General features: G+C 40.6%; 3 protein-coding genes across 3 annotated transcripts; 1 reads left to right on the forward strand and 2 right to left on the reverse strand.

The window, feature by feature from the left end:
- Nucleotides 1–38999: 38999 nt before the first annotated feature.
- On the forward strand, nt 39000–80216 carry HSPA12A (heat shock protein family A (Hsp70) member 12A). Its single transcript, XM_048310950.1, has 12 exons — nt 39000–39115; nt 40926–41011; nt 42915–43042; nt 49351–49537; nt 50392–50496; nt 52323–52439; nt 67446–67617; nt 70618–70704; nt 71225–71329; nt 71748–72006; nt 73650–73753; nt 75025–80216. Exons 1-12 carry the CDS (start codon nt 39100–39102, stop codon nt 75657–75659), a joined length of 2001 nt encoding a protein of 666 aa, XP_048166907.1. The 5' UTR covers nt 39000–39099; the 3' UTR covers nt 75660–80216.
- Nucleotides 80217–90456: 10240 nt separating this feature from the next.
- On the reverse strand, nt 90457–102215 carry LOC125329439 (inactive pancreatic lipase-related protein 1-like). The gene is made up of 12 exons (XM_048311400.1): nt 102112–102215; nt 101192–101346; nt 100592–100717; nt 98483–98617; nt 97327–97435; nt 96109–96228; nt 95761–95880; nt 94209–94327; nt 93350–93479; nt 92262–92373; nt 91763–91930; nt 90457–90571 (listed from the first exon to the last, which is right to left on the reverse strand). Exons 1-12 carry the CDS (start codon nt 102158–102160, stop codon nt 90508–90510), a joined length of 1407 nt encoding a protein of 468 aa, XP_048167357.1. The 5' UTR covers nt 102161–102215; the 3' UTR covers nt 90457–90507.
- A 3033-nt stretch (nt 102216–105248) lies between these two features.
- Nucleotides 105249–121579, reverse strand: LOC125329633 (pancreatic lipase-related protein 2-like). The gene is made up of 14 exons (XM_048311834.1): nt 121430–121579; nt 117588–117685; nt 115063–115111; nt 114099–114253; nt 112977–113102; nt 111344–111478; nt 109546–109654; nt 108836–108952; nt 108633–108755; nt 107644–107762; nt 106809–106938; nt 106601–106712; nt 105897–106064; nt 105249–105422 (listed from the first exon to the last, which is right to left on the reverse strand). Exons 2-14 carry the CDS (start codon nt 117588–117590, stop codon nt 105359–105361), a joined length of 1410 nt encoding a protein of 469 aa, XP_048167791.1. The 5' UTR covers nt 117591–117685; nt 121430–121579; the 3' UTR covers nt 105249–105358.
- Nucleotides 121580–121896: the final 317 nt, after the last annotated feature.

The following is a 121896-nucleotide window of genomic DNA, read 5'->3' on the forward strand; positions in this document are numbered from 1 at the left end:
CCATCTTATTAATGATGTTAAACACTTCCTTTTTTTTTTCTTTAATTTTTTTTTTTTTTGCCCTTATCTTTGATCCAAGAGACAATTCAAAAAACAGTCCACTCTGGAGACAACAAATACTCTTCCGTTGCATTCAGCAAAATTGAATAAGAAATTCAAGAAGCTGACGAAAAGACATGTACAGACAGGAAGAATTATGCTCTTGTGCAGAAATCTGCTCAGAGCAATTGCTCTTGCTGCCGCAAGGTAGATCTGAGTGTTGTTCAGAAGTGGAACTTTAGACTGGAGCTGTGTGTTCAGAGTAGTCATGACCTTGGGGATACAGTGTGTGTTAGCAGTCCTTCCTGCTCTCTCCCACTCAGAGGAAGGTAGTGCCAGTCACCTTCTTAATAGAGTCTCTTTAATTCTTTTGCAGTTTAGGGCAGGAACAAGCTGTGAGGCCTGACCAATGACCCATGAATCCAGTGAAGATTCACCCACTGACCTGCACTTAGCAGTGAATCAGGGCTTTAATGATTCTATATTTTTCCGCTCTTTTCATGTTTTCAATCTTTTATTTCTATTTTCATATCAGATCAGTAGAATCCATCTGTTAAAGCTAAATACAGTGACATGAGGTCTGAAAAGGTCAGGAGCAGAACAGATTTCTTTCCTCCAGATGGAAGCTTTAAAACAACAACAGGGAATAATTACATATAAATGCAAGAATGGTCAGGTAACTGATCGGATTTTATCTGCCTGATCCTTGCCTGATGCGAATAGAAGATCGACCTGTCCCTGAACTCTCTTGGCAGCTCCACGGAATGACTTAAACAAGATCAGCTAAAACGATTATACTGGATGGGTTTTAATGATTAGTCAAACCAATTTATCAGCTTGTTTCTCATTGGTACTTTCATTCCACCACAATACACTGGCTGACTTTACAGAGTGGCTGCATCTTGTTGACAAAACAATTTAGAATCTTGGAGGTACAGCTTTTGAGTTTAATTGAGAAGTCACTTGATAAAATACCTGTGCATGTGACATGTATGTTGTGGTACAGCAGCAGTAGGCAGTCACTGAGTTAAGCTGATGGAATTCTTGACTTCTTAAGAATGATTTTTTGGCAATGTTAGGTTAAAAAGTTGGAACACTAACACCAAAACAGGCTGAAGCCTTTCAAGCTCACAAAAACATCCACTGTAATAAAGACAGAGTTAAATATGAAAATTAAAAAAAAAAACAACCCAGTCTAAATATTCTCACCCTGATCGTATCTGGAAAGATGAAAATAAAAAACCCATAGTGCTTTATTGTGTTCATCTAAACTTTAGGGGGTCTGTTGAGGAAAGAGGATATTTGAGCTGAACATAATAGAGCAAATTCCAGAATGATTAGAGACTGTGACATCTAATTAATTAGCTTTTGTGGTAGCTAATTAAGTGGTCAAGAGTAGTATATGAGGCAATAAAATCTGCTTCTAGCATTTAGCAGAGCCAATGGTTATTTATAGAGCACAGATAGTGATGTAATTCTATTGTACTGCAAAACTTGCATAGAAACATGTTCATTAATATGGCTCAAGATTTGTAATATTTTTAATCATGTGAATAACAGTTAAGCCCATGGAAAAGTCTCCTAGTGAATACTTGGGCAAAATTACTATCTATGTAATGTTCTAAATTATTCTCACAGATGGTGATCCTTGGGATGTAAAGTTCTACTTCCCATCAGTAAAATGAGCAGGCAGAAAAAAATTGCTTCATAAGAGCAAAGATGGGAATTTTCTGCTATTTTTAGCAGCTTCATGTTTTTTCTGTCTATCTATCTATCTATTTATCTATCTATGGAACCAGGCTTAACTCTAGGATTACTTCTGTGATTTCTGAATCTAAAATTCTGGGGTTTTTGTAGTGCTTCCCTGGTGTTTAACACTGCAAAGGTAATAAGACTTGTGAATATAAAACAGCGTCGTATCTCCAGGACTTTTCTAAGACTGCTTAGGATATCACTGTCAAATCCTTGACATAATTTTTCAATTTCTTGCAAATATCCAGTAAGCTGAAAACAGTGGATATTAGTGAAATATGACTGAAAGCAATTTAGATGTCTCCGTTGACTACTGACTGTTGATTAGTCATCTCAGTTTTTATTTTTGTGTTATAACATGAAAACTGCATAAATTCCTGCAAGTGCCACCTTACCTGACATCAGGGTACAGATGGGTACAGATAAACCCTGGGTACAGATAAACAGTTCTGGCATCCAAATTTAGTCTCCTGGAGAATAAATGGAAAGAAGGAGATTCTGACTTAGTTGTTCATCCTTGAACTTCTTGAGGACAGCCAGGTCAGATACCCAAGGCCCCCTGCTCTCTCAGAAGGATTTCTTCATGCAGAACAGCAGATTTCAGCAGTGTTCATGTTTGAAGACATGTGAAGTGTGATACCAACCCTTACCTTTTACATACAAACACTTTCCCAAATTTGTACGGTTTTTCATTTCTCTGTCCATTCCAGAAACCCCACAACGTTCCCTTTGCACTTATCTTTTTATTGAGACCTTCTGCAACCCGTGGTAACAAATTTCTTTTTTTTCCTTCTTTTTCTATTATTCACACCTAAAGACTCGTACTGTATCTCCAAACCTCTCTGATAGATTCCATAGAGAAGAAAATGGTTCAGGGAAAAAATCTTTGAATGCATTTTTTGAAAAATATTGTTACTAAAGTGTCCTAGGGTGATGTTATGAAGCCTCTTTATTCCTTAACTATCCACTTAATGTCCAAGGACGCTGTGCCTTTAAGATGGACTCCAGAGTGTTTCCTCCTGAAGTTTTGTCTCAAAAACTGAGACATAAAGCTACCTTAAAACTCCCTGCAGGTTTAATGAGAGTGCCTGTTAAATTTTCTGGGTATAGAAGAGTAATTTGCTAAACAAAATCTCTGCAATCATACCTTAGTTGCTTGTCTTTTTTATCTTTTAAACTTCAGAATAAATGAAAAATCGATCTGTATGGTCACCGAAACATTAAATTGTCTTATCTGTCACTTGTTCAACATCAGCTTCTTAAAAGGGAAAACAACAATCACAATCAGTAGTTTCTCAGTGCCTAGAAGAAAATAGAAGCTATAAATGGACAGATGAATTATGTGCTTCCAGTGGTTTTCAAGGGAAGCATTTACTGAGGGAGAAAATTGTTTTAATCTTATAACAACTAAGGAGTGTAGAGTTTGTAAAAACATGGAACACCTACACATAAACTAAATTTTTGTTGCATAGGAACAAATACAAAATAGCTTTCAACAGAAATGGTTGGGGAAACAAGCTCTTTCATTGTTTGGCATGCTATTTTATATCTTTAACAAATCTCTGTGAAGCACTCAGGGAAACCTAAATACAGTGGGTTGGTTGAGTGTTCGGCCTTTACAGTATTTAAGAAAAATAAAGTGTGAATCTTCTTTTAACTGGAAATAAATATAAAGTTGTGGGGTGTGTATCTTTTCTTTCTTTATTTTGAAGGAGTGGAGGAAATTAATAGGAGGAAGTAGTTTCAACCCCAAACACAGAGCAGCCTCTGCATCCTTTTCATTTCCCTGTCCTGTGTTTATTTCTAGATTTTGCTAAGGATCCACTGAAGCAAAATACAGAGCTGCAAACCTGCCAGTAGGAGACATTCATCTCATCTTTCTTTGATTAATTAATCCTGGCCATTAGAACACCCTTTCCATCCTTGTTTTTTCTTGTCCATCTGTTTTATGGTCAATAGCAGAATGAAACAAAAAAAAAATTTGGGAGGGAAAAATCAGAAAGCTTTCAGGAATTAAATTGTTTATTCTCTCTGCGGGAAACTAAGTAAATAATGTACTGGACATCCAGAATAAAATAGATTATCAGTTAATAAAGACAGAAATGTAATATCTGAATGCTGTGTAATTATGAGAAGGTAGCAAAAGTCATCCTTAAAATTAAGCTGTTTTTGACTGAAAATCTAGAAGCCAGGTAAGGCTAAATAGAGATGCCCCTTTTATCACCATTGTAATGGACTGCACGGTGTAATAATGAGATTTTTTTAGAGGCTGCCCTTTGTGCAGGTGTGGAAGGACTGATTAACCCAATAGGAGTACTGGGGGGAGAAGGGAAGAAGGGGAGAGAAGGTTGCTGAGGACTGGGAAGTGAGGCTGTTCCTTTGGGCTTAGCTCCCATGTGTGCAGAGCAGGGAACACAAAGGCAACCAGATATTTAAAACTTTGACTTTTGCACAAGGTGGCTCATCTGCCAAACCCTTCCAATAACATTTTCCCTTCTAAGTGGAGGCATGGGGATGCATTACTCAAAGCTGAGTAATGCCCAGGAAACGTAGATCCCATTCTTTCTTCCACTGATGTCAAAGTAGATGTTTAAGATCAACTATCAGAACTGTGAGCAAAATTAAGAAAGAAGAAGTGAACTGGTGGGAATTTTTTAGAAGGGGTGCTTTGCTGTGGAGAACTTAAGGTTTTCTAAGCTCTTCTTGCATGGAGGTTACAACTTTACACACAGAAAAATGCCAGGCAATTTCCCATCTGCTTCTGCTTTGTTTTAGTGAAGCCACATTGTGGGAGGTGCCTCAGACTCCACCAGTACAATCACTTTGAAGAAAAAGTTTCTTCAGGGTTAGTGAAATAACAATGGCAAACCCCACCTGTAGCTGGTGGTAGCACATGGAAAGGCAGCAAGTGGAATGTAATGAGTGAAATATGGCAAATGAAGTTATGGGAACAGGAAGGCTCCAGTTCTTGGGTGGAACCTGACAACTGAGGATTCAGATCTTGTGTGGAATTCTGAAAGCTAATTTTCTTCCAAATATCTGGATTCATTTGACCATAGGAAGAAGGAGGGTGAACAATATCTTCAGGGGCTAATATTTATTTCACTTTTATCAGAAATAGCAGTCAGCAGCAGTAGCTGAAAATGCTACAACTAGAGAGGAAAATGCTTAGAGAAAGCAGATACCCATTATGTTCTGCAGAATAGTATTGTGGACAGACTGCTATTGAAGGTTAAGCATAATTAATGACTCCTCTGAATACAGATACAGTTTTGTCACACACTGAGGGGGTTATTAATACACCTATCTTTGAAACATACTCTGAATTCTTGAAGTATTTGACACTTAGTTTTTTTATCTTTTCTATGTTGCTTTGCCACTGCTTACTACCTTATATGATGGATAGCAAACTTACACATTCCATTTCAAAGTGTTTTTACCATTAATTGCTATTTAAAGTTTCAAACAGATTGTCTGCTTGGGATTTATCCACTCCCACAAACAAAATAATATTATTATTTTAATAGGATTTGATAATTTGGGATAGGGTGGCCTGTATATTTTTTCTTATGGGGCTTTTTTGTGTTTGCACCTCTAGATGAAATGGAATTCGAAAAACTCACTAAGATTTTCCAGCCTAGCAGATGTTTAGGGCTCAGTACATAAAAAATAAGTGATTACTAATTGAGATTCAGGCAATGTAACAGAAATGATTAATCTTTAAGGTCAGAAGTTCTCCTTACATGTGAGGACTGTGGTTTTCATATATAATGAAAGATTAAATGCCTTAATGAACAGATACCTATGTTCCCACAAATATGATGCCCTAAACAAATTGTGGTTGTAAGTGAAGGTTCTGACAAAGGGAGTTCTTCTGACTAATAAACCATAAGATTCTAATTAATGTAAAAGCACAGCCCATCTAATTTTTTCCTCAGTCATATTTTACTGGATTTTGGGGCTACATTTGTGAGGAAAATTGTTAAATTCTGCTAATTTATTATGCCTCTGTTTAGGCAGTGCTACTCCTGTTTTTATGGAAATACCACAGAGGGTCATGTGCATCAGTGAAAACCTGCTGCATCCATCAGTGTGGAATAAATGGTACACAAGACCAAATGGAAGTTTTCTGCATAAAGGTATTTCCCAGTTCTTGTTCTTCCTTGGCATAGTACTGTGTAGGTTAAGGGGGTTCTGGGGTCCAGTCGGGACGGCCGGACGTAGACGGTGACGGATGGAGACGAGAGATCTCTATAGGCAGGTCTTGGGACACAGCCGGTTTATTGTAAAGGGCGTGGGTATTGGGGCACTGCTCAGAGCTGGTAGACTCAGCTCTGAGCAGGCCCAAGAGAGCAAGAGAGTGAACGGGTGAGAGAGAGAGAGAGAGAGAGAGTAGGAGCAAGAGTAGAAGTGGAAGAGAGGAATGAGAATGAATAGAAGAGAGAGAATGAATAGAAGTGAGAATGAGAATGAGAATGAGAATGTCTGAAGTCCTGGTTACAATACAATAAATCATCTTCTGCACTGAATATTCTAATTGTCACTAACCAATCTAATACAAGATACAAATCCTATAGCATTTACATACAGCCTATAAGAGTTCTTATATTACCATAGAGTGTTACATCTTAACTTCTAAAAACTACTCTTTGGACCCCTTCTGCTGAGCTAGTAGGGTCTGCTCTGACCCTTGGACCTGTTTGCAAGCAGAGGGTATTGTTCCATCAAGAGGGGATTACTTCAGTGGCCATACCATTGTTTTCTAGTTGTTCAGTAACTAAGACCTGGTATTTCAAAAGTGGCTTTCATTTCGATGTTGCCTGTAGTTTTCATATTCCCAAAATCTTTTGTCAGGCAATCATATTTCCAAGGCTTTCCTGTTTCATCTTCCCCAACAGTACTGAAGGTGATGAAAAATCAGGCCAGAAAAAGAAATGTTAGGAATAAATAAAATTATTGTTAAAATGCCAGTCAATGAAATACAGTGGGAAGGTTCATGGTAAGGAGCAGAATTAAACATGTGGAAGAATCTAGAAAACCAAAGTTTGTAAATAACTACAGCCTTGAGGCTTTTAATATGTCAGTCACTGGCCTCCTCTACTGAGGGCAGCTAAAATGTTAACAGTTCTTTTTTTGGGTGGATGACATTTAAAATCTCAGGAATGAAAAACTTGCCTTTTTCATTTTAAGCAACTGTATACAAACATGTATTTACGAAATTTTTGATTGCCACCAAGAGAGACTCAGAAGTAGGCATAAATCAGTTCACAACTGTTACCTTCACAATAAGTACTAGTTTACTGCCCTTTTATTCTGTAAATAAAAAAAAACCAAAACCAAACCAGAATTCATATTGTTGTTTCTATGTCTCCAATAGCTGATCAGTAATAGCACAAGGGTAAAGGTAAGGTCAACAAAAGGTCTGTTGTGGAAATATCACCCAGATCTCTGAGGTCTCATCGTGTCTCCTGCAGAAATTTCATGGGAAAGGTAAACCTATGAAACAAACCTCTTAAGTCTCTGGTCTTCAGACATGAGTTTCCATGTGCTGAGGCACAAAATTCAGTGCCAGGTTAGGTGATAAACATCTGTCCAGTCATTAAAGAGCCGAATCCTGCAGCACACAGCCCTGAGAGGGGAGCATGCCTTCTAGCAGGGCTCCTGTCAGCACTGGGTCCTGCTAAAGAGCACATTCCCCAGCTGCAGTGCCAGGACTGTGACCTTTCTTCTGCTCCTTGACCCTCACATCAGATTGCAGCTGGTCAGATAATCACCGAGCCCACTGACCAGCTGCATCTGATGTGTGGGATCCAAAAGTGGGAGAGAAGCCGCGGTACCGCCGTGTGGAAATGTGCACTGCCGGCGGTGACACAGTGTGATACAAAAGAGTGAGTCAGTGCATGAGACTTGACAGGTCTGCTTTAGAGCACAGCTGGGGATTCACCAGATCCCACAGCATGGGGAGTGGGAAGGGAAGTGCTCTGTGTGCTGCCAATTCCCCCTCTTTGCAGAGCAATCCTTAGAAGTCTGTTTTTGCGTGCATAACTTACCAGCCTACCTAATGAGATTTGCACTACGGACACCACAGCTAAGGCTGTCTTGTAGATAGTGTGGAAAGCACTTTAGCCTAAGAGAACATGATTTTTCACCTCTTCTCCATTTATTTCATAGAGAGCTCTTGTTAAGCATTCAGGTTTTGAGTCAATGTTATCAAAGCTACATGTTTTGACAGGTTCTCTCCTGTGTGTGTGTGTATATGGAAAGGTTCTTCATGCATGTCCTAAGTTGAGAGATATAATTTGAACAGAGAAAATTATGGTTCATAAAGTGCTCTTGTTAGGTGACATGGCTATGCTTAGTCCACTGCAGGACAGCCTCCAGAGAGAAATGCATATTTCCATACAAATTACAGTATACTGCAGCCAAGGGATCAATTAGAATGTCTGCGACCAAGAACTCTCAAGTGTCTCCATTCACTCTGCCATTCAAAGGAGACAGAAATGCGTTCAATTGGTGTAAAGAATTTGAACTCTTTCAGGGAATGTGCAGAGACTGCCGCAAAGTGGCATTCTCCGTGGGGTGGGACTTGCAGATTCTGTGAGATCCAGCAGGGAATTTTAAGGGTTCTGTAACCTAACATTTCGTCTCCTGTTGAGAGAAAAATTGCAGGACCTGCTGAATATTGTGGAGAGAATGAGGATTTTTCATTGGTCAGATATAACTGACTATGCCAGCTCTCTGATGTGTTAGTGGTCAGCCTGACCATCTTAAATTCAGGATGTATTTCATTTGAAAGGAACCCAGAGCATTTTGCAAACTGTGCTGCAGACACAGCACCAGCATGTGCAGTGTTGAAATGCAGGTCCTGTGGAATGAAACATCACAGAAATAAAAAGGTTGTACTGTTTAACTAGGTATCATAAGAGCGCACAGGTCGAGACAGGAAATTCAGGTTTAAAAAACCTTGAAAAGGTAAAAGAGCATATTTTCAGGGCAGCAGAGTATGATATTGTCTACTCTTTTGATAAGTGCCTCAAGATAATAATTTGCCAAGAAGTTATCAAAAACTATGTTTAGCAATTCAAAGTACCCACCTTTCATCAAGATGAACTACGATCCCTCCCTCTGACTGGAACTGTAAAGTTCAATTTTTACTCAAGTCAATGAAAAAGCTCCCATTGACTTCAGTAATACAGCAGCAGAATGCATTAGAAAACATGAAAGCTATTCTAGCTTTCACTTAATAAAAATCCTTACCAAATCAAGTCACTGAAAAGTAATAGAATTTAAAAGTTAAAAATGCCTATAATATTTATTTCTGCATAATATAGTTATATGGAAGTTGATAATGTTAAAAGTACTTCAAACTTTAAATAGTGCAACATTCATCTACATTATAATTTTCCTTAGATATACCATTCCTCTACGTTTTATTTTCATCACTGAATGATTTGAAATATATTTGATGTTTTAAGCAAAAGGCTCCTGACAGCTGTTAGTGAAGCTTTTTAAACAAGTCTAGCTTCTCCCATTTAAAAATATTCTTTAACTGTAGAAAAGATGTTAAACTTCAAAGAGAACTTTTATTCAGAGGCAGGATTTCCTTCCTTCATGATTCTTAAGGGTTTCCCAAGGCATAGGATTGATAAAGTAAGACTCACAAATTATTTGGGAGGACAGAGTTTGCAGGTATTTCCTTTGGAATTCAGACATCCAAATCCTCTGATAAGCTTTTTATGTTGGCTCCTGTCCCAAAATTTCATAATATTTTACAGAAAATATTCTGAGTTGGAAACAACCCACAAGGATCATCAAGTCCAACTCCTAAGTGAATGGTCCCTACAGAGATTGAACTCACAACCCTGGTGTTATCAGCACCATGCTCTGACCACCTGAGCTCATCTTTGGGATGTCTCTCCTGGTGCCTGTTTACAAAAGAGATATTTTTAATGACTGTCTGACCTGCTGAGTGTCCAATTTTGAACAGTCTTTTTCATAAAGGGATATGGGAACTCTTTCCTGGTAGGAACTAGCTCAGGTTCAGTATTAAATACGGGTTTTCAGTGAGTTCAGCCTAAAATTCTGAGAGGCAATTGGTGTTTAGCAGCTCAGACAACTGACCAGGTTTAAAATCTTCACCTTTCCGTCCAGAGCTCTCACGCTGCAAAACTTCTTGAAATCTAAGCGTTGTGTGATCATTTGCTTGAAGAAGTCCAAGGAAGAGCAGGGAAAGGCTGGGAGTGCCGGCAGTCGGAGAGCTCCCCGATGCCGGGGAGCGCAGGGATGCGGGAGGGCAGCCATCCCCCAGAGCCCGGGGGAACAGCGAGCACCCGGAGTGCCAGGAGGAGGGAATGCACTGTCCTGGCTTCCTGCACTCACCTGCCTCCCCTTACACGGATGTGCTGCTCCCGCTGCTGTTTTCGGGCTGTTTACCCTGGATCTTTGCCAGGTCTGGGCTGGCCATCGGGGACACGGTCACTTTCCAAAGCAGCCGGACGCCCTCCTCTGGATCGCTGTGTCCAGCGGCACGTCCTTCACACGCCCAGGGAACAGAGCAGCGCTGGGTGAGGGTCTGGGAAAGACTTCTTTATAAACTCTGTTTTCTGGAACATAACGGAAGATGATGTAATACAGTGTATGGCATAACATATCGAACAGCCTGTGGAATGTTGTAGTGTATCTGTCCTCCCAGTACCACAGCGAAGGGCTGCACTGTAAACAAAAGGAAACGGAATATATGAAAGTAATGAAAATGTTTATGTATACATAATTGTATGAACGTAAATTAATTTTACATGTTTGAATATAGAAGTGCCAGAAGGAAAGCAAATTTGACTTTTTGTTAATTTTAGATCAGAAAAATATTTGTTAATACATTCCAGGATGTCATGTAATTGTGGCAGTGATTGAGTCAGGAAGCCCTTTTTCCATGGATAACAAATACCTGGTGTGAGCTTTGAATGCTGTCTTCTCCAGGCAAGTTGTTTATTTGATAATAACAACCAAGTGTCCAATGGTGGTGCTGCTGCAATCCTTGTGAATAAAAATAAAGACAGCCTTTTAAAGTGAGCTGTTGCTTGTTCACTGTGCAGTAACAGCTATGAGTGACAACTGGTGACAGCCTACCCTCTCGAAGTCAAATTCCTAAAAAATACCACACCAGAATATCATCAGTGCTCCTAAGAGCTCAATTTTAGGGCCATTTCTGTTCAATATATTTATCAACAATCTGGATGTAGGAATGTAATGCACCATGAGCACATTTGCTGATACCAAACTCAGAGGTGCTCTTGACTCTCTTGAGGGACAAGACACCTTTAAGGTGGATCTTGATAAATTGGAGTGTTGGGCAATGATTAATTGGATGAAACTGGACAAGCCCAAATGCTGGGTTCTTCATTTAGGATGGAGTAAAACCAGGCACAAATATAAATTGGGAGAGGAGTGGCAAGTTATTATAAGACACAGGATTGAGGGAATAACTGGAAAGCCATTTGTTCTTTCTCAATTTAGAGAAGCAACTGAACAGATCACTAAAGTTATGAGCATGAAGACACATACATAAAAAATAACATAATTATTCAAAGAACTCAGACATTTAATTGAAGGAAATGGAAGGATGCCAGTGGCCTACATTAGAAATAGCCCAGTATTAAAATAAACAACATATTGTTCATTTTGAATAATGTCATTGAACATTTTTAACTCTTCTAGTCTGAAGAGGGAATCAAATCAATTGATTCATTTAAAAGAAAACCCCACCTTTCAATAAATACCCTGAAAATATAAAGTTGGTACATTGTTAGCATAGTAGAAATCAAAACTAGGCAAGCTCTGTGAAAACATCCCGGTATTCCACCAGTTGCCGGTGACAGCCTGAGCCACACGATGGCAGCGTGCTGTTGGCTAAAGACAAGGACTCTGCTGAATTGGGCTGAACACCAACCTCGTTGAATACCAAGAGTTACAGAAACTTTTGTCTTTTAGGCTCATCGAATCCTAATTTTAGCACCAGGAGGATTTTCCCAAGGACCTGGTTAAATATATCTGCTCTTTGAAAAACAACAGAAGCTTCTTTCCAATAAACCGTGGAGCATGAGAGTAATTTGAAGAAGTGGCAGCTTCTCCTCGGCTCCAGACTCCGTGACCTTGTGAACAGATCATCTTTGGATGCTAAATATAACTCCATGTTCCCACTCCTGCTGGAGCCAATATTAAAACTGTTGTAGCATTTAGTGAGAATTGGATTAGCCTTATAATAAGGGACAGGAAAGAAAGATCACAATTTTAATGTGTTTTGTAAGAAACACCACAGAACGGCCTTTGAAGGGTCCCTTGCAAAACTGGGTCAATGTGTGTGACTCCCTTCAAAAGCTGGGCACTCTGGTTTCATCAGTGGCCAGTGCCTCTCCTGAGATGGAGAAAGAGGCAGCAATTAACTCACTGACAGATAGGGAGAAATGGAGTATCTGAGTGCTTGGAGTCTGATCTTTTCTTGGTGGCAATTAGTGGCAACTGCTAAACTGAGTGTTTCTTGGAAGCTAAGATTTTGTACATGACCTTTTGCCTTGGTGATTAACTGCCAAGTCAAATATTCTCTGCAATGGTCTTAGCTGTTCACAGCAAAAAAAAAGGACAGGAGGGAGAATGATACTGCAAAATTGCTCTGTCCTGTTTATTTATTTGGCCTAAAATATTCTTATCCATAATCCTCAGCATAGTTTTAAAGCAATTGCAAAATACGGTATGCAAAAGTGTGACAGGGGTTTCAATGGGGGAGAGCCCATCCCTCCCTTCTCTCACATTTGTTGAAATTTAACTTTCTTCCAATGTGTAATGAAGGAGTGCCACAGTGTGGTTTGATAGCTGAGTTCTGCTAGATTAGAGGCAAAGCACACTCCAGAATTAAGGCTCCTTCCCTCCCCCTAAACAATTCTGAATGGAGAACTGTTGTAGCTTAAGGCCTGATGAATCTTGGCTGTTACACACATTGGTGAGAGGGGCTGGTTTTGGGGAAACCAAACCAGTCATTTTGGCTGAGATTTTCAAAGGTGGGTAAAATGTTTGAGCTTTAAACTCTGCTGGGTTGTGTAGAACAGCTTTCTTTAGGAGCTGTAGAAAAATCCCAGCTCTGTGGGTTTACAGGCAATCCTGCTACCACAGGCATTAACAAGAACTTGCACAGGTGCAGCCAGTATGTGCAGCATCTTACAGTGAACATGAGGGCTGATTTCCAGCCAGTGGGATACCAGCTGTGCAGCAGAGCAGGTCACAAAGTCCGGGAGCTGCTTGGGCCATGCCTTTCTTGAGAGTGCCTTAGGGACAGGCTGCAGCCTGGGTGGGCAGTTGACAGCAGCCGCCCACTTCTATCTCCAAACTATTTCCTAGGTGACATCATCTGTTCATAATACCATATTTAAAGTTTTAAAATACTTTCTGGTATTTAGTATAAACAATTTTCATAATTTTATCCCATTACAGTTTTTTTAACAGTAACAAATGATCTCCCATTGCTGCGAGTCTGACCCCATATTCCTCGGATTCATGTAGGTTGGGTAACACTGGTTACACCCATGTTAGTGAGCTGCTCACTTCTGAAGGTAATTAAATATGTACTACCCAAGCATCTTAATAATTTCACTCTTCTCTGAATCCCTTCCAATTTCCCATTAGGCTTTGTTACAGTCATAAAGATTAACAACAAAGATTTAATCCTGTTTCTCAGTTTCCAAGTCATCTTAATGTAGCTCAAGACATAACATAGTTATCACAAAGAGAACAGCAGGTTCAGCAAGAGATTGAAAGAGCAGCACGTTTCTGAATAAGCTGTAAACTTTTTTTTTTAAAAAAAGTAAAACTGAAGGACCACTAGGAAAGGATTAAAGGAGCCATCCAGAGAAAATGCCGGTGCTAATGTGTTTCACAGGATCAAAATGACATTAAGAATTTTCAACAAGCTAAGTGTGCAGGATAGTTAATAAGATACGCAAAACAAACGTGATATAAGTAAGGACTTTCCCGTGGTTATATTTCAGCAGAGGTTTTCCAAAAGAAGGTGAAAATTTGGGTCTTCTCTGTCCTTTTGTTTCTGAAAATCTTTTCTACATGAAAAGATGACAAGGAACAATCAACACAGTTCTTAAATGATGTATGTTTATGCACATATTTATGTATTAGATACATGAGATCTTTTGGGTCAGTTTGGGAAAGGAAAGGTCAGATTTTTCCCACTGATGTGCAGCTGGAAGCTGTTCACTACAGTAGTTAGAGAACTCCTTGCTCACCAACTCTGACTGGTCAGAGTTTGCAGGTGGTAGAAGAGTTCAACACCTCTTATTTGGAATTTACAGCATGTACAGGATATTCAAATGGCTCTTCCTGAAGCTTCCTTGCATTTCTTTTCCTTATGCACCATTGGGACATTGGTGCTTATCTAAAATGTAATCTTTCAGCATTACCAGTGTCTGATTCTAGATATGCATCACCTTTCACAGTGCTGTAGGAATAAAGTGCTGTCTTTGTGCTTCTGCAACATTGGGAATACAACAGTGAACTGGCTTCAGGTTTACACTGCTGGAATTGTAAGCAGAACTTGATTGATTTCCTCCACAAAGTTAAGCTTGCATATCAACTTGGCTGAAGGAAAAAGATCACATCAAAGGGCACAGATTAATCAGCAGCAACAGTGTCATTGGCTATTAAGAAAACCCTGTCTCTGTGTTTCTGGAGCTCCTTTCATAACACATTTTTTGGTATGTTGTCTGCCATGCAGAGGGATGCCTAAAAGCAGGTACAGTGACAATAACACTGAAAAGGCATAAGTATTTTTGTCAGTGGTTGAGTGCTTACAGGTTTTGTAGAGAGCACTGAATGAAACCTCCAGGCTCCTTCATTTATGCCTGAGAAGAAAAGGTAACCTAAGGATAAAAATTTATTGTAAAATTCAGGCCTTGGGACAAAGAGGGTTTGGTCTGAGCATTGTGGCTTTTGTGAAATGTAGGGGCATGATCTCAGATTTATGTTCTCTCAGATTGGTTCAGATTTTTGTTCAAATTTTTGTTGACCTTGCATTTGGATTTTGTGTGTGGTTTTGTTTCTTTTTTTAGCATATGTTCAGTTCATCACCAACATGTCAGCAATTGTTTTGGTTCTATGTTACATGTTTGCCTCTGGAAGGGCAAATCAAAGTGATGTTTATCCAAAAATGTTACTGGATTCAGGTTTGCCTGTCAACTCAAAGATTATATACGTTTTGCAAGGAGTTGATTTCCATTTTGTTCTTGCCTGAGTATATTTAACATCCATTAGCTTTAAAGAGGGTCATGCAAGGTTGCTGAGGGGCAAAACAAGCACTGCACAAAAAAAAAAAAATAGATAATGGGAGTGGATTTCTGAAGATGATATTGTGCCATTCTGAAGATGTCCTTGACTGTTCCAGAATGCTTAGATAGCAACGGCTGCCAGGAATGCTTTTATCATCTCTGTTTGCCCAAGAGTCTGCAACCTTTCCTTTCAGAGGTTGGCCTTACAGGGTTTTCTGTGCCTCCACCACCTCCTGAGGAGATTAGTGGAGTACATGGTATCTGGAGTAACACACTGCAATCATTGGAAACTCTGGCTGCCGTGGAAAGTGGTTGCTGCCTTATTTAAAAAGAATGATTCAAGTGTTCAAAGTCCTGAAGAATTTGGATCCAGCATGATTTTGAAGTCATCCATCTGGATGACAGGCTTAGAGCCTCATGTGCATCCTTCCCCTACTTTAAAACCTTGAGGGAGTTGGATACGAGGATTTAGGGAACTTTGAGCCAATGGGCATGTGTTTAACTTGCATGTTGTGCACCTGTTGAGATTTTGATATTGAGCATAATATTTTTCTGTTCTCATGGATTTTCCTGCAGAAATTATTGATTCCAGTAGGAAGGAGCAAGGAACTGTGGAAATTCTGCAAAGAATTTAAATTGGGCCTTTTTAGCCAAGTTTTGCAGGTTTTTAGGTTGGTGGGGGTAGAATGCCTGCTGTTTTTTGGAGATGGCAGGCAGACACACAAGTCTGAAGCTGGAGTCTACCTGCTGGTTACCTGCAAACAAAAATATTGAGCAGAAATTAATCCCTCAATGGATTCATACTTTTGCATCTCTTTTCATATTCAGGGTGGGTGTCTCACATTGGCACTAACAAACTCTTCTGAATTCTCATTAGATTTTGTATTTTAGGGAGAATTTAGGTGAGCTTTCCCTTAAAGACTTAAAATTTAAAATGCTTTCCAGGCTTATTGTTGTGATTTATTTATTGTGACAAGTGACACTACTTACATGAAGGTATTTAAAAAACCTCTTGCTGGGATAAAAAGAAATCCAGCTGGCTTCAACCTAGACCTTTAAAGGTATTTGAATACTTCAGTTTCTCCAGGTCTCCAGTGAGCCTTGTAGATAAACCAAGTCCTCAGTTCCAGAATTCCCTCAAGCAATTTATAAGAAAGGGTTGGGCAACCCAGAGCAGCCCCACAGGTGTCAGCTGTGGGAGAAAAAATCTTGACTGAACAAGGCAGGAACATCAAGAACTTTGATGAGAACTATGATGGTTTTGGAGCAAGCAGACACTTCCACTGGGATTCCTAAACGTGGGGATTTTCTAAAATTAGGGATATGTCTAAATTACAGTGTATGAACATACCATGAGTGTGTGAACAGGAGTGGTAGGGGGTAGGTAGGCCTGCAGAATGCTGTTATTTTCTCAGCACAATTTGGAAATATCCTGAACCTCTATCTCGATAGCAAGAAAAAGTTCAAGTCTCCCTGACAGAACACCAGAACACCTGTTTGACAGGCACCTCTCTCTCCCACCATATATATCTGGAGAGCTTTTGGCTTAGGTGTGCTCAAAGCATCTAAAAGGATCAGAAGTCACTGGCAATGAAAACACAGAAAGTCACACTTTCAAAATCCTGCTGCTGTTCCTGAGGCCCTAGCTGGAGCTGAAGCTGCAGGCAGCTTATTAGCTGTGCAAGAGTATCAGCATCTGCCAGCTGGCAGTAATTCAGGTACCTACAGAACTCAGAAATATGCTTACAGTAGGACTTGGTGAGAGCAGTGGTCCCTGACTGGTGAACAAAGGAACCTAGAAAGAGGCCAGTCCATCACTCTTACCTGGTGCTCCTGCTCAGCTGTACCAGTTAAGAAGGGCCAGCCACATACAAAGAAACATTACAAACAGAAGAGTCTATAAAGCAGAGACTTAGCAGTGGATTGAAAGGAATAATGATTGTAATTACTCATCTAAAATTGTGGTTTTGCCTATAAACTTTACCACTTGATGGGAAATGATGGTATGTGTCCACATAAAGCCTGTTCACACATAACACACATGATTTCAAATATAAGTACAACTGCTTCCTTCTTTGTCTGTGGTAACTGTATGTATCCAGTCATTCAAGGTCCTTAAAATTGCAAATGTCTGTAGGAAGTCACAGATTTAAAAGAATTACCTCAAGGCAAACTTAATTTTCTTTCCAGCAAAAATCCTTGTAATTGCTAACAGACTCTAATATCTTGCAAATGCACAAGTACACAGAAGTATCTATTACAGGGAAGCACACTTGTGCCAGTAAAGTTGTCAAAGGACCTAGAAATGGAGACGACTTTACAGCTGGCTTTGAAAAGCAATTTTACAATTATCTGCTGTGATTTTCACTAAGGATTAGGTGCCTCTGTGGGTTTGAAAATCAAGATAGGCATCTATCTATATCCAAGTACTCTAAATGCTCTTTCTGATGTTCAGCAGCTGCAGCTCAAAGAAAGCAGCAAAGAAAGCTCTTTGAAAACCTTAAATTAAGCATTCAGAATTAGTGAGCACTTCTGAACTATTGTTGTCCCCACCTTAAGTCTTGAGGGATACAGAACCCTCACAGCTCCCATGCAGTGCTATTGAAAATGAGTTATAGATTCCTCTGAAAAACTGACTTTATAACCCTTTGTTTAAGTTACCTCAAGTGCAGAATTGAGATGATGAGAGTTAAGTGTGCTGCTCTTGTATGGATTATACTGGATATCCAGTATGGCAAAGTTTGAAGAAGGAAGGGTGACTATAAATAGTTATTCATGGCCACGTTTGGATTGCTTATATGTCCATTGTCTTCATGATCTGTTTATAACTGGGAACACACTTTTAAATTAACATAATTCCAGGCCCATTTATCTGCAGAAAGTGCCCCTCAGACCTTGCTTCGGTGAACAGGAAAATGTATTTGATACATGCACCCTATTTTTCCCTGTAGCCATATACATTATTTCATGTCTTATTAACATAATCTATCTACAGTGAAGCGTACAGGCCTTGACAGATAGCACCTCAGGTGAGAAAAAGGATGACAGAGAAAATTTACTTTTACAAAGTCAGTCCTTCTGAATCTGTTCTTAGGCAGCTTGACACCAAAGGCTATAAACATAGTCTGGAATCTGAAACCTTTTCTGCAATGACCTTGTTTTCAAAAATACTATTCTTATCTCCTTATGCTTATTCTTCTCCAGGCCATGACTCCTCACTGTAAATTCCTCACCATGTGCTCCTTATGTTTCTTTAGCAGTACCTTCATAGTTATTTTTTTGTTTACTACCCATTTTTCTTTAAGTCATGGAAGCTGAAGACCTACTTTTATGCTAGCACCAGAATTATGTTAGTGAACCATTTGGTTTTATATAAACTTGTCATCTCTGTTTCTTTTCTATTTCTTTGGAAGAAGGCTATTCCAGGAGGAGTACTGCTTCTGCATTGAGCACTGCACTAAATTATAATTTAATGGCAGTAGTTTTGTACATTTCAATTTAAAATTGCCCATTCTTTATATTAGTAAAAGAAGGTCACTACTTTCTAAATAACAGAGCAGTCATATGCAAGCTTAAGGCAAAAGATTGAAAATACAACTCAGCCAAAAATACAGTCCTTTGGAAGAGAGATGTCAAATAGATTTGAACAGTATTTTTACACATATTTCACTATTTATAAACACTGTAAAACATTTATTTTATAAGAAATGTTATGCTGCCATTCCAAACAAACCAAGTGCAGTTTCCTGTGGTGATGGTTCTTTTATTGTGCTTGCATGACATATACTATTTGCAGAACTGATTTAAAGAAGCCCCTACATTTACTTTCATTGCCCTGTGTTTCAAAGCCAGGAGATCTTGGATGGACAAAGATCATCTGAAGTGTGAGTGAATAATCTCAGTGCATTTCCTCTGTTTGGGTTTCCAAACGTCCCCCCTGAGATCTGCTGGTGTTGCAGGATTCTCAAAGCAATCCAGCCTCCTTTTCAGCATGACCTGTCCCTGTTTTTTTAAATCCAAATTCCTAATGTGTAGCAGCCTTCTTAAAACACCTGAATCCAAATTGTGTGACAGTCATTGTAGGGATGCACACACAGTTCCTGTGTAACAGCACAGATGAAGGATGTGCTGGCTATAGAATATCTGCATTAAAAACATCAGCATATGTTACACCCTCTATTATACAGTTCCTAGGCACCAAGGCAGCTAGCACCTAATTTAAAATTATTAAAATAAAATTTAAAAAATCAGTGGGAGATTTTACATTGATTTAAAAAGACTCTGGATGCAGACGAAAGAAGCTGTAACCAGGGTTTGCCCTCATGTCTCAAGTACAAAAAGGCATGTAGGATTCTTGTGGTCAGTACAAATCCTGGCTTTATAAGACACACATTCATACACAGAATAGTAAAATAATAATCCATGTCTTTTTCTAAATGCTAATCTTCACCAAGAAATAAACCCCAGATTTTTTATTGCAACTAAAGTGGTTGATGTTATGGGATTCTTCTTTAGTCAATGAAAAAGCAAATTAATATGATTTTATTATTTTTCTTCAAGGGATTAAAGCATCATTTTTCTGGTAGTTAAGTTTAAGAAAGTGACAACATTTAAACAAGTGTTAGTTTTTCTTCTGAACAAATTCTTGGTTTATTGAATTACCAGACCTGAGCCGTTTAGTAATAATGTAGGCTGAACACTTAGAGGAATGTCAACAACATTATTTTCTGCTGGAAAAGAAGACTAAAATAATAAATCATTACTGAAAATACCTCAAGCAAATCCAGCAGATTTAATAGGAGGAAGGATGTTTCTTGCATTGTATGTGCCAGTTTAAAGATTTTGGTGCAGTTTGTTGTATTTAAATGAGAATGACAAAATAAAGGACTTCCAACACACAGCTTGATGCTTCACCAAAGCAAGATTTGAATCATGGTTTCTGACCACAAGGACATTTTAAGACAGTAGAGCTCTGCCATATTTTTTTTTTTTTTTTAATTACTGAATTCTGAAGTCAGAGACAAATTGTATTCTTGTTTACACTTGTGTGCATACAGGAAATGGCGTATTTTTGCTTCCATTTTTTATATAGCTGTTGTAATTAATCCAGTATTCATTTATAGAAGTTAGATACATTGGATATTTCAGTGATGCTAGTCTTGTAAGATGAACTACTTTTCTTAAAAATAGTCATGTCTTTGTTAGATGACTGCTGGATTGTTACTTATTAAATCATTTGACTTTTTACTTACTTGCTACTACTCATGGTATTCCCTCCTCTTTGCAGGAATAATACAACTTACTGATTCATAGTCTTTATTTTAGCATACTAGACTCCATGCTTAGAAACTGTAAAAATATGGTTTTGATGTCTTTCCCCAGAGAGATTTTAAAACAAGGGGCAGAATGGTATAATCTTATGGAATTTGCATCTCTTTAGTGATTAGGGAGGAAAAAAAATTATCATAGGTCTCATACAACCTGTGGTGAGATAAATTAGACATGGAGTGGAAAACCTCACTCTGTTCATTTGGGATATTCTGTACTTCCATTTATATGTGCATGCCCTCATTAAAGACTCCAAAAATAGAACTATGTGGTATTAAAAGAGAATGTGCAGAGAGCACATCAAGATTTCGAGAAAATGTCGGTGATGCTCTTGACACCATTCATTTCAGACATTGTAACCAAGAGTAAATAAAATACTCACAGTGGTGACTGACTGGTGATTTAGCCTTTTAATTTTTACAGATGTGTTAGTTATCAGAATTTTCTCAAATGTTTTGTAAGAACATACTTCAACCAGTGGATTCATGCTAAAATATCTATTCGTACTATGTCTAGGAGCATTTCTATTTTTCCTTCCTGTGTGTGATTTACTGCGCTATTTCTGCCCATGACTGAATAAATAGTACCATTTGATGTTCTAAATTTAGTTTTCTATCAAATATTTTTTTAAAAGAAGTTATGCTCTGAAAATATCCAAGATCACTTGTATCTGCAGATCTATATTTCATGCACATTCCTAAGACATAATCTTTGTAAAAAATTTGGTACAAGAGCTTAGCCTTTTATTTTTGAATAATATTCTTAGAAGTCAAATTCATGATGATGTTCATGTATATGAAATGTTAAAGGCTGTAAAATCTATCAAAATATATTTATAATGATAAAAACATATCAGTATTTACCAGGCACTTCTTAAGAGGGTCAGAGGGTTTTTGCTTATTTTTCATTTCCCTTCAAAATCTAAAATGTCCCAGTCCTGCTGCATTGTTAAATGTCGGATGGAAGCTGGAGGCCAATGGCATTCATTAGGATTTACTCCAGTAAGTAACCAGTTTGTCCAGCCTTAGGTGGAGCTACAGATTCCTCTGTCTACTGCAAGTAGCTTCTTGTGTTATTTCTCATTTTCTCTATGACTTTGCTCACCTGCATTTCTGCAGTTGGCTTTAAACTTCTTTTATTCCTCTGTACATGTGTGTCTCACTTCTGTGTGATCACTTCTACCCCCTAGACAGAGGGTGAGATGGATGAAATATGATGTGCATCCCAGTTCCCACTTTTCCAGTTTATTCTGTACTAATCTGGAGGATCTGGGTGACATTTTTATAAGGTTTGGATATTCTCCACACAGCTTCTCAAACACCTTAGGGAAAAAAAACCTCCAAACCATTAAGCTGATATACGTAAAACCTCAGTGTCTGTTCCTATGAGTAATCAATCTGCAGAGACTACACATAATTCTGGATCCAGATTTTCCCCTCAGATTCAATTTGTTTTGGGTATCATGTCAATCACGTGTTGCTTGTCTTTCAGCATGCTGCCTTTTCTTTCTAGTATTTAATTGGACCAGAGGAAGCTTCAGAAAGCAGTCAGGAAGGAGCCTGGTAACTCTCATATGTTCTGTGTATTTCTGTGATGACATTTTTATCTATCACAGGTGCACAATGTATGTGCTCCCATGTCACTTGTTGAGTCTGATAATTCTCTGAGTCCTTTCCCCTTTACATTGGCAAATTCTATATTCTTGAGCTGCTGCAGGATATGTTTAAGGGACAGAACCCTCACTTGCACTGCAAATAACCCTGCAATTTTGCAAATGCTGTAAAATAGAGTGAAGCAGTCTGCAAAGCAAGGGTGTGAACAATACTACCTAAACTTGCCTCCTGAGGGGTACAACCTTCTCTGGAACAGAGAAATAAGACATAAGGTAGGCATGATTTTGCAGAATTTTGTCCTACCCAACTGCAGTTCCTTGGTTTTAGAGGTGGCTGAGCCATCTGCCACTTTTATTGACTTCAGTGGGAGCCAGAATGCTCATCATTTACTTAAGCAGTGTACATGTTCACAAAACTAAGTTTATTGTTTGATGCATTTAGAGCTTTGTTTCTTTTAGAGTGATGAGAAGTGAGTGGTGAAACAAGCCAATATGGATGCACAATCTGGTTGATACTTTAAAAATGCTTTGACAGAACAGCACTTTTTACTGTATATGGATGAGTGCATGTTTGGAGAGTAATAGATGGGTGACAACATTGTTATATAATAAATCTATTTCTTCTGGGATTTTGTTTGTTTGTTTGGGGTTTGTGTGTTTTGTTTTGTTTTGCTTTGCTTTGGCTTTAACACAACCAAAGTAGAGGAAGGGCAATGAATTTAAGGTAAAAAAGGTGTTTGGGACACACAGTATGAGTGGAGAGTTTTGGGATGGAACTTATCTTTTAGTTCTGTGCACACAGCAGCTACCACAGACCATTGGGATCCAGGAGAAGACCACAGAACATTTATATTTTGGGAGTGCTGGACACACCCAGACAGTGTGAGGACTGTCATGCTTGATGAGTAAGTAAGCCAGAGATCTGTGAGCACCACACACTTTCAGTGTCTCCAGCCCAGCAGTTTTCCTGAAAAACCATCCTGCTGAGAAATGCTGGAGAATTCTTTGCAGGCAGTGTTTCCCGAGTGATACACTTCCAACAGATGTTGGGATACTGGGGATGAGAAATGTATAAAAGACAGGTGAAAATTATATAACCTGTTCCTTTTGAAGAAACCCTTCATGTTCCTTTGTGCACAATAAGCTTCTTTATTGAAAGGCTGTGACAGTGATGAATCGTTTTTTGTTCTTCTTATCTTTACAGAGATTTCTTGAGTATTAAAATAAAAGGCTGTTTTTAGGAAAGGGGAAGATAAAATTGCATCTAGGGAAACAGATTGCCAGTTGGCTCTGCAATAAAAATAATTTCTAAGTTTTTATCACAGGAATAAGTCGAATTGGAGAGGTTAAAGTGCTGTAAAGGTGACAAATTGGACAGCTGGAATGAAGGAGAAGACTGCAGTAACAGTTATGCAGGTGGCAAACAAAACCCAGGTATTGTATGTTTAATGATGCTCCAGAAACTACCTAAGAAGAAATTTTGAAGTCAGGAACCATTACTCTAGGAATTTTAATTGAGCAGATGAACACAGTGCTTGATGAGGGGGGTCCTGAGCTGCCAAGATGCAAAGCATGCTTACCTGCTTTCTATTCCTTTGTTTTAAATGTGGTGGTGTTTTTAAAGATTCACCTCTCCCTGGTGCCAGTGCTGCACTGAGTGTTGGGCTTCAGTGGCTCACCGGTCTCTGTGTCTGTGATAATGTCTGTACATCCTGCTGCCAGGTGCATTGAAAACAATATTCAAATGCCTGTATTTCTTCCAGATCTCTGTGCCTGGTGTTTCCAGCTCACTGATTTTCAGTGCTACCCCATCAGTGCCTCACTTAGACTCTGGTACTCAGGAGTGAGAAGCACATAGCTCTTTCCACTGACCAGCCCCAGTTTTGTGCAGCTCTTACAACGTGTGGGAATGGCCCCGAGAGGACACTGTGGTGATCTCCAATTCCCTCATGAAATTTTTATTGATGCTAATGGATAACATGCTTGTGGTAGCTCTGCTAAAATCAGAGGTAGGTTAAGCAGCTATTTTTCTTGTACTGTCAGTTTATGCCAGTGTATCTGAACCCTTTGTGTGATGAATGGAATAGTTTGAGGCTGCAGCTTTCTGGGGATCACCTAGGCTGCAGATGAAGAGTACAGTGTATTAAATCACTTCTTGATTGTTCCTCAGATGTGTTCAGTCCCAAGCAGATGCAAGGGGGAACTTAAAGCAGGCACAGTCCCAAGCTTCTGCAGAAATCATGCTTTTCCCATAGTCAGAGTAACAGCATAATAACTGAGTTGGTGCTTGAGTTCAACACTGATGGGTGCCTTGGTTGTTTGACACAAAAACACTTTGATGTTTCAGGGTCAAAGAAATGTTCTTCCTTTCTGCTGCTGCTACTCCCCTGTAGTGTACTAAGCTGGCTGATGTTAGTTCCCTGAGAAGGAAAGAAATTCTTTCCAGACCCACACTGAAACCGAATCTTGTGCAAGGGACAAGCTAAGGTGTTTGTAAGAACAGGTGTTCAGAGGATGTAGATGACTTTACTTGTGCCATCCTTTTCAAAATCTGACCATCCACTTTTATATTTTAATCACTATATTTTGACTCATTTTCTGTTATGCTTGTAACCATTGAAACCACAGACTCCAAACAACCTTTCAAAATGACCATAAGAACAACAAACTTCCTATGGAGTAAGTAACAAAAATGAAGCTTCTTCAGCCCCAGGGCAGGCTCAATTGAGATGGTGACCTTTTCAAAAAGTGTTTTTCTTTCATATGAAATGTACTTTTTTTTTTTCATTTATAAGGGAGAGAGAAATGACAAGAGAGAAAAAAACCACCAATAGTTTATTTTTCTTTGATTTTTGTCTTTATAAAACAGATTTAAATTTACAGGGCCTTAGTTCTTAATTTTATATTTCAGACTGAGAATCTAATTTTACTTCAAAAGGCTGTTGTTTTTTTTTTTTTTTGTAATGTGGTTCCTCTCATTAGGTTTTAAAAGGACATACTAAGCTCTCTGGAAAAGGGTCTAATTTCTGAAACTACCAGTCAGTCACATGCCTTCAAATATTCTGCTTCTGCATTATTCACAACACCTACAGCTGAGTGTGTAACTTAGGCAACCTGGCTTGATATTGAATAATGTAGTCACCACCATGACATTGGGAAAGCTGTCTGTACCCAGTGAATGCTATTTTTGTGTGTGTTGTCTTGTTGCTTGAGGGATCATTAAAAACTAGCCAGAGTACTATGTATTTTCCCAGAAAGAATATGATTTGGATATGTGTTTACGTGTTTCTTGCTTGCTTCTTTTCTTTTCCTCTGCCTTTGTTAATTACCTCAATACATGTTTAAAGCCTACCATTAATTGCTATTGAAATGCATTTAATCTGAAGCAAAAGTTTCTGCTATTTAAGTCTCGTCAGGAAACCAAGTATTAGAGTTGTTTGGTTTCTTATTTCTGAGGCTGTTTAATGACAGCATAAATATTCAGCCTGACTCTGAATAGGTAATTAAAGCTGACTCTTGGCCAGATGTTCCCCTTTGTTGCCTGGTGTGGAGCTGAGGAAAGAGCAGGAAGTGGCAATTCCAGTGCCCGCTGTCACACTGCACGCTGTCCTTGGCTTTGGAAATTGTATGAGGGTTCCCCATGTCACTGCGTGTCCCCAAGAACAGAAGGTTACACTGATGTCAGTATTGGAATGAGCTGCTCTCCCACCATGCCAGCGTGCTCCTTCCCTCTCTCCTCCTCAACAGTTTAGAAAATCCCTTTGTGCAGCTGATTTTGGGAGGCAGGACAAATGAGTTCTGCATTTTCCCTGAATGAGACAGTGGATTTCACGATGAGATAGTCTTTAAGTGTGTACAGGGTGGGTGAAGGCTTTTTAGATGAGTCAGGTGTGCAGATGTGAAGAAATTTACTGCTTTAACTTTTGTGCCACACCTCCTGTACTCAGAGGCAATAAAGCTTACAGGGAACAGAGCAAATGCCGTGAGGGCAAGGAACCAGGGAAAAAATAGAGGGAGGGGCTGAGTAAGCACCTGCAGTGCTGGGGGCTTTGCTTCAAAATTCCCTGTTCCTCAGGGGTTTCACAGGGATCCCACCTTGTGGGAGCAACAGCTTTGGTGAGGGAACTTGGGAGAACTTTGGGTGGATTTTACACTGTCAGTGACCTCCTGAGCCCAGGAGTCAGCAAGGAACCAAGGCTGTGCTTGGTGAATGCCCTTATTTATTTCACGTGAAATGCTGGCACTGCTTTCAAAATGTGAATTGCTGCTGAGGCTGGAAAGTAAGGGAGAATTACGCCATGAAGTATGGGTGGACAACAGGAAAAGCCTTTTCTGGCTCCAGGATTGTTCATGGGAGGATAGCAGCCTTATTTTTATTATCTTGTGGTTGTAGTGGCTTCTTACTTCGTTTGGAAAACTCTAAAACTTCATCCTTAATCAAGTGACAGTAGGGGTGTCTCTCTCCCAGGTCCTGGAGACAAGTAGCTAAAAATAATTGGAAATCAGAAGTTCTGGCCTGATAGCACTGCAGAACCATGTGAGAGAGTTCACTCCGAAGACAATTAAAAAGAATCCCATGCCGTACAAGTCACCCTGTAACACATCGTGTCGGGAGACCCGTTCATGATTTCTGACTGACTGTCCGGGTTAGCTGTACCTACACTCCCCTGACAAGCTGGGGAACAGCCTTCTCACGACTCCGTCTCCCGCAAGACTCCAGCACCCCTTCGGGGCGCACGGGGCTGAGGCGGGGTGTCACAGAGGGGTCTCTTTCCACGGCTGTCACCGCGCAGAGGTTTCCGCTTCAGCGGCCGTGAAATCCGCATCTGGGGCCGGGCCGCCCCTCGCAGGCGGCCCCCCCGCCGCGCCCGCCGGTGCCTTGTGCGGCTGCGGGAGCGGGCGGGGAGGGGCGGCGCAGCCCCGCAGCCGGCGCGGGAAGCCCGTCAGCGCCGGCCCGGGCGCGCAGCCTCTTCCCCTGGGCTCCGCACCGGCCGCAGGAAGGCGCAGCGGGGCGGGGACGAGAGGAAGCAGCGGAGCCTCCCCCGGGGTGGGCAGCGCAGCTCCGCCGCCGGCCCGTGCCCCGGCGAGCGCGGCGGGACCGGGCCATGTCGGAGGCGGAGAGCGGTGCCGCAGGTGAGGGGGGCCCCGCCGCAATGCAGGAGGAGCGCGGCGGGCGCGGCACGGCCCGGCGGGGCGGCCACGGCTTATGGGGGGAAACGGAGGGAGCCCCGTCTGGAGCAGGGGGAGGCGGGAGGCGGCAGACAGTGTCCCGGCTGTGGGCACGCAGGCGGGGCAGGGCACGGCCGCCGGCCCCGCCGTGCGCCGGCTCGGGGGATGCCCCGCGGGCAGGGCCAGCTGCGGCGGCGGGAGGCGGCGGCTCGGTGCGGAGCGCACCCCGCGGATCCGCCGCACCGAGCCGCGGCTCCTCCATCCCGTGCGGTCCCCGGGGAGCCGGTGCCGCACCGCGGGGGGACCCAGGTGACAAAACAATGCGGCGGCACCGCCGGGCGGGGGCGAGGCGGGGCGGGCGCCCTGCCCGGAGCCGGGGCGCTGCGGCGGGCGCGGCATCCCGGCCGGACGGGCCTTTGTGGCTCCGTCCTCCCCGCGGGTCGGGGTCTCTCCCTTTCCCAGCAGCGGCCAGAAGGAGGAGGGGGAGGGCTCGGACTGAAGCTCAGACGCTGCTGCTGACATAGAGGCAGCACCCCTGTATAGCGAGAAGCCTGGTGCACTGGAAAAGAAAGACCTGACAGCCGGGTGGGAGCGCCTGAGCGTCCTGGCACAGCCTCAGGGACCAGGGAGCTCCCAGCGAGGTGTAGGGGTGGGGGAAACCCCCAGCGGTGCCGTTTTACCAAGTTAACGGGGCCGCATGTCTCCGATTTTACAAACTTGACTCGAGCTGAGCTGAATCTTGTTTTGCCTGAAACAAGGATGCTGTGGGTTTGATCCGTTTGGGGTTACACTGTGCCTGATAAGAATAACACAGCCTTTGCAGGTCGGGGTGGTCTCTCCTTGTGTGGGAACGGAGCTGGGGGAGGGAACAGGGTTCCTAGGATACAAATGATATGGGTGAATAACCCTAAGGGGAATGCAGACTCAGCCTGATTTCATTCGATCTCTCCATGCTTTCTTCCTCACTGTATGCTGCAAAGGCTTTGAGGAAACTGTAATGCTGAACCAAAGGTGCTGGCAGAAATGCATGGGCAAACCTAAAAGGTTAAGTTTGATTATAGTAGGATTCAGGGAACATTTTGAGTGAGATAGCTTAATTTCAGTGTAAGTGGAATAAAAGAGTCATAAAATATCCATTTAAAAAACCCAAACCAAACCAGAAAATAATACTTAGAAACTAGTTGAATCTTCAAGATGCTCTACTGGGTTCTTCTCCCTCCCCATCATCTAAATGTTCCCTCAGTGCTTCCTAAATGAAGTCTCTAATGTCTGTTTTGTTTGAAGTAACCTGTAACAATTTTCTAGCATGCAGCTGACAAATGGAAGAATAGATTGACAGATTAATTTGTCTTTCAGATGACAGGGTATCACGTTTTGTTTTCTGCCAAGTTGCAAGGTTGGTGCAATGCAATACTGAAATGAAGTAACTTGTGACTAGGAGAATCTGTGCTGGAGGGATTTGGTTAGAAGACAGAAAACCAGGTAGTAAAGCAGTGATTTGTGATGCCAGAAATCTTTATGTTCTTTCCATGCACTGGAATGCTGAGGCTGTCAGAGAAAAAAAAGGCTTCAGGGATAAACTGTGATTTAGTGTGTGTTGTATTGACAATATTGAAGCTGCAGCCACTTCTTGCAGCGCAGTACAATGCGTAAAAGAAATGTCTGTATGTAAAATAGCTGAGTGCTGTATGCAGTGCCTGCCCATCATCTTTATGGCTTCACTTAGCACAGCACTGCGGTATCTGCAGCTTGGTTAGTGAAATTGTTCATACCCAGGAGCTATTGCATGTAAAGCTTCTAATTATACTGGGTTTTGGCATTTTTAAAACCATTGGCTCATAATTGGGTAATGCTGGTTGAGCTGACAAGTTTTCCTTCATGATACTGTCACCCTGCAAGCTTTCAGTCTGAATGTTCAGTTCATTCCCATGGGGACAGCAGTTGGTGTTCAACAGAGCTCTGTACCTGCAAAGTCTCCCCAAAGCTTCAGTCAGCTGTAGAGAGGCCCCCAGAGGTCTGTCAAGTCCAGAGACATTTTTAGCTGATGCATTTGTGGTGTAAAAGGGGATTTATCCTGGTCCACAGGGTGTGACCAGGGTTTCTCTCCAATGCAGCTGTCACCAGGAGCTGGAAGAGGATGCTGCAGCCTGGATGTCAGCTCAAGTTAAAGCAGCCTCTGGGAGGCCAGTTCTGTGCAGCAAGACCAGAATGCTGCCTCAGCTATAAAAGACCTGATCCCTTCATGAACATGTCAGGGTTTAGGGCATGTTTTGCTTTTTAACTGTGTCACTGGTGGTTGGGGTTATATGGGACTTGACTGGTGTCTCATCTTGTGCTCTTTTCTGATGAATGCTTCTTTGTTGGTTGAGTTGATGTGACCTGCCATGCCAAACTTCTCCCACTTTAGTGGCAATGCTGTTGAAATTTTTTAGGCCCCTTCTGGACATCATACCTGCTGTTGCAATTAAGTCTGGATTTCTTTTCTTTTTTTCCTTTTAAAGTTACAGATCTGGTCAAATATTTAAAAATTTCCAGTTACTTATTCTTCTAAGCTGTTCCAGGGGATGTATTCCTTTTTTCTCTCCTCTACTATGATTTCACTAATTCTCTCTATAAATGCACAAAGCAACTATCCCTTTCTTAAAAAAATCTAAAGAATATACTTTTTACTTTAAAACACCAATATTAAAAGATCCCATTGTGTCAGTTTTCTGTACCTGAATTGGTTCTGCCTTTTGACGATGTGTCAGATGGGATTTCACAAGTATTTGACTTCAAAGAACACACCATTTATGGTTTTAGAAACTTCTCCCTGTGGCTGTTTTAGTCTGTAGATATTGTGAAGAAGGAAATTGGCTTTTTGGATATTTAATAAAGCTGTACTGGCTCCCAATAAAGGATAATGGAAGATATAAAAGGAATAAAAAACAATGCATGCAAACAATGCTACTTTCGATTAGGAGAATGAGAACAGTCATGACCTTAATTTGGTATGAAGCCACATGACTTTTTTGGGGAGTTTGCATCTGTTTGTTGGTTTTTTTTTTTTTTATTTTCCCTAAGTGAACTAGTTGTTGATATTTTCCATATGCAGCTTTAGTGGAATCTTTGTCTATCCATAGATGACTTTGGTTCTTACATAATTACTCAGCTTCTGTATGGCACTTGTCATGTTTCTATTAAACAGCCTGGCTGGGTGGCAGCAGGGATGGGTGAAGCTCCAGGTTGCATCAGGCTTGTGTTTCTGCAGTGGTGAGAGAGGTGCCAGGAGGACTTGGAGTCTGTTTCAGGGATGAGCTCTGAAGTCCATCAGCCGTGGCTGTAAATGGTACACTTGCTTCACAGATGTTCCACTGCAGAGTGTGCAGCTGTTTGGAGCTGTAAGGTCACTGATGTTGGTGTTGTGCTGAGGAATGCTGCAGCCAAGGCTGAGCCTCGGTGCTCAGAAAGGCCTGTGACAGACCTGCAGGCTTCATCTTCCTCACCGTGACACGTGTCCTGGCTCCCGGGTCATTACATCGAATCTGCCTTTTCTCAGTGACCAGGCACATTTTTGATATTGAAAGAACATTCCATTGCTCTCATTATTAAAAATGTGTCAGCTCTGGCCCATGTGCTGTGCTATTGAGAATCAGAGTGATATGCATTTAAAACAAACAAATGCAAGTTTAAAATTTTGCCATAACTGCGATTAAAAGAGTGACTTTGCAGTCTTTTAAAATTAGGATGGCAGTGGTGATCTGTGTCAGTAGTCATTATTAAAACAGGAAATTCCTTCAAAGGCTGTCTCAGAGGGATCTGAGAAACATTTTCATGTAAATGAAGAGGAAAATGCAGTTGATTCTAAGAAGTAAGCAAATAAATAAACAAAACTACTCAGAATATGAAGGCCAGAAAGCCTAGAAAGCCTTTGTTCTTCACTCAGGACCGCACAAGAGTGTGTCAAGGACATGAGAGAAAGCTTTGTGAGCTGTGTTGGTGCTCCCCGGCTCCCTGCTCTCCACTCCCACGTGAGTCACTGGGTGCTCCCTGGCCCAAATCGGGAGCTCTGTTGTTAGAGATTTGCAGGCTCTGGGCACATGGATCAGTTCTAAAGGCACCTAAATTTGCAAGAATGGGAGACCTGGAGAGGATTTTGCTTTTAACTGTTTCTTCTGTCAGTAGTGTCTCAGTCAGCGCTCTCAGACTGTGCTCTGCAGATGCAGTTTCGGAGGAATACTGAGATAGATTTCTAGTAATCATTACCATTTGGAGTCCAGAAAAGCGTGGATCTGGATGTAGTTCAATAATAGCAATTCCATGTCATCTGAGGGAGTTAATGCACATCCTCTCTGTGAAGGATATCAGTTCCTTTTCCAGGAGCCTGCCCAACCTGTACTAGTTTTCTTGGGGAAGGAAGCAGAGAGAAATTATTTTCCCTATGCTACTTCCTTCTCTCAGAGGGAATAATCTGGGAACACTGCTTCAGTTTATCCATTTCTGAATACATCCTTAGTTCTCAGTGCTGTTCAGGACCAGTCTTTAGGATTGAAGCAGTTTCTCTCAAAGGGAATTTTACAGTCCTGAGTACTCCATGTCCACCTGTCCCTACGAGATTCTGTGCATTTGTATCCATGCTTTCTTTTTTTCCTGTTCCCTGGGAGGTTGGAAGAGTGAATATTTAGGTGTCTCTTTCCTCATTACAGGGATTGGGATAATTTTCTCTCTCAAATAACAGCATTAAAATAACCATTCTTCAGTGCATCCTTGCCTCCTCCTTTTGTCATTGTTTGGGAAACGTGATCATTTGGTGGATTTCATCATTATTTGAGGGCTTTTGATGCCTTCTCCATGGTTAAAGATCAAAATACCTGTGGTTAGACTGGGCTGACTGGCAGCTCGTCCCATTCCCTGCTGCCAAACACATCCAACAAATTTAACATCTATTTCTCAAGTTTCCATGGATACCTGAGTAGAGCACTCGCAGTAATCAGAATGGCAGGGCATGCCATTTACAAAAGCTTTCAGTATTGTCACTATGGAAGTGCTGCATTCAAAAATCAACCTTTTGTAGGAGCTCTCTTGCTTACTCAGCTACGCTCCTGTTATGATTTTAGCCACAGGAACTCCTTTGAAGGTTGTGCCAGGGGCTTGTCACCGTGACGGTGTAAATTTGCAGTTGGTTTTCTAGAGGCTGGTCACTGGTCTCTGTGGATGCACAGTCATGGCACTTGAGCATAACCCTAATGGGTGTTAGTATAAAAACCTCTGGAAATGGACTTTGGTTGGTGACTGCATGATTTTGTGATCTACTCTACAAATACTAATCAGGTACTTTATTCTTCTCTCATAAGGTATTTTTTCTTTGAGCTATCCTTTAAGCCTGATAACTTAGTGTTTTCAAGACCATCAAATAAAAAGAAATAAAAAACTGGCTTTTGATATAGCAGTGAAATGTTGCTCAGAAGATAAATCAATAGCCATAGACTATGGATTCATAGATAACTTTGCTAATGACTTGCCAAACATGACCAATTTTTGCAGTTTTGTCAGTTACCATTCTTTTATTCTTCCATTTCTGAACAAAATTGGGTTTAACAGCCTTGAAGAATATGCAGGGATTTATATACAGCATCCCTCATGCTGACTACTGTAAGTAATGGCTATTTGAGTTTGGCTTTTCTTTTTGGCCTGCCCCCTGCTCATCCTTTTTTTTTTTTTTTCCTGTGAATTGATGAGAGTGGTTGCTTTTCTCTTGTCAAGACTCTGTAAATGTGTGAATCATGTTAAGCCTTCCAGAAGATTGTCAAAATGAAGACAAATAAATTCAATTTTTTTTTCCAATTCATGTTTTAAGAAAAAGGTGTCACTACATTCATCCAGCTTGATGCATTGCAAGGTATTGTTTGAATCTAGGAATGCTTGAAAACTAAATTACCTTTTTTTTGCTTTAAAAGTAAACAAATGCTCCCCAAAATATTCTTACTCCTGTGTGCTGGATGCACAGTCTGAAAAGCTGAACAGTGATTTTTGTTCAGTTCTTGACTAATATTCCTTTGAAAGGTAAATCAAGGATTGCATTCTTTTCAGGATACAATGGCATTTTGAGATGGTTCTTAAATAGAAACTCATAGACAACAAGGTGTTTATAATTGTAATATTTTGATCCTGCTTTATAAAGAGAAAAAACAAGAACCAGTCCAGTTTGAGCTGGGAAATGGTGTTTTTCTCAGAGAAAGAGATCATCTCACAGATGTTCTGTTTTATGAGTATGGTCCTGGGAATTAGAGCATGACTCTTACTAGTGCCATTCCTGACAACCTTGCAGTGAGCCAAGCATACTGAGGAGGTAGATGAGGACGGACGTGATGATGAAGGAGAAGCAGCAGGAAGCCTTTTCTAGGAAGGTGTGTTTTCACAGAACCTAAGTTCTGTACATCTTGTGTTTTGTTTTCTGTTCCTTACGTGTTCCTGGAAGCAGCAAGGGAGGAAATGAGAGATACAGGAAGACAGTGCTTGCTCAGAGGCAAATAGTGCCAGGAAGCCTGAAGGAAGCAAGTTCAAAGAAGAGCTTGTTGAAGGAAGAGAAGTTTAGTTAGTGTGCAGTGAAGGTGCCTGTCACAGAACTGTATCTGTGGAAATTTTAGGAAGATCACAGAGCATTGCCTTTTGCTGCTCTGAGCTGCCAAACCTGTTGTTAACCCACCTTTATCACAGCTTGCAAGCCTGCCTTTTGCAACAGGTAAACCAGGGTCAGCGTTGTCTCTCCTGGCAGTGGTGCGTGGCTGTGGAAGAGCTGGAACCTGGGAAGAGAGGGATAACTGCAAAGCAGTGCTGGTGAGTTCCCCTAACCCCAGGCTCTGGGGTGTGAGCTGGTTTTGAGCATGTTGGAATCGCATCAGGACTGGGGGAGATTAGGGAGCTGACCATTCACAGAGACTGGAAAACTCTCAGGTCATTCAAGGTGGAGCTGGATTTGGGACCTTACCATGTAGAAAGGGTTTGAGTTTAAAGCAGTTTAAAGGCAGACTTAGCTGTTGGTGAGGAGCTGCTGGGCCATTACAGACCCAGTGTGCAGGGAGGTGTGATCACTCTGCTTTAGTCCATCACCAAGCATTAGTGAGGTCACATCAAATGTAGATAAAAGTAGTTTAGCCTATCTCCTGTCAAATAGAGGAGAAGTGAACACAACCCATGTGGCATTTTCAGGAGGTTATTGCAAGTTCTTGCGTGTTTCTTTCATCTCAAATTAAGCTCACAGTAAATAGGTGGTGTCTTCTGGTCTCCCGTCGCTGGTAAGGTGCAGGAAAATGAATATTGTCCACAGAGTGAGTGATGGGATGAAACTGGGGGGTTTTTTTGATACTGTTAACAGTAAAATATTGAAATTAACTTAGAAAGCACTGATAGTATAGTGAAAATGTAATTCCTCTAGTCAAAATATCATCATGATAGGAGACTGTAAAAGCATAAATGGAAAAGGTCAAAGTTGTAATGAAAAAGCATGTCTTATTTTTAGAATTCTATCCAAAGTATTGGGAGATTTTTTTTTTTTTTTTCCTTACGAAATCACTGTGCTCTAATTGGTGTCGGTGCAATGAATACCAGATCTTTGGGGGACCAGATGTTATGAAAGGGTATCAGGAAACTTGGATTTGTATCAGAGATCAGCTATGGCTGTATTCATGGAGGAGAACTGTATTGCAGTCTTCAGCAAACCAGCTGGATGCCTACTGGCATTCTAAAACAAAGAACTCTAATTCCATTGATGGTCATAACAGTGGTGCCATTGGTTTCAGTAGAAACAGAAGGCTCTTACTTCTGATATGAAATATGGGATCTTTTTATTATGCATAAGAATATTTTAAGTGGATGATTTTTTTTTGGTATTTGCTTCTCTCCATCTTTTTTTGTTGTTCTGTAATTATTTTGAAAGGCCATCTTTGTATTTACAGTAAAATGCTCTAGGTTGTCGTGTTTCGTTTGGAAGCTCTGACGTTTTGTGCTTAGTGCAAAGGCAAATCTCAGCAACTGGAAAAGCTGAATAAGGTTTTTTTCATCAGTGCAGCAGTTGCCAGCTAATAGCAATATGGTAAACCCTTCTTTTCCTGCTGTGCAAACATCATTACCAAGGTTTGCTTGTGTCAAAGTTATTTTGATGCTCAAAAAGTTATAAAATTTTTTGAATGAAAAATAATGGGTTTAATTCCATTCTTTTTTTGCCTGATGGCTACTCTGTACCCATGTCTGATTCAGAGCATCGTTTTTTTTCTTTTTCTTTTCCTAAATTTTGAATCCAGAGGTAGTGCCTGAATAGGAAATAAAGAATTTGGCTAAGGTTTTGGTATTACCAGCAACCTGACCAAGAGCAGAGCAGCGTATACGCACATAGCAGCAGTCACGTTTACCACATGCTGGATGGCTGGAAAGTCTAGAAAAATGGCCATCAGATATGTGCAAGTGTTTGATTTGTGAAGTGTTCAGTGTGTTCATGGTGAATTCGGTTAACATGGATTTATTGAAGCCACGAAGATCAGCTGCAATAGTGACATTTGTAGTAGGTCTAATGCACCCCAGCTTCCCCTGTGCACCTGGTTCGTCAGCCTACAAAGAGCTGAGAGCTTGGATGATTTGGCATTTGGAACAGTGAATATGCATTATACAAATCAAAAGGAGTTATTGCAGCTTTCCTTTTGAGCTGGAGTGGTGTCCTGCAGCCATTCTCAGGTGAGTTTGGGAGAGCCTGGAAAAGGCTGTGCTGGGACCCATTGGGGTCTTTATTGTGAAAGCACTTATTGAAATACTGGAACTGTGATCTGAAATGGGGAATAGTATTGATCCTGTTGTTGACTCAGAAAATTGTGGGAAGAGTTTGTGTTGGGTTTGTGGCCACTCTGTCAGGATAGAGATAGAAATTAACTTGTGTTGATTGGGATATAATATATGCACTGGTGTTCAGGCATGTTCTTACAGAGAGGTGATATCATGGTGATGCTGCTTTGCTTATTGTTTGGTTTGTGAAAAATTCTAGGAGATCCAGTCACATGGGAGTGAGGTGTGAGAAGGTTCAGAAAGTACAACTTCTCTGGCCAAGCCTTTGTTTTTGTAGGCATCACTCTAAAGCTGTGCAGAATGTGCCTGAAAAGGTTTCTGATGGCAGACTTGGGGCTTGAATCCTTATTTCTTTTTTTTTAAAAGTTGTTTCTTTTCCATACACTGAACTGGTGACATGAGGCACATTCAGAATTGTTCCCCTTTCCGTAGTGTGACAGCATTTCTGGGCTTTATGCTGCAGAGCCCCATACCCTGATTCCCAGGTTCCTGCTTTTACTTGTCCAGTTAAATTCTACCTGGAGACAAAGCCCACTTCAGGTTATCCATTGTTTATGGCACTTGGGTTGCAGGAGACATTCTGTTAGCCAGAATCCACTGCTCTGGCACCTGCTTCGCTGGGGAAATGAACAAGTTCTGTAATATGTGAAGCAGAAAATTTTGCTGATGCCTTGTGTAGCTGAATTATATATAGTTGAAATATTTAATAGAAAAGATTTTGTGGGGCTGCTGAATTTTTTTGTTGAGTACCACCTTAGTGACTTGTGCATGGGAGGTTCAGCAGTCACCCTTCTTTAAGGTGCTGGTTTGAAACGGATTATCTGGGACTGTAGTGGTCCATGTCTGGCTTTTCTAGTAGTTCCCTAAAGTTCATTTATCCAGTCCTGAGTAGGAATATGTGGCAGGGGCTCTCAAATATTCAGAACATACTGATAGCCTTCCAGCTGCCATTAACTGATCTTTCTAATTAAATAATGAGCTTGGTCCTGCTCTCCAGATCTATCAGAAAATCAGATTCAGCTGAACACGCAATCAGTGAAATACTCACTCTGCATCAGCAAAGTTTTTAGTCTGCATTCTGTGACACTTAAAGGTTAACTTCATTGCATTTTGTTCAATTCTACAACGTGGCTGATCATTTACTGAAAAACAGAAAAAGCTAAACGGATTAGGGATTGCCGGAAACCACAGAAAATAAACCCTTGCATCTGTTTAGATGAAAAGAAGGAATAATTTAAATTAAATCTGCTAAACCAGCAATTGGAGCTAATGTGATAATGGACATGATTTCATTATTAATACAATATCTTCTGATCTCATAATTTCACCAATTCTGTAATTGTTTGGGAATCTGCAAATCGGGGCCCTTTGAATTGTTAAAACAACCTTTCAAAGTCTGAAAATGGGAGCCTTCTGTGTTTTCCCTTCAGCTTCTGATCACCTTAAAAATGTACAAGGTGTTCAATTGCTTAGGTTAGGACTAAAGTCAGAAATTGTAACGTGTTCAAATTTAGTCTATACACATTTATTGAAATTACCCAAGCCGTATTCCAGGTTAATATGAATATCATAAGTAAATGTAATAAATTTTATTCAAGAAGTTTGTATCATATTTAGGAAAAGATTACTTTAAATACTGGTTTGTTTGAGGACTTATTTTAATTTGGATTCTAAATCAGATTCCTCCATTTAATTTGATGTATAAATTGGCAAGAGTTAAATGTTTATTTAATGCATACTGTTTAGCTGTGTTTGTGTCATAGCATGCAGTTTTACAGAGATAGAGATCCTTAGTAATCATGGAGATAAAGTTGGAACTTGAGCTCTGTGGAACATTAGTTGATTATGGTTTTTTGTTACAGAAGCCACAATAAGTCATTCTAAGTCATTCTGCTTTTAAAAACTGTTCCAAATGCCCTGATCCTATCCAGGACAGTCCAGGCATCCTTTTTCATTTTCATGATTGCAAATCAGGTTCTTTGCAATCCTTTTCCCATTCTCTGGCTCAGAACAGATGCTTTTATTTCTGTCAGATCAACCAATCATGGTGCTTTAGAGATAAGGGATTTTTAAATATCCTGGAATATCTATGCATTTACTGCTCTTCAGAACACAGCTGTAAAAATTGTGACACATGCACATTTTTTTCACCAAGGAAACACTAACTCAACAAAATATGAAAGCTTCCACATGGGCAAATATATTTTAACACCTTGCAGTTCAAATGGGGTGGGCAGTACAAATATCCTAACTTCATTTGCTTTTGACAATCATTTCACTGCCTGTTGAGAAGTCTTGGCATTAGATCCAGGCAGGATGCACTGTAGAATTATTTTATTTAGCTGGGTATTTGCAGGAATAGCAGTGAATACAAGGCAGCATGGTCATGGGTTTGGAAGGGTCCTTTTTATTAATTAATTTGGATCAATTCTTGGTAGGACACCACCCAAGTTAGTGGTTTCATTGGGTGGATATGAATATTGCACTGGATATTAAATCACTGCTCTCTGAAATATAAAAACGTGTATCCTGTCACACAGGATTTTCTGAGTTGCACATAGAGATATAAATAACTTCTCAAGGCTGATAGCTGAAGATGGGTTGGAAAATGCATCTTAGAAACACAGAATAGTTTGGGGGTTGGAAAGGACCTTAAAGATCATCTCATTCCAACCCCCTGCCATGGGCAGGGACACCTTCCTCTAGACCAGGTTGCTCCAAGCCCCGTCCAGCCTGGCTGTGAGCACTTGCAGGGATGGGGCAGCCACAGTTTCTCTGGACAGCCTGTGCTGGTGCATCTCCACTGTGACAGTAAAGAATTTCTTCCTGATGTCTAATGGAAATCTACCCTTTTTCATTTTAAAGCCCTTACCCTTTGTTCTGTCATTACATGCCCTGGTAAAACGTCCCTCTCTGACTCTTTTGTAGGCCCCTTTTAGGTACTGGAAGGTGCTCTAAGGTCTCTCTGGAGCCTTCTCTCCCAGCCTGTTTCCATAGCAGAGGTGCTCCAGCCCTCTGATCATCTCTGTGGCCTCCTCTGGATCTGCTCCAGCACAACTCTGAAACATGAGTGCCGAAACAGGTAACCAAAGAATTAGTGGCAAAGTGAAACACTGAAAACACACAGACAGTGATTTGATGTCTACATTTTTGTGCTTCAAGTCAGCATCCTAAGTGGTGGTAAAGTGCCAGTTTCCAAAGATGTTGAGTCAGTGTTGCAATGCCCTGGTCTGCTCAGGAAGTACTGGTTTGGGTCCAGCCAGGAATGATAGCAGGATGCAAGGAATATATTTTGTTAGTAATTCTCTGGTTTTCTTTCTGTGTCGAAATACTGTTCTTCAATTCTAAAATAAATAGCATGTTGCTGGTGCAAAAATTAAGAGGCAAAAATTGCGCAAAGGGGGCTGATAACAGCATCTGTTCCAAAGATATCTTAATGAACCGAGCAGATTCTGTGCTTGTCGCATTTGGCCTGTGACTTTTTGTACTTCACTGCAAGAGGAGTGACTTAATATATTCCTGGAGAACTTGTGTAGAAAATGCAAATGCTGTGCTTCTGCAAATGCTTCTGAAAATCAGGCTGAGCATGCGTGTTATAACTTAAAGAAATAAATGATGTTACAAGAGCAATATTAAGATTTGGAGGAAGATTTTTTTTTTTTCTTGTGGGAGCATTATCTCCTACTTGCCTACTGCATGGTTTTTGAATCTTCCCTGGGAAACAACACATATTTGATTACCAAGAACAACAGGATTCTTCACTAAGTAATTCTAAGGTCTTGGAGAGCAGCTCTGGTGTCATCTTGGAGTAATGCTGTGAATTGTCAGTCATGTCTAGGAATTACATGCTATGAATAAATGTGTGATGCATCCAAGTAGGTGATAAAAATACATTGAAATGTGTTATTTAGTATTTATTGTTATTATTAATCTTCAGAGGCCTATTAGATCATTCTGCTTTACATCTACTTATAGCTTCTGTGCTGTAGAAGAGAATTCAGTAAGCTCAGGGCTTAAATTTGGGAGCAGAGGAGTTTGAGCATGGACAGGGTGTGTGGTACCTTTTGTACATTCCATTGTGATAAACTATTGCATTCTTCATAAGAGTACATGTTATATATGAATCCATCTAAGCCATCAGTGCTTAACTGTTTTAATAAGCCATTTCCTTTTCTATCATCAGCAGTGTAAATAACAGAATGAAAAATAAAAGTAGTGCATTACAGTATTTGTCACTCCTTTGGTCTGTTCCTTTAAATGAAGTTTTAGTATTGTATGCTGGGTAGAAATATTTCTTTGATGACTTGTTAATAATGCTTTCCTTTTTCCCAGCTGGATTCTGTCCTGCAGTAGTATTAACAGCTGCAAGATGTTTCAGTGCAGAGTGTAGTGAAGGATAAAAACAGAGACAGTATTGGGAAAGTTTCAGAATAAAGGCTCAGAATGGACAAATTGCAACTTATTCTTCCTACTTTGTCCCATTGCTCTCAACTCCTCTTTTTCTTGAAAATGAGTCTGTCTTTTTGGATCTCACAGCTTGTGTTTAGTTTCTACATTCATACATTTAAATCTTAGGCAGTGTGTGGTGCTCAAGCTGCTTGTACCAACTATGATTTTTTAATATATTTAGGAAGACTTTTAAGATGCACATGACAATGTTATAAAATAATGGTAGTTTGTCATGAAGGTCAGACAAACATTTGAAACTGAAACTGCAGTTGTGTCTTAGGATGTTTTAAGGGCAAAACATGTATTTTAGATGGCAGCTGTGGAATTTGCTTTCTGTTTTAGCAGATTTTTTACAACTGGAAAACAGTTTAGCAGTATGCAAAGTAACTGTTGTATCTACTCATTCTGCTTACTGACACTGATGAGTATTTGTTTCTTTTTAGATGCAGTTTCCACATCTGCTTACTCATCACCAGCCAAAAGTTTGGGAGACCCTGGAATAACTCCACTGTCTCCATCACACATTGTGGTAAGAAGTGCACTCTTAACATATTCTGTATGCTGACATTACATTCTTGTGCCTGTTTAGTGGGACATAATTTATTTGGGAAGTTGTCATTTCCTCCATACTGATTACCTTTATGCTATCCATAGTATGAAGTGAGATTTTGGTCACACTGGGGTTGTTGACAGAGCTCTCATTCCTTTTCATTGGGCTCCTAGTTTTGCTGTTTTTCATTGGCTATTCTCATAGACTTGCTCCTGCATATTTTTATATCAAACACAGGGACTTGATCCTCAGGGTTCCCAAAATCTGTACTTGTCTTTATCACTGATTTGTTTAGGCAGCCCCTGATAAGTCGTCTTCCTTTCGGAGAAAAAGAAGGATATATATGGTACTCAAAAGTAAAACGCAAATTCCTGGAGAAAAAAATCTGCTCTGAGAGAGAGAGGTAGAAGCTCAAAATAGAACTAACTGGTTTTATTTCTTAAGGAAAATAGCCACTTCTGTGAGCTTTAAGAAGCAAGACAATGTCCCATAGGTAGTGTGTTTTAGTCTCTTGTACATCATGCTGATTTTGTTGATAAACTCCTGTTAAAACTTAACTCCCACCCGTTTTTAAGATCACCAGTATGATATACGTACTGTAACACAGTACATGCAGTGTATTTCATGCTATTGCAAAGCATCGTGTTCAGAACACATTTTTATCCTTGTCAGCCTTCTGCCTTAGCTTTCTGATTCAAGTTCAGAGTTGTGCAGAAACCCATGTTCAGGGTTTCCAGTGCTGTCTCTCATGGTTTTTGCCTTTTATTCCCTTCTTTCTCATATTCTCTTGAAATTCCCTTTTTACTTCTGTCATATCGATGAATCATGTCCTATTTCAATTAGATTTGCTGGTTAAACTCTTTGAGGAAGACATTGTCCTAGTTGATAAAGCTTTATTAGGAGAATCCAAACAAATCTTTCATATTTAAGACCAAAACTTACTGCTCTTGTTTTTCCATTTCAAGTAGCAGGTGTATGGAGTGATCTTGGAAAATGTAGGGATACAACAGAAATGTGCAGGAAGTGGGAGATACGGAATTAACAGAGATGTGTGCGGAATATGGTGGAACACTGTTCATAGAGTGAGACATTTGGCAGCTCCTCTGTGGAAGATAACAACAGTTGCTTCAAAGTGTTTCTGAGAGTACAGGCTGAGCAGCCCTGGTGGATTTAGGGCAACAAGGCTGGTGAAGGGTCTGGAGCATATTGCCCTTGACTGTGCTTTTCAGGGATTGCAGGAATACAGGTAAAAGGCAGGGAGAAGGATTCAAATTCATCATAAGCAGCCAAAAAGCTTCCCACATTCTAGCAGAGGCAGGAGGAAAGAATGCATGTAGTGCTGGCTAAATAGGTGTTACATAAATTCTTCTTTATATCATGGGATACAAAGCTTATTGCTGTATTTTGAGTGGATGGGTTTGTCTCCGTTATTTTTGAATGGCAATAGTATTTCATGTTCAAGGTTATGACATAGTTAAGTTGTAAAATCAGCAAGTAAGTCCCAAATATACTACATTAATAGGCATAAACATATTCTTCAGTTGATCAGTTTAGGAAGAAAAAAAAATAAAAAAAACCCCCACCCCTAAACCCGTAAGTTTTAATAATACAGGATAAGAAGTACTCCAAAAATTAGTATGAAGGAAGCTTTGATTAGAAAATTATGTATAAAAAGCTCTAGCATATATGTTGAGTCATGTATTGAATTTCCAATTCCATTGGAATGTGCAGCTTTCTGGTATCAACTTTGGTCACAAAGGCAAGTTTAAGTCGGTCCTGATTTTCACTGCAGAGATGTGCAGGTCTTGCAGAGCAAAACTTCTGACAGGTTACAATGATTCTGATCAGTGACCCTGTCTATTTTGCTTGTGCTGTTTAACAGAAGGACTCTGATGCAGACGATGCTGTAGAACAGTTATTTCTTGTTGTTGTGGCTATTGATTTTGGCACAACATCCAGTGGCTACGCCTACAGCTTCACCAAGGAGCCAGAATGTATTCATGTAATGAGGTAAGGTCTGCAATGCAGCATTTAGTTTGTGACTGTGATAACATGGGTTGCCTGCAGTAGCCATCAATATTTTCTCCAGGAGCCTGAAGTGTCTGGTTTTGTCTGGCAATACCACAGTGTGCAGATTTCTCGTGGTTGTGACTTTTTGTTGCATCTTAACTGTATTCTGATTTGCTTTAGTAGTCAATGGGAGCACATCCCCTCTCATTTTGCTGAGTTTACAAAATGACAGAGTAAAAGGAGGGTTCAGTGAATATCAAGAATTGTTCAGGGAGCAGATTTAATAATTAAGTCAGGATGCCCTTATCTCAGAGACTGATTTTCTAAGGGTCATGGCATCCAGGAGCTGCCCATCCTGTGGAATCACACCCTGTATGGTTGGGTGTACAACACCTGGGTACTTCCACTGGGAGTTCCTTTGGCTGATTCAAGCTTTGTGGCATTAAATTTGAATCAAATCTGTGATATTGATCCATTGATACTGCGAAATAAACAATCAAAAGTCATGAATGTGAAAATGAAATTTTGATGTGAAATCTGTCTGTGTTATATGTATGTAAAGGACAGGATTTAGATGCTGTGATGTAGGGGGTTTATTTTTAAATTTCTAGATTAAATCAGCACAATACAAGTCTATGCAATCACAAATGCAAAAACTGTTATGGCAGCTACCTGAAAGGTTTGCCCTACAAACCATTGTTATAATATGTTATAGTCTTTTTTAAAAAGTTATTTATAACTTAAAACATACACAGTTCTTATTAAAGTATATTTAAAATTACTATGTTGTAACAAGAGCAAGATATAGATAATTTTAGATATAAACTACGTATATATGAAAAGCTCAGCCATAGAGGTTCAAGGCTGCTGTTACAGAAGTAGGTACTGTGCTGTAATGCTGAGAACAAAAGGTCAAAAAGCCTAATTTGCTGCAGTCCAGTGTGACATCATACTGCATTTTTTCTAAGCAAAGGTGGTAGCTGAATGCAGCTCCCTAAATCTCAGCAGACACTATTGATTGTGCAGTCGGTCTGCATAGCTGGTTTGTGCATGGCTGCAAAGTATTTCAAAGATGTACTGCAGCTGAGGGATTTGAAATACTGTCTAAAGGAGAGTGAATTAGGAATGGTGTTATGCCATCCAGTTGCAAAGATATCTATCATTTGCAGGATGGACAAGTAATGCTTTCGAGGTCTTTTCTGCATTTCAGCCATCTCTTGTTCTCTCAGCAGTACAGGAAGGTGCCTGAGGTTGGAAGTCAAAGGGCAGGCTCTGTGTTGCTGTCTCAGACAGCTCTCAGGGTGGGCAAGTTGGAACCCACTTTTATCAATTCCTATTCTCTTCTGGCAGCAAGTAATTAATTAAAGTTCTTAAAGAAGTTGGATGTAATGAGAGAAAACATCTCTGAAGCTGTATCTGAGCAAGCCTAAATTGTATTTAGAACAACTCTGTGTTGTTCTTTAAACTCTGTGGAGATTTTACTGTGTGAAATCACTGCTGTTTCTAGGGAAGTCCTTGAAGTGCCTTGGACTCAAGTTTTACCTTAGGACCTGGTTTTGCTCTTGGATTCACGTTATAGATTAGATTCTCCTTCCCTGGAGAAATCCCTTCTCCTTACCAGGCTTCCTGCTGTCAGTCACTGGGACATTGAAATCCAGGTGCTTGCAGTATATTCCAAATCTTAATTGAAATTTTGCTGCTTGTGGTTGAAAACACAACGTTTTCTTCCTTGTGCAGTAATGGCAGCATGACTGTGATTTCAGACCTGTGTAGCTATTATATGAGATCCTGATGTTGAAAGAAATTAAATAAATTACTTCATGTGTTTCCAACAAGAAGGGGGGAACATTTTTATTTTTTGGGTGAGGGGGAGATACATTCATATTTCCAACAGGTATTTCTAACAATGGAATATATCTTAATACCAAGAATTATTTTAATTTTTTTTAAGAGAGGTATTTCTGTCCAGGAGGGATTTCGGCAAGATATAATTGAAATTGACTTACCAAATAATACATGTAATATCTTTAAATATATTTATATATACATACTCATGAAATAAAGAAATTCAATTAAAAGAAGGGTATATTTATTAAGATAAGTCTTCAGTAGTTCAGAAGGTATTAAGGGGCTCAAACTCTGTGTATAATGAGGCTTACATGTAGGATAACTTACAAATATTTCAGCAGAGTAAATGTAGCTTCCCAGCGGCAATCGAGAATGTTTACTTTAAAATAAAGCATACCAGTGATGCATGGTCCTCTCTACTTCCTAACATTTTTTCCACCTTCCCTCCTTAGTGTTGATCCTTTCCAGATACTTAGATTTCTGCCTGCCTTTAACAAAGCTGCTTTTCTCTAAAAGGGTAAGATGGGTTTGTTTAGAAGGTTCTGCTTTGGAAAAGTGAACACATGGGGCTTTAGCACCAGGTTTGAGTGTAGTGCCAGCAGTGCCGTGGTTCTTGTTGTGTAATTAGTAGGCAAACAAAGTCATGTTTTTGACTGTGTGTGTTTCTTTGCTGTGATGTCCAGTGCTAAAAAAAATGAGTTTATAAGCATTGACTTAACAAAATTCTTTAAGCATCTATTTATCTTCTAATGTATGAGTAGCCTCACTCATCTCAGCATGTTTGGAGTTGGGTGTGGGTTTGTAAATGTTCAATGAATGACTTCACTTCGATTGCAAAACCTTGGTTACTGTTTTATCAGTTTTAGGTAGTACTGACAACGCTTGATAGGTGCCCCCAGCTTCTGTTAAAGGTAGCTGTGGTTCAGACTCTTTCTGCAGAGTTGAACGTGTTACGAGTGCTGTTTGCACCATAACTTGAGACTGGAGTAAAGGCATCTGAACAGCCTGGCCATGAGCTCAGCACTTCAGTGAGCAGGGCAGTGCCAGAGCCATAAGGAATATTTGCTGCTGTAGAACAAGTGAATGTGTCTCATTTGGAAGAAATATATGAGATATTACACAGTTTTGAAAAACTTCTCTTGATTTATATGCACTTACATGAAGTTACAGATGTTTTGGCTACTGGCTAAATAGCATCCAACTGAATGGGAGTATTTCACAAATGGAGAAGAATAAATGAAAAAATGCATGTGGCTATGAAACAAATTGCAGTCTGTCTTTGGAAGGAGGGAGAATGTTGTCTCTTTTCAGTGCAACTTCAACCTTCAGGTTTTTTCCTTTTCCCTCTCTTCCCTGTCTGATTGTAATTATTGGGAGACACACACTTGCCTTTTTTCTGCATACACACTGCTGGTGGCACTCAGCTGCATTTTGATGACCCCAGTGTTTCATTTCCTTGAATGTGGAGCTGCAGCTCTGGATCAAATTCTCATCACTCTGCACAAGTCGCTCTTTGGTCTGTCTTAGCCAGATTGAAGTGCGAGTAAGGGCGTTTCTTTAACCTTTATATAACCTCATGCTCCTTTTCTGACTCTCTTGTCTCTATTTTCACTTCTAGTATACAGTTAGATGCTCTGTGGCTATAAACAGGTCTGTGTTGTTTATATCTCTGTTGAGATACTCCACTTTATATCAACCTAGGAACTCATATGTTTTCATTTGAAAGAAGTCTACTTTGGTTCTGTTTGAATAGTTTTTTAACTGTGGTTCTGCTCTGCAAAAATATCCCCTACATGCATTTAGCGCAATTCTGGCTTGTATAGGTTTATGCTTTTGGTAGGCATTTCCTTTTTATTTTTATTTTTCCTAACAGCATTATTACCATTATTTTGCCTGTATTGGTACCATGAAAGAAATCTGCAAACGAAGGTGATGCAGTCCTAGCCCTACTGACTAAAATCCTCTCCTAACTGGAGCGAGGCCAGGCTCCACCTGGGAAGAGTGTTGCAGCCAGGAGTTACCATTCCCCTGCTTTTGCATCTGCTTCTCTCTAGAAAAACATCACACGGGAATATTTTTATATCTCTGATTGCAAATGGTAAAGTCATGCTTCCCCTTCTCTTTCCGTACTGTCCTTTCTGTGACTGAACAGTAATGCAAGATGAGGGCTTTAGAACATGCTGAGCAATTACCGTGTCCAGTTTCCATCAGAAACTCATCAGGAAGCGAACATCCAATTCTCCAGGTGGCTTTGAAAATTTCATCCTGTAGCACTGAACATAAATTTGTCTTCATTTAAACTGCACCTTAAGCGTGCTTATTCCGGAAAGAGAAAATGTGCCTGGCCGTAATGAGAAACAAAGAAGCATTGTTATTAGCCACAGCCTATTTATGGCATTTCCCACCAGTGACTCAGAATGAATCATTAATGATTCCAAGCAAAAACGATATCAGTCTGTCTCCTCTCTGCTTGCAGCGGGTGTGTGGGATTTAACAATCTGGTGCAATAGCAGTGTTTTCTGTTCATGAGCTGTGAGATCCCAGCTTCTTCACATTGGAACCATATGTTTGCTGTAACACCTACTCAAAGGTTTTGGAGTTGACCAAGTGCATTTCTAGCAGCAGGTTAGAAGAAATGACCTGGAGCAGAGCCCTTGCCAGCTGATTATAGCTCAGGGGCTGAGCAGCGGAACTAGGCAGGTTTAGGGAAGTTTTTTCAAGTGGATGAATGTGGAAATCATTCCACTCCTCATCATGCTGTTTCTGCTTTCAGGGCAATGGAATTCTCTTCTGCACTGAAGGAAGTTCAGACATGTTATTCTCTGCTGCTTGTGCAAAAAAAGAGATTTTGCTCTGTCTGATCCAGTTGAATGCTCTGAGGGGCTCCCAGCCCTTCAGAAGATCCCATTCCTTGTTGTTTTGCCAAGTACAAACGCCTTAGATTGCAGTTTTCCATGTCACTTTTCTGCCTTGGTCTGGAGGTCAATTAATTTTCAGTGGATTCAACTGTTTCTGAGAGTAAAATGAAAATTATTTTTTCTACATGCTCTTCCTATGTCCATAAACAGCTACCACAGAGCAAGGCAGCCTTTTTATGCTTCAGAATGAGGGCTTTGGCAGGAGTATATTCTGAAACTGTGTTTTGCTATCTTTAGAAAAAGCAATCGACATGTAGTTTAATAATGAATGCAGTTGCCTGTGTGATCTTAACTTGGCTCCTGTTTGAGCTATGTTATGATTATGTCTGAGAGCATAAACAGATTTTCCACTGATGCCTTTTTAAGAAAATATTTTCTGGTAAATGTTTGTTTCTCATACAGAAAGTACTTGTATATGGTGGGGGGAGGAACAGTAAAGTCAGTTTCTTCCATTCTGCGTTTTTTTTGTGATGGAGAAATGAGGAGACAGGAATGCTCCCAGCTGTTTCTACAACCTTTTACTGTCTGACCTTTTTGTCCTGCCATGCCCCCCTTCTGTTCCTACTGCTGGGTGTTCCCATATTCCATGTTCTTATTTATTTCCTTATTTATTTCCTTATCCGTTCTGTGAAAGCAGCATTGGGTTACTTTTGCCTTAATACTTTCATGAGTAACCCCCCAAAGATACCTTCACAATCTTGATGAGATAGGATAGTTTTATTCACTAGTAGTGACAAATATTTTGGTGCCTTTAAGATCCTTTGAGGTCAGGGAAGTCTGCTTCATTTTTGACAGATTAAAACTTGTGTAGAGCATTTTGGGCATTTGAAACACAAAATCCATCAACTTAACATGAGTAGAAAGTGCAGTGCAGAGAGCTCAATATCTGCAGGCATGTATGCCTTCAGAGTTTCAGGTTCTAGGAAATGAGGCACATGATCAGATGTGGGTTGAACTGGCTTGTCTTGTTTCAGAGAGTATTCTGGGACAGAAATGGGGATTTAATCAACTTCCCTGTGGTGATGTGCAGATGACTTAAGCAGGTCCCTAATTCAGAAGGGGAAAAATATCTCTTGCCAAGTAACCATTCATGAAGTCTGAATCACAATTGGAAAGGCCGTATTTAGGGTTTTATTAGTAGTTTTCTTGGATAATTACTTGATTTGGTTTTTTTTCTCTACAATATTTATTACGTGTGTTGGCTTAGGTAGAAATTTTAAGTACAAAACTGTTTCCTTAATTGTGTATGGCTTACTTCAGGGAATCTATGTTCTTATCTGAGTGGGATATATCCTTAAGAATTACAAACTAACTGCAAAAATGTACTGAATTACCTGAAATGAAAATTGCAGTCTTTTTTTCTTAGGTGGGAATAAAACCCCTTGATTTTGGTATTATATGGTTTGAAATTACTATCTTTGGAGGGGAAAGCAATCTGTACAATTTGCCAGCACACTTGTTTTTTCTCATGATACACTTGGTTTTTTTCTGCTGCTCTAAAACTGAGCATTACTAACTGGAGCTGTTTCACTCTTTGGCCAGACGATGGGAAGGTGGAGATCCAGGTGTTTCCAATCAGAAGACACCAACCACTATCCTCCTAACACCAGAGAGAAAGTTCCATAGCTTTGGCTATGCAGCAAGAGACTACTACCATGACTTGGATCCCTCTGAATCAAAGCACTGGTTGTATTTTGAAAAGTTCAAGATGAAGCTACATACCAGTGGTGTAAGTAATATCCAAACTGTGTTTGCTGCTCAGGTTGTTTTCCTCTGAACAGTACTAGATTTTTGCCTGAAAATTGTCAACTAGAAGTGAAGCATTTCTAAGTTTAGAGAGTAAATGGAATAAATTGAACTCTTCAGTTAGCATTATGATTCATATTGTTTCTCACTGCATTTGGCAACTGTATCTTGCCAGCCTTCCTTGTAGATCTTAAAAGTTCAGTGTCTGCTTTGCTTAGATCTTCATGTCCTGTCTGGCGAGTCTGCATGAGGTTGGTTTGGTCACCAAATCTGGTAGCAGAAATGGGATGTAAGAGCTATACTGAGCTCTAGAGCAGCAGAGCAAATTCACCCAGAATTTCGTTGCCAGAACTGCAAGTGCCAATCAGGCTGTTAATTTGACATTATTCCTACTGATTGTATTTTTGTCTTTAGTCCATTCTAGAATTTTGGGAATAGGCCAATACTTTCTGTTTTGAGGTGTTTTCTGGTTTCATGTGTTGGTGGGAAAACAAAATTCTATTCTTTTAACTCTTAACTTGGATTAAATATCTTGCATGGGCAGCTTCGTTGCAATTATTTACAGATACATGTACTGCAATTATTTAGTCCGTATTTCTCTCTCTGCCTGCAGTTATCTGTAGGCATGGAAAGTGTTTAAAAACAAAAGTCTAAAATAAGCAGCAAAATGTCATGCTCCAGGAAATTCAAGTGATGAGTTAAATCCTGTTCAGAATAGTTTTGTCAGTTTTTCCTAACCGGGTGAATAATGAAGAGTTCTCTGTCCTCAAGCAGTGGGAATTAATTTGATGTTTGCCTTTTTCTTTCAATAACTTCTAGTTATTTTCTTTCATGTAGAATCTTACCATGGAGACAGACCTGACAGCTGCAAATGGCAAAAAAGTCAAAGCACTTGAGATATTTGCTTATGCTCTGCAGTTCTTTAAGGAACAGGCATTAAAGGTGGGGTAATGCTTCCTTATCAAGATTTGCTGTATTTATAACTAGTATAAATATGAGCTTAATATTTTCAACCTTGCCAAGCTTTGACCTAAGTAGTATTTGATGTAAACAAAGCAAGGCAGGTGTAGAAACTCCAGGCAGGCTGTGGACTCTGGAGAGCTCACAATACCCTGAAGTAATTTCCCCTTGCACAGGTCAAGCTTGATCACTGATAGCATCACTGTGATGCAGAGTTCTGAATAGCTTTTTACTGGTTTAGATATTTTCTGCCGTATTTTTAATGGAAAAAAAGGTTGATTTGACAAGAAAATTAAAAAGCTTATAATTTTCCATTTCTGATTTGAAATGTTGCAGTGCTCATTTCTTTCAGTGTTCTTCTTGGATCACAAGACTGTTTTTCTTATTCTCCAATGGAATACATGTCCCCAGTAAACAGGTTTTGAGATTTTTAAATCCTGTGTAAACAGTCAATTGTGAGTTAAGTAAACATTGGCTTCCAACATGCCACTATAATGTCAGTGTAAGCAGAGCAATTCCTGGGTCAAATCAGAGTATTCATCCAAGCAAGTGTTGTTTAAAATAGCCTTATGGTTAAAAGCTAACCTGCTTTTTTGAATAGGTTTAATTTACTTTCTCTGAGATGCCAGTCTGTTCCTTATGGCTGCAGAGAAACAATCCTGCCACTACAACTCAAATTCCTTGTCTTGTCAAAGACATCTTGAACTATATTTTTTTGGGCTTGATTGTAAAGTCACAGACTTGGACCTGTGCATGGTCTGGGGATAGTCTTAGCAAATATGAATGTTGGATAAAATCCCATATATTTGCTGTGCTGCCTGTTCGGGGCTACATCCTTTTCCTGATGTTAATAACTAAATCCCTGGCATTTGTGGGTGAATCCTGGAACTAATTAGACAAGCCATGTGAGTGGGCTGTTACTTTGGACTGTAATGTGTCTGTGGTGCCCTGTGCAGTATAATGGTACTACTTTTCCAGCATGGATTTTTGAAGTGCAGCATAGCTAAACAAACACAACACCTTGGCTCAGCACATGCAGAAACATTTTTTTATATTCTAAAGGCCTGTTGTCCACCTTTCTGAACCTTTCTCTGTTTGGATGGAGATTTAGATAGGACATATGGTAATGACATTTTACTTGGAACCTTGCCCAAAACATGTCAGTATGTCACCTAATTTGCAAATGCAGTACAGACTTTCCTCTTTTTTAAGGGGGAAAAAAAGGACAATAAAAGTACTAAACTAGTCTTGAATGTTTGCTTAAAGCAAAATTTTGAAGGACCAATCAGTCATTTTTTTAAAGGGGTTAACTATAACTTCCCCTTGTTAACTGCATTATAAAAAATTGATTTAAAGGTAAGTGGTGTATAAAGAAGTCATTGAAAAATCCAGATTGTAAAACATAAATGTTCATCAGTGATACCCCAAATATTTTTCTCTCTATTAATCAAAATGTAAGTGTGAATTCTTCAGGCTACAGCAAATCCCATACCATGGCTAAGAATGTACATAAATGTGCGGTAATATTCTGTAAATTGCTGCTTTTGCAAAAGCCAAATTTTCTGTATGTTGAGCAGTAAACTTTTCTATAGGCCTCCTTGAGAAAGCTTCAACCTTAGTCCCACCTTTTGGCATAGTAAAGCATTCTTGGCAGGTTGGAAGTAATTCTGATTTGTAGCATGGATGTAACAGAAGAAAAATTGAAAAGAGGATTACTGTTACCAGAGCCAACAGAAAATAATGTTCTCCTGTAAAGTAGAGACCCATCATTTTGCATTCACCTCTATTTTCCTTTTTTTTTTTTTTAGGAACTCAGTGACCAAGGAGGCTCGGACTTTGAAAACACTGAAGTAAGATGGGTCATTACAGTGCCTGCTATTTGGAAGCAGCCTGCAAAGCAGTTTATGAGACAAGCTGCCTACAAGGTAATATTACAGGCTGAATGTAGAAATGCCCCTTTAAAGCCCTAGTTTATAGGCTAAATGATAAGCTGTATTTGGGGCAATTTACTCTAGTATAAACTGTATAAATACAGTCTAGAAACATTGAAAGAGGAGTTAAATCTACCAAGCAGTAGGTGTAGGTTATATGTATTCACCTCTTAAGTGCCTTTTTCTTACTATTTACTTTCATATATTGGTGTCCCTCACTGACTGATTGTCATCTTGGACAATGTATTCCTGCTGAACTCAGTGCACATGGAACAGATGCAGTTTTGAGACCCTAGGGAAAGCTGAGTTTAAAATACTGGACACAGATTTGTTTTGTTACTTTCTTTAGGTCATCACAGACTTTTAAAGTTTTTTAAAAAAAAGGAAAAAAGAGGGAAAGAAAAGAGCCTCCTTGGTGGGACTTTTCTTCCAGTTCCCGTTTTCCCACAGTAGGAATGAAAGGACTGTGAACCGGATAGTCTGGATATAAAATTAAATTCAAACGTTATTTTCGCCAGTAAGAGGTTTATCTGCGTTTAACTCTTTCCCTCCAACCGCCCCTCAAATATGTGCACTTCCCATATGCATGTCCTTTATTTCAAATTCAGTTTGTGTCTCTAATACATGAGATGTACACATTCTTTTTTTCATCAGGATATTCAATTTTAGTTTGTTTGTTTGGTTTTTTTTAATTTTCGCTCAGAGACTTGCGTAAGCCATTGGCAGCAGCCATGCAATGCACAGTTTGTAAAGTATCTTCTAGTTCATGAGTAATTTGCAGAGCGCTCCTGGGAAGCACCCAGATTTTTCTAACTCTGTTTCTAACTATCTCTAATGTTGAGCAACGTTTTTCTTAACAGTCTGTATTGTGGGATTGCTAATGCTAGTGCCAGAAGCAAAACACTCTTAAAGTTCTGATGGAAGGACACGGTTGTAGGTAAATCTGAAACACTAGAGACCCATTCATTATCTCTGTATATTGTTGTCTGCCTGCTGTCTGTGTGCATGTGTGCTCGTGAAGTGGGAGCTGTGGAAGGAGCAGGGCAGGGATCAGGTAGATCTCTTGGCATTTCTCATTTGTGGCACAATGGAATGTTGTTAATTAGTGTCTGTGTCTGTGGTTGTGTCTGTGATTGTGTACTTCTATGGGCAAGCTTGATAAACAGCAAGGACTGACAAGGCTTTTAACTCGGGGTGTGTGATCTACTGCAGGAAAACATGAGTTTAGGGAAATAATTCATGTTAACTTGACACATGGCTGATTTTTTTCAAAGCAGTGGGAATGAAGAAACAGGTGCAGAAAACAGAATTCTGAATTTCCATTCAGTCTTTCAGATTCCTATTGCCGGATCCAAATGTTCCTCATGGATGGATCAGAGCTTGCAGCTCTTGTTGCTAGCTATTGGAATATGGAAGCATCTTGAAAATGAGGGGCATCATGTAGAGAAAAGTGTGAAAAGGCAGTGGTAGAAACCTTGCAACAGGAGACACACTGAAGTACAGCCACCAGTCTGAGCTGGGAGTTAACTTGCAGAAAATATTAATGAGCTGTGGAATTCTGCTGAGCAGTCGGTGTCAAGTGAGGTAGCTCCAAGAGAACTAAAGTACTAAAGCAGCTTCAGTCACTGGTTCACAGTGTAAAGCCCAGCCTTTTTGGAATGGTTAAGGAGTTGTCTAGGCAAAGCTAATGGAATTAATAAAGTAGAGTATGAAGTGTTGGAAATCTGCTTCTGTGTTCAACATCCATCAGCTTTTGACTAGCCTGCGATCTCAGTGCAGCTCTGACACCCTTCATCTCTGCTTTGCCTTAAACAAAACATTGCTAACCTGGAACTCTTCATCTGCCCAAGGGCTCCTGCATTGTCCCCTTCCAGCTGCTCTGCTGCTTTCTCATTGAATGAGTAATCTGGGTGTTCCCTTCAGCTCACAGTTCTTCCTCTCTCTTTCCATCCAGCCTATCAAAATCCTGCTAATTCTGTCTGCATGACAGCTTTTCTTGTCTTTGTACACTGCTGAGCTTTCATCCAAGCTGTCAGGGATTCTGCATCTTGGTTACTGCAACATCATTTCCTTGGCTTCAGCAGCTGTAGTCTGGCCTGGTTTGTATCTCTTTGGAATATTGCCCCTAAAGAGTTTCGTAGCCTCACATTTGACAGGAAATCAGCCCACATTTGACTCCATCTGTGTCATCTCAGACATAAGCTGCATGTCCTGGACATGAACATCTGTATTGCTCACTCATTTTCCTCTTCTGAAACCCTTTTTAAAATTCTGGGTTTTTTCATGCCTACAAAAACTTGACTGTGATTAACCTACTTTTATGGGAGATCTACTCCTCATTGCTTCTTGCTGTTACTCTGCCTGCCCTATCTGTATTCATCTATTGTGCTTTTTGTATCCTTAACAATTTTTATAGCTGAGTTATTACCTCTTTGAAGCAGGTATTTGTTTATTCTCATTTATCTTGCTCTCTGGGGCCTTCCAAGGGACTAAGTCTGGCAGGTTGTAGAGAGTTGCATGTCTTTACAGATTATTTTGCTGAATCAAAATTACTTTATTCCTGAATAACAGTTCACAGGTGCTTTTTGCTGTCCCTCATGCTTAATTCCTGTGTGTCCAGAGATGGTTCTACAGCTCTGTGACACTTGTTGAGATGTGGTCAGAGCTGGAGAGAGCTCTGTGGCAAGAGCAGAGTGTCAGCTCTGTAGGACTCACTTAGTTTTAAGTTTTCTTTCCCAAAACATGTCTGCTGGGATTAGTGTGCATTGCATCAGTCTTCACTACATCCTTAGTAATGACTTTTAGGATTTATAGTCATATTTGCCATTCTCCCCACCAGTAAAAGATAAGGCATCATAAATAGCATCAACTTTTCTTGTTTCTGTGTCCCAGTTGTTCTGCTTTGCATTCTTTGGGCACAGTAAGTGCAGAGCAGAATCTGCAGGCTGGAATTCCTTGAACATGCTAATAGGAATAACGTTTTAAGGAAGATTTTGGAGTGTGACAGGAATATCTGAATGCAGAAGCTGTAAGATAAGAAAGTAAAACATGGCATAACAAATGCACTCAGGGCAGAGCAAAGGAAATGGAAGGCTGGTGCATTTTCATAAGCTTGCCTGAAATACTCTGTGGGCTTTCAAACATCAGTCAGTTGGTCTAGTCTGAGATACTGAAGGTTCTTTTCTTTTTAATATGAACTGTTGAGTTTTGAAATTGAGTTCTAGAGCTCTGAAGTAGATTTATTTTTCAATTACCTACAATTTTTCAAATACCTACAATTACATACAAATAAAATCATTTGCATGATAAGCTTGTATAAACAAAAAGGGAGGCAGTCTAGGTTATAGGATTAAGCACGTGAGCCTAAAATTCCAGAGGCTTTATTTAACCAGCTCCTATACTCAACATTTATTATTGTTTTCACATCAGTTTTGTAATGGAATGTGCACAGTGAGGATTATTTAACACATTGCATTCCAGGGTCAATGACATTACATTGATCAATACTGCTTTGCTCTGGAGAAACCTTCGGAGAAAAATAAACAAACTGGGTGAAAGAATAATGAGACAGCACAAGAAACTCCTTGCTAATAAAAACGTGACATGAAGTATGTTTGATTTTTAAAAAGATGGCTTGGGGGGCTTAACCAGATTGAAATTTGTGAAGCTGAGCTACTCTTATTCCCTCATAAGTCTGTTCTTCTGTTCATAAAACACACACAACTGAAATTTATTTGTGTAGGGACAGTGTGACCGGCTTCTGCTCTAAACTGCATAAGAAGGTGCAAGCAGCACTGGGAAGCTGGTTATTTTTCTGAAACAGGACTTTTTAATGAGAGAGATGAGGCAGAAATGTGTTAATGCATCAACCATCCTGATTATTTGTAGCTTGTGGGGGTCTCTTGAGTCTATGGTTTCACTTTTGTGATATTAAGATCTTTTTAATCATGAGGATGAAAATGTTTATTGAGTGATGTGTTGGGGAGGATTCTGCATCTTGTAGCTATGTTTAATTAGGAAAGGATAACTAATTGAGAGGTGAAGATTACAGAGTGGAAAATGTATGCTAATTGATCTCTGCTCACACATGTGAGTTCCTCAGCCAGGTTCACATGAAGGCAGAGGCATCTGCTAATCCAATTCTCTGTATTTCTGTTTGTCCACTTTGTGGCACAAGTTGAAGTATCTGGAGTTTTTTCTTTTGCTAAAACAAGTAAAACAAGAGGTTTCCATAGCATTTTGTGTAAGAGTGAATCTGTGCCTGTCTTACAAAGTTTAGAAACGCATTTCTCATGTTCTTAGAAATTGCCTGAAAGAACAGAAATAGTCAAAAAATAGAATTTTCTTTCTGCCTGGTGGAAACACTGTGCTAGATGGGGTTTACCAGCCAAAAAAAGAAAAGGATGGTCTGAAAGGCTGTGAACTACAGTCATTAGGGAGTGATAGAAATCCAAAAATGTAACTCAGTGTGGACAGGGTCTAAAACAAATGGGTTTGATTGTAATAAGTTCATAGAAAGGACAATAGATTGGTCTAAAAGACATCTTAGATGGCAATATTCAGTTACGGAGAAAAGAAATATGAGCTGAAATTGGAACTGTAGTGAAAAATATTAAGGTAAAATCAGAAAGCCCAAGGTGCAGAATAAACTGGAACTTACAGAAAATAGCAAGCAAGTAGTTTTCTCAGTGCAAGTCCTCCTCAGTCAGGGCCACTTGTGTTGTTTTAGTACAATCATCCTGAGCCATAAGAGCCCACAATGAGGATGTTTCTAAATAGAGGGAAGGAGAGAGCCTGAGACATTAGGAAGAGACTTAAATAGGAGGAGTCGGGTTTTGCTGTTGTGGTAACTGGTGCATGCCCCGGGTACAAAAAGCATTTCTAGAGTATTGCAACATGAAAAATTGAAAAGCTTATGAGAATTTAATGGCTTCATTTTTCTAATGCACACTACTCATAAAACTTGCAAGTAATGTTCTCCTGCACCTTGGGGGATATAATATAATGCAGCAAAAAATTCTTGGTAATGCCACTTGGAGCTAAGCTTTCAGTTACTGCCCAAATGTGATCTGTGACAACAATCCCTTGGGAAGGAGCTGCAGCAACATCACCCTGGAGAATTATGAACCAAATGCCACTGTGGTCCCATTTATCTTCAACTTGTCAAAAAACATAACTTCTACTTTACCATGTTATCATTCAGCAATATGTGACTCAGCTTCAGTAATGCTAATTTGGATTTATTTGTGGTCCCAATACCTGAGAAACTTTTTGAGGAGTGAAAGAGCAGAGGCACAACAAAACAAGCAATATGGAGATTTTTTTGTGCAAAGAAACATGGGTGATTTCAGAGTCTCATGATTTGTTCCCTGCCTAATAAATGATCCAAGATTCTTCTCCTTGGAATATTGTGTCTGTATTACTTCTGAGACCAAAATGTGATAGACTGAATCTAATGTCCTAAGTAAGGTCTGCTGCAATTACTGGTTTTCTTTCATGTCTCACAAATACAAGAAATCCTTTTCTCTCTCACGATGACCCAGAAATCATCTGCCTTGCCTGTGTGTAGCAAGAAATCATCTTGCTTATGAGCAGTTAATAAAAGGTTTTTGTGAAATAAACACAGGTAAACTGCAGAACCTTCTCCATGAATTGTAAACAAAAGTGCTGCTTTGTGATTGGTAGCCGGTGGTCATAATTCAAATATTTCCTGCCTTCTGTTCCATCTCCCTTCCTAAAGGAGAAAAAATGGTTTTATAAATTAAAAAGGGGAAATTGTAATACAAAATCCAAAAGACCCGATAAGTATAAATTTTATTAATAGAATCAAACAGTCTATGCAGTCCTAAAGAATTCCAAGCTCAGGTTGAAAGTAAAAGAACAGATAATAAAAGTAATGTATAAAATAGGAAGTATAGAAATGCTTAGGTAAAGCAATTTGTACTCTTAGCTGCGTAATAGCAACACCAGAAAAATAAATTGAGGCAGTTTGACTGTGCTTAGCAAAGGCATTTATCTCAATCAGCCAGCCTAGCTGTCTATAACAAACTGGTTTATCTAATCAGTGGCCACACAAATGCAGCAGTTCTGGCTGTAGCCAGTGCAGCTCCACACATTCATTATTTTAAGTGTGCTGAAAATAAAAGTCACACTTCATTATGGTTCCAGGTGCCCCATTTATTCTCTTGCTTTTCAGAATGAGATAATACCATTTTTTCTAGACAGCCATTAAGAGGGAGAAATGTTGCATTTTTTACCACAGCAATAGCTTTACTGACGGGTTAGTAAACAGAAGTGAAATATCAAATGGATTCTGCTTTGGCCCAAAGCAACTTGCTAAGTAGCATGATCAGGTATGTGCATGCACAGACAACCAAGGTGATTACTCAGAGTCCAAACACCCCTCATTCCAACAAACTCCAGCAACAGCTCCACTGAAAACCTTAGTATTTATTTGGATACTCAGAAATTGATGTTTTTTCATTAGTGGGTGGTTCCACAAAATTTGTTCTTGGTGTTTTGCAAAATTTATATAGGAAGCTTGTGGCAGAGCTGAATGCAAAAGCTGGGTTTCAAGTCCATGTCTGCTATTTGTATCCTCATATTTTTAAGCATAAAGACCATATTTTCCTCTACAGCCCATGAATTAATTAATTAGGAACCGAATTTCCCTCTCTGACAAGACACTGGTCTGAGACACTTTTTTTTTTTTGAGTGCTGATTGCATTGGTGTTGTAAACTCAACTTGTGCATCCCTGTTGCATTGAACTGATTGCTTTCCATATGTTGCATCACTTTTTAACATGACTCATGGCTGATGTTTAGGATCACAGGACTGCTTGAGGCTGTTGTGCTCTGTATATTTTTCGCTTTTAAAAAAAAAAAGTGTGCTGTGACAAATGTTTCCTTTGATTCCCAGACAAAAGTTCTAATTACAATCTGTACAGAAACCTGTGAGGACCTGAATTAACTGCAGGCTTGCAGCAGTGAGTCTGGTACTGCTGTCACCCTGTCAGACATGATGGGCTCCCTCTCACTGATACATGCAAGGATTTGACACAAGAGTCACAAAGACAAGGAGAGAGAAAGTGTGTGGGTCCTTAGCCTTTAGGAAGGATTCCATCCTGCAGTTCTGGCCTTTCTCAGTGTAGAATACCTGCACCATTTTCGAGTCATGGAAGCATAAAGTGGGAATGTTGGTTGGAGATCATCTAGCTTGACCTTCCAGTTGAAGCAGGGTTATTGCCAACACTGGGTCAGCAGTGGCTTTATTTAATGTCCAAGGACAGAGATGCCTTTCTGAGCAGCTGTTCAGGTGCTGCATCACCTTCTTAGTAAAAAGGGGGTCCCAATTTGGACTCCACAAGCTGCGGTATGTGGCTGTCGTCCCTCATTGCAGCTCCTGGCAAGACTGAGAAAAACTGTGTTCTGCTGTCTTTGGAAGTGCCCTTCAGAGAGCTGCAGGCAGGTGTTCTACTGCTCCTTGGCCTACAAGAGGTTCTTCCACCATAAAACTAATTTTGATTGTAAATGAAATGCTAATCTAAACCTCGTGGTCCTTCAGCATACATGGTCAGCACAACTGTTAAATGGGGAGTAGCGTAACCATCAACTGGAATTAATTTCTATGTTGTCTAGTGATGTTCACCAAACCAGCTGTACAGGTGCAAATGTGAGGTACCTTATTATCATCTATCCTGACTGGCTGCAGCTTCGAGGATTTCACCCAAAAACCCCCTTCACAGGGCCTATGAGTTCCGTGTTTGAAGTGGGAGCAGCAGTAGGTTCGGCCCAGGTGAAAACTCTGGGAAGGTTGTGAATTTTCTGTGGCTTAAGTTACTTTGTACAGAGTTCTGGTATGGGCAAGCCCTGGGAATTCAGAAAGCACTGCCAAGCCTATTTGGTGTTTTAAAAGCAGGGAAATAGTATATAAATACATAGTGATGATATCTACTTCCTCATGGCAGCTGGGAAAATGTCTGAGGCCCCAAAAGAGACCTCTCAGGATAAACCCAAAATCCTAAGGACAGTGTAAAGGCTGGTTTTTACATTGGATTTCATGCCTTTATGCTTTTCATGTTATTTCATCACTTATGTTTGTGCAAAGTGAATAAATGGAAATTATTACAGGGGTCTTTCAGCTTCCAGTTTTGTGCCCCTCCAGTAGTGGCTTTTTTATCTTCCGTAGCTTGTATTCCTCTTGTCTGCAAAATGAAGTTACTACTATTTTAGCATAGCCTGAGGTGTCCTTTATGCTTTCTCAAGTAGTGTTCTCACAGAGAGATGAACATCTTTGTCCTGTCCCTGATCTGTACAGATAGGGAAGCTGACACTGAAAGAATTCTGCAGCTGTGATAATTATCCACAATGTTCTCACTTGGGAAATGCAGCGCATCAGTGACACCTGATCAGACTAGGACCAAGGACAGCCTGTGCCACAAACCTAATTTTAGTTCAACCAGCAGTAATAGTGTGAAAATGTATGCATTCACATACATTTGTTAGGTATGTGCATGTATGGGTAGCAAATGTTAAGAGAAAGCAAAATGCTCATGGTTCTGTAAAGCAAAAAGTGCTTCTATGACACTGTAGATGTCAGATCTTTGCAGGATCAACTACCACCCAAACATTGTGTTGATTGGATTTTTAGTAAAAAGTCAATATTCAGTTTTCATCTAGGCTCTTATATGCAGAGTGAATATTTTTGAAAGGAGGGGAGCACCCAGCAGCTCTTCCTTCTGCCTTTGGCAAACCCATCTTTGAAAATCCTGTTTATTTTGTGGCTGTTGAGTAATTTTAAGAATCTGTCTTTGAAGAGGTAAGTGGGCAGAGCTAACTGGGCTGTCTGACCTCACTATTCTGTTTACCCACAGTATTTCTTGTACTGCAGCACTCTTCATTACTCCAAAGTCTAAGGGCAAAGCATCAGGGTATGTGAGGGTATGTGTAGTGATTTTCAAACACTTTTTATGAAGCCTTCTCCAGGCTGAAGATCCATCAAAACTGCATGCACGCTGCTTTTCCTGCAGCTTTGTGGTACCCACTCTCCCCACTCTCTGCCAACCCTGCTTCCCCTTGTGTGCCTCTTTGGGATAGTGCTGGGAGCCTTTTCCCATGTTGCTCATCTTCTTTCCTGGCACGCTCTGCCTCTGTAATTAGATCTCAGTGGTTTATTTGTGACATCCCAGTCTGATGCCATAGGACTGGAGAAAGTGCTAGCTAGTGAAAAAGGAGGAGGATTAGAGGAGCTCACTTACCAAGGCACTAAGTGGATGGTGTTATCATGAATCCCTTAACAATGGAACTGATTAGTTTAAACAGTGGAAGTTTCACAAGGCACTTAATTTCCAGCCGCTGTTTTGTCTTGCCTTGATTCAGCCTCTCAATACTTTCTTCATGCAGTCTGCACAGTGCTTAACTTGCAATCATGCCTTTCCTATTGTTACTAATTCTAATAAGTATCTTGGAAAATAGAAAAATGTTGATGTTAATCCTCAGCTTCTGTTGTTTTGACTGAATGATGTGGTCCTGAAGAGCTTCATTTCCTAATAAACCACATCATCTTTACAGAGCCGTTTCATAGGATCCAACTTCTAAATTTTATCTCTGTTGCCTACAAATGGGGCTTTGGTGGTAAAACAGGTTTGAAAGGTTTTTCCTACCAACCAGAAGAACAGATCATTGCACTTGTCTGGTCTGCAGCGTTGCTTCAGAAGTGATTAAAGTAGTGCAGTTGGTGAAGGTGACAAACTGGGAGAGAAGAATGGGCACCCAAGGCTGTGGTGGAGCTGTTCCTGCAGCTTCTGCATGTGCTCCATGTCACAGGCAGAAATGGAACCTTGCTGGTTGGGGAAGAGTAGCATTTGGCTGTGACACTGAACTGGAGTTATCCAGGGAATTTCCACCTTGTTTTGGCTTCCTGTGCAACATTAAGGAAAGCCTTTTAGTCTTTGTGCCTTGTTTTTCCAACCATGTAATGAGGGGGGCTCTTCCACACGTGTTTATCTGTTTATTTTATTGATGCTACATTTTTGTATCCAGAAATGCCTTATCAATTGTGAATGCAGTGCCTACAGCCCTGCAGCCGTACTGAATTAGGTCTTTAATGACTACAAAATATATCAAAGCACTAAAGTAGAATTCATCCAGTCAATTCTTTTAATCAGTTTTATAACTCAAAAGAACAAGTGCACTGTATGTAAGGCATGTTCCTTGTGTTACAAATCAGTGATCAGGCTTTTTTTTTCCACCTTTAGAAATATATCTGGTGTATCTCTCTGAAAAACCAGAAAAAGAAACTCTGACTGTTGCTTTCAATAATTTTCAAGGATAGGAATAGGAAACAGGTACCTTGTTAATGATGGTGTACTTCCTAACATTCTACTTCTTTTGAGATCACTGTGGTATGATAAATAAAGCCAGATAGAGCACCAGTGGTCTGCCTGGCTGTGGAGAACTGCAGCTAAATGCTAATGCTTCTAATTACAGCAGTGTTCAGACATTTTCATCTAGGCCTACCTTAAAAAGATTCAGACTGCATGGAATATTCTACTATAGTACTCTCTTTAAGGTCATATACATTGCAATATTAAATAAAAGTGCATTGCTTTTTTTTTTTTTTCCCCCTGAGTGTTGTGGTGTGTGAGGCTGGGTTTTAAAAGCAGCATCTTTTAATTTGTAGAAATGGTGATTTTGCTTGTGGTGTGGGTGAAAACAGTTCTCTGCAAGTGCTCAGACTGCTGTGCTGTACTGAGCTGCAGTCCAGACCTCAGTATTTTCTAGTGGTGAATTAGTCTAACAGTTGGCAGCAGATGCTGTTTGGGGAATCAGGAATGTGGTCTTGTGGTCAGCTGTGGCTCTCTCCTGGTGACACATCTCTGGCTATAAAAACAGAGCTGGTGGCCAGGGTGAGAATTCACCTGCATCTGGATGGTAAAGTTATTTGTGCTCCAGTACATGAGATTTTGAAGTTTGCTGTCGATGATGCATCTTGGAACATGAACAGCAGTGTGCTGGCACCAGCACACAGACCTGTGCTACTGGAGTGAGTGAGGTCTGGGAGTTCTCTTGTCAAAAAATGAAATCCTAGTCTTCAGGCATGTGAGCAAAGTTGAATTTTAGAGCAGTTCTTTTCATAGTGTTCTTTGCTTCTTCCAGGTATGTAAATGCAGCAATATCTTGCAAATTAATTTCTAAGAAATTTTTTGTGCTCAAAAGAATTTTTGTAATCCCGTGATGAGTTTTCCACTTCTGTGTTCTTGGAGAAGCTGCTGTCTGCTTCGTTCATGTTTCATAAGTGATGGCTGGGTTTATGCTGCTCGTAAGCGTTACAGGAGGAAGAAGATTTAGCAGGCTGGAGTCAAGACACTGCTCTGTTCTAAAGTCTGCTGTAAGCTGCCCTGGGCAAAAGCAAATTGGTGTGTCTGTCCCACTGCCAGAATGATCTATAGAAGGTTGAATATTGAGACATTGTTTAGATCTGTCCTGCTCAGGCCTGTTAACTTGTGAATCCCTGGTCTTTATTTCAGTAGTACTTGGGCAGCAGTGGGCAAGAACACGGAGTGAGGCAGACAGAAAGCAGAAAGTGTAAAATACAGCTAATTCCCAAATGCCTGCAATTAATAATTTTAACAAATGCATCACTGTTTCTTCATGTTGACTGCCTGCTGTTTCCACTCCTCTTTCTCTGCATGCTCAATATTTTTCTCCCATCTGTCCCTTGGCCGTAATGATGGGACAGATGTACTGCCTAAGTCTTCATCTTGGAGCTTGTATTAAAACAACCTCATTGCTTCATTCCTCCCCAGCAGTATTTATGTGTTCATGTTTCTTTATCATCTCCCCTTCCCCCATTTTCTCTGTGCTGTGTATAGATGTATAGATATATATGTAATGTGTTCTCTCTCATGGTCTAAGTAGAAATACTATATACACGAGGTATGAAATACTGATTGCTACTTATACATATATATATTTATATATAAATATGTATGTGTGTATATATGTACATGTATATGTATGTCTACATATAAAAATATGTGTTGGATGCCTTGTACCTTGTGCTGTTAAAGATTCTCTGTATGGTCTTTTTATGATGTGAAACAACCCGTTCTTCATTGTAACTGGCCCTTCAAACTCTCTGAGAAAAGCTTTTAAACAAAAAACCTCAGCATTTTCTTCATGAGGTTCTGTTAGGATCAGCTGTGCTTTGAACCGTTGAAAACTGTCATTTCTGTTGGATGTTTTCCTCAGGAGATACTTTGGGTATGTTAAAATCATAGCTAGAGAGAAAAAGGAGCAAGAATAGCATCTGCTGTGCATGGAGGGTCTGAGAACACAGATCTGAGTCCATCCGCTGCAGGTCACTGCCTTCCTCTTCTGACTGCAGTGTGAAAAGTTCATGGTACAGGCTGCTGCTGGAGGAGGGGAGGAAGCAAATGTTATTGTTAATGGTTTACTGTTTGCTTTGAGCAGAACCAGCCTTGGGAGTTTGTACTAAAATTCCCCCTAGAACAGATGATTTGTCAATTAATACAATCTTCCCCCCACCGCCACCTCCAGTTAGGAAATACCAGTGCATTCCATGTGTGTGCAACTCAGTTCTTGTCACCCCTGCAAAGCCTTTGGATTTTAATATCCTTAGCAACAAACTATTTTTTCACTAAAATACAATTTTGTCTTTAGTGCATAGGTTAGACTGAGACTAGAATTGTCTGTGCTGCTGACACATGCCAGTACAAGGAGCAGACTGAGCACTCTTGGGCTCATCCCCATTGCTAGATATTGGAAAAAACCCACTTGCTGCTCAGATTCAGAGCTCTCACACAACACGGTAATGGATTTAATACAAGTGAAAACTGCAGCAGGGTAGTTGGGAGCTATTTGTTCTCCAAGCCCTTAGAATTGCAGCAAGATCCAGATTAAGCTTTTAGCAAAACTCTCCAAAGGCAAAGACAGTTTGTGTGCAGAGACCGTACATTTTTGGAATTCTGAAGCAAATTAGACTAATGTCTGTCACAGAGTATTGATTCATATCTGGGATGTTGCTCTTTCCAGTGCAGCAAACCGAAGCTTCCTGTGTGGAAAAGCTCAGCTGGAGATAAGTGATGTTGAAGTGAGCTGGCATGAAACCAGCCCTGCCTGTGCTTACTACATCCAGATGGGTCACAGGAGGGATTGGGTTTATACTAAGGCACATCTTCATCCCCAGTACAGCTCCAGGGCCTTATCTAAACCTGTATAGATAATCTGCCAACATGCTCACATACAAGTGCTGTGATGGCAGGAGAGTCTGTGCTTAATTGCTCTTCTTAGACATTTTAGGGTTAGTCTGGCTGCTGTAAATCTGTGTGCCCCAAAGTTTGAAAGTTTGGTTGCAAACATTCTCTTCAATATAATATTTTTTTCAGTATGTGTTGCCACACAGCTGGCACGGTTTGATATTCTGTAGTATTTGCACAGTATTTTCCTTCCCACACAATTCTGCTAATTTCAGATCATGCTCTTTAGCCCAGTGGATGTAACTGAAGCTGAAAGTTTTGCCCAAAGGCAATAAAGGATGTTAAGTGACAATAATCCTAGTCATGGTGTGCTTTTAAAATAATGAGCAACCTTGATTAGTTTAACTCTTAACTCTTTCTTATTTTAGAACTTTGTTCTTGTTGTTTTGCCTTTTTTGTTACCAACAGTGAGGAAGATGCTTTCTGTAAGAATCTGTTTATCTTACTTACTAGCATGGAGAGGGTAAAATGAATCAGTAAATATGAAGGACAGTTTTGTCCTTTGTCTTACCCTGATATTACTTTTTAATCCAACTTCACTTTGAGTTTCTGGCGGCAGGTGTCAATTAGCCAGCAATTCCCACAGCCCACAAAGTAGCTTTATTGAAACCAATCTGCAGACTTTCCATGTGAGTCTGCCTTTGTTGGAGATGCTCTGTAGGGACCACAGTGTATGTGTATGGGTTGAAGGCTGGAAGACTGACTGTGGGAGCAGAAAAATGTTCATTTTGTTTTATTTGTTGGTTGGCAAGCTTTAATGCTCAGGCACTTAACTGAAAAGTAACAGCAAGTAACCCAAAAGTTGATAGGAAGAGTTGAAAGTTGCCTATTTTAACAGAATTATCATTCAGTAGGCAGAAGTACCAGGGAAAAGAAATTAAAACACAGTTTTGTGAACTGTTCTTTGAATATTTTTCTTTAAGCCCAGTTCTGAGAGTGATGTAGTTACATAAGAACTTGTGGCTTTTTGAAAATATCTGTGTCTGAAGGCTGAAAATCCAGAAAGAAAATAGAAAGAATGGCAAATGCTGATTTTATAATGTGGTATTATTTTCAGGCTTGTTCTCATTACATTTTAGGGAACCTTCCCTGTTGTATTTTGTCTCCTTGAGTATACTGAGCATTTTGAAGATGTTATAAAAGCAAATGTACTTTAAAGCAATGGATTTTGAAATAGAAAATGTTGGTTGTAAGACAGAAGATGCATTACCGGCAAAGTGTATTGTATATTCCTATACAGTTAAACAGTGCAGGAACCTCATTTTGGCAAGGACTGGGAATATCTGGGACATAAAGAATGACATACCTAAAATATTGTTGTGGCAGAGAGAGGCCAAAGGAGGCTGCAAGGAGGCTGAGGCCCCTCTTAGCTGGCAGATTCACAGGTTAATTAGGAGTTCAGGTTTTAGGCCAATTATTACAGGTTTCAAAGCGATTTTCTTCGTTTCTCCACCTGTCATGTACACAAGTGCTCGGTTAGACACTTAGCATGGTAAGTGCATGCAAACCTCCCTGTTACAGCCTGTGGAGTTGTGCTATGCAGTGTGGGCAGGACAATTCCCAGATGCAGACCTTTAGCCCCTGGCAGCAGCTCCTTTGTGGGTTGAACTCTGAGAGGTGACCCAGTGAAGCCCACGAGCTGGGGAGAGCCTTGTGCTGAGAGGGTCTGCTGGGCTGCGGGATCCCCCACCCCACTTCTCTGATCCATTCTCTCTCGCAGGCAGGAATGGCATCTCCTGAAAATCCCGAGCAGTTGATCATTGCCCTGGAACCCGAGGCTGCCTCTATCTACTGCCGAAAGCTGCGCCTGCACCAGATGATAGACCTGAGTAGTAGGGCACCTGTCAATGGCTACAGCCCGAGTGACACTATTGGAACTGGATTTACACAGGGTACTTCGGTTCATTCACTTTTTAGATTCTCATGCCTAAGTTTGCTTTGTCCCTGAGGGCTGGTTTCTGACCATTTCTTGTTATCCTTGTTCTCTTGAAATGTTTCAGGCTGGCATCAGTTTGCTTTTATAAACCGTTTTGCTGCTTACCATAGTTAGACTTGCTTAGATGTTGACTCAGCAGACATCACAGAATGATTTGGATTGGAAAGAAGCTAAAAAATCATCTTGTTCTAACCATCTGCCATCAGCAGGGACACCTTCCACTAGAGCAATTTGCTCCAAGCCCTGTCCAACCTGACCTTGAACACTTCCAGGGATGGGGCAGCCACAGCTTCTCTGGGCAGCCTGTGCCAGGGCCTCACCACCCTCACAGGGAAGAATTTCTTCCTAATATTTTAGCATGCAGGTAGCTTCCCTGTCTTGCCTTTATTTGGATGTTGTGGGAGTCTTTTAGTACTTTCACAATGGTATTTTTCTGCCTTAAGTTAGTACTTCATGTTGGATCATTTTTTTCATTTAATTTGTTGGAAGCAATTATGTGTTTGATTATCTGCATTATTGAGGCAGCACTAAATAACTGGATCTGCAATGAAACTATCAGTCTGAGGTGTTCCAAAGTATTGGCAGATGCTTTTTGATGTCATCTTTATGAAATAGCATTAATGACTTTCAACACTCAGTGGAACACATGGCATTGGAATGTAGCAGTGAATTTGTCTGCTTGTTGAAGACCAACTGGATAATGCACTTCTGATTTATTGACCTGGGATCTGTTGCTACTGTCAGTGTTTGAAGGGGAGGGACAGAGATTGGACCACTGTAAGTCACTTGCCAAAAGATCCTTCATCATCAGAGTTTTTTGAGCTTAGTAGCCTACTGAAACTGGAGGGAAATAGAGGGGGGGAAAAAAGGAAAGTGGCCTGCAGCAGTAAGATTTGATTGCTGCATAATGTGCATATTTCCCCTGTATGTCTAAATTGTAGCAGTTGCCCTCATACTGATGGTAGTGTGGCAGTCTATCCTAGAAGGAATTTTTCAGAAGAATCTGTATGTTACCACATTTGCTAGGTCACAACAGTAGAGGCAGGTGGGAGGTTGAGCTAGTAGAGCTATTCCTGCACTTAGCAGAGCATTTTTTTTTTTTAGTTAGGCAGAGTCACTACATCATTCACTCAAATCCTTGCCTCTCCTAGCCAGCACTTGTCAGATGTGTTCAGTGTTTGGAAGCCCACACAGAGTACAGGACACAATCTATTTTCAGGATTCAGTCCCTTCAGGGCCCCTTGGCTGCTGTCCCCCTCATTTGTGCCATGAACTATTCCAGTTCCATGTGATCTTACGTGAACTCACTTTCAGACAACACAGGGATTTGCTTCTGGGAAAATAATAATGGAGTTTAGTTTATCTGGTTACGGTTTTGAAGCTGGGCAGAATCTGGCAGATCATGGATTTCTGCTAATGGGCTTTTTCTTGGGTGGGGGTACCACTCTCATTCTTGACTTTGTATGGTAAAAAGCTATTGGGGATGAGAAAGGTTTCATGTCAAAATTAATGAAAACAAAGTTTGGAGTGAATTAATTTGGGGTTGGAATTAAAATTTCATAGAGGCATGGCAGGCACCCAAGACAAGCTGAGAACAGATTAAGGAGAAAAACCCTTTAAATATAAACAGAGAGAAGCACTCCAAGGGCCATATTATTGCTGTGAAGTCAAAACAAAAATTTCAGTGTTCATAGTAGCAAGGATAAGCTTGCTTCAGTTGTAGTTGAAGACTGGCTCTTGTGTTCACTTCCAGCCCACAGGAGGGAATGAAAGGATTGCCATTGATTTCTGTGGGCTTGACAGGCCCTTGCTTGGGCCTAGTTCTTGTTCTGTCATGGAATGCTTCATCTGAGCTCTCCCTGTGCTGCCCAGTCAGTGTACTGAGGCTGGGGCAGCTTCTCTGCATCGTGGGGTCTTTTTGGGGAGGGTGCAGGAGCAAGTGGAGCTGATGCTCTATTTCCTGATGACAGGCACTATAGAAAGAGGAAGCAAAGTGCATTCTGTGATTTGCGTGCTGATATTTCCACAAAGAATTTTCACTCATGGCAGGCTGCCTCTCTTGTAGTGTTTTATGAAGTGCCTTTGAAGGTGAGTGAAGATAACACAAGGAATGCAGGTTTTTTTGATCGTTGAGTTATAGAGGTTGATTTAGAAGCATAAGTAGCAGAGGTTCTCACTACTCTGCTTTCTCTTGACAGATTGTTTTGCATCTTTTAAATGTCTAAGTAGAAGTTAAATCTTGTAAGTTAACTGATTGTTACAATAGTCTTGCAAGACGACTCCTAGTTTTTAATTGGTGTATATTTTAACTATCATGAGGGTCAGCCTTGGTGGTCACTGTGTCCTTAAGAAGTTACTAATCTGAGCAGCAGTGCTTCTGGCTGCTTGTTTTGAGGTAGACTGACATCCTAAGAGGTTGGGGAGGTGTATTTGCCTGAGCACTCAAAATGAGCAGCAATTTTTGTAAGTGTGGGAATGTTCCCATCCCGGGTGGTGTCGGCGTTGTCTGGGAGCAGGCTGGGACTGCCACCTACTGATAGAGGCTGCTGTGAGCACAGCTGGCTGCCAGCCCCCCACCCTGCTGCCAGCACACGCTTTGCAAGCCAGAGTGTATTAAAAAACACAAGTCAGAGTTGTTTATAGCTTTCTTATTAGGTTATTACTGTATATGATTAATTTGCATTATTTGTATTAGGTAATTAGTATATATTAAAATACATAGAAGTATATATAACAATATCAGGGAAGATCAGGGTGGCTATAAACCATTTTTCCTTCTTTCTAGGAATGACATTCTAACATTCCTGGTTCCAATGCAATAATTTTTGTACATTTGTTTTGTTACGAAGTGACACATACAGCTCTGTCAGCCTGCTTGGCACTTGTTTCCTGCAGTTTATGATTTTATTTCTTCTTGCTTTTTTATACTCAGTAACTTCTTTCTGTCACTCACTAGGGAAGGAACATGTGCGCCGGAACCGGCAGAGCCGGACCTTCATGGTGGAAAATGTCATAGGAGAGATTTGGTCTGAGCTGGAGGAAGGTACTGTCCTTTCCTGAACAAACTTTGCTCTCACTGGTTTTGTATTGCAGGCAAATACTGTGTTTCCCACAAAGGTGCTGTGCACTGCATTGTTTTCACAGTGGTTATAAAGGGGAAAAGGAAAAAAACCCACAAGTTTAAATTCTGGACTGCAATTCTGTATGCTCTAGCAAAGTATGATTTATTAAAGAGATGCTGGAAAGCCATTGCAGCCAGAGTATTTTACTCAGAACAGGCATAACATTAATTCGGTAGCCCACTAGGATGTACACCAGCAGCATGAGCAGTCCCACTGATCTGCTTTTCAGCTGTGCTGCCTCAATAGCTTTTGACATCTGACTTTGATATCTGTTATCAATCATTGTGTTATAATTACTAGCAAAGATCAAGTCTCCAGCACAGCCATTCCTGGCTGTCTGTAGGCCATTATCTCCCCTGGTGCCTCAGGAGCTCTCATTGCAGTGAGCTGGTGTGCTCACAGTGGTGTAAATGCCCCTGGCCTCTCCCCTTGGCATTCCAGGTGATCGGTACATCGTGGTTGACAGCGGAGGAGGCACAGTGGATATGACTGTCCATCAGATCAGGCTCCCTGAAGGACATCTGAAGGAGCTCTACAAAGCAACAGGTAACGTCACTTCCACTGCTTGCTTTATGTAATTAGATTGTGTATTATACATTTGTGTAATGTTTTGGCTTGTCAGGGCAGGAAATGTATGCCTTTATTGCATTTTACAGACAGTTCTTCCTGAAATGAGACCAGCACTCAAAATTAGTATAACCCAGCTGCTGGATGGCTGAATCACTCATTTATAAGTGGTAGTGTTACAGTGGCTATGATGATACAGGAGTAACAGTGAGGCAAAGGTGAGAGCATGTTGTCTATCAGACCAGCTGTTACCTATAGAAAAGAACCTCTTTTTGTGGACCTTCTCCCATGACAGCCCTGAGAGTGTTGTTCTGATGTGTACGTGGTCAACTCGAAATGTCGTAAGAATATTAAAGAATATCCAGAATATTAAAGCTGTGTTGTGTCTGTGGTACAGGTGGACCATATGGTTCTCTAGGTGTGGACTACGAGTTTGAAAAGCTCCTGTGTAAAATATTTGGAGAGGATTTCATTGAGCAGTTTAAAATCAAGCGTCCTGCAGCCTGGGTGGATTTGATGATCGCGTTCGAGTCCCGTAAGCGGGCGGCAGCTCCCGACAGGACCAACCCCCTGAACATCACGCTGCCTTTCTCCTTCATTGACTACTACAAGAAGTTCCGAGGTCACAGCGTAGAACATGCCTTGAGGAAAAGCAAGTGAGTAGACAATTGAAACCACATGGATGCAGAATTAACTACTGGTAGCAAAGACAAATAATTAAAATATCCTAATTATATTAGGACTGAAAGGTAACGGTGTAAAAGTGTAATGCAAGGAGGAGAAAATGGGACTGCCTCTAGTGCAGTTTCCAGAATGAAAAGTTCTGATCGATGTCTTGCAAAAGCTTTTCTGTACAAGACTTGCACTTTTCAGGTATTGCTTTCTACGACTTCTGCTAGGCCACCACTGCATCACTTCCTTTGTATATTCGAGTCCCTTGCATGTTAATTAGGAATGTCAGATCAAACACAGGATTTGTTGCCTAGAACCTTAATTTTTAGCGGCCTGGATCCTGGAAAAAATCCAAGATTGTGAGATGTGTAAATATGTTCATGGTTTGAAGGAAGTTATTAACAGTATCAGATCACTGGAGAAAACATATGCTACTACATAAAGCTCTGCAAGGGGAAAGTGTTCAGCTTTTGAAGTGATGGCAGGCTTTTGTTTCTTACAGTATTTTACAAGTTTGATAATTTTCCTGATAGGCAGGGAGACATAATCCCCTCCAGAGATTTTAATTTCATGATTTTCAGTATCGAGAAGTCACTCTAAATGATAAGATCATGGACTGCTGTAGAAAAGGAGGTGAGAAGAAAGTAGAAATGGGCATTTTGCATCTTTTGAAGTTATATACTACAGAAAACTTGGAGTTTAATGGTGTAAAAGAGAATGAACAAGAGAACCTGTGAATCTGGAGCAGGAGGCTTGGGACCTGAGAGGGGAAGATTTGGTATTTAGTACCTGTACCTTAATTTTTTAAACTAGCCAGTGTTGAATGTAGTATGCAGGGTGGAACTCCTGCATCTCTTTCAGAAGTTATTGGCAAATGTACAGTAAGCTTAAATGACTTTGAACCCAGCTAAAAGTTGCTTTCTAAATGAGACTGAGGTTCTGAAATCATTAAAAATTTCTGGAAATAATCCCCCACACAAGGCCATCTCCTTTTTATTAATAACCTTAATGGTGAATCTTGGGATGCTAAATGCTCCCTTCAAATGAAATGAAATGAATTGGCTAACAGGGTAGAAAGAGTGTAAAGGTTGACATATAATGTGCATGAATGAAAGGGAGATTACTGAGCTATACAGATGTGTATCAGTGATAGAATAGCATAATGCCTGTATTCACTTAATAAATGTTATGCCTCATTAAAAATGCTGTTCTCTCTTTTGCCTCCTGAGGCTTCCCAACTTGCTTGTTTTCCTTGTGTGTTTCCAGTGGCTTTGGCCTGCTACTGCTGTAATCTAAATGTTGCCCTTCTGGGGATGAATCAGTGCTGTTTCAGATGAGCGAGCACTGCATTGACTGCCAGCTGTTTCAGAGAGCAGTTGAGCCTTGCTAATGCTGTGGAAGGCAATCAGGCAAAGAAAACAACAATTAGACAAGCAAAAATAATAATTCTCCCTTCAAGTTTTACATAACTGCAGTTGGTATGGGACTAGGGTGAGCTGGGGCACTTTCTACTAAGGAAAAGGCATGCAGATTCTGTAAACTTATTAATTCATTTATTTAATACCTGGTGGTTGTTTTGCAGCTCAGCTGCAATGCTTTAATGTTCTTTCTCACTGTTCTTTTGCAGTGTGGACTTTGTGAAGTGGTCCTCCCAGGGAATGCTGAGGATGAGCCCAGATGCAATGAATGCTCTTTTCAAACCTACGATTGACCAGATCATTCAGCACCTGAGTACGTATCTGTGTGTGATTCCATTTCTGGCTGAGCTGAAACTGGAGCTTTGCTCACCCAGTTCAACCCAGTAACAACCCTCCTGCTATGCACCAGTTGTGGACAAGGAATTCAGTTCTGAAACTTGCAGCTCTCTACAGATCAGCTAGGCAGATAATAAAAGTAAGGGATGTGTCCTGAGCACATACTCCTACTAGCTATGAACTGTTTACTGGGTGTGATCCAGTCCTGTTCCTGCCTAAGCTTCAATTACTCTGTGCTTCCAGGGCTGCAAGCATTCAGAAGGCTGACATGCACTGAGAAACCCAGATCCTGCCTTTATTTTTTTCAGTTTCAGGCAACCACTAAATAATGCCAGAAGTGTAATTCATTTCTCATTATTCCTGGTATTAAGACCTCTGGTTCCTTCCTTCCCACTGGAAGGTCACATTTGTTCATGACCATCCAAATCACTGACATCTCTAAAACACAAATGGTAAATGATGCATCATGGTAAAAGTACTTCCAGGCATGGCTTAAACAGCAATGAGTTTATTTGTCCAGTAATGGAAAGTGACATGTGCTTATTAGGAAAGTTACTATTTAAGGTCTTTTCTGGTGGAAGATGAAATTTGTATCAAGTAGAGTACAATGCATGTGGTGAGAAAAGTGTTGCTTTCTACAGATTACAAAGCACTGTTTGCAATGGAATATCCAGCTTTGCTCATCACATGTGAGGGATTATTAGCTAAATTTCAGAACTTAGTAAGACAACAATTATAGAGCAGCTTATATGTGAGCAGGGAGGGAGGCACCTAGGATTGCAACAGTTGTGGTAAGTAACTCAGTTGTTTGAACTACAAGTGAGCTGACAACTGAACTGCATGATTTTCTGGAAAGTAGGAGATGCAGGCTTAAGTTAAGAATGAACATGCGTAAAAATGTAAAGAGGTGTTATTTTGCAGGTGGTATTTGTTGTGGTTAAGATGTTTGGGTCAGAAATAATAAGTGAATTTGAAATGGGGTGATTTATCTGGAATTCAGTAAAGGGTCTGTTTTAAATGCCACTTCAGAAATGTTGTATGCTTTGAGGTAAGTGAATTCATAGTGAAATGTTGTAGAGACTACAGACATGGGACTGGTGCATGCTGAGGGTGGCAGTGTGGGCACAGATGTGTCAATTTCAGATCATGTGCAGGAAACACTCAGTGCACTCAGACATGGGGATTTTCACTGACTCTGCCTCATCACAGTGGATTTTTCCTTACTGAATGGTCTCTGTTTCTGTTCAGGTGAAGTGTTTGATAAGCCGGAGGTGACCAATGTGAAGTTTCTGTTCCTGGTGGGCGGCTTCGCTGAATCCCCCTTGCTCCAACAAGCCGTCCAGAGCGCTTTTGGCTCAAGGTGCCGGGTCATCATTCCCCAGGATGTGGGTCTGACCATCCTCAAAGGAGCTGTTCTCTTTGGCCTCGACCCTGCTGTCATCAAGGTGCGGCGTTCCCCTCTCACCTACGGTGTCGGGGTGCTCAACCGCTTTGTGGAGGGGAAGCATCCCCCGGAGAAGCTGCTGGTCAAAGACGGCACGCGCTGGTGCACTGATGTCTTTGACAAATTCATCTCAGCCGACCAGTCTGTAGCCCTGGGAGAGACTGTGACACGCAGTTACACACCTGCCAAGCCTTCTCAGTTAGTAATAGTGATCAATATCTACAGCTCAGAGCAAGACAACGTCAGCTTCATCACCGAGCCTGGCGTGAAGAAGTGCGGCACCCTGCGCTTGGATCTCACGGGAACTGACGCTTCTGTGCCCAGCCGGCGGGAGATCAAAACACTGATGCAGTTTGGGGACACTGAAATCAAAGCCATGGCTGTTGATGTTGCAACCTCTAAAAGTGTCAAAGTTGGTATTGATTTCTTAAATTACTAACGGCCCTTTCCCCCACCACAGCCTGTTTGTGAGACTGATCTTCCACTGTTGCATTTTTTGACTTCCGTCTGTCATGTCATCACCTTGAATTTCAGCAGGCTACATGAGAACAGCTAGTAAGGTGGGGTATGTCGTGTTTGTGCCCTTTGGTGACCAAAGGCTGGATTTTTGAAAGACCCTTAAAAGGTTTTGGGAGCAAAAGTTCCAGAGGTAGTAAAAGTTACCAAGTTACTCAAGCATGCTTAAAGATCTACCTTTATTTAGTAAACACTGATTATTGTTGGGTCCTGAAGGTTAGTTAAAAATATACCAAGTTGTAATCTCTTCGCCTTCTTCTTCTTCCTCCTGAGAAAAACTCACTAACCCACGTGGCTGTTGTAGGGCGTATCTGTGTGGGATATCTGTTTAAACAGCACCATCCTCTGGCAATGGGAACAAATTAGTAGTTCATAGTATTCTTTTGATTTTGCCCAGTGCTTTCAGAATTTAAAGTGCTGAAAATCAATGACTCAAAGAAATAGGAACTAAATTATTTAAATTCTGAGTAAAGAAAATCCCCAGAAATCCTTGGAATTATATTTAGGAAATAGATATGTGTTTTGGGAGCCTAATATTGATTGCTCCAGTTTGAAAACAGGGCCTTTGTTGTCAAAGCTCTCAGAACAAGCTGTCAGATTAATTAGCTAGCATTACCTTCATTATACTTCGGAAAATAATATTAAGAACAAACCTATTGCTCTTCCGGGTCTTCTAAACTTATTTTTATTAGTCTCCATCTGAAACCATAGAATCACAGAGTAGCTGAACTTGAAGGGGACATCCATTGACTGTCTGATAAAACCTCTCAGTTCTAAGCAGTATCAATCAGAACAAGTTGCTTTTTCTAATTTTTATTATCTCCAAAATGAAGATCCCTAAACTCCAGGTGACTTACTTGACAACTCTCACTGCAAAAGTTTCTTCTTACCTTTGAAAGGAATTTCTTGAGTTTAAATTCATGTGTGTTGCTTCTTCCTTGCTCCTTCACTAGATACCTCTGAGAAGTCTGGCTGCATCCTCTTTCCTGTCTGCTCTCAGGCACTTGTACACATTCCTAGCATCCCCTGAGCCTCCTTGAGTCCAACAGCCCCAGCTCTCTCAGTCTCACCTCACATGAAAGATCCCCCAATCCCTTCATTGCCTTCATGACCCTTTGTTGGTCTCAGTGCCATTTGTCCGTGTCTCTCTTGTCCTGGGAAGCACAGAACTGGACCTGGCACTCTGGACATGGTCTCACCAGGGCTGAATCAGGGGAATAATCACTTTCCTAGACCTGCTGACAGTGCTGTTCCCAGTACAGCCCAGGAGGCTGCTGGCATTCCTTGTTGCAAGGGCACGTTGCTGGCTCACGCTCAGCCTTGTGTCTGCCACGATGTCAAGGTGCTGTTCTGCTGCCAGGCTGCTTCCCAGACACTTGGTCCACAGCTTCTCCTGGTGCATGGGGTTATTCCTGCCCAGGTTTAGGACTTTGTACTTGCCTTTGCTGAACTTTTTGAGGTTCCTGTCTGCACATTTCTTCAGCCTGCCAATGTCCCTCTGACCCATCTGCTTTGTCATGCACTTCCCCAAGTGATTTTATTTGTTTTCTTGTTCATTCCTATGTTAAGATTTGGAAGCACAGCTAGATCATGGCTGAAACATTTAAACAATTCAGAAGAGACAAAACATTCAGATCAAATGTACCATAACGTGTTTTTTGTAGCAAACATTTTAGTTGAGTAAAATGTATTGCTGGGTTGACTTGAATGGCCAATGAAGTGGAAGGTAGAAGCCAATAGAATGAAAGTATAAATAGCATTAAATAAAGCATTCCTTACTGGCAATGAGCACAGAGCTCTTGACACAGGGGAAATGCACTGATGGCCACTATAGCATCTTGTTTTCCAAATAATAACTTTCTGGAAACGTTTCCTTGAGCGTGCTCACCTGGAAAATTTCTTTTGCACCTAGAATAGTTTTTATTTTGCAAAATGCTACTGGAGGAAAACTTCTGAAACATACATTCTGTATCTGCCATGAACTGGCAACTTCAGATTCAAATCCTAGTCCCACTCCAAATTATCAGACTGGTACCAACCTGCAGAATCACCCTAAAATGCTGACACTTTCCAGAGCATTTATACAGAGCTGCCTGATTACCTGCTGGAATTCATTACATTTTCAAAACTTTGCAATGTTAATTATTAATCTAAACCTTCCTTTTTAAAAAGTTGAGCATGAGTTAAATCCATTACTGACACTTCTGGGAAATTAAAGCTTTATCAGTTATTTCATTAATTTATGTTCCAATCCTGCACTTAAACTTTCTGTGTTTATCCTGGAGTTTTGCCACAGTAGAGAGCTGCAGAACTGATCCACTGCATTTTGTCATTGAGTTTTCTGTGTCTCCTGCAGAATTCCCTGGTTGAGTGGGAAATGTGTTCTGCATTCAGCTTTAAAATAAATAAATAAATAAAGGACTATGGAGAATGCTAGTCACAGTATCCTGCTGGATACTTTCTATAATTACAAAGTGTGCTTGCTAGCAGTCGATTTCCTGCTAAATTAGCTGCCTGCTAAATGCTTTAAAAGCTAAATACTGGGATTTTTTGTGTGTGTTGCTTTCCATGGTTTACAAACAAGAGAAACTTTAAGATGAGTTATGAACAATATAATTTTATGTATATACAATATTTAAATATTGTACAGAATCTTTCTTTCTACAGTGCTATTTTCTTCTATAAAAATGCACTTTGCCTCTGTTGATTTCATTCAGCTCTTAATTTTAAATAACATAGTTTCTCAATCAGCTTCTGTAATTATAGGCTTTTAAAGATGGTAAGATATGAAATGTGAAAGGCCGATCTTATAATAATAGGAAAGAAATGTTGGTGTGTCAGAGAATACAACATTCTTCCTGCAATGCAAGTCATACCAGCTAAGCACATCACACAAATGCAATAGTCTGTTGCTGGGGTTTTCATTTCTTTGTTTCAGATGGTGACCATTCCATCTCCAGCAGTTCTTCATAATAATGGATGAATCCTCCTGTAAAACCAAAAATCAGATTGTAAAATCTGGGTATACAGCTTCTTCACTAGGTTTTGGGTTTTTAAAAAGGATCTTCTCTAGTTTAAAAAACAACAACAACAAATGAAAAACTACCTTCCAAAGCCAGGCAACACTCTTGTATTGTAGCTGCAGGTAAGATCCAGTCTCTGTCTACCGTGTCCACCTACCAAAAAACAAAAGTTCTTACAGAAAAATAAGCTTTGCTGTCTTTGCATGCTTTGTTAAGCTGAATCTGTCCAGTTCTGCACAGGTTTGTTTTCAGTGGCCTTAACACAGGATTTGATCTAATAAATGGCTGCCACCCCCTGTCTCCCCTGTGAAGAGGAGGTGACCTGCAAGGTCAGGTGGCCCATGATTTTTGTGCTGTTTCCAGCCTGTCTGCAGGGAAAGCTACAGGTGGTTTCTGCAGCTCTTCTGAAGCACAGTTCCCTACACAGCAGCGATTCTCTGCCCTCTCTGATTCACCGTTTGTGAGATCCCATCTGGATCCAAGCAGGGCCTTGTTGCTGAGAAGGGCCTTGTTGCTGAGATCCCTGTAACTGTAAAATGTGGTTTACATATTTTTGCACTTCCTCCTTCAGTCTGGTGAGAACACTATCAAGTTTATCTTTGCAGAGCACTGAACTACTGAAGAAACTCCCAGCTGTCCTTGTTGCCCTCTTTCAGAATGGAAAATCAGCTTGTCTCTCTAAGGAATTAGAATTGTTGAGTAGAATATTATGCTGTGGTCTATAGACTATAACCCAATTAAACAACTTTACATTGTAAGAGGCATGTGGATGCCCATTTTGATAAAGGATGCTAGGCTGTAAAAGTAATATGAAATTTACTAGGAAACGAGGCGTTCTTAGAACTGTAGTTGTGATACTTTTGCAGGAGATTCCCTGCAGAGCATTTTTTTAGTAGGGGTTTTGGATGACATTGTGCAACTTAATGTTGAAAAGACAACAAGGCCTGCTATCCATAGGGAAAGCAGAAGGTCTTGGCAGGAGTTTTGCTCTAAGCAGACTTGCAAGTTTGGGTCCAAGTTACTGAACTCTCGGCTGAAGTTTAGCAGCTAATTGTGATGGAATGATTAATTGTGCTAGAATATGATAAATGTGCAGTGGTGGTTAGGACAGCTTGCATTGGTATGAGTATACCAATATTAATATACAGGAGTTTTAATGCATTATTATGAGAAGGCTAATTATATATTGCAGAGATTTAATAGCCAAGATAAGCTGCATATTTATGATACGAAGTGGCTTAAGCGGATGAACAGTATAAAAGTTTTTGGGCATAATGTCACACCTGCTTGAAATAGTCTTAAACTATATTATAAAACCAACCATTGTGGTCTTGTTCACCTCTGTGCAAGATAAATTCAGATTTCACTGATACTTGGAGCTGTTCACAACTTGTCTGGATTGTATCTTGAGTGTTCTTGTGTCTTCAGTCATGTCAAATAAAATACCTTAAAACTAATTTCTCTTTTTTGGTGCTACTATTCTTACGAAAATGGCTATAAAAAGAAACCTAATTTATTATGAAAGTGAGACAGGCCAAGTGGTTATGCATGAATTTGGGTGCTCACCTTCATGTGTGTAACTGAGCAGAAGTGACACCAACCATCTGTACTGCTTTAGTTGTGTCCTCCGAGTGTGCCCAAGGTGGAACTTCACTGCTGCTCATGACTCAACTTCCAGCAAAATTGGTGTAGCTGTCCAAGTAAGGTTTTGTTGGAGTTCAGACAGAAAGACTTTGAGCAATACCCAAAGCAGATCAATTATTTTCTGTAATGATGCTCTCAGAGAGCCATGAAATCAAATACAAATTTTGATAAAGAGAACTGTAATCTCTTAGGTCTTGCATTATTGAAAGCTGTTTTATTGTTAAAAATGCGTTATCAGGCCAATAAGCTGGCCAATAACCAGGTACATTAGCATGAGAATGTGCCTTTTTATAGATCTAGGGGTGTTTAGTAAGGTCCAGCTGCACTGAAAAAACCCTTGCATAACAATTTGTGCAGCATTACATTCTTCTGCTAACAGCTGTAGGCCATGTCCCTCTGAAATTCAGCAGTGTTGGCACAAGCTCTGGAGGTGATTCAGTGGCACAGGTGACCTTGGTCCACGAGGTTGCAAAGATGCAGAGAGTGACCTGAGATGCTTTAGCAGCCACTACAGCCAGCTTCCACCTATTTGCTGCAATGAAGGTGTTTTACAAGTGCTTTATGACTATAATTATAAACACCATCCTAATAGGCTAGGTACTGTATTTAACTTGTAATGAACTTGATTTCACCTAAACATTCAATTAATGTTACTAGTACAATGGGAAATATAATTACAGTCTTCAGAGACACATTAAGAACCAAATTTTACTTTCAGTATTCTACCACATTGCTGAAGATTCCAGTGGGGTTTCATGTGTGTGCATTCAGAATTTGGTCCTTACACTGGGCTTTTCTGAATCTTAAGGGTATCTCATATGAGTGTTTTTTAATTTAAAGTTATAGCCCCAACTTGAGGGATTTTTTATAAGTTGTTGGTTCTACAAAATCACGTTAAGTCCTTAATGAAGTTTGCAGATTTTGTATTCATGTGAATAGCTATGGAATAAAACCACTTGTAAAAGAGCCTCCCTGACAGCAGTGTCCAGCTCTCTGTCTTAGGGACAGTGGATCCAGAGCTCCTTTACTCAGTGCAAGAACTGGTTGATTTTCAAGAGGTGCAGCCTGGATAAATTGGTGAGAATTGCAGATGCTTTGTGTGTCTGGGATTCAGGCCTGTTATTTGCCAGTCTTGTACTTAACTTTTTTTAGGAATAAATTCTGCTTTATTAATTCTCATCCATGCCTTGCTGTGTTCTAACACACCAAAACATTTTTGTGGTGGAACCAATGCAAAGTCACAATAAGGCACTGAGCTTTTTTCCTTCAAGTTAAGAAGGAAACCACCTTGAATGTGGGTATTCAAAAAAGGAAGGAGTTTCCTCCACAGCCTGTGCAGTTCCACAGATGCAAAGAAATTGATCTTTGCAAACCTTTTTCTGCAAACAAGAAATTCTGTACTCTCTCTTTAGTTAACATACAGTTGATTATGTGCTGGCTTTGATTTTAAAGTAGTACATATTTTCTCATTTTTCAGGGATTGCAATAATAGGGAAAAGTTTACTAGATGCCGTATCCCAGGAGCTCTGGCTTTGTGCCCAGAGCAGAAGTTACTGAATGATGACATGGTGTTCATTACCATGTGATGGCAAAAAAAATTAAGAACTTGGTAGATTGCAGCCACTATGATCCTTCTATCAGTGTCCACATGTGAGCTGACACAGACATGGGGAAATGAAAAATTAATCTAAGCTTACTCGGGGAATATTGTGTGCTGCAGCAGAGCCAAGACGTCAAAGGAGGACGATACCAGACTGAGTGTAAGGAAACAAAGGAATTGGCTGGAGAGGTGTGTAACCAGGACCTGATGTGCGTAAACAGAGGCACTGGAGTGCTGCTCCAGCAGTTACAAGATCAGGGATGGTTTCAAAGCAGAGAGTGGTAAGACAGCTGTGATTGCCAGAGTTTGTTAAACCGCAGTAATCTAAGGAGTTAGAAAGGTGACTCTCCCTTTCCTAAGGGCAACAAGGAGTATTTCCTTCCCTTTGAGGAGTAATCTCTGCACCTCTAGTAGGAACTTCCGTCTGCCATCAGCTGATAAGAGCAGACACCAGACTGAACACATCCTCTTCCTTTGTAATCCAAGGAGCAGCCTCGGTGCTGCCCGGGTGCTTCTCACACACAAACAGCCTGCAGGCTGTGCACTTGGTAACACACAAGGCTGCAGGTAATGGATTGCTCTGAAGGTTTATTTTTCATCTAGTGACAATCATGATGGATCTTTTCTCTCAAGCTGTGTCCCCTCACCAAAACTTTGCCTAGATGACTCCTCGAAATGAGTGGAGTTGAAGGAGGTTCACTGTGAGTGGAGCAGAATCCAGCAGAAAAGGTGTTGGTTCTGCATGATGTATGCAGGAGTTGTATCTAAATGTGGGTTTTTTTCCACAAACAACATTCCAGCATCCTTCTTCGCATGATTTGCTCCCTATGTTCTTTGTGTTGGCAGAGGTCTGGGTAGCAATACTATCTGCAGGGTGATTGTGAACACACAGCCTTGCCCATGAAAAATCCCTTACACAGTGGGCAGGAGAATAGATTTGTCTACTCAGGAAACAAGGTCAACATTTTAGCCTGATAACTGTGTAAGGCAGCTGAAGAATCAGGTACTATCACTGAGGATGTTCCAAAGCACATTTAAATTAATGTCATAGTTCTTTTGTTTTGTCTTATGGGTGAAACACATGAGATTGAAGATCAAAAAGTGCCACACATTCATCAAGGATGTTACAGGACTGAGGGGATGTTGACAATTACACTGATCACATCCAACCGAAGCAATTTTAATTTCTCCCCTTCAGAGTGAAGTAGCTTATAATAATCCAGGTTTTTTCTCTTCTCTGTTCAGATCCATCCAGTGTTTTTGCTGACTGCAACTGCAGCTCTGTCAGAGCCTCACAGGAGATTCATATAGCTGGAAAGGACCTCAGGTATCAGTCATATATCACCTTCTGCTGCAAAGCAATATTAGTTCTGCCTAAACTACTCCCAATTTTTGTTTAATCTGTTTTTAAAACTTCTGATGCTGAATTGGGGTCACCTGCTGGGCAGTTTGTTTCCTTTTCCTCATAATGTCAGCTTTGACTCTCTGTGGTTGTCCTACCCCTAGAGAACATGGGAACAATTAATCTCATTCCTGCCCTGACATCTTCTGACATATCTGAGGACCAGTTTCATGCATGCCCTGAATCTGATTATTTAATTAAATCCAAGGTCCTTCAATCATGTTTTATAGACCTGTGATGCTTTTTATGGCTCTGTTGGGAGCTTTGAGGATTAGGCAGTGGATGCTGGTTTCTGGCAGATAAGCATCTTCTTGCTGGGAGGAGATTTGGAAACTGATGCTGATGTTGTTCTGTGTGAACACACGTGAAGGACTCGTGTTGGGAGCATCCCTCTCCAGCACCAACAAACAATGAAATGGGATGTGGGTATTTGAGGCACGTTGTGGTTTTGTCTTTTGCAAACATTGATTAAAGGCCTTCCTCCTTGTGTCTAAGCTGAAAGGTATGTGTTTAAATCTTAGGAGCTTGTGACAGTAGTTAATGTTATATTGGCTGGGTGTGTTTTGGATAAATGGCACTGATGAGGTAACCACAAGTCATGGTTATGAAGCAGACTGTGAATTTTCCACTCACTTTGCTTTTGGAATTTGCACCATTAAAACATCTTCCTTGAACTCCTATACTGTGGAAGTTCTGATAAGCTACTTGTACTTTGCAGGCCTGAAGTGTGTTGAGCTTTTCAGCTGCATGAAAAGTGCTGTAATGAAAAACTTCAGAGAGGGTGAGAAATCTCTGACTTCATGAATGACTTGAGGGGGAGGTTTTGGCAGAGTACACTGAGCTTTTTACTCTGAATTTAAAATGCGGGAAAATACTCCAACCACACAAAATCGGGTTCCACTCTGAGTTAAAGATTAATTTAATCTGGTAGTAGTCACCCGTACTTTGGACTAAGTGTCGGCACCTCTGGGTGTCTTAAGTGTCCCTTAAACACCCCTGTCATTAAAATCTCTGGCTTTTCTCTGTGGCTGCTATGGGACAACCCAACCTTTGGAAAATGAAGATCTAAATGAAGAGTGTCGGAAGACTGTTTTAGACTCAGTTATTTAATAGCTATTTTACTCAAATTGATGGCTGTGGAAGAACCATATGATCTCTTGGGAGATTCCCAATGCTCCATCACCTAAAACTGTGACTGGTGTGATGCCAACAGTGAGTGACAAACCTTGTGCATCACTATTTCCTCTTTGCTTAATCAGTGGAGAAAGCAGAGCTGCTGTAAACAAGAAAACAGCTCACTGTAGGTCAAACTGCATGCAGGATTTGTTTCATCTGCTCTATTCTACTCCTCCAAAGCTGAAATTAAGCATTTTTTACAGTCTCCATACCCAAAATACCTCACATGAACAAAGAAGATTATGGGACTGGTATGAGCATCTTGGTGTACCCAGAAAACCCTAAAAGATCTGCCCTGTAGATGAGCAGTCCTGGTTGGGAGCACCAGAACAACTGGGCCAGTTTTGGATACTAAAGCAAAGCAAAAGCAACTGGAGAAACTCCTCAAATTTATTGAACCTTCTGGGGGCTTTTTGTGTGTGAAGTTATATTCATCTTCCCAGAGTACTATTAGCATATTCACCTACATTTAAATAATTAATTTCCTTGTTATACGCCAACTCTTAATTTTTTGTTCTTTCAGAATTATTGAAATCTGTGACAAGAGGTAGTGATATGAGGAAATGCTTGGTTTCTGGTTTATTAATCAATTCCATAATATCTCCTTCTTCACAATTGCTTTATTTAATAGCACCAATTTCTGCTTTCAGGCCTTGACTTCCCTGTTAAGCTTTTAAGTTTCAGAATTTTTTTTAATCTTTTAACCTTTATCCCTTTGATTTTTTTTTTTCTCAGCCTATAATTTATTATACAGTCTCCTGTCAGAGGAGGAGGTAGACTAGGTGATTTTTACTGTATTGCAAATTATAATTATTATAGTTATTTGCATTAGTAATGGATTCATTCTTATCACTGAAAACAATTCCATTATCTGATCAGACAGTTATCTTCACACTGTCCGTGATCATATACTTTCATTAGGCACCTCTTTCTCTGTGGGTCAAAAGGAGAATTATTCTTTGGTGCAGTCACTCTGCTCTCCACTTTGAACATTTTCCCTGGTTAAAAAGAAGTTTTCATTACCTTACAAGGGTCCTATGCAATAAAATAAGCTTCTTTCTGCTGCTGTGTTGCCATCCCTTCAGAGCCAGCAAGGGAAGGCACATGAGCAATGTCCCCTCTGTCACAGCCACTGGGAGAGGGTTCCTAATTCAGGTTCCGTGGGAGGGAATGAGAGGCTGATTTTCATGACCCAGCAAAGGTATTTTGGCTCCTTTTGGAGTTAAAGCAAAGGCTTGAGGATCTACAGTCTGTCCTTAAGGAAGGGAAGAAGCCTCCTTTGCCAAGCCCTCCCCGCGTTCTGTGGGAGGTGGGTGATGGCAGAGGGAGGGTGCAGAGGGGCAAACACATTCTCTGTGACTCCCCACTGAATTTGCTGTGCCTCTGCAGGGCTGTAAAATGGTCAGATGCACTGATTTCTAAATTGCAAGCAAGGGGGAAATGAGAAAAGTTGCAAAGAGATGTGAGGTCAGGTCACACAATCCCCCGAGGGACTGAGAGCACCTTGGTGAGAGATGAGGGTGGTGGAGAACTCTTGCACACTTCCCTCCAGATGAATTTTTTCCCCCCATCAAATGAGAGATGGCTGGTGTTTGGGTAAAGAATTAAAGACAATGCAGAAAAGGTTGTCAGTCTAAACCAAGAATTTTTTTTTAATTTATTTTTGAGCAGCTTCTGTGGTAGTTTCTGTAGCCTGACCTGGGCTGTAGCCCAAGAGAGAATGCTTCTTGTTGGGAGAAGGAAGGGGTGGCTTCTGCTCTTCCATTACCTCAGGCAGGACATACACAAGCTTATCCCATGTTTTGCATCCCATATAGCTAAGGTGATGACTGTATCTCTTCCTCCTCCATGAAGAACCTCTTCGGAGTGAGAAATGGTACTGCACCCAGGAGAGGCCTCACTTTCCAAAGAGGATAATCAGGACTCCCAGGGAATCCATCCTCTGAAACTGCACACCCCAAGTTGAGGCACCCATGCTACCAGTAATGTTCATTGCTGTTGTTTTTCACAAGGAAGTGAGACTTAGGTTATATAAATTACACGCTAAATTACAATAATGTGAATTATTATCTGAACAAATGCATTACTGTGGAGGTTTAGATCCCTTTTTTCCCCCCCCTTCACCTCCCTAATTGGTTCGATGTGAAGCCATTATCTACTTAATGCAATTAAAGGTAATATTTTTCATAGGATAAACACACAACAATAATTCCATGGGCCAGAGCACAAAGAGGGATTTGAACGCAACTTTTGTCTTTGGGTCTCACAAAATATAGGTCACCGAAGTGATAGCAAGTGCAGTAGCCACCCAATTGTTAGGGTGAAATTGAACACAACATTTAGACTAATTTAAAGAGTGCTTTGCTTCTTGTTTCTGTTTGTCTGCAAGCACAGTTCAGAAGTAAGTGTCACATAGGGCACTATTAGTATTTTTTCATTTAGAGCTGTGGAGCATCACATCAACCCTCTCCTTTCTTCCTCTGCCCTCTGCTGACCTGTTTAGACCAATTAAAAATGGGGATACATTTCACCTTTTTCTTGTCTTCAAATTTTAGGAAAAAAAATGGGTGTCTGAACTTATTATATAATTTCTTTGGAAAAATATGGTATTTTCTTCAAGTGAATATCTCTTTTGTCAAAGAAACTGCTCCCAATTTATATCAGCAACAAGATGTTAGCAAATTTAACCTTGTTTTTCCACACTTTAATACAACCACATGTAGTATATATTTCTGAAGGATGAGAGTGGGGCAAAACAGTTTGGGATTTACACTCCAATCAAGAAAAACCAGCCTTCAAGGCATAACATCATAAAATTCCTATTTGCAACCTCTGAGGACACATCCCAGGAAGGTATGGAAATAAATACACAGCTGTAACAGTGTCAGCTGGGGCTAGGTGATGAAAGCTCCAATATGACAAACTAGATTAAAAAAACCCTCGAGAGATTCGGGAAGGAGAATTCATCAATGCCAAATTAAGATACGCTGAAATATTTCTTGAAAGATAGAACCTCATTATGCTACTGATTTATGGAGCAAAGTAATGACTGTGGACAGCATTGTCTAAAGACAACAATGAGCACTGCTATATCTCAGTAATAATTAGAGTCACATGAAATCTTCGATTTTTATGTTTTTTTCTCTAATTCTAAGACGATTTGTAATAAAGGGGAAAAGTGCATCGCACACAGTAATCTAAAATGTAATGGAAATACGTGGCCCAAGTTGTTCCCATATTTAAAATATTTAAAATTCTTCTTGCAATGCTGCCCACCAACAAAATAATAGTAATTTCTGGCAGGAATTATAAAACCTAAACTACAGCACAAAGCGTTTTTCACCAAATTACTCACTCTATATCCACAATTACTGCCCATTTTTTTTTCTTATGCTGATAACAAAAGATACATTTTAAGATCCTCGCTGTGCTACTCTTCCTTTAATAAATAAAGTGAGCTTTTCAAAACGATGCAGATAAAAATCAAAACATTTCTACATTTAAGGATGCAATCAAAGACCTGCCATGAATGGAGTGATATTAAAGTTGGAAAAAAAAAAAAAATCAATTTGCTGTGTATTTTTGAACATGGTTTGTCACAAATAGCGTTCCCAATAGATAAGAATGATTATATGGTAAAGAGCGTAATTTATATATCTCAAGCATTCTGCTTTTGTCACCACCATCGTTAAGGAATTTGACACGTTTGCAGGAGAACAATATATGTCAACTGAAATATATACCAATTAGCCCTAAATGGGACACTGAAATGAATGATGCATGTGCATGCTATACTTACAAGTAATAACATGTGGTTTAAAGTCGCTTGCGTTTTCAAACAAGAAATCTTTTTATGTTGTCATTTAAAAAATCTAATATTTCAAAAGGTCAGGAATAAATAGCACCATTAGCATTAAGAGCTAGCTAAAGGGAAAGTAATTTGTTGTTCATTTAACGTTGCACTTTATGTAATAGCTTTGTAAAGTGTTTGGGAGGGGGGGAGAGATTTTACTCTGCTAAAATAAGATGACGGCAGCTCCAGTTCATTATTAAAAGGAGATTTTTTATTATGCTATTGTCAACTTTAACGTCTTGATTCTGTTAGGTGTTTGTTAAAATTACATGGGCTGCTGAAGTGGCTATGGCAAAGGATAATGCTGAGAATATGGTAACTGTCAAAACAATTGTGTAGGCAAGAATCTGCTTATTTCAAGGTAATGGAACAAAAGACAAAGGAGAAACTCTTCTGCAGTGTTAGGAAGTTAATAACCCTGTTGAGATTTCCTCAGCAGGAGGCACCGAGATCAGGACATCAAATCCTAGGAGAGACAAACAGGGAAGGCAGAAGGAAGCAGGGGATGCCAAAGGGATGTGGGGTACATGAAAACCCAGCATCTGATGCCAGCTCCCATGTCTATAGCTATGCATAAACCCACAACTATTTATCTCCCTGGAGAGGGTTTGTGTGTTCCTCCAAGGACTGGAGGAAGTGTGAAAGCCTCTATTCATGTGGCTGGATCCTCTTCCTCCTGCCCAACTGAGGCCATGCAGCCATGGAAAGCCAAGGAAGACTTTGCAGGAGCAACCCAGAGCTGGACTTAACCACAGCCTGATGCAGGACAAAGAACTCCAATCCTTGAATTTATTAGGCCATTCTACCACTGTAAGACTGACCACATTTGGGAAAAACTGGAGACAAAATAGGTGTTGGCTTGTGTCCTTCTGGACAGCATAGACTGGGAAGACAACACACAAAGAGAGCTCTGCTGTGAGCTTGCTGCTCTTGCTACTGCCTGAGGAGCTGCACAGGGAGAGAAGGAATGTAACGGGGGAATACTCGAGGAATTCAGCAAATTCAACCAGCCTGGTGTCAAATGTTTCCAGAGATGGGGCACCTACCACCTCTCAGGGCAACCTGTGCCAGTTTTTACCACTCGTATAATAAAGAACCTCTTCCATACATCTAATCTAAATCAAATAGTGCCTTTTAATCTGGGCAAGAAGCACAAGTGCAATTTAGAAGGTTTTTAAACATAAAAGCAAGCCTGCATGTCTCTGACTAAAACTGAAATTGCTGGAGGATATTCCCTTCAGTTGTGTTAAAGCAAGGAACAGTTTGGCTTTTATGTAAAGAACTTATTTCAGCCCAGAGCATACCCAGAGGTTGCTAATCTTCAGTGCTGATGTTTCTTCTTCTATTATTTACATCCCCCATCTCCCTCCCATCACCCTGTGAGAGCTGGCAGAATGCACTCAATTTAAAAAAAAGAACAAAACAGCACTGCTTTTTTTTTTTTACTAGAAAATTAGTGCTCCAACATAAAATAAGTTGCTTTCCATCTCCACCACTGCACGGAGAATCTAAAGCCTTGCTGAGGGGTTGATGTCCTTCAGGACAGGGTGTTCTGGGAGAGGAAAGGTCACCCAGAGAGATATAAAGAGCAGCGTGCTTCAGTCTGGGGAACCTCAGGAGAAACTGAGAAAAGGTCCCCAGGAGCAGTAGGTCTGTGTAGCAGTAGATCCCCAGCACTTCTGTGAGGTTTTATCAGTGAGGATGAGCTTCCTCTGGCAGCAGAGGAGACACAGCACCCTTGTCCAGCAGAATGCTGAGGGGGATGAGGCAGGATTACATGGGGACAGAAGTGAATTTGTTTCTGTTACCTGCCCCCTTTCCTCTTGCTTGAAGTTATTTTGAATCAGGCTGAAAGCAGGGGAATTCTTCAACAAGTTTTGGCACATTCACTCCTCAAGCTACTCTAAAAATTCTGTCTATAGAGAGGTACCCACAGACTTAACCTCTGCCTCCCAAACCAGCAAAAACCCACCCAAAACAACACACACCACCAGTCTTACAGCTGCAGACTGCAGTGTTTTAGGTATGAGTAGCTTTTATTGGTAGCAAGGATTTGGGCATCCAAATATGCTGTTAGCAAGCAGTCAGAGTCTGCAGAACATCCTCTCTCACAGTCTCAGAACCACAGAAACGGTACCTGAGGATAAAACAAATGCAAGCACCTTGAGCTGTCAGCAGTTGTTGAAATTACACAAGTGGATTTATTTTGATGTTAACCTGATTTGTCATTTGACACAACTGAACAGAGCAAACTCTGAGCTTCTAAATTTGAAATATTGCTGCTGGGGAAATCATTGATGGCCTGTATTTGTTCTGCTTCATTGCCTGCCTTACTTTAATTTTACAGTTTTTGGGGTTTTTCCCAGGTTTTGTGCTACCATCTCTATACAGATGGCCACAACTACTTGTGCAAAGGCCACAAGTCAGTAGAAGGGTGAGTTCCTTTTTACAGGAATGTCAGTAATGTGCTTTGGCATTAGAAACTACAACCAGACTTAGGAGCTGTGCTTTAAGTTTCAAGTGGTGCTGGGCTGTGACCATTTCACTTTGCTTGAAACTGTTTCCACCTCCCATTTTTTCTTTTAAGTGATGGAATTTTAACTGTGCCTTTGTAGTTAGGTCTAAAATTTACACTGTAGCTCCTGTTCTAGATACCAAATAATGGTGCGGATAAAATAAAATAACTGATCAAGAAAATGAAGGAATTAATATTTAAAAGTCCAGGCAAATTAGTAAAACTGGATCTTGCTGCTATAATCTGAACATCCAAGCCATATTTTACAAAGTCTAGAGAAATCAATTTTAGCCTTTTTCCCTCAGCTTTATACGTAGCCTTTCAGTGCAGGCTCCAAGTGTTAGTGCTCCTCATTGGAAGGCTGGTTTATTATCAGAATCCTCTTTAGTCAATCATGACAACAGGGGTCATCAATATCGGTGGAATACTTTGCTGGTTCCAGCTGATGGCAAACCAGACCCACAAATAGCCTGTTTTTGTGGACTGTGGGAGCTTGGCAAGAATGATGCTGACAATCCAAGCCAGCATTAATTTTTCTCACCCAAGGGGTTATACAGAAAGTTTGCTCTTCTAAAGCCTGGAAACATTTTCACTTTTTCTTTGAGGTTATTTAAGGCAAAGGGTTGAAGTAGTAGTGAGATGAACTATGGATGAACAGTGTCTTGAAAGGAAGGAAAGAAAAGGTTTTCTTGAGGATCTTTTCCTTTTAATGCCTTAAATAACTTTTCTTGTGAAAAGGCTTCCACTCCACTTTTAATTTTGCCACCTATGTTCTCAAGTAACTTTCAAGATTTTCACAATGAATATACTTACTCTGTTCTATTTTGTCCAACTTCTACTGTGATAGTTGCAGCTCCCAGTTTAGGAAAAGTTGGGTTTATCCAGTTGTTGTTCCAGAGAAATTTAACCTTGGTAACTTTTCCTACATTAACTTCTGCATCAATATAAGCTGTGTAAGTGTTGTCTGGTTTGAGGGTACCCCTGTGAAAAACAGCATTTTATGGATGTGAGGCATGGCAGCATTTACTGTTAAATACCAGTCCTGTCAAAGGCTCTGCTGTGGTGGCAAGAGGGTAGAAATTCAGCAGAGAGACACTGTTTATCTTATTCTACCGTAGCAACACTATTGCCAGATTTCTGATGAAATTCATCCCAAATCGCTATTTTTCAGAGGCAGCAAAGGCAGGTGGGCCTGATCTGCTGCCTTTTTGTTTCTCTCTTCATAAGATCAATTTAAACAGAATTATTAGCTACAAACACAAATTAAGGGTTCTAGAAGAAAAAATTCCTTTCTGTTGACTCTTTGACTTACTTGGTGATCTGGTACTGCCTTGTGTTCCCACCACTGCCGTACAGGGCAACATTTACATATCCTTTTACTTTGCTCTTTCCAGAGAGGGTCACGGTTACTTTGTACCTCCAAACTGCACAGAAGAAATGCAGTGACAGATTGTACCCAGGGAGAAACAGTCTCTAAAATACCAGATGCTAGGGGTTTTTATTTTTCCTGTCTGTACAGGTTAGTTGAGAGCAGAAGATACAAAACATCAGTGAATCAAATCTGTCATTATGTCCTAATGAGATCAACATGAGAAATGGAAGACATTTGTGTTACTTTCTGGGAGAGAAAAAAGAGAAAACTAGTCCATGCCTTGGTAAACACGATATAAATCTCAGCATTTTGACCATTAAGGTTTTCATACACAGTGAAGCTGGAAGTAAGGGGGTGTTAGGGATAAATAAGGATACAGACAGAATCTAAGCAGCATGAAAAAGTCCTGAAGCTCCAGGAAAATAATTTTTGTGGGTGGGAACTTCCTTTTAGTGTGCAATTAGCAAAAGGAGCTCAAGAAGATTCGGATTTGTGTTTACAAAGGCCACTTAAGCACTGTGTTGTGAGAGCTGGTGTCTAGGATAACTGAGGTTGTAAAGGAGGTTGTCTTGTCCATCCAGTTCTGAAACCAGGCTAGCTGTGACCAGCTTGTTCTTGGCCTTTGTCGAATGGAGTTTTTGGCATCTCCAATGATGGAGATTTCCCAGCTTCCCTGGGCCCCTCTTCTTGCATTTAGCCACTGCCTTTGTGGCTGTGATTCTCATACTGCTAAACAAGAATTTCCCTTGCTGCAACTTCTGTGCATTGTCTCTCCTCCCTTCTCCTTGCACCTTGCAATCCACTAAACATCTCAGTAACCTCCACTAGACTCTAGAGTTTGTCACCAACTTTCTTGTACTGTAGGGGCCCAAACTGGCATTAGTGGTGGAGCAAAAGAGAAAAAAGTGTGAAGAACTGAAGAGACACTGCACTGTGATGAGATCTGTTCATCTGCTAAAGTTAATTGTTCAACAGGAAAATAAAATTTTTACGAAGAGTATGTAGCAATGGAAGCATTCAAAACTCACGAGGAAAATCCCTGGCCTCTCCAGTGTTCAGGTAAAGTTTCAGGAAATCTGATTTAATTTTGTCCTTGAATTTGTCTGCGTAGTGACCCATATTTGGGCATCCCTCTTCTGGGCATGGGAAACAGTTTCCCTAGTGAAAGCAAAGGTATCTATTGATAACATTATCCAGTCAGCCAAGGAAAAGAAAAAAAAATTAGTCAATGGATTTATTTTTAATATACCCACATCTGGCCCTGTACCACAGCAAGAAATTCTGAGTAACCCTTGCCATAACTTGAGAAAGGTCATAGAAGTGACCCAGCTCTTAGAGTGTAGCTCTCTGTCTGCTGGTGTGGGACAAAGAAGGGCTTCCTGACCTTGGCCCAAAAAACACTGCTCTGTCCCTGGGGCCATCTTCAGTCACCAAAGTGCTTTGATCACAGACTGACCCCATCAGGTTATCGCGTGTTATTTTATTTCTTGTTGCTTCAAAAATCAGGAACTTAAGCTGTGCTTGAAAGCTCACCTGAAGGCTCCTTGCTCTTTGATAAAGACATCTGGCCCTTACAGGGACAGTCTCTCCTCCTCACCTCTTCCCCACCTGGATGCAGCAGAGGAGTCTGGGGAAGCCACAATAACCACAGTAATGCCTCAGGGCTGCCACACCAGCACAGAGCCAGGGCTCTCCCTGGCTGTTATTGCCTTTTCCTACCTTGACCCATGCCATCTGCACAAGCTGTGGCACTTTAGGCTGTCTGACACTTCTCTTATAGGTGCACTCACTGGGTGCGAGCTAGCATAAATAAATTGACTTTCAGATGCATAGGTAAGGGCCACTGTTTTCAATAGCGTCCATCCCGAAGCTCTGAGAAATACTTACTGATTGAAAAAGATCATATGAAGCACAAGGATAGCCTAAAAACCCGTCAGGGTAGATGATACTGTCCGAGTAATACTTGTAACTCCGCAAGTGATTGCAAGCCACGAAGTCCCGAGTTCCTGTGAAAAGATGCCAGGTTAGTTCTTCTTTTCTGTTACCATTCAAGGAAAGAAACCCATGTCATTGAGATGCATCATTCCTCCTCCAAATCTCGTCACAATTCTTGGAGTATCAAACATGAGGTTGGAACCGTACTTGCTTCTGATGCACTCATGCCCTAAGGAATGTCACTGGCTCAACAGGTATAAAATGCAAACTTGAAATGCTTTGTGGAGACCAACTGTGCAGCTCAGCCCAGCCCCTGCCCCTCAAAAAACACTTATTCAAGCGATCTGACCGAGTTTAACAATAGAAACGAGAGCTGCCTGAAGCAGGTCTTTTGTAGGCAACAGTTTCATTACCATAACAAAAGGAAACCAAATGAAAAGTATTTAACAGTGAACTTCCTAGGGCAGTGCTGATTTGCTCCAGCTGAGGGCTTCAAAACAAAATTATTATTATTTGGGGGGTGCTTAAGAAAGGGAGACTCTTAAAATTAAAATAATGAATATATTATTTTCCTTTGTGTTGCCTGTATTTTCCTGACTTTAGGTTAAAAAGAAGACCATATACAACGCCGTTATTTCTTTGTGTTTTAATTCCCCATTATTGATAACAAGTTTATTCTATCAAAAAAAAAAAAGGGGGGGGGCGGGGAGAATGAAAAAGTAATGTCTCCAGCTGCACTGAATAAAACCTGGAGTAAAAGGCTAGTTATCACAAATCAGTTAATGGATTCCCAGAGTTAAATTGTTTGCAGTAGTGTAAGAAAGAGCTCAGATAATGTACTGAAAAATCTCCACAGCAGAAATCTTCGGGTTTTTTCTTTATCTTTTTTTAATCTTATGTGCAATTTAATTTTAGAAAGACGCATAGGAGTTCTCTGATACTTCGAGATTTTGTTAGAACCATGTAAAACAACAAAGAACAGCGTATCTGAGTAACTGCGTGCCAATGCCAATCTTTTTTTAGCTGCCTAAAAATAGGCACAATGACATCACTTCAATGCAACTCAGATTGTAATCGTAACTTAACAAGGAATTGAATTAATTGCTCTATCTCAGAAGAATTTCAGCTGAAGACACTCTCAGAGGAGTAGCTGTGAACATCTTTGCCCAATTCCACCAGTGCTGCTGCTGGGCGATCAGGCACAAAACACAATGTGTTGTTACAGACCCTTCAAAATCTTTTGGCACAGCTCCAGCAACTTTTGTTTCTGCTATTAGATCCTTTGGAGGAAACACATTTTCCAGCGGCAAACCCTTGTCTTGTTTATTTTTTAATAAGCTCTGGCAAAGTGGTGTGCTTTGAGCATATTAACAGTTTCACTGCAGTCTGCAGCTGCCGTTGCTGGTGGATACACCAAAAGCTGATGTAAAACACCTGAATTAAGAAAAGATAAGTGGCTACACCTTGAATTCCCCTGAATTCGTAATGCAAACAACACACTTACCTTCCCAGATGCCATCGAGATCTACGATCTGAGAAACAGGGTTCTTCTCACACCCAGGCATCTGCTCTCCTCCGTTTGGAAAAAAGTCAATGTGTCCTATGGCTGACCTTATGCCAAAACCTGAAGCATTTGAAACAGGGGTAAGCATGTTTTAAATTAATGTTGTCTCATACCTGTAGTTGCTGGCTTAAAGTCTGCCTGTGCAAGGTGTTTTAGGACAGGAGCTGTTGGTGACTAAAGTGGTGTATTTGTTCTGTGTCTGTGACACAGCACAACAGCCTTGGTGGACAACCAGAACACTTAAGGGCATAAATAATTCATATCAGTACTGTAGAGCTCCATACTCACCTAAGTTAGGGATTGTGGGAGCTGAGTCTGTGTGGATAATGTCAACAAAGTCTGCATCAGATTTATCCAGTCTGACTTCAATTGGGGTGCCTTGGAAATAAGGTTGTGCAGGGTCCAGTCCTGAGAGAAAAAGAGTAGTGTTATGTATTTAATAAAAAATAAAGAGATGTAGCTGTAGAATCATTTTACATGGCACTGATTGATTACATATAATGAATACCACTTAATATAGTTGCTTATGGTTCCTTATATCTAAGTAACACAGGCATTGATAAAATGAGGATGTGTGCTCTCTCTTACCAAGTGGCTTTTCTCCCAGGAAGTCACCTGCAGGAAGCTTATTAAATTTTACTGCTTTACATACTTACAGCAATATTGAATCCTAACACTTGGAATTAACTTTTTTTTTTAATTGAACTTCTCTTTAATAAAATTGCTTGAACTGAGGTTACTGTGTCTGCATCCCAAGTAACTGATCCATCTGCGTGGTTTCTAGAGTCCCTTGCTTGAGAGTCCTCAAAGAGGAATTTCTGCTGATAGCACCCCACCTGCTTGAAGGTGTTGAAACCTGCCCATCTACTTCTGGCTCCAGTCAGATTTTGGGAAAAACATCTGGTTTTGAAGCAACAAACTTTGCTTTTGAACCTAGCAGAAAATGGAATTAATTTGCTTCCCATTGCTCCAGCAATTTCAGGTGCTTGTAAAGTCTTGCAAATGGCACAATTTTTGCTACCTTATACTTGCATCTCTTCTTGTCCCTGGGCAGCACATTTTGGGTTTGCTTTTAAACTAAATTTTGTAGACTATTAATCCAAGGTTCACCAAGCCTGAAATCCCTGAGGAAAAGTAACAACTGAAACGGGTTGTGTTAATAATATCCAGAATTGTCTTTTATGTATGAAAGGCCACTCTGCTTAATGCACAAGGCCCTTGGCATTGCCTGTGTGATAAATAAGGAGACCAAACCCACGGCTTTAACCGGAATTGCTGAACATATTGAAAAATCCCTTTGCTGTGTAACACACGTGCAAACAAAATAATTATCACTCTTTTCCTGCACTTCCCACAGCCCTGCTCCTTGGGGCACTGTGTGAAGGGGCTGAGTTCTACAATATTCCAATTACCCCTGACTACGCTGCAGCCCACAGATGCAATCACAAAGTGAGTAGCAGCATTTTGTTTGGTGGCTTTAGTGCGAGTGTGGCTGCAGTCACTGACCAGTTATTCTTCCAATGCCCGGGCGCCTCCGGCCGGCCTCGCCAGCAGCGTGTGCTCCCAGGCTGTGGCCAATGATGTGAACATCAGCTGGAGAGTATCCATATTCATCCTGCCAAAACAACAATAAATAAACATTGCCATGTCTGTTTGCATCAGCAACAGGGAAGACTTAAAAGGGGGTGAAAATCTATTTTCAGTTTGCCTGCTGACTCAGGAGCTTCTACAGGATTTCAGCGTCTGTCTGCCAGTTACTTCTGTAACTTCAACACATTTCCCAAACCTCCTTATTCAGTTGCTGCCCTTGCTTGGAGGTTGTTATAAGTCCAGAGAGCTTTGTCAAGAGTCCTGAGAGGCTTTGTATCCTTGCAGAGGGCCCCTTAAGGGTCACAGAATGCTTGTCTGGCTTGCAAGAGTCAGCCAGGCAGGAATTCTTATTTACACCTGGCAGGTTAAGCACCATGCACAGCTGGGGAGGGCTGAGAGGAGAGATGCCTTCAGCCTTTTTGGACAGGAATTCAGTAGCTGCAACGCAGATATGGAGAGGGAGAGGTGGGTCAGAGCACTGCTAGAACCACCACACTCTCTGGTTTTAGTTATAGTCCTTTTATGGGAAATGTGTGTTGAAAGTAATTAGATTAAGAGAAGGCTTCAAACAAAGCTTCACTTCCCATGTGAAGCTGGCTGCAAAAGGGGGCATGTGGCACCTCCTGTAGGTTTGGGCATTGTCCACCCTGGCTTTCCCTGGGGCAGCTGGTGGATCCTGCTTGTTCCCAGCCAGTGCTGCCAGCTGGTTTTCTGGTGTTCTTGTGAGCTCTTTGGTAGATTTTAGTAGGTTCTGTCTCCACAAAAAAGCAGTTTGTCATATCCATTATCTCTGCACATTTAAAATTTTACTCTGCTTTTGTTAACATCTACAGAGTAACTCTTTGGCTGTACCAAGAGAATGCCTTGTAGAATTTCCTCTCCCTAAGCTGGCAGGCCCTGCTGTTATCACACAGTCCTCTCGTTTTAAAAGAAGGTTTGTTTTCACCACAACTGATTGTGGAGTAGAGGACAATATTTTCTGCTGGTTACATCCACATTTGTGAACGTTCCAGAGCTGTATTTCTTTCAAATCAGCATTATAGCTATAGCTTTGGAAACAGCAGACTCTTACCATGAGAACATTTACAAAATAAGCGATTTCAGCTCCCACGACACGGACGTTGTTCGATGCCTGCGTGTACTGACACCTTGCACCTCTCTTCCAGTTCACACAGATGCAGTTCACATCTTCCACAGTAAGCATCCTCTGTTTTGTAAAACAAAAGTAAAAACCATGGTAAATACAGTGTGGAATTGGTTCATGTTGCTCATTGTGGCTCAACTACTAAATGTTGTGTGAACCGGTATGAGAATGTTTTGAAAACCAAAGCAGTAGCATGGATGTGTGCTCAGAGGGGTTTCTGTGATCATACAACGCTGAAATAGGGTGATATGTAATGTAGTAATCATTTCAAATACCCAGAGCAGTATTTTTTACAGAAGAGAAAGCAATATCAAGAATGAAACTCTCAATTTTTATTTTCAGTCAAACTTGGTATGTAGCACTAAATAAGACCTCTACTTGTGCACCTATTCATTTCAGTGATTTAAAAGTACTGCTTTAACTCAAATTCAATTAGAATACTTTTGACTGTAAAAGTCAAGAGTGGTTTTCTGATGCAGACTTGTAAGAAAGAGAATGTGTTTTTATAAGAGGGTGCTTGGTGTTCATTTCAGGTTTATGGCTTTATTTGGAAATATGCATATGCAGGCAGAGATTTTGCCACAGAATCAGAGGCTTTTCTGTGCTCCACTGAGCTGGATTGTATTTTGCTTCAGCAGCTAAAGTTTATGGCAACAACTGACAAAGAATGAAAAGGGCAATAAAAGTGTCTGTGACCATGCCAGAAGTGGTAAAAATCAATATGCAGATAGGATTATTGCTTAATAGGAAGGAAAGCAAGTAAGAGATACACACAGGAGGATTGATGTATTCACAATCCCCTTTGCTCCACTCCTTATTGAAAAGATTCACTGAGACCAACTTGTTTCTAAATATAAATAAACCAGAGTATTGTGATAAAACACAGGCTACCGTAATAGATAAAGAATTTAAGGACTTACCTCATGCCTCTACATCCTGGAAAATGGATCAAATGGATTTAAGGGACAAGCTGAAGCAAATTGTGAGCTATCTCATTGATTGTGAAGCTGCAGTAAAAACCCCTCTATTTTAAGAGTGCAAAATGTAAGACAGAAAATTATAAAAACGTCATTCTGCTTCTGACTCTTTAAAGAAATTATTAACTAACAAATCCAGCAATCATCCATCATTTTTCTTTTGATCTAGTATCAAAGAGAAGCAGGCAATGGGGATGCAATAAATGTGAAATACCTTGATTTTAGTTTCACATTGTTACTCATAGTGTTCTCATAAGTAAAATAGGAATACATAATTTTAAAAAGTTGTAGTTGTGTTAATGGTTGAAAAACCTTATCCCCAAAGTGCCACCAACTGGTATTTTGCTCTGTGCTGTATGACTAGGGGCTTTCATTAGCTACAGCTGCAATATAAACATGTTTGGAGGACTTGAGAAAACCTCAAGCTGGAATTGCACTTTGCATAAGGACAAGGTTAAGAAATAATTTGTGGAATTAGCACAAAAATCAATAAAGCAGAGTGCTTTACTACATTCAGTGCTCATAGCAAGTCCTAGATTGAAAGCTGTGCTCAAAATGCTCCCCTTGAGGTCCCCTTTGGATGTACATTTGTACATCTTTATTGCTTTTGGTAATGGCCAGCCCGTGTGCTCAGCCTCAGCACCCACGTGGCAGCCCAAACCTTTCTGATAGACCTTCCACATCTGGAAACCTGTCTCTTGGCTGTAGAAATAGGATGCAGGAGCTACGAGTCTGCACTTATTTCTGGAATCACCCCAATCCTATCCAGTATCTTCCTCCAGGGTTTGTGTTCTTTTTACCAAGAAAAAGGGCACTTACTGAGTCAAATCTTCCTGTCACTCACTTCACTAAAGAGAAAAACTGAATGCATTTTACCTCATGCCTTCTTCAAGGTGCAAAGCTACATATTCAGTTTGGTAACAATCTGAAAATGTGACCTATTTTTTCTCTTTCTTATCACTACAATACCATGAGAAAAATTGGTTAGAAATAGAGAAAACAGGCAATTTATATGAATGTTTTTATAAATGCAAACTAAGGGTGTCCCTGTGGTACCTACCTTGCACATGTCTGTCAGCCAGTTTTCTTCTCCATCGTCTACAAATCCATGTACAATAAATTTGGTCCTCCTGCTTGCGTTAAAATTTGAGTACTCGATTGTTGACTTGTCAACTGCAGAGACTTCCTACATTAATGTGGATTTTAAAATAATAAATTAGCATAGATAGTAACTTAATAAACCTTTAAATCTGCTTTCTTAAAATCTGATTTTCTTAAATAGGTTTTCAAAATTGCAAAGACCTGAACTATGGTTATCTGTGCAGGTGTTTAGAAGTTATGCAATGTTGAACTCATCTGCAAGAGTTCACATGAAGGCTTATGGTCTGTATTTGCATTCAAAGCAAACTTTGGAACCTGTCTTAGAGCAGACAAGACTTCAGTGTGTTTTGATTTTATCTGTGGAAAAAAATTACCCCAAAATGCTCAGTTTCCCAGTAGTTCTCAGTGGGGACCCTGCCAAGGAGCTGGAAGAGGTGGTCTTCTGAATAAGGTAGAAGTTTGGCCATTTTTAACACTTTTCAGGAACACAGCAGGAGTCTGTGTTTATTTATGATTTTTGCATGTGGTTCACTAATGTTTAAACCACTACAGCTCTTACTTGGAAGTCATCAGTGTTTTCTCTTGTGTACAGGAGGAAGTGAATGTCTATGCTCTCTGGTTTCCACGGTAATTTATAGACTGGCCTTTCCATAGTTCCAGACCATGGCACATCATCTGTGAAGCATCCAAGCCTTTCAAAGCAAACTTCATCGCCTGTAGCATGAAGATCAGATCAATAATACGTGAACAGGCAGAGCAGTGGAATGGTCAGAACTCAGAGCATGGCTTCTCTGGGGGTCTCTTGGTTCCTTGAAAATCCTACAGCTTACAGACAGCCCAGACCAGCAGTTGCCCTTTCCTAGATCTTGAGAGGCTGCAGGTTACCCCGAGGAAAGAAGCCACCCTATTGTTCATCAACAAAGTCTTCAGAGGCATTCCTCTGTGCTATCCTGTTCAATACCTTGGATATCTTCCCCCAGCTGTTGCTTTGCCCAAGGCAGAGACAGCTGATGAGTTTCTCCTAATGCCAGGCCAAAATATTGCAGATGATCAGCAATAAATTGAGGCTGTGCTGAACAGCTGACTGTATGTGAGAAGTCTTTTACCACAGAAGTGTCTTCTGCTGAATACAAAGCTATGCCCTCATTAGACTGCCTCCACCCCCTGCCTCTGGCTTCTTCTCCATTTCCATCACTAAGAAGAGTACAAGAAATAATTCCCTATATTTAATAGAGCAGTATCTTTGTTCTGAGATAGGAAACATCAGCTTTTCTTGCTCAGTCCTTGGGTAGGATTCCCAGAGTGGAGAAGAAAGACAACACGCATGCTCACATCTCACCATCCTTGTGTGGGAAAGTGAACCACATTAACCTCAATCAGGAAGTTTTAAGGCAGCAGGGTGTAGAATAATACCTAGAAAATAGGTGGAAAATACAGCAGCAGAGAAAGGCAATACGAACACTAACCCCATATGCTTACCTTCTGCTGCACTGAGCAGAAACAGGGCAAGAATCCAAATTCCAAGCATCTGGAACAGTAGAAAGAGAAGCAGCTAGGATTTGCTAACCCACTTGTTTAGCAAGTAGCAGACTCAGCCCTCTGGTGCTGAATATTCTCAAGGTGAACAGAGTGCCTGTTGTTTCTACAGGATGTATCCCTGACTGCTGTGTGTGCCAGACAGATATGAGTCAGGTTTGTGTTTGCTTACTCCACGGGAGATTGGGGGGCCATAAATACACTAAAGCACAGCTTAAATCCAGGGTGATTTTTTTCCTGTTGAGGAAGAATCTTGTAATTCTTCTTCTAATCAGATGTATAGGAGCTACTTTAGAATTAGCATGAAGACTAGAGAATATGAGCTGCCATTCCCCTTCACACTCCTGTGCTGTGAGAAGCCACAGACCTGACAAGGTACAAGGAAAAACCCCCAGAACTGAACTACTCACGATGCAGCCTTGAAGCTCCTGGAATTAATGTGTAGATTTTGCATGTACTTTTTATAGTCTGCTTTGTCCTTGGAAATGTTCCTAGAAAGATAGGAATATTTATTTCAGATTATAGTTTACAGCTAAGCTGGAAAACAACTTTAATGGTTGGTTTCTCTGATAGCTCCAAAATCCATGGACGTAGACTTCTTGAACCAGTGAGCTGGAGCCCACAATAGGATTGGAGCTGGCTGGTAATTCCCAGGCAGCAACTCATCAGGAGTGGGACATTAAAGAGAATTGTATAGATCTGCGTGTCTTGGCTTGGCTGGGAAGGCTTTAATTTTCAGTGTTGTATAGTTGGGGTGTAGGACCTCTGCTGGGGGAGTTAGTAGGGAACCACATCACTTCTAAATGCCCTTCCTTGCCCTGTGTCAAGTGACTTCAGATGTGAAATGCTCCTGTGTTTTCTGGGTCTGTTGAAGGCTTATCCCTTTTGGAAAACTCTCAGTGGACTTGGTATATTCTTTTCATAGTGAAAGAGTTCGACTTCCTGGTATCCCTTTAATTTCCTTGCTGAAATAAGTAGACATAGAAGGACAGTTGTGTAACCCTTGGGATCCTTTCTATACTAGCCATGTAACCCCAGCTTTGAGAAAAGTCTTTGAGTCATGAACTGAGAGCAAACACACTGGAAATGTATACAAATACCATACAAAATTCCTCCAGACATTGGGATATGGCTGGAATACTGCAAAACTCCATAGATTATTCTAGTAGAAACATCAACTAAAAGGTGAAAAACAGCCTGTGCAAAGCCACAGGACTAGGTCTGGGAACCCCTTGGACCTGTTTAGGAGAAGGCTGTAAGTGAGCTCAGGAAGAAATGAGACCTGAGATGACTCCACTTATAGAGCTTTGTCAGCTTGGCTCTGCTTTATGGCCTTGTATGTTTGCAGAGTTGATGTTCCCTAATCTCCACCTCTGGGAATGACCAAATGGATACCAGGTGTTCCACTGCTATCATCTGTGCTAATGGAGTTTATTTCTTTAAACAGTAGCTAAATTTTGTTTTTTATTAAGATACCACCTTAGATATGGATTTAGAGCTCAGCGCTCTTGTCTTTAGCTGAAGTGGGATTTTGGTGTGTAAATAGGTTTGTGTCAGTGGAATCAGTACATGCCCCAGTGCACTGACAAGCTTTAACACTTGTTCAAAATGAGGAAGGAACAGTCTTCCCTCTTCAGTTTAAGAGCTGGTGGAAAAGAATTGAGTTAGGATTTTATCAGTTAGTCTGCTGCTCTTTTTCAAAACTGTAATAAAATGGGTCAGACAGAATAAATGGACAATTCCTTAGGCCATGGCTAGTTGGATTTCAGCTGCTTGTTTCTCTGTTGGAAGGGCTGGGATGCAGGTCCCTCAGTATGATGCAGGCTGCTCTGTGCCTGGAGGAGCTGCTCTGCTCCTTGGGGCCTCGCAGTTGGGAGCTTTGGGAGAAGGATGGGTTTTGATTTTTAAAAAAAGTGATAAATTAAGGCACAACTATGTTTCTGCAATCCTGAAGAAGGTGTAGTCTGGAATAGGAAGCAGGCAGAGAGGACTGGATTTCTGGTGTTGCAGGATGCTGTGGCTCTCTCCTGGGACACTGTGGAGCTTCCCAGCATTGTTCACATTTTCCTTGCCACGTGTCAAGTCCCCAGGAGACTTGCAGGACTCAGAACTGCAGGTCTCTCTGGCTGAACCTCAGACTTGTGTTTAATTATGCTTTTAATTTTTTACAGGCTTGTGTTTATTCAAAGATACAACAGGGTTGGGGTTTTTCTTAAAAAAAAAATTCATTCAGAAGTCTATACCCATAAATGTGTTCCCATGGTATTTCTACCCCTATTTCTTAGAAATTTATCTGCCCAAGTGCTCATACATCATTTGTCAAACATTGGGAAAATGGGAGTGAATAAATTATTAACTCTTTCTTCCTATTCATTAGATCAGACCTTGGATTTTATACTTAGAAAAACATCTGCTGCCTCGATCTCTTACAGCTGCAGGAGGATCACTCATGCCATGCTTTGCAGAGCAGTAGTGTTTATTTCACTGTGAAATGGTCAGCCCCAGGGTTTGCAAAGCCTGGTTACTCAGAGTTTCTCTCCAGGATTGTCAGTGATCACTGCAAAGGTTCTTGCTGGAAATTAAACAGTAGCCAGGAGCTGGGATTCAGTGTTTAGTTCCTTCCAAAGTGGGGAGCACTTGAGGTTTGCCTTATCTGCGTTTTCCAAGCAGGTGCAGGTACAAAGGGCTGTGCTCACCTGCCGCAGGAATAACCTGGTCTTGTGCTTCTCCTGCCTCATCCCAGAGTGTCTTCTGAGGGCAGTGCTCTTGTGTGGGGCTGGAAAGCTCTGAGCAGCAGCACAGGCTGCAGAAAGGAGGTTTTTGGGGCCCTTGTTGGCTGCAGGGGTGTTCTGAGGACATGTGTTGCCTCGAGAGTGTTAGATAACATCCCAGATTTTCTATCTGTCAGTGTGGTGGGACTCAATTCTTGCCTTGAGGAACTGGTCAGATGAGACTGCAGTGCCATAAATGGATTTTAGCACACGTTATTTCTGGTGGCTCCATAGTTACAAGCACAATAAACGTGGCTCAAACACGAGAAATACGGACAAGTGTGTTTGCAAAGAACTGAAAAAACCAAATGGAGCAACAATTTTATTTTTTTTAAGTTTGCTTTAATTGCACTGTTGCCAAGATTTCCATGCACAAGACTGAGGGTTTACTCAGCTGGTTGTACAGACCTTGGTGACCCCTAGCAAGGTGTAAGTAACTGAGGAACTCCATATGCCACAGTTCCACGGCCACAAAAAGTTGACCTGGGAAGAAAAAAATGCTTGAATCAAGATTTATTTCTTTTCACCCAATGAAAAATGAAAGGGTGTCAGCTGTTGCCTTGAGGGCTGTTAGTCCAACCCATAATCCCATTTAAGGCTTCCTAAAAGCCTGCTGCAAAGATTATTAGCATCTGTATATTAACAGTAACAAGGTGAATTTCCTTCTTTTGGGGACCAGCTGTAAAATTTGAGGTTTAATAGGCTTTATCTTAGTTTGTAATTGTTTTGCTGTGGAAAAGCTATACATTTCAAATTATTCACTGCCATATTCTTTTCCAGACAGTTATTCCCTGGTGTGTAGTCAAACATCTGATTTTCTGTCCAAAGTGCAATACTTGTCCTTTTTGAGATTCACATTGTTAATTACAAACCATGTGTTTAATTTAAGACCATTTTTCCATCTTTTCTCACAGGGTATTTCACTTGCCTTTTGACCTCTAAATGGGATATATTTACCTATGTCCATCTGCTCCATGTATTATATTGACTGATTCTGCTCCCAGTCTTGCCCAGAGCAGAGAGAATATGGCTTTATTCCAGAGAAATTCAATTTTTGTAGTATTTTTGGGGTTGATTTCAACATCAAGATATTTTGTGTAAACTTCGTCCTGAGAGAGATCTCCACTGTGAACAGAATGAAAACGGAAACATTAGGTTTAAAAGCTCAGAGATCACTGAAATAAATCACATTCTCCACAAATTTTCAGCTTTTCCCTTTTTTACAACAGAAATTTGCATTTTTGCTGTTCTTTGTAAGAGCACAGGTCACTGGAGCAGGGCTCTGAACAAGGAAAGGATGAAAGCCATCACTGAACACTTTAAATGTGCCCAAGGCAGGAGGCCATGGGGAGATGACAAGAGTGAGACTGGGGCTGTCCCCAGAGCCCATGTGAGCTGAGTTTGAAGGGATTGCTGCAGGGATCACTCACCTGGAGCTCAGAAACACAGAACTCATGGAAATGGAAGTGTCTTCCACTTCCTTTTTACAACCATCCATCTGCCCCCATGGCTCTTACTTATGTAGTAACTTCTTTCATATCTGATGCTAAGCAGAATATTTGCAATGCAGGATTAGTGTTCACACTGCTTAAATATGTGGCAAATGTGTAGATTAATGTTAGCAGCATTAAATGCTATAGGGAAATATTAATTTAACTTACTTGGCAATTTCATATTCTTTTGCGTGCCCCAGTGCGTCATAGAAAACCAGGTTTATGTCTCCCCTTGTTTTCTTTACACCAGACAGTTTGATAAATACTTTTTGTCTCCAAGCTGCATAAATAAAAGCAAAAATAAATCCAAATTACCATTGGTGAGCATGAATTTTGATAAGTAATGTAGCATTTTCATTAGCTATTCTCCACTTACCAGCAAAAGGTTCATCTGCTGCTGTATTTAGAAAATACTTTTGGTTTTCCCTCTTCAATTTTTCTGGGAATCTGTCAGCATAGTGCCCCATCATTGGACATCCCTCCAGTGGACATGGGAAACAGTCTCCCTAGGGAAAGTAAGAGCATCAGTTAATGAGGAATATTTTTTTTTCATGCTAGCCATGATGAAATTAAGGCTCAAGATTCTGTTCTGATCTTGCAAAGCTGCGGCAGTGCTGTATGTTTTCATAACTTAACACCAAAACCTGATAAACTTGTTTTAGATAACGGCTCCTGCACCCAAGAGGGTGCAGAATGAGTAGGTTTGATACCTGTGCATGATAATAGTCTGAAACTTGCTAGTTCAAGTATTTTTCAGTTAGATTCTAGTGCAAAATATAGGCCCGTTTTACCCTCCTAGTGGAAGGGAACTTGCCTGCATTCACAAATGGGGGAAACTGAAAGGAGCATCATTCCAAAGTGCATGTATTCACAGTGCCCAATGTGAATTAGAGAGCAGCCAAGGATTCTGGAGGCTCTAAATGTAGGAATTAGTAGGATAGATCTATCTAACTTATATTCCCTTTGCATAAAGGTTTGGGGTGAGAATTCCACGAGCTTTCATTTTTTTCCCCCACTATTTTGGTGACATCACTTATGTTTCAGGATTCCTTTTCCAGAGCGGAACAGTTGACTGGAACTGCTGTGTGCTGTGCTTTCTCCTGCCCAGCCACACCATGGGACCTCAGCCGCCAGCATCCAAGTGCTATCTGCTGCAGAGACCTGGACTATTTTCTTTACACCTTAGCCCTTTCCTGGGCTGAAATACTTACTTCATTGAAGGATTTGTACAAGTCACAGGGATATGCGAGGAATCCAGTGGGATAAAGGATACTTGCAAAATAAAACTCGTGGCTGCGTGAGTGGTGGCACCCTGCAAACACTGTAGCGTCTGTTGGAAAAAAGTTTGTGAGCTTAGGTGAAATAACCTCCTGTTATCCTCTACAAGAGTTGCACTTGTCTCAACATCGAAACAGCTGAGACACAGAACAGAACAGCAGCATGGGCTTGTAATAATTTCTTTTTGGTCTGGATTTCTAGTTGCAGGAGAAGTTGCTGTTTTGTTTGTGTATTATGTGGAGAATGGTGTACCATTACCACAAGATTTCAAGTGAGATGCGTTGGTCTGCTATGATGCAATAGTCCCTTTTACAGAAGACAGTTATATATACATATATATATATATGTGTGTGTGTGTGTGTGAGATGTCACAGCAAGATGACATTCATTACAGTTTTTAAGGGCTTAACAGCACATGGAGAACCCACCAAACTGTCCAAAATCTCTTAAGAGAGAAGTCTCAGGTACAGAGGTGAGGCATGTGCAGTCCCTGGAAACACCTGAGTGCTTTTAACTAATTCATGCCTTAGAAGTGTTGGATGCTCTTCGCAGCATCTGCAAGAAACCAGAGGTGGTGCTGTCATGCTGCTGATTTGGCCTATCTCAGCCTGGAAAGTCTCCTGCTGGGGTTGTTGGACCTGCAGATGCCCTGTTTCCTGCCTTTTTGGGATTTGCATCCAATTTCAAATTACAGAAGGGAAGCTTAGGCATGTGTGACACCTGCTCTCCCCAGAGCATTCTCTGTGGGCCACTGTTCTGTTCCAGACTTTATTGTTTCTTACTTCCTTTTTAACTTAGGAGTAAACAGGCAAAAAGCAGTTTTGTTTTCCTATTTTCTCCCAAACAGATGGCAATTTTCACTGTTCATGTTTCAGAATTGAACAAAAATAAAGTACAATGCATGTTGGAATTGTATGTTTACCTGCAATGATGGCTTCAAAATCACTTTGTTTCATCTCTGGAATTAAATCAGTGCATCCAGGCATCACAGTTCCTCCGTTTGGGTAAAAGTCCAGGTGCCCAGTGGTGTTATATATTCCAAACCCTAAAACATCCATGGGGAGCTGTCAGTGCCTTGGTGCCATGCCCATCCCTGCAGGTACCTACTGGCACAGGAGCACTTACCTGCCACAGGAAAGTGAGCAGCATTGCTGTGAATAACATCCACAAAGTTTGCATCTGAAGGATCCAGTCTCACCTCAGGAGGAGTACCTTCAAAATAGGGCCCAGCAGGGTCTAAACCTAAAAAAACCCCCGCATTTATTGGTTGAGGGAGGAGAGAAATACTGCATTTGTTAATATGTGTTTTGCCAACTTACGACATCAGATGTTTAGTTTTGTGAAAGGCAAGCCCAATAATGATGTGAATTCCAAGCCAAACTGTAAAAAATATTCAATGGTATGGTTTTGTGAACCTTTCTGAAGACTTATTCCAACATAAGTAGAATATTTTTTCAATAGATTTTATAATGGCATATAATTACTTTGAAGGAGGCATTTCATGATCTCTGAGCTTATTACTGGCCTGCAAAGATTTACAAATAGGGAAAACTAAGGGTTCTTGTTGCCTTGTCTTTGTGTGGGGCTTGCTGTAACCCAGTGAATGATGGTGATGTTACAAACATGTTAGCTATGCTTGTCCTTTCACTAAAGAGCTCTTAAGTAGAGGAAGAAGACGTAGAAATTACCCTATGAGAACCATAAATTTTGCCTGCTCTCATGACAGGTATCTCCACCACTGCCAATAATTTAATTCCAATCTACAGCCAAGCGTGTTGCAAGGTTTTTTCCTTTAAACACATGCTGTTAGCTCTGCATCTGGGTGAGCAGCCTACCTGTTATCCGTCTGATGCCTCGGATCCTTCTTCCCGCCTCTCCCGCAGTGTGTGCTCCCAGACTGTGGCCAATTAAATGGATTTCATAAGGGGAGTACCCGAACATTTTCTGATCATTAAAGTGGTGGTGGTAGGAGATAAGAACACAGGCTTTGAATAACAAGGAAAGAGAAGGTCTGACATTATGGGCCTCTGGGAACATCTTAGACTCACTTTCTGCATAGCAAACAGGGTGTGTGAGTTCCTTGAGTTAATTGCTGTTTAAATTACACTAAGAATTGACAGAAAAATGATCCCATCTGGAATTTTACATGCATAGTGATGAAGGATTCACTGTTGTAGGGTTGCAGCATATGCTTGCTGTATTCCATTATCCTGGGTGAACAAAATGTAAACCATCTTTCCCATTTGGATCAATGTCTAATGCCATCTTCCATAAAAATGATCTTATTTTTTCTTTATTTATTCTACTTTGCAGCCCTTTTTTTTGTCACATATCTGTTCTCCATGTCTATTTAGAATATGTGATCATATAACGAATAAGATTTTCACTGCCAAGCCCAGGTGGGGTGGCATCCATTCTCCTCTTTGCCAGGTCTCACCTGTACAAGACCAGCACTGCTGAGATATTACACTTGCACTGAAGGTGGAAAGGGAGATAAAGGAGACACATTTCATTGGGTTTTGTAGGAACCACAACCAACAAGGCTGCTAATTGCTTGAGTTTTTACATTAGGTTTTGTAATGTGCATACCAAAATTAAAGCAGATCTGGAGAACGGGCCTGTCTGCCTTTACTGTTAGATGGCAGATTCCTCTGAAAATATTTTACTGCAGTGTTTCCATTTACAATGCAGCTTAACCTTTCCTACAGTCAAACTCCAGAAGTTTGCAAATTAGGGAAAAGAAAAGGAAGTCTAAGCATCATTTATGCATTTTTGTAAGGGAAGAAACGGTGCCCTAGACTGCAAATGATGCAGTAACAGAGATAGTAAATGAGAAACTGAACCCATTTCCCAATGACCTGATATTTACACATACAGGAGAAAGATCCAGAAGCCAAATATGTGAGTCTAGGTATGATTTTTCTAGGAAGGAACAGTAGATTTTACCCCAGCAGAATCTGGGAAAGTGTTCTTTGATTCTCAGGCGCTGGCAAGGTTGGCACTTTGCCTCGTGGGCTCTGAAATACCTCTTGCTGCACTTTAAGATCAGCAACTCCAACCAAGATCAAGTCCAGTGCCAGGCAACATTCTGGTTTTCAGCTGCTCCAAGAAATCGAGAGTCTTTCTGAAATCGGTGGGAGATGCTGATGATGACTTTGCAAATGAGCAGAGCTGCACTCTGTGTGTAAATGTGAGCACCTGCCTTTGGGAACATGAGGCTCACAACCAGAAGGCAACTGGACAGTTTATTGTGCCTGTAGACAGCAAACCTGGGATTACCAATTAAGGCAGCTGCGCTAAGCTGAGATATTAATGCACTTCTGGCACGTGTGTATAATGCTGGGAAACCCCTGTAAGCGCTGAACTCGCCTCTTTTCTATGGAATGCTGGCTTGCCTGTAACATCATATGGAAATGTTGCCACCTACTGGTCTCTAATTAATCTTCTTAGCCTCATTTGTGTCGTTTGCGGCTGTGAGAAGGCCGCACAGGGCTGATAATTAGTATAATTAGCTGGATCTCAACTGTACAGCCCTGCCTGACCCTACTGGGCAAGGTTCAAACCCAAAGCAGCAGCGTCACAACCCCACTGCGTCCACTGAGGGATTGCAGGTGGTAAAGCAGGGTTTTTTACCTGTAGAGTTGTTATGAAATAAGCAACCTCAGCCCCCAGCACACGGATGTTGTTCACTGCACTGACGTAGGTGCCCTTTGCTCCCTCTTTCCAATCCACAGCAATGCAGTTGATGTTTTCCACTTCCAGTAACAGCTGATGTGGGAACGCACAAAGCAAAGTATTTAAAGAAACAAAATAACAACCAGAGACTCAAATCAGAATAAGGATTAAAAGGTAACATAATAATGAAGTTTCTCATTCTTTACTAAATGGGACTCTTCACTGTAGCCTGTACCACACTGAAACATGCATCTTCCTACAAGACAGAATATAAGAAGCCAATCCTCAAAAAAATACCAATTATGAAAACTGTAATAAAAATATTTGACTTTATACACCATTTCTTTACATATTTAAAATAACTTGGAAAGGACATACAACTGCACAGTAGAGATTATGTGCAGTGTGTGCTTTCTTTGAGGGATGTTGGTAGTTTAACTGAATTGTAAGAAGTACACTTATTTACCAACTAGGTTTAAAACTGTGAAAGTTATGTCAGACTTAAAAAATTTGGAGGAGAGCAGAAAGGTTCTATTTCAGCAAAGGAAGCATTGGTCACTTTGGTACTGGGCACAGTCTTGTAGAGATCAGTGATTTTTCCAGTGGAAGAATCATGTGTTAGTCTGCAGTTACAGCTTTCTGTGACTAAGGGTCACTTAAGGTTTCCGATAGAACAAGGAGTGGTAACAAAATTAGTCCACAAAAAACAGCTAAAGGTGAATGACAAGGAAAACAGAAGTGAAACAATAGTGCATTCTGGACTCTCTCCTCTCCTCTGGGGACCACAAATTTGTAGTGTAGAGAGCCAGAAAGAATTGCTGTTTCTTTTCAATTGAAAAAAAAAAAAAATTACGATTTCAGATTTAAAGTTTTCATGAATTTGTGAACAAAAGCAGTGCTGCAGATTTGTGAGTTAGTATCCAGTGAAGTCTTTTCCCAGCTTGGCCTTTTCCCTGCCAACACAGAAGCAGCAGCAAGTAGAGCAGATCTTGCTTGTCTGCCAGAGCCAAGGTACACTCTGCTGGTTTTGTGGGATCTTCTGCATTTCATATCTGAATTTTCTTTTTTCACTGAACTTTGTATCAAACAAAACCCAAAAAAGTTTGGTGGTGTTCTTGTGTTGGTTTGTTTGGGTTTTGTGGTTGTTTAGTTGGTTGTTTTTTATTTGTCTCTAAGAACAGAATAGTGGTGAACCAGAGTAGTATTTATAGACTGAAACTTGAGCTTTACAAGTCAGGAGGGCCTTTGGACTGAAGGAAGGTTCAGTTGCTGGTAATGGGAGCAGCAGTGAATTGGTGTCTAATCCCATATCCAGACATGAGTGTAGAGGCTGGGGACAGCTCTGTTCTGTTATTGCTTTTATTGATCTGCAGGGTTTGGGAATGGAAACTCTAGAGAAAAACGATGTCAGAGATGACCAAGGAGCCTTGACTATGCTGCATCTTCCTGAGGGGAAACATTTTGACTTTTGTAAAATTTAATTCTTGGTTTGCATGTTCTACTACCTAATGAACTATAAAATGGATGGTGAATATTAACACCTAAAGGACACTGACAGAGCTGTTGGGAACCAGAGGATACTCTCTCATACCAAGCACATTTCTACCACCCAGCCTGTTTTTCCAGTGCTGCCAAATCCATGAATGATGAAGGAGGTTTCCCTATGTGAGGAAAAACGTGACTTTTGGATGGTCGAGGAGTTTATCGCCGAGATCACCTATATGTTAAAAAAAAGAAAAGGTTTTATCTATTCATACTTTCAAACATTTAAAAAAGTCAGCTAGGTCATACCCTTAGGACTAAAGGGACTCTACTCTGAAAGGACAAAGTCTGTGGTTTTTTGGGACTTGGGGACTCCTCTATCTCTTCTTTCTCAGTTCCACTGTTACTTCTGAAGTTGTGGCTGTGTGGTTTTGCTGCTCCCTTCTATTCTGCTTATTGCTTGAAGAACCCCCTTTTGCAGACTATGAAGCAACCTAAAAGTGCCACATTGTCACAGTGTGTCTCTTAGCCTGAGATGATGATTTTCTCCAGGGAGCAGCCCACCAGCACCACAATTCCCTCTCCAGCTTGTCCTTTTACTGACCTGACCTTTGGCTTCAATGTGCTGCTCTGCTTCTAAGCTGCAGCCTGTTTTTCTCATTAGCCACTCCAGAAAGGCTGGAAGGACTTCATGCAAGGACTGCATGCAGTAGGGGTGAAGCTGATCTTCACACATTGCTGCAAGCTACTCTTTATCTATTTTTCATTGAGAATGTTATCTGTCTGTATTGTTCTCAAACAAATACAGGGGCGGTGATGTGAGCTCAGGGAGTTTGGGTGTGGAAGGGCTGTGTCCTAGATCATAGATATGCTTCAATTTAATGGAAAGTAGTTCAAGCTGTATTTTGATTTATTTTATCAACAACGGAAGTGCTGAGCAACCTGCTGCTGAGTGTATCCTATGTGATTCAACCTTCTTCAGAGACTTAAATACATGCAAAAGGTGCCATAACCTATATCGTCATTCAGGAAAATACCAGTAAAGTTTTTGTGCCCTACAGTTCATTCAGAACAATTTTTTTGTGCTTTACTCCAAAGTACATTCATTACCATACCTTCAAACTTCTGATTCTGACTTTTTGCCTATTTATGGTGACTGACACAGACTTTGTAACAAGCTCACAAACATTTTTGGATTCAGTCAGCTTTTGATGTTAAAAACAAATGTCACCTGTGAGTTGTTTCCTGTTTCCCTGGTGTAGAGAGAGAAGCTGATGTTCATCTCTTCTGGAGAATCAGGCAAACCTGTCAGAAGCCTCCCTGGTACCCCAGACCAGGGTGGGTCATCTGTAAAACAGCCAAGCCTGGGGTAGCAAACTTCTTTACCTAGAGCAGGAGAAACAGTTAGTTTATATGTATGATTCTCTTATGCTTGATGATGCATTTGAGACTACAACAGTCTGAAGAGCAAAAAAAAAAAAAAGGATTTAATTTTATGACTGAATTTGAAATTAATTGTTCTAAGGACATTTTCGTATCCTTTATGCGTATTGCCTGAAGTGGGAAGGCAAGGGGAGCTAAATAATTTGAGGATAAACCAAGAAAGGACCACAACACTGTTTTGACACCACTTTCTAGGCTTGAAAAGGATTAGTTCAATTTCTTTTTAAAAAAAAGCCTTGCAAGAAATGCTTGTTAGGATTGCTCCTGCATGCTTTCTGCTCCAAAGCATCGTGGCTATGTCACACGAATGAAGGTAACCTTGCACAACGAATGATACGAGCATTTTCTTCAATCTAGTAGTTATTCTAGAGCAGATGGGTCTCGTGCTCACACTCAGCTTTTATGTTTCAGCACTGTTGTGCTGAGCACCCTGTCGCTGGTCAATTCTTTGTATAGAGCAGTAATATAAAGACAGATCTTGCATTGCCTTGATAGAAGTAGGACACGTGACTCTGAATTTCTCGGTGGATTTTCAGCACAGGGTTACGTCTCTTGTGCTCTTAATAATAAATTTTAAACACAGTAGAGCCTTTTAGCATTAGTTCCATACACAGTAATAGACATTGCCCTACAATGACCCACAAATCATTCTACAATGTCAATGTAAAGGAAAATAACAGTCATCATCTCCTGTGTACCATTTCATCTGAATTCACTTTCTACTGGTAGTTTTTAAAGATACAATTTCTCACCTGCTACTGTGCCAAGGAGATAAAATGCAACAATCCACATTCCAACCACCTAAAGCAAATTGAATACACAGGTTAAGCATTTTATTTTGAGTGATTTGTCCTTCTTAAAAGAGTGTAATACGAAGAGAAATTCAAAGACCTGCACCTGAAGAGGAGTAACCTCACACATTGGTCTGTGCACAGAGGGGACCCATCAGGCAGAAAGAGGCCTAAGGGTCCTGGCAGACACCAAATGACCATAAAACAGCAATGTGCCCCACAGCCAGCAGCATCCTGGGCTGCTTGAGGAGGAGTGTTACCAGTAAGATGTGGGAAGTGATCCTTCCCCACCACACAGTTCTGCTGTTCATTGCATTTCTTGCACAGGCAACACCTCATGCAGATTGCTGATGGAGTCAATCAGATCATGGGGTCTGATTTTTTTCCCAGCTGCGATGGGATAGGTGAGAGGTGTGGTACAACAAGCACAGTGGTTATGTGTAACTAGTTGAAGTCTGCACTCTTGGCAGCTTAGGGCCTCTCACTGCAAGGAAAACTTTGATCAGATTCCTTTCCTCTACGCTTACCTTACTTGTCTTTTCCATGGCAGGAATTCCATTAATTTCACCCCCTCCCCTCTCTTTTGCCACATTCGCTGTTCTCAGTTTCCTCTTCTTTTAGGTGATTCCTGTGGCACTCACCTCCCATTTCTAACATACTGCTTTTCTTTTAAACCAAAAATTTGAGTTGTTACCCCTGGCCACTGGGATAGCTCATTAGAAATATTAAGAAAAAAAGGTAAATTCAGTAGTTATAATCTCACTGTGTGTATAACACTCTCTAAGGGATATTTTTACAGATGTGAGAAAGCCAGAAACACAACACTCCAAAGGCCCTTGACACTACAAAATGCTTTCAGAAACAAAGAAGAAACAATTGGGAATTTTACAGAATTTGTCCTTGAAGCTTGTGTGACACACGTCAGACAGGAAGAATGATCCACCTCTGTGCCTGTTTTTGATGGAAGTGGGATTACTTGGCTGTAATGACATGGTTTCCTAACAAAGCCAAACTGGATAGGTCAGAGTACTCTCTAATAAACTCTGAAGTCCCTGTTTGGTAATAGCTTGTTTTGTTTGTGTGTTTGGGCAGAGGAGTGAGCATGAATATCTCAGCAGTGAGCAGGAGCTGCAAAGTGCAGAGCTGAGAGGAATCATGAAATTTCCTTAGAAATACAGTTCTGATCCTAAGCCTAATTTATCCACTGATGTTGTTAACAGAGAGGAAAACTATCTGCTCAAGGAGAGTGGAAAGCAGAGAGGAATTCTGGCAGTAAAATAGGAAAGAAAGGGATCAGGAGTTATTCTAAGCAGCTGGTGAAGGACAAGAACAAAGAAGTCCCAACTGTTAGCCAAAAGGAGCAGCTCCATTCAGCTGGAATGTCTGTCAAGGTGCCCATCATCATGATGAGAACCTGATGACAGTGAAGGAAAATCACAGCTGATACGGCTCATCAAATGAATTGGAGAGCTCCATGGGATTTCTTAATATTTAATGGACAGCCCTCATACTTAGGAGATGTACAGTCCATGTCAGGAACACTACAGCAGGGAGGATAGTAGAATTTCTTTTCAGACCTAAAACCTGAAAGGCAAGTAATGATTTAAGGCAATGTGGGAGGCTGTTGCCAAATAAATGTGGTCAGTAATTTTCTTTGAAGGATCTTCCTTTGATGGCAGAAAATAGAAATGAACATGTGGCCAGGGAAGAAAAAAAGAAGCAGCAGAAATTTTATTATTTGTGGAATGTTGATACATTCTGTAATTAAGAGAGTTGCAGTTTGGTTACAAGATAATTTTTTAGTGGGAAGCCTTTCTGTGTCGGTCTATGTTAATGACAAAAAGATTGCAAAGAGGTTAAAAAACTATGTAAAAAGAGTTCAGGCAGCATGCAATTTGAAAATTCTTCCACTGGGCATTTAGGAGGCGTAGAGCTGAACAAGAGGAACTGGAAGGACTTGTTTTTGAATGTGATCTCAGCCTAACCAGTGCTTCTGGAAAGAGGCTGTTGAATTCTGAGCTCAGGTAACCTCTCAATGGGCAGAAGACATGCAAAACCAGCTCTAAATATTCTTAAATTGATGTTCAGCTCAGAAAAAAAAATTGCAAATATTCATAGACTGCCACCCTAATGTATAAAAGCTCGACTGGAGCAGTGGTTGTCCCTCACAACAGGACATCAAGTCACCTTCAGGACACCATTGCTCAATCAGTGACTCATGGGCCATAGTGCATGGCTGGTGAGATATGAGAAAGTCTGCATAATGACTGTCTGCAGTGTATTTTCAAGTCCCACACATGTACCCACACACCTTCCCTAGGACATGCACACAAGCAGGCACACAGACTCTAATGAGAAGCAAGGCCAGATCTCAGGAGTTCTCATTATCAGCATTTTAACCCAGTAATTTCACTGCCATAAATAGATATTTTTTAACATTTTAAACAACATTTGTTATGTATCGAATTGCTAAGAATTTTACTCACCATTCTCTTTTAACCCTTGTTACCTCTTTCTCTGGTGAGCAGTACCAGGGTACAAAAACGGCCACTGTTTCCTTCAATGAAAATTGGATAGCTTTATGCTGAAAACAAATAATAGAAAAGAAATTAAAAACAACTACTTGGTGAAGTGGAAGAAACTGGAAGAAAACAAGGGGGCAAAAAAGGGCAATATTTGTAACCAGGAATTAATGGCTAGAAGAGATTTCATAAGGAAGATGATAATGCCAACATTACAATTTATGGCCATTAGAATTAAGATGAGAATTAAGAAAAAATATTTCATGCATGGAAGAATTTAAAAATATGCAATGTTTTTTGTCTTTCTTTACCAAAACCAGGTGAAATTCACAGCAGAAAAAAAAGAAGCATGCATGGTGATACTTTGTTCAGACAAGGACTTTAGATCTACTTTACAGCAGTTGCTAGAACCACATATTCTATAATAATTGAATTTCAGTAATTCATAGCTGAGATGCTTCAAAAAACAATTTTGGCAATTTTTTTTTAAGTTACTGATTCTTAAGAAAATTCCAGGTACCTAATTAGAAGAAAATTAATATGAGATTAGGTAAAAAACTAGGATGAATGACCTGATGAATTTCAGACCTGTGGAATTTCAGTCTAATGTCAGCCTGAGGCAGAATAATGAAACTCTCCACAGGATAACCGGTCATGAAAGAAAAATTGTGAAAAATTGTTAAAAGATTAAGTTGTGTAATTGAATTCAGTTACATGACATTGCAAACTTGACAGTCTTATAAGGTCAACATTTTAAGTCACCTGATACTTGAATTTTAGGAAGATCTTCTCTGCCACTTGATATTTTGATTAAGAAAGTAAAATTATATACATGCAATACTACAACAGTTAAGTAGATTAAAATTAAATGCATGGATTAAGTAGATTAAAAATTGAGTCATTTTTTGAGTCATTACTGCATTTCAGCCTACAGTTGGAAGAACAAGAAGGCAGCTCCTGGATTTACAAATACAGTTCTTGCTACTGCGCACCATTATATCATATCAATCATATCAATCATATCATATCATATCAATCTCATGTATCTTATCATATATCTTATATTATATCATACAGCATATCATGTATCATATCTTACCATGATCAAGGTGTGATTATGTCTTTTAGCTTTTTATCTTTAGGGGTTTTTTTACTCACTGCTCATGCTGGATCATCCCTGATGAAGGTTTTAGAGGAAGCAGTTGCTGGCATTACACTGAATGCCAGCTTTCAACACTGGTATTGCTGGACGTGAGCTCAGACTGAGAAAGTACTGAATGTAGACTAAGGTATAGTAAAAAATGTGCAGGTTTTGAATGTAGGATTATTTTTTGGTGTTTGGGGAATTAAATGCTGTCACACTGCATATCATGTTTGCAGAACTGAAGTGGACATTTGAGGGAGCTGTAACTGAAAAGACCTTCAAAGTCTTGCTAGTGTATTAGTAGTGACTTTTGAAGTGCCAAGGAACTTGTTATTCTTTGATTCCACAGATGCAGTTGGGAGAATACTACTTTACAATTTTCAGGTCTGCTTTGTTCCCTTCAATACTGAAGTTTAAGTTCTCTACCTTCTTTCAGGTCTTTTTGATGTGTGAATTTTTTTTTCAATTCTTTTCTTTCCTTACCACTCCAACCATACTTCCTATATTTCCTGCACTGGCACTGTCTTTAAGCAGAGAATATTTTTTCAGTTCTGTCTTTCCACTGTTTAATTTAAGTCTTTCTTATTTTTCAGTGGTTTGGCTCAGTGCTCAGTTAAAAGTGTAAATCAATACAAAGGAGGAGAACCCACCCAGAGTTCAGCATATAAGCTTTGGATACAGGAGTTGTAGGTTAAATTTCTTGTTCTCCCATCAAATTCTTGCATGGCTTTGAGCACGAAGGATTTAGAGAACTAATTGTACACCCAAGTATTGAACATTACTGAGAATGGTAAAAGACAGTAAGTGAAAAAAAATTACAATAGTACCTTTAGGCATCATAACGGGGATCATGTACGTATTTACCCAGATACAAATGCCTGAAAGTACAATATATATATATTTTTGTTTATTTGAGTGTAATTTTGTTGTTCCACCTACTCTATACAAGCATACAAAGAATACCATTCTTCCTAGGCAAAGCCCACAATCAGTGGCTCAGGCACACTGTATGTTCAGACTATCAAATACTGAAAACTGATGTGCAGAGTACTGAGGAAAATGCTGGTGATATGGTGTGATAACTCAGGTAATTGGCATAATTGTTAAAGACTTAATTTCATCTCCATCTCCTCCCCATGAACAGCCCAATGCAGGGTCCTGATTCTGGATGAAGGTTCTTTGGCACTGCTTCGATGCAAACGAGCAATAACAAGTAAAAAGCCATCTTGGCATTGGTCAGCCTCCTTTCCTGCTTGCTCGCCAGCTTTTAGGTACAGTGAAGATCTGCAGGAGGAAACTGGCCTTAATTGAATAGCTCTGGAACCCACAAATTTAGTATTAGAGAAATCAATTTTGTAGCAGAGCAAAGACGTGCAGAACTGTTTGCCAATTTTCTTCCTCCAAACCACCCACTACAAAGTAATAACCACGGTAAGGCAGGGCTCACACACGTCTGGCCTGGGTAGTAGATTTTTCTGAGTGCCAACTGACCTCTTAAACTGAAACAGTGGACTAGGACATTGACCTGAATGACTCAGAGTAGTGATGCAAATTATTTTCTTGAGGCATTTAATGTGGGAAGAGCTCCAATAAAAGGTTAGTAGGTATGTTGGAGGGTGCTGTAAGATTTAGGCTTTTAAGGTGTTTAGGTCAGTTGCTTAGAACTGGTGAACAACCTAAAGAAATTGTAGGATAATAGTGAAGAAAACATATTTAATAACAAGTCGGCCTTCCTACTTTGCAGTATTTGCTCAGATTTCCTAAATAATAGGGTTCTCACCTTGACCTTACACTGGTATTCATACATTCAAGTTTACAGACACAATTACGATAATTTAATCTGACTACAAGCATCATAAAAAAACCAAAACAAACCGACAACAAACGTGATTCAGTTTTGGGAAGTGTCTGTGCCAATTCTGAGTAACCAGGGAGCCTTCAGCTGACTTGCAGCCACCACCTGGCCACTTGTCTGTCTTCCCAGGGTGATCTCCACTGTTTGTCTCCATGATTAGGCTGCTTTTAAACTTAGTCAACTCCAAGACCAACACTGTTGGCCTTTTGCCATTTCTGAAGTGCAGAATAGCCTTCATCAATGACTAGTTCATTCCATGTGCACAGCAGTCTACCAAAAGAAGTCTCACTTTTCACATTCTTCCAAGAAACAGTTCTATAATTCCTCCCCTTTTCCATTCCCCCTATAAATTTTTGGTGCTCCTAATAATGCTTAAATATGTAGCCTGTTTTATCCTCCTTTTTAATTTCTGCTGGTTTTTGTGTTTTAATGCATTTTCCCTGAAAAATGAAAGAAGCCCAAATACCATCTGCAAATACTGTCATTTTGTTCTTCCTTTAAAAACAGGGATATATTCAGTCCCAAATTACCTTAGCCCCACCAAATCCACCCTGTTTTCCAAGCTGCATTGCATTGTCACAGCCCAGAATCTCCTACTAGGATTTCCTGGAATTGAAAAATTTTAAGCCTCGCAGCTGCTGCCAGGGTCTCTCTCTGAGTGCTGCTGTTTGCTCTTTGCATGTTCACTCAGACCATACCATTCAGCCTGGATATTTTTAAGTCAAGGAGTCCTTGGAGTCCCCCAACCCTGATCTGCAGTTTGTGCAGACACTTGCCCCCAAAACCCACCAATTTTTCAGCACTTACCACTCTGAATGCAGAAGGGGTTTCTGCTTGCAGGCTCTGTTCAGCCAGCTCCCTGTCAAATCCTGGTCGCTGCCGGCCTTTTTCACTTGGAATCAGTCCCACAACAGTAGGTGCAGACCTGCCCACACGGCGTCTAATTATAGGCTTGGTGTGGGTGAGCGAGAACCTTTGTAAGAATGATCCCCTCAATGCTGCATATAACAGATGTTGCCTTTTCTTGTCTCTCTTTGCACCTAATTCATTAACATTTTCCCTTCCTGAAGTTTTGTTAGTTTGAAGGAAAGCAAGACGAGGCCGTTTGAGCCCACTCAGAGGGGTTGTTTTATGTAACATTCATCCCAGCCAACATGAAATGCTTTCCTGAGTGAACTGGTTATTGTGAGCTCGTGTTACAGGTAATGACTGACCCTCCACTGCGGGGGAGCTCAGAGCAGGAGCTTTTCTTCCTTGCTCTGTGTCCCCCACCA

This window comes from Corvus hawaiiensis, chromosome 8 (assembly GCF_020740725.1).
Source record: "Corvus hawaiiensis isolate bCorHaw1 chromosome 8, bCorHaw1.pri.cur, whole genome shotgun sequence".
In the NCBI taxonomy this organism is placed as follows: Eukaryota; Metazoa; Chordata; class Aves; order Passeriformes; family Corvidae; genus Corvus; species Corvus hawaiiensis.

Excerpts from the sequence above, each read along its gene's own strand:
- HSPA12A (XM_048310950.1), top strand. Across the intron at positions 41,012-42,914 it reads TGTCTCCATCACACATTGTG|AAGGACTCTGATGCAGACGA; the intron begins GTAAGAAGTGCA and ends GCTGTTTAACAG. Across the intron at positions 72,007-73,649 it reads CATGCCTTGAGGAAAAGCAA|TGTGGACTTTGTGAAGTGGT; the intron begins GTGAGTAGACAA and ends GTTCTTTTGCAG.
- LOC125329633 (XM_048311834.1), bottom strand. Across the intron at positions 108,756-108,835 it reads TGCTCACTTTCCTGTGGCAG|GGTTTGGAATATATAACACC; the intron begins GTAAGTGCTCCT and ends TGGATGTTTTAG. Across the intron at positions 106,939-107,643 it reads TGTACAAATCCTTCAATGAA|GGAGACTGTTTCCCATGTCC; the intron begins GTAAGTATTTCA and ends TACTTTCCCTAG.
- LOC125329439 (XM_048311400.1), bottom strand. The coding sequence starts at position 102,160 with ATGCTTGGAATTTGGATTCTTGCCCTGTTTCTGCTCAGTGCAGCAGAA. Across the intron at positions 92,374-93,349 it reads AGAGGCCAGGGATTTTCCTC|TTTGGAGGTACAAAGTAACC; the intron begins GTGAGTTTTGAA and ends TCTTCTGTGCAG. Across the intron at positions 91,931-92,261 it reads AGGCAGTACCAGATCACCAA|GGGTACCCTCAAACCAGACA; the intron begins GTAAGTCAAAGA and ends TGTTTTTCACAG.